We start from the raw sequence: 144,179 nt of genomic DNA, 5'->3' as shown, positions 1-144,179 counted from the left end.
TTGGTTACAGACAGATTATTTCACTTATAACTCACTGTATTACAATTCCAATGGGTCAGAAGTTCACATGCACTAAATTAAATGTGCCTTTAAACAGCTTGGAAAATTCCAGAGAATGATGTCACAGCTTTAGAAGCTTCTGATAGGCTAAAAATGGTAGACCTCTACAAGTCTGGTTCATCCTTGGGAGCAATTTCCAAACGCCTGAAGTTACCACGTTCATCTGTACAAACAATAGTACGCAAGTATTAACACCGTAGGACCACGCAGCCGTCATACCGCTCCGGAAGGAGACGTGTTCTGTCTCCTAGAGATAAATGTACTTTGGTTCGAAAAGTGCAAATCAATCCCAGAACAACAACAAAGGACCCTGTGAAGATGCTGGGGGAAACAGGTCCAAAAGTTTCTGTATCCACAGTAAAACAAGTCCTATATCGACATAATCTGAAAGGCCGCTCAGCCAGGAAGAATGCACTGCTCCACAACCACCATAAAAAAGCCAGACTACGGTTTGCAACTGCACATGAGGACAAAGATCGTACTTTTTGGAGAAATGTCCTCTGGTCAGATGAAACAAAAATAGAACTGTTTGACCATAATGACCATCGTTATGTTTTGAGGAAAAAGTGGGAGGCTTGCAAGCCGAAGAACACCATCCCAACCGTAAAGCACGGGGGTGGTAGCATTATGTTGTGGGAGTGCTTTGCTGCAGGAGGGACAGGTGCACTTCACAAAATAGATGGCATCATGAGGGAGTAAAATTATGTGGATATATTGAAGCAACATCTCAAGACATCAGTCAGGAAGTTAAAGTTTGATCTCAAATGGGTCTTCCAAATGGACAATGACCCCAAGCATACTTCCAAAGTTGTGGCAAAATGGATTAAGGACAACAAAGTCAAGGTATTGGAGTGGCCATCACAAAGCCCTGACCTCAATCCCATAGAAATTTGTGGTCAGAACTGAAAAAACGTGTGCGAGCAAGGAGGCCTAAAAACCTGACTCAGTTACACCAGCTCTGTCAGGAGTAATGGGCCAAAATTCACCCAACTTATTGTGGGAAGCTTGTGGAAGGCTACCCGAAACGTTTGACCCAAGTTTAAACAATTTAAAGGCAATGCTACCAAATACAAATTTATGTATGTAAACTTCTGAACCACTGGGAATGTGATGAAAAAAAGCTGAAATAAATCATTCTCTCAACTATTATTCTGACATTTCACATTCTTAAAATAATGTGGTGATCCTAACTGACCTAAAACACGGAATATTTACTTGGATTAAATGTCAGAAATTGTGAAAAACTGAGTTTAAATGTATTTGGCTATGGTGTATGTAAACTTCTGACTTCAACTGTACATATGAGATGAGTAATGCAGGATATGTAGACATTAAAGTGGCATTATTTAAAGTGACTAGTGATACCTTTATTAAATCCATTTATTCAATCTATTACGGTGGCCAGAGATTTGAGTCTGTATGTTGGCAGCAGCCACTCTATGTTAGTGATGGCTGTTTAACAGTCTGATGGCCTTGAGATTGAAAAACAGCTTCTGTCTCTCGGTCCCAGCTTTGATGCATCTGTACTGACCTCGTCTTCTGGATGATAGCGGGGTGAACAGGCAGTGGCTCAGGTGGTTGTTGTCCTTGATGATCTTCTTGGCCTTCCTGTGACATTGGGTGCTGTAGGTGTCCTAGAGGGCAGGTAGTTTGCCCCCCGGTGATGCGTTGTGCAGACCGCAGTACCCTCTGGAGAGCCTTGCAGTTGTGGGTGGAGCAGTTTCCATACCAGGTGGTGATACAGCCCGACAGGATGCTCTCGATTGTGCATCTGTAAAAGTTTGTGAGTGTTTTAGGTGACAAGCCGAATTTCTTCAGCCTCCTGAGGTTGAAGAGGCGCTGTTGCGCCTTCTTCACCATGCTGTCTGTGTGGGCGGACCATTTCAGTTTGTCCATGATGTGTACGCCGAGGAACTTAAAACTTTCCACCTTTTCCACTACCGTCCCATCGATGTGAATGGGGGGTGCTCCCTCTGCTGTTTCCTGAAGTCCACAATCATCTCCTTTGTTTTGTTGACGATGAGTGAGAGGTTATTTCCTGACACCACACTCCGAGGGCCCTCACCTCCTCCCTGTAGGCCGTCTCGTCGTTGTTGGTAATCAAGCCTACCACTGTAGTGTCGTCTGCAAACTTGATGATTGAGTTGGAGGTGTGCATGGCCACGCAGTCATGGGTGAACAGGGAGTGCAGGAGACGGCTGAGAACGCACCCTTGTGGGGCCCCTGTGTTGAGGATCAGCAGGGTGAAGATGTTGTTTCCTACCCTCACCACCTGGGGGCTGCCCGTCAGAAAGTCCAGGACCCAGTTGCACAGGGCGGGATCGAGACCAAGGGTCTCGAGCTTAATGACGAGTTTGGAGGGTACTATGGTGTTAAATGCTGAGCTGTAGTTAATGAACAGCATTCTTACATAGGTATTCCTCTTGTCAAGATGGGACAGGGCAGTGTGCAGTGTGATGGTGATTGCGTCGTCTGTGGACCTATTGGGGAGGTAAGCAAATTGGAGTGGGTCTAGGGTATCATGTAGGGTGGAGGTGATATGATCCTTGACTAGTTTCTCAAAGCACTTCATGATGACAAAAGTGAGTACTACGGGGCGATAATCATTTAGTTCAGTTACCTTAGCTTTCTTGGGAACAAGAACAATGGTGGCCGTCTTGAAGCATGTGGGCACAGCAGACTGGGATAGGGATTGATTGAATATGTCCGTAAACACACCAGCCAGCTGGTTAGGGAAGATTTTTATAGTCACAGTGGGTACAACATCACCGACGCACTTGCTAATAAACTCGCTCACAGAGTCAGCGTATACATCAGTGTTGTTGTCTGAGGCTACCTGGAACATATCCCAGTCCATGTGACCGAAGCAATCTTGAAGCGTGGAATCCCATTGGTCAGACCAGCGTTGGATAGACCTGAGCACGGGCGTTTCCTGTTTTAGTTTCTGTCTATAGGCAGGGAACAACAAAATGGAGTCATGGTCAGATTTGCTGAATGGAGGGCAGGGGAGGGCTTTGTATGCATTGCGGAAGTTAGAGTAGCAATGGTCCAGAATGCTACCAGCTCATCTCGCGCATTCGATATGCTGATAGAATTTAGGAAGCCTTGTTCTCAGATTAACTTTGTTAAAATCCCCAGCTACAATAAATGCATCCTCAGTGTATATGGTTTCCAGTTTACATATTGTCCAGTGAAGTTCATTCAGGGCTGTTGAGGTATCTGCTTGGGGGGGGGGGGATATACACGGCTGTGACTATATTCGAAGGGAATTCTCTTGGTAGATAATGCGGTTGGCATTTGATTGTAAGGAATTCTAGGTCAGGTGAACAAAAGGACTTGAGTTCCTGTATGTTGTTATGATTACACCATGAGTCGTTAATCATAAGGCATACACTCCTGCCCTTCTTCTTACCAGAGAGATGTTTGTTTCTGTTGGCTCGATGCATGAAGAAACCGGGTGGCTGTACCAAATCTGACAATATATCCAAAGTGAGCCATGTTTCCGTGAAACAGAGAATGTTACAATCTCTGATGTCTCTCTGGAAGGAAACTCGTGCCCTAATTTCGTCCACCTTGTTGTCTAGAGATTGGACATTGGCGAGTAATATGCTCGGAAGCGGTGGATGGTGTGCTCGCCTTCTAAGTCTGACTAGTAGGCCGCTCTGTAGGCCTCTCCGCTCCATAGGCCTCTCCTGCGGTGACCGTGTTGTTTTGGGTGGGCCTCTGGTATAAGATCCCATGTCCAGGGTGGATGTCCGAACAAAGGATCCACTTCGGGAAAGTCGTATTCCTGGTCATAATTTTGGCAAGTTGACGTTGTTTTTATATCCAGTAGTTCTTCCCGGCTGTATGTAATAACGCTTGAGATTTTCTGTGCTAACAATGTAAGAAATAATACATTAAAAAAACGAATTACTGCATAGATTCCTAAGGCCCTGAAGTGAGGCGACCATCTCTGTCGGCGCCATCTTGTATGGTAACTAGCTAACTTATGACAGGCTAAACTGCTTGCGATCTTTCCGCAGCAGTAGGCCACAGAGGTGTTATGTGCATGCCCACTGGCATATGGACACGTCCAACCACTGCCCCAGCTATGGGTGAACAGTCAGTTAAAGAGCTCCACGCATCAGGGTGAAGTAGGACCCTGAGCTAAAATGGACAACAGCAAATGTCAGGAGGACCTGTGCCCTCTCATTTACTCAGATGATCCAGGACTTGGGGGGATTGGTTACTGATGGTTACTGCTGCCCACTAGTTTTCCAATTGTAGAAAATATCAAATGTATTCTTTATTCCTATCCCTATAACCATTAATATGCCTGCTTTCTATCAGTTATTCATAGAAATACACCTGCGTCATGTAGGTAATTAGTTAATTAGTAGGGTTATTGTGAGTGCACAATATATACAGCAACTTACGAAGGTATTCATCCTCCTTGGCATTTTTCCTATTTTGTTGCCTTACAACCTGGAATTAGAATAGATTTTTGGGGGGTTTCTATCATTTGATTTACACAACAAGCCTACCACTTTGAAGATGCAACATATTTTTTATTGTGACGCAAACAAAAAAACTGAAAACTTGAGCGTGCATAACTATTCACCTCCCCCCCCCAAAGTCATTATTTTGAAGAACCACCTTTTGTAGCAATTACAGATACAAGTCTCTTGGGGTATGTCTTGGTTGGCACATCTAGCCACTGGGATTTTTGCCCATTCTTCAAGGTAAAACTGCTCTAGCTCCTTCAAGTTGGATGGGTTCCGCTGGTGTACAGCAATCTTTAAGTCATACCCCAGATTCTCAATTGGATTGAGGTCTGGGCTTTGACTAGGCCATTCCAAGACATTTAAATATTTCTCCTTGAACCACTCAAGTGTTGCTTTAGCAGTATGCTTAGGGTCATTGTCCTGCTGGAAGATGAACCTCCGTCCCAGTCACAAATCTCTGGAAGACAAACAGGTTTCCCTCAAGAATTTCCCTGTATTTAGCGCCATCCATCATTCCTTCAATTCTGACCAGTTTCCCATTCCCTGCCAATGAAAAACATCCCCACAGCACGATGCTGCCACCACGCTTCCCTGTGGGGATGGTGTTCTCGAGGTGATGAGAGGTGTTGGGTTTGTGCCAGACATAGCATTTTCCTTGATGGTCAAAAGCTCAATATTAGTCTCATCTGACCAGAGTACCTTCTTCCATATGTTTGGAGAGTCTCCCACATGCCTTTTAGCGAACACCAAACGTGTTTGCTTATTTTCTTCTTTAAGCAATGGCTTTTTTCTGGCCACTCTTCCGTAAAGCCCAGCTCTGTGGGCTGTATGGCGTAAAGTGGTTCTATGGACAGATACTCCAATCTCTGCTTTGCAGCTCCTTCAGGGTTATCTTTGGTCTCTTTGTCCTCTCTGATTGATGCACTCCTTGCCTGGTCCGTGAGTTCTGGTGGGCGACCCTCTCTTGGCAGGTTTGTTGTAGTGCCATAGTCTTTAAAATTTTTAATAATGGATTTAATGGTGCTCCGTGGGATGTTCAAAGTTTCGGATATTTTTTAAATAACCCAACCCTGATCTGTACTTCTCCACAACTTTATCCCTGGCCTGTTTTGAGAGCTCCTTGGTCTTCATGGTGTCGCTTGCTTAGTGGTGTTGCAGAATCTGGGGCCATTCAGAACAACTGTATATATACTGAGATCATGTGACACTTTATTTAAGTCCAAACTAATTATGTGACTTCTGAAGGTAATTGGTTGCATCAGATCTTATTTAGGGGCTTCATAGCAAAGGGGGTGAATACATATGCACGCACCACTTTACCGTTTTACAATTGAAGTTATTTTTTAAGTTATTTTTTTCACTTCACCAATTTGTACTTTTTATGTATGTCCATTACATGAAATCCAAATAAAAATCCATTTAAATTACAGGTTGTAGTGCAACAAAATAGGAAAAACGTCAAGGGGGATGAATACTTTTGCAAGGCACTGTAAGGAAAGGATTTATCTGCAAATAAACATGAACCTATGGTCAATTAATACAATGTCATATCTAAGGTCTAGGTTAGATTGTATCAATACAAATATATTGGGGTCGAGATAAGGCAATGGAGCTTAGATGTAAGAAGCGTGGGTTGTGCGAGAAATTGGGTTTAGGTGCAAGTTTGCTGCCAAGCTGATGTGTAGCAGTAAATTACTGTTTTCTTTATTTACAAGGACATGATATCAGGAGATGTTGCCCTGCATGTCAAGTTTTTGTTTTAATCTCTTTTAAGGTGCAGGAAGGAAGACATATTGTCACATGCGCCGAATACGAAAAGTGTAGACCTTACCGTGAAATGCTTACTTGCAATCCCTTAACGAACAGTGCAGTTCAAGAAGAGTTAAGAAAATATTTACCAAATAAACTAAAGTAGAAAATAATAAAAAGTAACACAATAGCATAATAATAACGATGCTTTATACAGGGGGTACCGTTACAGAGTCAGGTTAGATGTAATTTCTACATGTAGGTAGGGGTGAAATGACTATGCATAGATAATAAACAGCGAGTAGCAGCAGTGTACAGTACAAATGGAAGGGGGGTCAATGTAATAGTTCGGTGGCCATTTCATTAATTGTTCAGCAGTCTTATGGCTTGGGGGTAGAAGCTGTTAAGGAGCCTTTTTGTCTTAGACTTGGCACTCCGGTACCGCTTGCCGTGGGGTAGCAGAGAAAACAGTCTATGACTTGGGTGACTGGAGTCTCTGACAATTTGATGGGCTTAACTATATTATATATATGCTCTGGATTGCAGGAAGCTTGGCCCCAGTGATGTACTGGGCCATATGCACTACCCTTTGTAGCGCCTTGCGGTCGGATGCCGAGCAGTTGCAATACCAGGCGGTGATGCAACCGGTCAGGATGCTCTTGATGGTGCAGCTGTAGAACCTTTTGAGGATCTGGGGACCCATGTCAGATCTTTTCAGTCTCCTGAGGGGGAAAAGGTTTTGTCATGCCCTCTTCACGATTGTCTTGGTGTGTTTGACCATGATAGATCGTTGGTGATGTGGACACCAAGGAACTTGAAATTCTCGACCCACTCCACTACAGCCCCGTTGATGTTTATGGGGGACTGTTCGGCCCGCCTTTTCCTGTAGTCCACGATCAGCTCCTTTGTCTTGCTCAAATTGAGGTAGAGGTTGATGTCCTGGCACCACACTGCCAGTTCTCTGACCTCCTCCCTACAGGCTGTCTCGTCGTTGTCAGTGATCAAGCCTACCACTGTTGTGTCATCAGCTAACTTAATGAGGGTGTTGGAGTCGTGTTTGGCCACGCAGTCGTGGGTGAACAGGGAGTACAGGAGGGGACCAAGTACACACCCTTGAGGGACCCCAGTGTTGAGGATCAGCGTGGCAGATGTGTTGTTGCCTACCCTTACCACCTCGGGGCGGCCCATCAGGAAGTCCAGGATCCAGTTGCAGAGGGAGGTGTTTAGTCCCAAAGACCTTAGCTTAGTGATGAGCTTCGTGGGCACTATGGTGTTGAACGATTAGCTGTAGTCAATGAACAGCATTCTCACATACATAGGTGTTTCTTTTGTCCAGGTGGGAAAGTGCAGTGTGGAGTGTCGATTGAGAATGTGTCATCTGTGGATCTGTTGGGGTGGTATGCGAATTGGAGTGGGTCTAGGGTATCCGAGAGGATGCTGTTGATGTGAGCCATGACCAGCCTTTCAAAGCACTTGATAGCTACCGACGTGAGTGTTACGGGGCTGTAATCATTTAGGCAGGTTACCTTCGCTTCCTTGGGCACAGGGACTTTGGTGGTCTGCTTGAAACATGTAGGTATTACAGACTCAGTCAGGGAAAGGTTGAAAATGTCAGTGAAGACACTTGCCAGTTGGTCCGCACATGCTGTGAGTACACGTCCTGGTAATCCATCTGGCCCCGCGGCTGTGTGAATGTTGACCTGTTTAAAAAGGTCTTGCTCACATCAGCTACCGAGAGCGTTATCACACAGTCATCCAGAACAGCTGGTGCTCTTGTGCATGCTTCAGTGTTGCTTGCCTCAAAGCGAGCATAAAAGACATTTAACTCGTCTGGTAGGCTCGTGTCACTGGGCAGCTCGTGTCTGGGTTTCCCTTTGTAGTCCGTAATAGTTTAAGACACCTTTTCCTTCAAGGTTTATAGCAAGATAGAGGAAGTGGTTCTTGCAGCTGACTCTCTTCCTGCAGTGGTGGCCTCTGTGCAGCAGCTGACCAGGATCCACCAGCAAATCCTTCAGCAGCAGGTTATGAAGGACACGTTTTCCTGCACTGTATGCAGAGGTGAGCGACCTCTGACCTTCTCACTGACTGCCACACTGAAAGCAGTGTATAGGTCACACTGTAATCTTTTGTAATTTGTGTTTAATTTAGCTGATAGTCCTTGCTCATCCAACAGAACATGTGTTACATACAGGTGTATCAGCATTAGAGACAACAACTATAGAGAGTACAGTACTTTGCTCCCTGTGGAGCGAGCATAATGCAGCATCAAGCCCTTGTTTTGCCTGATGGTCCGTGGCAACTTTTTTAGCTTCCCCCCCAAGACAGGCTAATGGTCTTCAATCCTTTGTGGTTGAATCAGAATTGCGGTTCAAGTTTAAAGGACATCAACACCATGTTGTCCTGACTAATTTGGTAAAGGCTAGTTAAAAGTAGGCTCAGCACAGTATTCCATTCAGAAACCAGATCATACAGACATAGCATTACTTTCATTTATACATTTATTCTTATAAATGTATGGGGTGATCACATCAGAGCAAAAGCAAAGTAGCAGTTACTGAAATGATCACACTCAAGGATAAAGTTCTTAACAGAAAGAGCATGGAAAATATACACAATGGTGTGTCCTCAGTCCCCTCCTGTAGTCCCTTATATACCCACGACTGCGTGGCCTCCATCATCAAGTTTGCTGACGACATGACAGTAGTAGGCCTGATCACCAACAATGACAAGATGGCCTACAGGGAGGAGGTAGGCACTCCGACGGTGTGGTGCCAGGTAAACAACCTCTCCCTCAAAGTTAGCAAAACAAAGGAGCTGATTGAGGATTTCAGGAGGAACCTGGCTGGACATTCCCCCATCCTCATCAACGGGGGCCGCCGTGGAGACGGTCAATAACTTCAAATTCCTTGGAGTACACATCTCAGAGAAGCTGAAATGGTCTAACCACACAGACACCGTAGTGAAGAAGGCACGACAGCGACTCTTCAACCTCAGGATGCTGAAAAAAATGTGCCCTGTCACCGAGGGCCCTCACAGTGTTCTACAGGAGTACCATCGAGAGCATACTCCTGGGCTGCATCACAGCCTGGTACAGCAACTCCACCTCTGCGGACCGCAAGGCTCTTCAGAGGGTGATGCATGCAGCCGAACGCACCATTGGGTGCACACTGCCTGACCAACAAAACTGTTTCTATCCTCAGACCATCAGGCTGCTGAATAACCACCACTAGTCAGCTATCTGCTCCCCCTCCCCCTGTTACTCCCCCTATGGACATTATTTCTCCTACTGCTCCCCCCTCCCCCCAAATGGTCATGCTGCTGCTCCCCTTATGGTCATCCCACCCCCTCAGCAGTCTTTACTCTGCCTCCACCCATATGGACATTTATTTATTCATCATTGCCACAGTTGCTATTATGTACATAGTGCTATTTATATTTAAATAGTTTTTTATTACCATTTTCATTATTTTATTTCACTTAGTCCTGCATGTCGGTGCTCGAAACTTAAAGATTTTCACTGTACCCTGAAATCACACCTGCAACCCTGTACATGTGACTATGAATCACTCTGAATCTGAATCAAATCCAAGAAGTGGTGAATCTGTTCTATGTGCACTATTTCTATGCATCACAAGGTGATGGAGTCCAGGTGAGTGTCATTATGTGCGTAACGCTGGTGACAGGTGTGCGCCATAACAATCAGCCTGGTGACCTAGAGGCTGGAGAGGGCGCACATGTGACAGTATCCTGTTGCAGCCCCTCTCCGCCCACACCATCTCTGTTCATTAATTCAATCTTGTGGACGACGTAAGAAAAATGAGTACGGATATTGATTCAACAAACCGTACGCGGATCAAATACTTAACTTTTGAGTACTTTAATACACATATACAGTAAGTGAATTTGTCCCAATACTTTTGGTCCCCTAAAATGGATGGAAATACCCTCAAATTAAAGATGACAGGCTGCACTTTAACCTCAGTCATTGTATCATTTCAAATATAAAGTGCTGGAGTACAGAGCCAAAACAACAACAAATGTGTCACTGTCCGAATACTTTTGAAACTCACTTATTTGGGAAATTACATTTACAGAGATGCCCTCTTACCTCACTCCAAATCAGATAACATTTCTACAATACTGAAGTGTCCATGAAAATCACACTGCTTGTAATACATTTAAACAGCATTTTGAATACGGTGTCTGTAATAAATATTTTGGGGTGTTGACTACTTATGTGTTGAAGGGTTACAGATTCTGTGATAGAAATGAAAAGGTTACCGTGAATGCAGTTTCCTCAAAAGGTGAATGCAGTTTCCTCTAAAGGTGAATGCAGTTTCCTCTAAAGGTGAATGCAGTTTCCTCTAAAGGTGAATGCAGTTTCCTCTAAAGCGGGAACATTCCCTTTCAATTTCAATGACGCTGAAAAGCTGAACTTCCGCAATGTGGATTGAATAGAGCCCTTACACTTACTGCTACCTTAAGTCAGGTGATATCAACGAACTCCTCTCTCTCCCTTTTCTCTGCATGTTGGAAATAGCGCTACGGAACATGAAAGCTGTTATGAGCTAAAGCCCATTCACTTACTGTACAGCATCTATTACTAAATTGAGTACAAGTTCTTCTTAAGAAAAGTATGCATCATGTTCACATCAGTGATAGTACTAGCTAAATCCTCTTTGCACAGCTGGACCTGTATGAGTCAGAAACAAAATGAGACCTCAGACAATTTAATTTCATAATAAGACAAGGCTGATTAGGCTCACGTGATAACATCCTTTTTTAGATTTAAGTTCATTCCTCATAGACATCAGGAGAGTATGACACATTAGTGCAACTCTGATCAAAACAAAAGTTTACTGAACAACAATAAACAAATGTACAGATTATTTTTTCCATCTTAAAATGGTACAAGGCCATGACCATACTCACAATGTGTTATATGTACCTGTAGAATATATTCTTTATGGGTAACACATGATTAAATGGGTATACATGAGAATGTACTGTATGACATTATTTAACCTTTATTTAACTAGGCAAATCAGTTAAGAACAAATGCTTAATTACAATGACGGCCTAGGATCTGCATTTGTTCAGGGGTAGAACGACAGATTTGTACCTTGTCAGCTCGGGGATTGACTACAATCCACACTTTGGTTTTGGTAGAAAAGTCACTACCAAGAAACGCTTATGTTAGCATTTTCAAACTAAAACATTATTTTGATCAGCATAAAGTGTCTGAAGTTTCACATCACAACGATATGACTGTTTTGGAATAAAATGGTCAGTATACTAAACATTAATAGACTGACCAGGTGAATCCAGGTGAAAGCTATGATCCCTTATTGATGTCACTTGTTAAACCCCCCCGCCCCTCCACATGCACAGAGCAGTCAAAGTTTAAGCACCACCTTCGCCGAATCCTTCGTACATCCAAATAATCAGTGACGAAAACCCAAACAAAGGATCTACCGCTGCTCGTTATCCTGTGCATTCCATCCCGTCACAACTGATTCCCGTCACAACTGATTCTTCGGGTTTAGGCGCAGAATCTGTCCAGGAGAGATTAAGATCAGTCCATAGACCGCTTAGGATATTTGAGGTCATAATTTCGCTGAACAATCCTATTACGTTTAAATGAAAGAGTTACAACTGTTAAAAAGGCCCAGTAAAGGTGGTGCCAAACAAAGTCATGTGTGAAAATAGTCTGCAGTTGAAAGACTGAAGCCCTCGAAGCGTTTAAAGGTTATACATGTAACATTTCTACCTGCAAATCAGACATGTAACATTTCTACATCAATTACATTTCAGTAGTAATGAAGGAATAAAAATCTACGAGGGGAAAACTGGGAGGTCCGGCTAGCTGTTGTGTGTAGGCTACATCTTTTTACGATTAGTTTGCATTTGCGAGGTTGACAACATCAGTAAAACATTCATATTACAACTCTTCGTCAAGTCCTTGCAGCAAAAAATGACAGAGTAATTAAAATGTTTAATTCACATGACATCAAAATGACGGTCTCTGCACTTGTTTGGAAAGAAATCACTAAGTTTTATAGATCAGACTCACCAGTCGTCTGTGCTGAGACCTCGCTTCTCAGTCTGTCTACTTCGATCTTCAGATTACGTACCTGTTGTTCTGAGATGACAAAGGACATGCAAATTCTGTGTTAGGCAAAAACGCAAAGCAGCTGTGGTGATACTACATGTATGATAGTTACATCTCCTCATACTGTACTATCAAAATGATTCTGTAATAGTGGTTATGATTAAATAATAATTATGTGATTATTAAAATCTGTCTCACCAAGTTTTTCGTTTTTATTGTTTGTAACCTCCGTTTGTCTGTCACTTTGCTTTATCTGATTCTCCTTCTCTTCTAGTTGTTTTTCATTCACTTTTAACGTATCATGTTGTTTTCGGTTTAGTTCATCCATCTGCTTTAGTAGTTCGTCCTTATGTACACATTGCTGACATTTCTGTTCCCGTTGTTCTTTTTTCAGTGGACCCACTTGCTTCTTACTCTTCTTCAGCTCACGCCAACTTTCTGTGATGCTCTTATTCTGTTGTTTTGTGGCATCAAATACAGTCAAAAACAAACATTAAACTAGCAATCATTATTCTAAGACTATCAGACCCTGATTAATAAAACATTTAAGTGAAATCTGTGTTTCTCCATATTTGTATACCGTATAGGTGATGACACATTTGAATGGGTCAATAAAAAAAACATTACAAAAGTATGCATGGGGAGTATGAGAGAAATGTACCACTAGTACAGGTAGGTTGTTGGTAGGGTGAATTACCTTTGGCTGTATCTTCAGATGGCTCCAAATCGTACCGACTGCTTCTTTATTGCGAGGACAGTCCAGTAGTCCCTGGTTCTCATGGAACAAACAGTCCACTGTTAGAATATCATCTCTGGTCACCAGTCTGCTACTGTCAGGTACTATGCAGTCTGGGTTGAAGGTATGATGCAGCACCACCAAAACAACACGTTTACCAACTGTATAGAGAGTGACAAAACAATGTTTAGCATAAGAAAAAGCTAACAAATAAAACATTCAGATAATTAGCATCTTGCTAGATATATAGGTCAACACTGACATGGATTTGATATATAACATTTCAGATATACAGTATATGTCAATAACTTTGCTTCGTTACTTGGGATCTTCTGCAGTGCTGCTTCAATATCAGTCCCAGCACGACTGACGATAGAACAGAAAGTTATGATGACATCACTCTTCTCCGGGGTCATCACTTCAGTAAAGTCTTGTTGCTTGGTGAGTTGCTTCAAAAAGTCCTTATGAGAATCCAAGGTATTGCCACTGACAACAGTGAAGAATTTTCTTATCCTTGGATTACCTGCAAGAGGATATTAAAGAGGGAACCTTTACTGTTAATTCCATGACCTTATGTAAAAAAAAGGTGGTGTATCAGCTCGGCTACTTTTTGTAACAGCTTACAACTTTATAACTGACGTATTTTGATGAAATGTCAGACCAGTACATCTAAGCAAGAAAAACAACCAATGCCATCTGAGAAAGTAACATGTTGACTTACTATGAACACTGGACTCTGCCATTTTGCCTGCATAAAAAAAAGGTTTGAAACCATTACTACAGACATCATTAGGTTACTGATAAGAGAATTTCCAATCCCAATGATAATAACAATCAATCAATAGCTCTGACCAATTCCCGAGGTTTGTAAGACCATGGGTATAATAATAATTAGTCAAAGACTCAGCTTATACAAAAGGTTAGTACAGTTTATTCAGAGAACGTTCTAAAGTCAAGAATACAAAACAATACATTTTATACTGACTTCTCACGCCCACACATACACACAAACAGACGCACACACATACAGACGCACACACATGTCCTGCTACCCAGCCGACAGAGATTAGTGACCTTGTCCTTGAGACGTACTCCCTGTTCTCTCCCAAATCTCTAGTCAGGTCGGCACCAAGCTCAGACAGTCTGTGTTTAAAATACCATACAGACATATTGTCTTTACCCTAATTCTGACTAGGACTACACATTTATTGATTATGATTTTATACATTCTAATCAATTCCATACAATTATATGTTTATGGGCAGAATATTCTAATCATTCAATTAACAGATAATTTCACTTATCAGTTACTTAGTAGTATTGTTTTTGTTATATTTTCCCCTTCCAAGTAAAACACGTCTATTGAAATTGGAATGTTGTGTTTATTTTTGGAAATTGAAAGTAAGACTTCTTGGGCTCTATGTTACGCATGCTCATTTGCAATTTCGACCTGTTAAAGCTGTCACTCTTCTGTTTTCAAACCTTAGCACCAGAATTGGTCATTTACCTGTCTTATGTGAACTCGCTTGCGCTGAGGTGTGAGTGGTGGCAATATCTGAGGTGTGTTGTTAAAAATGTGCGCCAAAGTGCCAATTTCAGGCAGCGCTGGTGGGATATTTAAGACCAACCAAAACCTGGTCTCTTAGAAGCAACGCGTTTGTTATTATGGCATGGATTTTGACAGCGGAAGCACAGCCTATCCAGCTGTGACGTACAGTGGCCATTTGCCCATGGAACAAGAGGGATGTGCATTTTGTACCAGTAAACCTCTTATTTAGAAACATAAAAAAACGAAATGTTTTCAATAAAACATTTATTAAAAACCAAGCATAGCCTCCCCTCCTCTCAATGAAGGCTATTTCTTATGTCCTGCCCAATGCATTCGCCAACTAGTCACGACTACCATAAAGGGTTTGGCTCATCAGACCGCTTTAAAATAAATCTTAAATCACCAAAGCTTTATTAGAAGAACAAGTTTGGGAGCATCCCCTTTTATCTATCTAGGAGGCTATTGTACATTATTTTAGCCAGCTCCTGTTGTTATTTTGGATGTGTGTGAAAACCCCTCCATGTAGGCTATATGCTCATCATGGAAGAAGAGATGATCCGGTGACACTCATATTTAGAAACAATTATGGTATTTTCCTGTAACAATTGCTTGTATTCTGTTTCGTTTGTCAAGAAGCCCGATCCATAAAAGGTTTCTAAAATGGTCTACTCATGAGGCTTTTGTATTAATCCCAATTCACACACTGTAGTTCGTCCTTTAGTGCAGGATACTCTATTCGGCTTGTATCCATTCCCATTTCCAAAGAGCGCCTCTTTTCCGGCTACAAAAGACACACTCCTCCAAATTTTTCAAAATATTCCGTCCTATAACACCAAATCATTGGTAGGCCTAGGCTATATCTAGTGCAATCAGATGCTAACTACCTTTAGCGCCTATTGATGATAGAATCTTCTGGGTCGGGTGAGTTTTGTTAAAGGACTGGTTGCATGATATATATTCCACAAATCTAATGTAGATTGCTGATATTCCATCTAAAAGGAGTGTACAAAACACAGACTGATCAAGTGATGCAGGAGAAAGCTATAATCCCTTACTGATCCCACCTGTTAAATCCACTTCAGTCAGTGTAGATTAAGCGGAGGAGACAGGTTCAAATCAGGATTGTTAAGCCTTGAGACATGGATCGTGAGCTAGGGTTTTACTAACATGATTGCGGTGGCTGGAGCAAGGTCGTAAGTGTTCAGTTGAGCAGGTGTGGTCGTGAAGGAAACAATGAGAGGTCAGAGATAGCCAGACTTGTAAATTGAGCTAAGGAACAGCAGGTTGGGTTTTGGAGAAACACCATCAGTGCGTGCTCTGCAAGCAATGCAGCGGATGAAGACGCGGCAAGAGCGTGGTGAACTGAGATAGATGTGATTATAGACAGTGAGGAAGGAGAAGCGCAGAATGTAGTGCAAAGATGTGTTGAGGAAGAATGGTGTCAGACATGATAAAGAAGAATCTGTACCAATAGGAGTGACATTTGTGGAGAAAGTGGACCTTTGCCTTTTGGTGGATCCATTTGTGGTTTCAGGGTGGGTGAAAAAGGAGTTGAGGGCAGTTGAATCAGTGAAGGTAACCTGTGGTGGACTTGTTATATTTGTTTGTTTTTCTTCTGACCAGAGGGAGCAGGCACTCAGCATCACGCAACCTGGGTCAAGATCTGTTTCTTGATTTGCTTTTAGGAACAGGGCACCATTAAATTATTTCTGAGGTAGGGTTAAGTGTGGAGGTGGAGCAATTGAAGTTGAAAATTACTGGTGTTTGTGACGCCCGTCGTTTGGTGCGACGCAGAACCGGTGGGGAGCATGGTAAAACAGTGGGGTCATTGTCAGTCCTTTTGAATTTTGATTCAGTGTCTCTACCAGACAAAGTCATGTTAGGATATATCCGTTATCCTCTTTGGGAAAGGCATACCGCTAGCGCCCGGCCTTGACAACATCCGGTAAAATTGCAGAGTGCGAAATTCAAAAATACAACATTCGTATTATTAAACATTCATGAAAATACAAGTGTTATACATTGGTTAAAAGCTTAACTTCTTGTTAATCCAGCCGCTTTGTCAGATTTCAAAAAGGCTTTACGGTGAAAGTAAACCATGCAATTATCTGAGGACAGCGCCCCTCGTACAAAAGCATTAAAAACATTTTCCAACCAGGCAGAGGCGTAACGAAAGTCAGAAATAGCAATAAAATAAATCACTTACCTTTGAAGATCTTCCTCTGTTGGCAATCCAAAATGTTTATTTTTGATTTTATTTCACCTTTATTTAACCAGGTAAGCTAGTTGAGAACAAGTTCTCATTTACAACTGCGACCTGGCCAAGATAAAGCAAAGCAGTGTGACACAGACAACAACACAGAGTTACACATGGAATAAACAAGCTAATAACACAAACAAGTCAATGACACAGTAGGAAAAAAATAAAGTCTATATACAATGTGTGCAAAAGGCATGAGGTAGGCAATAAATAGGCCAAAGGAGTGAATAATTACAATTTAGCAGATTAACACTGGAGTGATAAATGAGCAGATGATGATGTGCAAGTAGAGATGCTGGTGTGCAAAAGAGCAGAAAAGTAAATAAAAACAGCATGGGGATGAGGTAGGTAGATTGGGTGGGCTATTTACAGATGGACTATGTACAGCTGCAGCGATCGGTTAGCTGATCAGATAGCTGATGTTTAAAGTTGGTGAGGGAAATAAAAGTCTCCAACTTCAGCGATTCTTGCAATTCTTTCCAGTCACTGGCAGCAGAGAACTGGAAGGAAAGGCAGCCAAATGAGGTGTTGGCTTTGGGGATGATCAGTGAGATATACCTGCTGGAACGTGTGCTACATGTGGGTGTTGTTATCGTGACCAGTTAACTGAGATAAGGCGGAGCGTTACCTAGTATAGACTTATAGATGACCTAGAGCCAGTGGGTCTGGCGACGAATATGTAGCGAGGGCCAGCCATACAGGTCGCAGTGGTGGGTGGTATAAGGTGATTTGGTAACAAAACGGATGGCACTGTGATAGACTGCATTCAGTTTGCTGAGTAGAGTATTGGAAGCTATTTTGTAGATGACATCGCCGAAGTCGAGGATCGGTATAGTCAGTTTTAATAGGGTAAGTTTGTCGGCGTGAGTGAAGGAGGCTTTGTTGCGAAATAGAAAGCCGATTCTAGATTTAATTTTGGATTGGAGATGTTTAATATGAGTCTGGAAGGAGAGTTTACAGTCTAACCAGACACCTAGGTATTTATAGTTGTCCACATATTCTAGGTCGGAACCGTCCAGGGTGGTGATGCTAGTCGGGCGGGCGGGTGCGGGCAGCGAACGGTTGAAAAGCATGCATTTGGTTTTACTAGCGTTTAAGAGCAGTTGGAGACCACGGAAGGAGTGTTGTATGGCATTGAAGCTCGTTTGCAGGTTAGTTAGCACAGTGTCCAAGGAAGGGCCCTAAGTATACAGAATGGTGTCGTCTGCGTAGAGGTGGATCAGGGAATCGCCCGCAGCAAGAGCGACATCATTGATATATAGAGAGAAAAGAGTCGGCCCGAGAATTGAACCCTGTGGTACCCCCATAGAGACTGCCAGAGGTCCGGACAACAGGCCCTCCGATTTGACACACTGAACTCTGTCTGCAAAGTAGTTGGTGAACCAGGCGAGGCAGTCATTAGAAAAACCAAGGCTATTGAGTCTGCCGATAAGAATACGGTGATTAACAGAGTCGAAAGCCTTGGCCAGGTCGATGAAGACGGCTGCACAGTACTGTCTTTTATCGATGGCGGTTATGATATCGTTTAATACCTTGAGCGTGGCTGAGGTGCACTCGTGACCGGCTCGGAAACCGGATTGCACAGCGGAGAAGGTACGGTGGGATTCGAAATGGTTAGTGATCTGTTTATTAACTTGTCTTTCAAAGACTTTAGATAGGCAGGGCAGGATGGATATATGTCTATAACAGTTTGGGTCTAGGGTGTCACCCCCTTTGAAGAGGGGGATGACCGCGGCAGCTTTCCAATCTTTAGGAATCTCGGACGATACGAAAGAGAGGTTGAACAGGCTGGTAATAGGGGTTGCAACAATGGCGGTGGATAGTTTTAGAAAGAGAGGGTCCAGATTGTCTAACCCAGCTGATTTGTACGGGTCCAGGTTTTGCAGCTCTTTCAGAACATCTGCTATCTGGATTTGGGTGAAGGAGAAGCTGGGGAGGCTTGGGCGAGTAGCTGCGGGGGGGGGGGGGGGGGGGGGTGGAGCTGTTGGCCGGGGTTGGAGTAGCCAGGAGGAAGGCATGGCCAGCCGTTGAGAAATGCTTATTGAAATATTTGATTATCATGGATTTATCGGTGGTGACCGTGTTACCTAGCCTCAGTGCAGTGGGCACCTGGGAGGAGGTGCTCTTGTTCTCCATGGACTTTAGTGTCCCAAAACTTTTGGAGTTACAGGATGCAAATTTCTGCTTGAAAAAGCTAGCCTTTGCTTTCCTGACTGACTGCGTGTGTTGGTTCCTGACTTCTCTGAACAGTTGCATATTGTGGGGAACAGTTGCGGGGAACAGTTGCATATTCACCTCTTGGTGATGTCATTCAGAAACACACTGTCAAATTTCACTGAAATGTCAGACGACACACAGCTGTACATTTCGATGAAACATGGAGAAGCCCCAAAATTGCCTTGCCTGGAAGCCTGTGTTTCATACATGGTGGCAAATGTTTTACTTTTAAACTCAGACAAAACTGAGAGAGAGATCTGCTGTTGGTTCTTACAATTAATCTTGATGATTGTACAGTCATCTCAAATAAAACTGTGAAGGACCTCTCTTTTGATGAACATATCAAAATAAAATATTTCAAGGACAGCTTTTTTCCATTTTTGTAACATTGCAAAGATCAGAAACGTTTTGCCCAAAAATTATGCAGAAAAGCTATTCCATTCTTTGTCACTTCTAGATTAGACTACTGCAATGCTCTACTATCTGGCTACCTGGATAAATCACTAAATAAACTTCAGTTAGTGCTAAACATGGCTGCTAGAATCTTGACTAGAACCCAAAAATGTGATCATATTACTCCAGTGCATGCCTCCCTACACTGGCTTCCTGTTAAGGCTAGGGCTGATTTCAAGGTTTTACTGCTAACCTACAAAGCATTACATGGGCTTACTCCTACCTAGCTCTCCGATTTGGTCCTGCCATACATACAGTTGAAGTCGGAAGTTAACATACACTTAGGTTGGAGTCATCAAAACTCGTTTTTCAACCACTCCACAAATTTCTTGTTAACAAACTATAGTTTTGGCAAGTTAGTTAGGACATCTACTTTGTGCATGACACAAGTAATTTTTCCAATAATTGTTTACAGATTATTTCACTTACAATTCACTGTATCACAATTCCAGTGGGTCAGAAGTTTACATACACTAAGTTGGCATTTAAACAGATTGGAAAATTCCAGAAAATTATGTAATGGCTTTAGAAGCTTCTGACATCATTTGAGTCAATTGGAGGTGTACCTGTGGATGTATTTCAAGGCCTACATTCAAACTCAGTGCCTCTTTGCTTGACATCATGGGAAAATTAAAAATTAAAAAGTATAATTATAATAATTATATTTACAAACATACAATAAATAAGTCATAATAAAGAGTAAAATAAAAAATAATAATAATGAGACATTGGATCATATGGTCACCTGCCGTAAGCTACATACTATACATTACGTGTGAAACATTATATAAGGATTATATAGAGATTCAATCAATGTGATGTGAGGGGAGATTCTCCATATAGTCAATAAAAGGTTGCCAAATTCTGTAAAATGTGTCTAACTTATTCCTCAAGCAGTAAGTGATTTTCTCCAGTGGGATACAACTATTAACTTCCGATAGCCACACTGCAACTGGCAGGGAGGAATCCGATTTCCATTTCAAGGCAATACATTTCTTGGCAATCGCTAGCAATATTTCTGTTAGCTTTATAGTATGGCTTTGCCTAAGATTGGAGTTAGTAAATTTACCCAGGAGACAGACCTCCGGGTCTAAAGGGAATGCAACCCCGTGAATTGAGGATATGGTATCGCATACCCCCTGCCAGAAACCGTGTAGTTTTGACCACTGCCAAGTGGAATGGAGGAATGTTCCTTCATCTGAGCCACATCTAAAACATAGGGAGGAGATACCAGGGTTGAACTTGTGCAGTCTAGATGGGGTGATATAGAGCTGATGGAGGAAATTAAACTGGATCAGTCTGTATCTGGAGTTCAATGTGGATGTAACACCATCCCTGCATAGGTCACTCCATAGACCCTCCATAGACCCTTTTTCCCATCTAAGTTGGGGTTTATCTAGCTCAGGCAGTGTTAGTCCTAATATATGAGCATCGTAAACACGGGAAATGGTCTTGAACAGTGGTTGGTCAGCGTGGCAGAGTTGTTCAACAGGTGACATCTTAGGTAGGTTCCATTGTCCCTTGAGAGTCACCCTAATAAAGTTGCGTGGTTGTAGGTAGCTAACTCTGGAGGGAAGCCATCCTCCACTGGAGATTTATTAGAAGGTAAGGATTTAATGGCCTCCAGCAATTCAGGAACTGAGAAGTGTTCACTCAGGCGCTCTCTGTCTTCCTCTGACAGGCATGGGAGGTTGAGAGAGGAGAGAAATGAGTTGATCTCTGATAGATCATCGCTTGAATGGGAAGTGTAGAGGTCTTCGTAGTATTTCTTAAAAGTATCATTAATTTCAGTAGGGTCGAAAGATATCTCATTAGTAAGAGTTTCTATAGCATTAATTGTCCTCTACTTTCCTCTGCTTTCAGTTGCCATGCCAATACTTTGGAGCTTTCTCTCCAGACGTAATAACGCTGTTTTGATTTAGTGATGGCCCTCTCAGCTTGATATGTGTTCAGAATATTATATTTCAGTTTTTTATTTACCAAAAGCCTGTATAGATCTTTAGTCGGGCCTCTTTGGTAGGTTCTCTCTAGCTCGGAGATTTCAGGTTCAAGGGCATTCAGTTCCGCACCGTGTTTTCTCTTCAACCCTTTAGTATAGGACATGATCTGTCCCCTCAGATAGGCTTTCAATGTGTCCCAAAGAATGAAACTGTCGGGAGCAGAGGGTTTGTTTGTCAAAGTAAAAAATATTGATCTGCTCTTTGATGAATGCACAAAATTCAGGTTGCTTTAGGAGTGTAGAATTTAGTCTCCATCTACCTTGGTAGGAATGGAGATTGATAATACCAGAGGAGAATGGTATATAAGCAATCTGGGGAGATACTCGATATCTAACACTCTATGAAACAGTTAGGTCGATAGTAAAAAGTTATCTATGCGTGTGTGTGTGTTGTGTGGGTGTTATTAAAGAGAGTAGTCCCTATCCTGTGGGTGCAACTATCTCCAGATGTCAGGTAAATTGAGATCTTTCATGAATGACATGGTGAGCTTGCCGGCTTTGGTAAGAAGTGAGGGTTTATCAGAGGACCTTTCAAGAACTGTATCTAAACAAAAATGTGAATCTCCTCCAACCAGTAGCCATCCTGGTGGTGCTTGAGCAACCTGAAGGAAGACATTCTGAATAAACATATGGTCATCGAAGTTAGGAGCATAAATATTCAATAGGGTCCAAAACTCCGAAAACATATGCCCCTGCACCAAAACAAACCTGGCCGAGGGATCAGAGATGGTGTTGTTGACGCAGTTGCAGTTCCTCTTGCTGTGGAGTTAAAAGAGGACACAAAAACTTGTCCTACCCATTCCCTCTTCAATTTCTTGTGTTCGCTGGCTGTAAGATGTGTTTCTTGTAAAAACACAACGTCAGCCTTTAATTTCTTAAGGTATGTATAGACTATTTTCCATCTTTTTTCTTTTCACCCCCCTTTTTCTCCCCAATTTCGTGGTATCCAATTGTTAGTAGTTCCTGTCTTGTCTCATCGCTACAACTCCCGTACGGGCTCGGGAAAGATGAAGGTCAAGAGCCATGCGTCCCCCGAAACACAACCCAACCAAGCCGCACTGCTTCTTAACACAGCGTGCATCCAACCCGGAAGCCAGCTGCACCAATGTGTCGGAGGAAACACCGTACACGTAGCGACCTGGTCAGCACACACTGCACCCGGCCCACCACTGGAGTCGCTAGTGCGCGATGAGACAAGGATATCCCTACCGGCCAAACCCTCCCTAACCCGGACGACGCTAGGCCAATTGTGCGTCGCCCCATGGACATCCCGGTCGCGGCCGGCTGCGACAGAGCTCGAACCTAGAGTCTCTGGTGGCACAGCTAGCACTGCGATACAGTGCCTTAGACCACTGTGCCACCCGGGAGGCCCAGACTATTTTCCTTTTAAATCGGGCTGTTAAGACCTTTTACGTTGAATGTGACATATTTTAGTGGATTAAGCATAGGTTGGGTTTCAAATATGTAACCGAATGGAAATCTCTCATATGTAAATAGTCAGGAAATGGCCACAGAAGTGACCTATGTGTCTCTTTAGGAAAGAAACAACAATAAACATAGAAAAAGAAGAAAAAACAGAACACCCCCCCCCCCCCCCCCCCCCCCCCCCCCCCCCCCCCCCCCCCCCCCCCCCCCCCCCCCCCCCCCCCCCCCGATTGTCAGACTAAAACAACAATCCCAACAATCAAACATGAATACACTTGTAGAGATACGTTGTCGCTCGCTTTCCATCTTGCTCTTACTAGCTAAACCTTAGCGTAAACTAAAACCTGCGAGTTCTCTAAGTTGAAAACAAACGTTGTGAATAGACATTTATGGCTGAATATTTACTGCCCACAGTAAGGGCTGCTTGAGTCTCTTTTCAGGAGAGGAGAAACATAAATGGGGGGGAAAGCAGTGGGCCTAAGCCCACTAATTTGCTTCGCCCAGTGGATATTGACTAAACCAAAATATACTCTCCTGTAAATGTAATAGAAGTCACCCTGTGAAAAAAACGGTTAGTTGAAAATGTACAAATCAATTATAGCGACCGGATAGCGGGGTAAACGGATCCAAATTCCAAGAAGACATCAGCAGTTCAGTCCCAGGACAGCCCGGATATGAGAAAACAAACAAACTGCATCTTATCCCCCAGAGAGACCATCCTGGTTCAGACGCGGTTCAGTTCTTTGAGAAAAGTGAACACTTCTCCTGGTGTGTTGAAGAGATGGCTTCGGCCTATGTACTGAACTTTCATCCGCGCAGGGTGGATGAGGTAGCCGGTGATGTTCTTCTCCTTCAGTGCTTTGGCGGCAGGTCTGAACTGCTTGTGACGTCTGGTGAGATCCGCGCTCATATCCGGGAAAAGGCTGACCCTCTTGCCATCGATGGTGATGTCCCCTTTGGCTCTTGCGAGTTGCAGTATCTTCTCTCTGTTCTGGAAACGGAGGAACCTGTTCAGGACGGCCCGTGGGGGCTCATCTGGCCGGGGTTTCGGCGCTGATGTTCTGTGGGCGCGTTTGATTTCCAGCGGCTTGGTGAAGTTGATTATCCCTAGGACATCTGGGAGCCATTGAGTGAAGAAACGGACCGGGTCACAGCCCTCGCTGTCCTCTTTCAATCCCACCACACGGATATTACTACGTCTGCTCTGGTTCTCCATCTGGTCTACCTTGTTTTTGAGGTAGGCATTGTCCTCTGCAGTTATATCAAAACCTGGTCATGTCGAGTGATGGTATCAACTGTGTTAATGCACAACTCAACCTCAGTCGTTCTTAAATGGAGATCATTCATGGAGGATTTCAGGTCGTCAATGGAAGAATGGAGTTCAGACGATTTCTTGTCAATTTTCAGAGAAAGACCATTGTTACCATCCTAAATTTCCTGGAGGAGAGGAGTCAGCATGTCGGCAGGCTCGCAAGAGGCTGCCGAGAGCAACAGTCTGGATCTGTCATCTGAGTTATGAGGGCTAATGCTAATCTTGCTAGCTGTAGCGTTATCTTGGGAATCAACAACGTTTTGGTCGTCCTTCTTACCTCTCGGTCGGAGGTCCATGGCTTTTTGGGAAGGTTAGTACTTGACAATTTATCAGCCGATGTTAGAATATTGTTTCAACGTTGTTATTTAGGTAATAATTAAATAACTTTGAAGAGCTCGGTTTGTCAACGTCTGCTCAGCTCCGCGGCATCACGTGCTCCCCGAACTGCCTGATCTTTATTAGCCGATATAGCTTGCAGGATGTTAGTTAGCCATTATACCTGGATTTACTGCTGCCATAATTACTCTTCAGGCTAGCATGTGGCTAGCCATAGGTACGATCGGCCAACGACAGAGTTTTAGCAAATTTGGTTATAGATATTCAATGTCTACTAAAATGGTAAAGGTTTATCTTGACTTTGTGTAAAAGTATGAGAAATGCTGAACTGCTAATAAGTGATGAGTTTCAAGCTTGCTAGTGGTTAGCCAGTAGGGGCAAGCCAGCAGGGGTGTAAAAGGGGCTATGCTAAAAGCTGTATAAGTGTTTGTTTTTTTAGGCCGTGGAGAATAAATAAATTGCAGGATATGGTCAGATGATGGCTTCATTCAAAGTGCCAAAATATTTTTCAAAAAACATTAGGACTCAGTATGATGTGGGTCTTCAATCTTATGTGGACAGTGGCTTCACTCCTGTTTGTGTGGTGCTCCTCTTAACTTCACTTTTCCGAACGCTAATTCTCCCAAAATACAAATGTAAAGTGATATGTCATATTGGGACTTTTAGTTGGAAGGATGAAACAAATCAGAATGTTAACAGCAACCTTATTCTGCAATCTTCCCTTTAAGATCCCCAACACTTGCTCTTAATGCCAGCAGCATACCACCCTGCATACCACTGCTGGCTTGCTTCTGAAGCTAAGCAGGGTTGGTCCTGGTCAGTCCCTGGATGGGAGACCAGATGCTGCTGGAAGTGGTGTTGGAGGGCCAGTAGGAGGCACTCTTTCCTCTGGTCTAAAAAATATCCCAATGCCCCAGGGCAGTGATTGGGGACACTGCCCTGTGTAGGGTGCCGTCTTTCGGATGGGACGTTAAATGGGTGTCCTGACTCTCTGAGGTCATTAAAGATCCCATGGCACTTATCCTAAGAGTAGGGGTGTAAACCCCAGTGTCCTGGCTAAATTCCCAATCTGGCCCTCAAACCATCATGGTCACCTAATAATCCCCAGTTTACAATTGGCTCATTCATCCCCCTCCTCTCCCCTGTAACTATTCCCCAGGTCGTTGCTGCAAATGAGAACGTGTTCTCAGTCAACTTACCTGGTAAAATAAAAAAATAAATTAATGTTAATGTGCATTGTTTTCAGTATAGTTTTGGAAACATATGTCATATCAGCGACAAAAAATAAAAAGGTTAAATTACTACCCACCTTTATAGGGTTAGGTTCAGGGTTCCCACGCGGCCATATTTCCATGTTACAGCACTTGTTTACGGAAAACAGACGAAAGACGGACTACCTGTGCTAATTAGCTATATGGGTCTCCGAACACCTGTGTGTAAACGGAAGACGGATGCCACAAATGTGTTTTCACTGAAAAATACTGGTCGGCTGCAACTGCATTAAAACGAGTTAAAACAGTGTACAATAAGTGTATATTTTGTATTTGTGAAATTATTTTGATGTGATATGAAAATAGAGGGCTTTGTTTCTGGACCCTTGCCGCAATTGAGAATCGATTCATGTCTAGATGGAGTATTGGATTGTTTTGGCTGTAAGATCCTTGGACTATAAGGAGAAACATTCGGCTCATTTAATCCATTATTGGGCTAGGCTATATCTTGCTTATTGAGAACATGCCTCACACATAAAATCTAAATATTACGTGCTCCTAACCAACTACTATTTTATATTTTTTCGTTTTATTTGTAACTTTTAAAAAAATACGTATTTTTGTATATAATGTTGCTGCTCCCGTCTCTTATCACCAAAAATAACTTCTGGAGATCAGAACAGCTATTACTCACCTCGAACTGGACAAAGATTTTTCTTTAACAAGTCCGAAATGAAGGATATACTGTTTTCTCGGGAACGGGCCCACATCGCCATAATTTGCATGACGAAAATACAGGGGGAAAAGGGGCGGAGTTTGGGCTACCTTTTGAGAATTCGTAGGTGAGTGAGTAAACCCCCACTGCCATCCATTCTATTGGCCAACGTGCAATCATTGGAAAACAAAATGGATGATCTACGATCAAGATTATCCTACCAACGGGACATTAAAAACTGTAATATCTTATGTTTCACCGAGTCATGGCTGAACGACGACACGGATAATATAGAGCTGGCGGGATTTTCCATGCATCCGCAGACAGAGAAGCTACGTCTGGTAAGACAAGGGGCGGGAGTGTGTGTCTATTTGTCAACAGCAGCTGGCGCGCGATGTCTGATATTAAAGAAGTCTCGAGGTATTGCTCGCCTGAGGTAGAGTACCTTATGATAAGTTGTAGACCACAATATCTACCAAGAGAGTTCTCATCTATATTATTCGTAGCCCTCTATTTACCACCACAAACCGATGCTGGCACTAAGACAACACTCAACCAGCTGTATAAGGCCATAAGCAAACATGCCAAGAGTGTGCAAAGCTGTCATCAAGGCAAAGGGTGGCTACTTTGAAGAATCTCAAATATAAAATATATCTTGATTTGTTGAACACTTTTTTGGTTACTACATGATTCCATATGTGTTGATGTCTTCACTATTATTCTACAATGTAGAGAAGAGTACAAAAAATTAAAAACTCTTGAATGAGTAGTTGTCCAAACTTTTGACTGGTACTGTACATAGACGTGGAATCACTAGTCACTTTAATAATGTTAACAGACTGCTTTACCCAATTCATATGTACATTGCGTTCGAAAAGTATTCAGACCCCTCTCCCTTTTCCACATGAACATTTTTTTTTCTCGTAAATCTACACACAATAAACCCATAATGACAAAGCGAAAAAAAGTGTCCATAGAGCTCCAAGACACGATTGTGTCGAGGCACAGATATGGGGAAGGGTACCAAAATATGTCTGCAGCATTGAAGGACCCCAAAAACAGTGGCCTCCATCATTCTTCTGACACAGCTCAGAAGAGTACCTCTCTGAGGTACTCAGCAGAGTACCTCTTTGGAGATGGAAGAACCTTCCAGAAGGACAACCATCTTTGAAGCATTCCACCAATCAGGCCTTTATGGTAGAGAGGCCAGACGGAAGCCACTACTCAGTAAAAGACACATGACAGCCCCTTTGGAGATTCTCTGGTCTGGTGAAACCAAGATTGAACTCTTTAGCCTGAATGCCAAGCGTCACGTCTGGAGGAAACCTGGCATCATCCCTACTGTGAAGCATGGTGGTGGCAGCGTCATGCTGAGGGGATGTTTTTCAGCGGCAGGGACTGGGAGACTAGTCAGGATCGAGGGAAAGATGAACGGAGCAAAGTGCAGAGAGATCCTTGATGAAAACTTGCTCCAGAGCGATGAGGACCTCAGACTGGGGTGGAGGTTCACCTTCCAACAGGACAACAACTCTAAGCACACAGCCAAGACAATGCATGAGTGGCTTTGGGACAAGTATCTGAATGTCCTCGAGTGGCCCAGCCAGAGCCCGGACTTGAACCCGATCGAACATCTCTGGAGAGACCGGAAAATAGCTGTGCAGCGATGCTCCCCAACCAACCTGACAGAGCTTGAGAGGATCTGCAGAGAAGAATGGGAGAAACTCCCCAAATACAGGTGTGCCAGGCTAAACCATAATCACTGCCAATCACTGAGGAGTGGCTTCCGTCTGGCCATTTATTAGTCTAGAAATAAATCTCTTTGCCAAAATTCGTCATCTCTCCCATGTCTTATTCGACAAGTAGTTGTTCTGAAATATTTATTGCTTGCCTACATTTTACTCCCTCCTCTATGTTTAATATAACACACATACGTTAATTATTCCTTTTGGTTGCCTATCCAGACGTGAAGTATGTTCTATAGACAGTATTTGATTGCGATGTGTGCCACAAAGTATTTGACTCTAGTGACAAAATTAAGGAAATTAGAGGGGGAGTTCAGAAAGGCCATTTTCTTGCCTGCCGAAATTCTAATTTATAGACTAATAAATACATAAATAGCCAAACCGAAAACTGCAGACATTACTAGTGCCTCTCCCGCGACCAAACCGCCATAAAAATGTTACAAAATTAAAAGCAGCCTAACATGAACATTGACAGCTGCCTTGAAGGACAAATAAAAAATGGTTTCTGCTATTAAGATCAGTGAAATGTAGGCTAAACTGAAAACGGAGTGAAGAGCAGAAATCTCAACTAGCAAGCAATGAAGATTTGAGTGTGGTGAGCGTACACGCGAAGGGCACGGGGGGGGGGGGGTAATGTACACCCCAATTAGACTGATCGAAATCCTCATTATTTCGGTTAATGATTTTCAATTTGAGCGTCATTATTTCTATATAGCCTACACTTACTCGTTCAGAACTACTAACGCGAGTGGGACGTTAGGCTTCGTGACAATGACAAGAGCATCTGCGGTAAGATTTACCATTGCGTTAGGTTTGTTAAAATAGAGCCCCTTACCTTTAATGGTCTTCCACTTCAGATTTGTATTTATATTTACCCAGGAAAGTCAGTAGCTGATCAAAATAGCTGATTTATATCTGCATCAATGTATGACAGTCATAAAAAACAACTATCCCTTCATTAAACAATATCTAAACCACCATCATCCGAAGACAATAAGTTTGACCGAAACACTTTTACTTTCGCTTTTCCTCGGGCGAAACTGGTTCTTGTGCTTATGTTCATGGGTGCAGTCCAAACACTTAAAAGACACACCATATGCCCTCAAATTAAGTGGACACTTCTGATGACTGCAGGGCAACGGGCGAGGAAGGAATGATTTTTAAATGGACCGTCCTTACCCGGAAATTCGTAACACGTTCATCCCGCAATGATTTTGTTTTCAGCTACCGGTATCTTGTGGTTGCTTTATATGCGCTACAGTCAATTATGATTGCATATCTACTTACATTAAATATCATTATTAATATACTCATACTGTATGATAGCTAGTCATTTAATTAGCTAAATAACGTTAGAATGCCTAGCTGGAACTTCTGAAGAAGGAAAATGTTTTATTTCTACAATTTCCAAAAGATAACCAAACAAAAACATCATTACATTTACGAGACGTGTTTGTGCCGTCCTGTGCATTAGTAGCACAATTGCTAACTTATTTACATTCGTTTTTACTTTACATATGTTGACTCCATATTGACGTTGAGGTTTTAATTTTTGACTGACAATCGTCGCAAATTAAATTATGGGGAGTTTCAGGCTCCGAAGTGAACATAATTGTACACTCGCAAACTCGACTAAAAACTAGGGCTGAGGGGCTTACGTTGCAAACTTCCCTTGCTTGGCTAATCATATGAACCGCCCGCCAGATGGTGACGGGGATTCCACGAAGGGCATAAGGCGAGGTGGACGAGGGTGTGTCTTTTATGGGTTTGAACAACACCCATATTTCCTCTCGGCAAGGCCAAACAAGAGGAAATTACTTGATTTTATAATTTCTCGTTGAAAACCAAAACAAAAGTTTGGTATCAACTCGTTTTCTCGTTTATGGTTTCCAAATCTAGTAACAGATAACAAATAAAGATACAATTGATTAAATGTTTTTATTTTTTGTTCATATCTGGAAGTACACGCACCCTAATATAATGTAACGACCCTGGGTTTATATGCGCGGAAATCGACTCTGCGGGAGTCGGGAACTTCCGCTGAAGTTGGTCCCTCTCCTTGTTCGGGCGGCGTTCGGTGTTCGACGTCACCGGCTTTCTAGTCACCACTGATCCATGTTTCATTTTCGTTTTGTCTTCATTGTACACACCTGGTTTCCATTCCATAATCAGTGTTCCTTATTTAACCCTCTGGCTTCCCCTTTTGTTTTGTGCTTGATTGTCGTTGTCAAGTGGTTTCTTTTATGTGCTCTGGATATTTATCCTTGTTGGAACATTGCTTATATTGAGTAAAGCTCAGATTTTTACTCATACCTGTGTCCTGCGCCTGACTCCGCCTTATCTATTCATCTAGAACGCTGTCAACCAGATATACCACATTGGTACACATTGTAGAAATTAGGACAGGGATGGGTGTGTTTTACTGAAACAAAACCAACTGGAAAATTTGCTTTATGATTCAAGTTACCCTTTGAAATGTCGAACTCCAATGTGTCAACGTTCAGTAAAAAAGCACACTTGAAGCAAATATAAACATTTATTAAACCAATTTAATCAAAGAGCAGTTGAACAAGAGCAAAAAGTTTAGGATGAGGGGATAAATTCATTGATGTGGTCCGCCAGCCTGGCAACGTGGGATTGGTGCCAACAGCAAAGCAACTTCCCCTAATATATCCTGGAGAGAAAGAGAGAGCATGTGGCAGTGGAGGGGTCATTACAATTATTTGAAAGGGACACAACATTGCTCAGGCAGTAGAAAGCTCTCTCATCCATTTATATGCAGATGATACAGTCTTATACTCAGCTGGCCCCTCCTGGGATTTTGTGTTAAACGCTCGACAACAAAGCTTTCTAAGTGTCCAACAAGCTTTCTCTGCCCTTAACCTTGTTCTGAACATCTCTAAAACAAAGGTGGTTTGGTAAGAAGAATGCCCCTCTCCCCACAGGTGTGATTACTACCTCTGAGGGTTTAGAGCTTGATGTAGTCACCTCATACAAGTACTTGGGAGTATGGCTAGACGGTACACTGTCCTTCTCTCAGCACATATCAAAGCTGCAGGCTAAGGTTAAATCTAGACTTGGTTTTCTCTATCGTAATCGCTCCTCTTTCACCCCAGCTGCCAAACTAACCCTGAATCAGATGACCATCCTACCCATGCAAGATTACGGAGACAATTTATAGATCGGCAGGTAAGTGTGCTCTCAAGCGGCTAGATGTTCTTTACCATTTTGCCATCAGATTTGCCACCAATGCTCCTTATAGGACACATCACTGCACTCTATACTCCTCTGTAAACTGGTCATCTCTGTATACCTGTCGCAAGACCCACTGGTTGATGCTTATTTATAAAACCCTCTTAGGCTTCACTCCCCCTTATCTGAGATCTACTGCAGCCCTCATCCTCCACATACAACACCTGTTCTGCCAGTCACATTCTGTTAAAGGTCCCCAAAGCACACACATCCCTGGGTCGCTCCTCTTCAGTTCGCTGCAGCTAGCGACTGGAGCGAGCTGCAACTAACACTCAAACGGGACAGTTCTCAATCTCTTCTTTCAAAGACTCAACATGGACACTCTTAATGACAGTTGTGGCGGCTTCGTGTGACGTATTGTTGTCTCTACCTTCTTGCCCTTTGTGCTGTTGTCTGTGCCCAGTAATATTTATACCATGTTTTGTGCTGCTACCATGTTGTGTTGCTACCATGTTGTTATGTTGTGTTGCTACCATGCTGTGTTGTCATGTTGCTGCCTTGCTTTGTTGTTGTCTTAGGTCTCTCTATGTAGTGTTGTGTTGTCTCTTGTTGTGATGTGTGTTTTGTCCAATATTTACATTGTATTTTTAATCCCAGGCCCCCGTCCCAGCAGGAGGCCTTTTGCCTTTTTGTAGGCCGTCATTGTAAATAAGATTTTGTTCTTAACTGACTTGCCTAGTTAAAGGTTAAATAAATAAAATAAAAAATGGCGGGAAAAATTACAAACTCGTATGCACGTGCACTGTATAAGCCTTAAACCTGTACATTTCCATTGTCTGTTTCTGCCATGTAAGAAGAAGCTCGTGTTTTTTCACTCTGATCTTTGTGTAACTTAGTCACACGGCCAAAGACAAAGGGCTGTCTCTAAGAGTGACCAGTTTTTGGTCCATCCTGTTCTTTTTGTATCTTTCAAGGGCACAGCTGTGTGGAGATATGAAGAGAACAGAGGCCAGCTTGAGCAGCAGCAGCTAGACAGCAACAAAACTAGCTTTATCACTTGTTTGTACGCTATGTTCCCACCAGGCTCTCACACATCTGCTAAACTGCCACGTAGACAAAGGTTATAAAAGCTGAGACCCAACTCTTGTTTGTTGGGCTCTTAACTCTGCACCTTTTTGAGTGATTGTTAAGCGCTACAGAATTGCAATTCTTATAATAAATGGTTGTTGTTTGAAGAATCTACAGTCCCTCTTCCTTTCTGGATCAAATTTCCATGACAATTCTTGGCGACGAGGATGGGATGGCTAACTCCGCTTGCTGATCGTTCCCAGGGACACAGAGGTTAACTGTGCACAGAGGCTACATTAGGCGTGGCTCAGGGAGCCCACACTCCACTCAAAAGAGCAGAAGGAACCCGCCTCGAACCCGGCAGGGAGCGTCAGTGGACGCATACCCCATCCCGAACAGACAAAATAAATTAAGGGTGAGACTGATTTTCTTTCAAACATCATAGACAATCCTGTTCTGGGAACAGGTTGTGCACATTAGGTCTTTGTTGAAGCAAAGACACCCCTAGTTAGAAACTCAGTTATTTCTGATAAGGGAAGTTCTAGAATCTTTAATTAAGGGAGAAATTCTGTGACGAGTTGCCCTGTTGGAGCAGGGTAGGGTTCTCTGTTGAAGCAGAGAAGCGGCCATGGGATGACATGACATGTTTACGAGTTATGTGGTCCCATGGCACAATCCTGAGATCGAAGTAAAAAATATTCCTGCAGGTTAGAAAAATGTTGTAAAAGAAAATGAATTAATCAGTGGGCTGGTAAAACAGTTGATTATGATTGAGAAACCAGCTATACATTTAAACCCTACATTTAAACCGAAAATTTGCATAGGAGAAACTACCGTGTGGGTACAAAATATTTTGATTGAGAAGAAATGACTCCTTTTGAATTTGAAGAAAGGAAGACGTTCCTAACTAAATACAGTTTGTTTTGTGTGTTTGTATTTGTTTCCTGTGTGTGTGTGTGTGTGTGTGTGTGTGTGTGTGTGTGTGTGTGTGTGTGTGTGTGTGTGTGTGTGTGTGTGTGTGTGTGTGTGTGTGTGTGTGTGTGTGTGTGTGTGTGTGTGTGTGTGTGTAGACGGGGTTTCACAATGGGAGCCAAGAGCTGTAAGGGAGAGCCTTGTCTGCCCGACCTGCTGACAGGACCGGTAAAGGTAATGGTGGATAAGTGGGGCAGGGACATTCTGGAGCAGGTACCCCTAGCAGGTACCTCTCTGGCACAAGGTAGAAGATTTTCCCTTAAAAAGGCACGTTGAGTGAAGCTTTATTGGAAGAATGTAGAAAGAAGTTACAGGACTTTGAAGAAACCAAGAAAGCTAAGGCAAGTAGACTGGGATGATTTATGATAATGACTTTCCACCTCCCTATTATACCCCTGTACCCACCAGCACCCGCCCTGGTTGTCCAACACCAGCCCGCTCAGCCGCCTCCCCCGCCGCAGCTCTACCCCTAATAAGACCTGATACGACTGCAGGACCAACAGACCCCCCAGAGGCAGCCCCAGCACAGTAGGAACCCATTCTACACACGCCTACAATGACTCCCATTTCACTGGAGTGAGGACAGACTTTATCAGACCCAGCTGGCTGGACTGTGTGATTGCATAAAATAACATTACCCTCCCATAACTGATTGGACAGCCATCCATAGTCGCACGCAGAAAGCTAAAGGGTCACTGGAAGACTACAGGCATAGATTGGATAACTTTTTCCGCAAACACAGTGGCATCAGACCAGCAACAGACGGTCATCGAACACTGTAAACACGCTGAGAGGCAGCAACTGTCTCAAGAAGTAAAGATGAAACAGAATGAAGAAGGGAGGGTGTGAAACTACAAGCTGCACAGCTGGCCTTCTATCAAGGACACAGCAGCAGGCTCAGGGAGGACCTCAAAATGATGGACAGCGAGGAAGAGGTAGAGGGAGACAAGGAAGGGGAGACAGTGCTGAAGAACGGGCTGGACAACAGACACCACAAGGTAATAGCTTGACCTGCTATATCTGTGGACTGGAGGGACATTTCACCAGAACATGTCGAAGCAAACCTACCAAAAGGGGTGGGGGGGGGCTGGAAAACTGGACCACTGCCGAACACGACCTTTTACAACCCACATATGGCTGACGCGAGGTAGTGACAGTTGACACTCTTGGACAGCATTTAAAGATTTTTTCAAGCCCCAGTGAGGAGCCAATGGTTTGTCTCTTCGTCAGTGATGAGTCAATCAATTTTATAGTAGATACTGGCGCTGCAATGTCTGTCATAAATTCTAAATCTATGTCCAAACCTCCCATGTGAAATGAAGTCAGCACTGTGGGAGCCTCGGGAGTGACTATGAAAGAGTTGTTCACGATGCCCCTACCTGTTAAACTTGACCTGCATGTTGCCCTGTAAATGTAGCGGGAAGGGATCTTCTCTGTAAGTTGGGAATTAACATTCTTTGTAATGAAAAGGGCCTCACTGTTATACAGCCTCAGGGGACATGCCATCTCATGACGCTGTCTAACTGACCCAACGTGTGATTGGTACTATGCATGGGACATACAGCACAATGACGGATCACATTGTGACCCAGTTGGAGAGATTTTATCAACAGCCCGTAGCTGTTGGAAACAAACTGGTAGTTTTATGCCACAGACTGACTTACATTGCATCATTGACGAGAGATTTATATTATGAACAGAACTGTCTGACAGGAACCACACCCCAAGAGAGATTACTATGTGACATGTATAGTGGGCCCCAATTTTGCGCTCTTAGTGTGAAGATGTCTAAAGAACAGGCTTTATTTTATATTTTTAGTGACAGGGTACTACATGTTTGAGCAGCTAAGGCTACTGTTATAGCCTCGCTACTGTATATAGCCTCGCTACTGTTATTTTATTTCTTTACTTACCTATTGTTCACTTAATACCTTTTTTGCACTGTTGGTTAGAGCCAGTAAGTAAGCATTTCACTGTAAAGTCTGCACCTGTTGTATTCGGCGCACGTGGCAAATAAACTTTGATTTGATTTGACAGATGACGTTGCCTGGGAGGATACTGGTGTCTGGTTGAAACCTGTCTTGCAGGTTACTGACTGGGAAGTTAGAGCGGATGGGTCTAAAATTCTCCACGAGCACACATTATGTGTGCCTTACTGTTGGGTTGCTGCTGTACAGCGAGGCGTGCGTGGTTTAGATAACGCAAAACCAAATAAACAGATGGTTTCCATGGAGACTGAGTCACCCTTGTTGGCTGTTCTCCCAGATTCTCTGTGGGATAAGATAAGTATGACATTGGGTAAATGAGGGGCGTGAAACCGCTTACGTCACACCTGAGAGCACACCGACCCGGCCGAGCCCAGTATCCTCCGAGTCAGGAGGAAGTGTGGGAGATTGCCCCTGTTCATGCTTCATTGGTAGAAACAGGAGCAATGGTGCCTTGTCCAGACTCTCCCTGCAACACCCCCATTCTTCCTGCCCGAAAAGCTTCAGGTGATTGGCGTTTTGTTCAAGATCTCAGACCTGTTAACGATACAGTTCATGCAAGCGCTCGTTGTGCCAAACCCCGTTACAGTACAATCTGCAGTGCCAGCACCGGCTAAATGGTTTTCAGTTGTTGATTTGGCTAATGCTTTCTTTAGCATTCCCGTCGCTCCAGAATCACAGTTCTGGTTTGCCCTTACATTTTTAAACAAGCGTTGGACTTGGACCGTTTGCCCCTAAGGTAAGCCCCTAAGGTTATACGGAATCACCTGCAGTGTTTTTTCTGCCGCTTTGGCTCACAATTTAGAGGGTTTCATACCCCCTGCTGGGAGTACGTTAATACAGTATGTCGACAACCTGTTACTGTGTCTTGAAAACCAACAAGCATGCAAAGTCGACACCAGAGCTCTGTTAGTGTTCCTTGCTGAAAATGGCCACGAAGTTTCTAAGAAAAAAACTGCAGCTTGTGTCTCAATCCATTAAGTATCTAGGACATGATATTACATTAAATGGGAGGAAATGGTAGAGCGTGAGGCTGCAATTCTCTGTACCACAGCCAGTTACAAAACAATATACAGTACCAGTCAAAAGTTTGGAAACACCTACTCATTCAAGGGTTTTTATTTATTTTGTACTATTTTCTACATTGTAGAATAATAATGAAGACATCAAAACTATGAAATAACACATATGGAATCATGTAGTCACCAAAAATGTGTTAAACAAATCAAAATATATTTTATATTTGAGATTCTTCAAAGTATCTACCCTTTGCCTTGATGACAGCTTTGCACACTCTTGGCATGCTCTCAACCAGCGTCACCTGGAATGCTTTTCCCAACAGTCTTGAAGGAGTTCCCACATATGCTGAGCACTTGTTGGCTGCTTTTCCTTCACTCTGCAGTCCAACTTATCCAAAACCATCTCAATTGGGTTGAGGTTGGGGGATTGTAGAGGCCAGGTCATCTGATACAGCACTCCATCACTCTCCTTCTTGGTCAAATAGCCCTTACACAGCCTGGAGGTGTGTTGGGCCATTGTCCTGTTGAAAAATAAATGATAATCCCACTAAGTTCAAACCAGATGGGATGGCGTTTCGCTGCAGAATTCTGTGGTTGCTATGCTGGTTAAGTGTGCCTTGAATTCTAAATAAATCACTGACAGTGTCACCAGCAAAGCACCCCCACACCATTACACCTCCTCCTCCATGCTTCACGGTGGGAACCACACATGCGGAGATCATCGTTCACCTACTCTGCGTCTCACATAGACATGGCGGTTGGAACCAAAAATCTCCAATTTGGACTCCAGACCAAAGGCCAGATTTCCACTGGTCTAATGTCCATTGCTCGTGTTTCTTGGCCCAAGCAAGTCTCTTCTTATTATTGGTGTCCTTTAGTAGTGGTTTCTTCACAGCAATTCGACCATGAAGGCCTGATTCACGCAGTCTCCTCTGAACAGTTGATGTTGAGATGTGTCTGTTACTTGAACTCTGAAGCATTTATTTGGGCTGCAGTTTCTGAGGCTGGTAAATCTAATGAACTTATCCTCTGCAGCAGAGGTAACTCTGGAGCTTCCTTTCCTCATGAGAGCCAGTTTCATCATAGCGCTTGATGGTTTTTGTGACTGCACTTGAAGAAATAGGGCTGTCTTCTGTATACTACCCCTACCTTGTCACAACACAACTGATTGGCTCAAACACACTAAGAAGGAAAGAAATTCCACAAATGTACTTTTAACAAGGCACACCTGTTAATTGAAATGCATTCCAGGTGACTTCCTCTTGAAGCTGGTTGAGAGAATGCCAAGAGTGTGCAAAGCTGTCATGGCAAAGGGTGGCTACTTTGAAGAATCTCAAATATATTTTGATTTGTTTAACACTTTTTGGTTACTACATGATTCCATGTGTTATTTCATAGTTTTGATGTCTTCACTATTATTCTACATTGTAGAAAATAGTAAAAAATAAAGGAAAACTCTGGAATGAGTAGGTGTGTCCAAACTTTTGACTGGTACTGTGTGTTGACAAACAGGAATGGCAGGCTATTGTAGAGCCTGGCTGCCTGACTATGCTGAGGTTGTACAGCCACTCTCTGACCACAAGATGGCGATGAATGACAAGATACAGTGGACTGCAGGGGGACTGAAGGAGAACCATTAGTGTCTTATACAGGAACTACAGCTGCCACTACCCTAGAGAGTGCTAAATATAACACCACATCTGTCATCCCAAGCTGCAGAATCATTTTCTCTCACTTGTGCATGCATTTTGTTTAAGGATACTGTTACGATGTATACTGGCAGCAGGTATGCATTTTGGGTTGTGCATGACTTTGGCAACATGGGTTCTTCACCTCATCTGGGAAGACAATTTCACATTCTAAATTGGTTGAAAACTTGCTGGGAGGCTATTTTGTTGAACTTCATGTCTCTGTTAAAAAACATGTTTTCTCTACAGGATGTTTCTGATCTGCAATCAGGTGCAGCGCCTGGGGAAGTGAGCCAATGTGTCAAAAGGGAGAAGTAAGGGTAGAAAGAATACCTGTACTCTCGGACGCTGAATTTAAGTAGGCAGAATTGAGCTGACTGATCTTCTGGATTTGAATTTAAGTGAACCAAATTGAATTTAAAATAGGCCTGGAATTAGTTAACTGGTTGATCTAAGAGTTGACTGCTGTTAAGAAATGTAGATACTGTTAAAGAACTAGACAAATAAGGAGGGGTACCCCATTAATTAATGTGTGGACGCACACAATACCAGAATGATTGTGAATGAATGATTGCATAATGATGAACTGTTGAACACATTTTTCTTAAGGACAGGTCGAATACCTGTCAAGTACACCGCTGGAATGGCAAGTTACACTTAACTGCACTTAACAACGCTCTGAAGTCTATTTTTCCAGGAGTTCAAGCAGCTTTGCCTGAACCAAAGGGGAGGACAGCTCCACAAATTGCAGCCAGGAGATTGGGTGGTCATCAAGGACTTCTGCAGATAGACTTGGCACCAACAGCGCCGGACTGGTCCATTCCAGGTGCTCCTGACAACCCAGACAGCGGTGAAGGTTGCAGAGAGGCGTATGTGGGTTCACGCCAGCCATTGCCACGGTTGTTTGGGTCCTGGGAGGAGCAGAGCAGCACAGAGCGAGAAGTGACCACAATGCAACTGAAGTATGCAACACCAGCATCGTCCCACGGCGGGACTTAAATAACAGCCGCTCGGGCTCGAGTCAACGGCAGGCTCAGGACGGGAGTCCAGTAAAGCTAGACTATGAATCAAAATGTCATGGGAATTTTCTACCACAATTAATTTGGCCAGGATAACAGAGGACCTACTGCCTGATGCCTCTGGATCTGCAGATATATACAGAGAAGATATTGGCTCAACACTCACCTTCCAATCAAAATAAATTATATTTGTCACATGCTCTGAATACAACAGCTGTAGACCTTACAGTGAAATGCTTATTTACAAGCCCTTAACCAACAATGCAGTTAAGAAAAATAAGTGTTAAGAAAGTATTTACTAAAATAAACTGAGGTAAAAATGCTTTATTAAAGAGCAACAATAAAATAACAGTAGCGAGACTATATACCCCCTGTCTATAGTCTCGCTACTGTTATTTTATTGTTGCTCTTTAATAAAGCATTTTTACCTCAGTTTATTTTAGTAAATACTTTCTTAACACTTATACTTTCTTAACACTTATAGCAGTACAGAGTCAATGTGTGGGGGCACAGGTTAGTCAAGGTAATATGTACATGTAGGTAGAGGTAAAGTGACTATGCATGGATAATAAACAGTAGAGCAGCGTAAAAATGTGTGTGGGGGGGGGGGGGGGGGGGGGTTGGACATGCAAATAGTCCGGGTAGCCATTTGTTTAGCTGTTCAGAAGACTTATAGCTTGGTGTAGAAGCTGTTAAGAAGCCTTTTGGACCTAGACTTGGCGCTCCGGTAACGCTTGATGTGTGGTAGCAGATAGAACAGTCTATGACTAGGGTGTCTGGAGTCTTTGGCAATTTTTAGGGCCTTCCTGACACCGCCTGGTATAGAGGTCCTGGGTGGCAGGAAGCTTGTCCCCAGTGATTTACTGGGCCATACCCACTACCCTCTGTAGTGCCTTGTGGTCGGAGGCCGAGCAGATGCCTCCAGCACCGTCAATGAAAATGAGGGAGTGCTTGGTCCTCCTTTTCCTGTAGTCCACAATCATCTCCTTTGTCTTAATCATGTTGATGGAAAGGTTATTATCCTGGCACCACACTGCAAGGTCTGTGACCTCCTCCCTATAGGCTGTCTCATCGTTGTCGGTGATCAGGCCTACGTTGCTCGGTGTTGGCAACTTGGTAGCATTGGAAATGACAGGGCTATCTCTAAACCTACGTTGGAAACACTTATGACATACAGTACATTCGGAAAGTATTCAGACCCCTTGACTTTTTCCACATTGTTACGTTATAGCCTTATTCTAAAAATTATTATAATTTTTTCAAATCCTCAATCTACACGCAATACCCCATAATGACAAAGCAAAAACAGTTTTTTAGAAATGTTAGCAATTTAATAAATAAAAAAACCTGCAAATATCACATTTACATAAGTATTCAGACCCTTTACTCAGTACTTGGTTGAAGCACCTTTGGCAGCGATTATAGTCGTCTTGGGTACACCTGTATTTGGGGGGTTTCTCCCATTCTTCTCTGCAGATCCTCTCAAGCTCTGTCAGGTTGGATGGGGAGCGTCACTGCACAGCTATTTTCAGGTCTCTCCAGAGATGTTCGATTGGGTTCAAGTCCGGGCTCTGGCTGGGCCACTCAAGGACATTCAGAGACTTGTCCCAGAGCTACTTCTGCATTGTCTTGGTTGTGTGCTTAGGGTTGTTGTCCTGTTGGAAGGTGAACCTTTGCCCCAGTCTAAGGTCCTGATCGCTCTGGAGCAGGTTTTTCATTAAGGATCTCTCTGTACTTTGCTCCGTTCATCTTTGCCTCGATCCTGACTAGTCTCCCAGTCCCTGCCGCTGTAAAAACATCCCCACAGCATGATGCTGCCACCACCATGCTTCACCGTAGAGATGGTGCCAGGTTTCATCCAGATGTGACACTTGGCATTCAGGCCAAATAGTTCAATCTTGGTTTCATCAGAACAGAAAATCTTGTTTCTGATGGTCTGAGTCCTTTAGGTGCCTTTTGGCAAACTTCAAGTGGGTTGTCATGTGCCTTTTACTGACAGAGGAGTGGCTTCGTCTGGCCACTCTACCATAAAGGCCTGATTGATGGAGTGCTGCAGAGATGGTTGTCCTTCTGGAAGGTTCTCCCATTTCCACAGAGGAATTCTGGAGCTCTGTCAGAGTGACCATCGGGTTCTTGGTCACCTCCCCGACCAAGACCCTTCTCCCCCGATTGCTCAGTTTGGCCAGCGGCCAGCTATAGGAAGAGTCTTGGGTGGTTCCAAACTTCTTCCTTTTAGGAATGATGGAGGCCACTGTGTTCTTGAAGACCTTCAATACTGCAGACTTTTTTTGGTACCCTTCCCCAGATCTGTGCTTCCACACAATCTTGTCTCGGAGCTCTACGGACAAATCCCTGGACCTCATGGCTTGGTTTTTGCTCTGACATGCACTTTGGTCTAATGGCGTTCGCAACAATTATGTGCATTATGTGCACCTACTGTACAGGTGGATAATAAGGATACAATAAGGAAAAAGTTGCGGGGTAAAAAATAAATTCTGTACAATCTATTAGTAACAAAATGTTAATTAAATCAGCCTGCTTTTCTGTTTTAATCAGTTCCCTACACAGGTTCAGAAGATCCTGTGATGGCGGGACATTTCCTGGCGACAGTAGTCCCTGCAGTGCTTCTGCCGTTAAGTCCTGGAGGCCCAAAAAAACGTCTCGGCTGCAGATATAATGATGTCCAGCATCTTGGACAATATGGACACTTGTGCTGTACAATTAATAACTGTGGCTATAAATGCTACCAAATCCACCTTCTTCACAATAAGTGTATCCAGATCACTTGACATATAACATTTGCAACTGGTTGTGGTGCATCTACCACTCCCCTTCAACGCTCTTCACCGCCTCCACATAGGAGATTTGCTGTACAGCCTTGATCCTTGACACCTCAACCTCTTTCACCCTAACAGGGCATTCATAGAATTCGGGAAATATGATCCCCACCACAGTTGCAACATTTTACATTCACAGACTCTTCAATTACATATTCCTTCCGTTTGCAAACAGTTGACACATGGCCAAACTTTTTACACTTCTTTGCATTGCATTGGGTTTTGCACGAATGGTCTTACGGCATATTTTATATCCCAACTTTACATAGGGTGGTAAATACTCATCAAACATCAATAATACAGAAACTTTGCTCCTTTTCCCCATACGGGTCAAGCGACGTGCATTAACTACTCCTGGAATTTTTAGCCTAAGATATTGCTTATCAATGTCCAACGGGATGCCAGAGATAACACCTTTTACCGGTGCCCTGTTCCGAAAATCAAAGCTATTCACTTCACGCGTCGATAATTTCGCGAGCCACAATGCACGCTCCTTTTCTTCTTTAGATACACACGATATCAACACCATACTACTCCTGGTTACTTTGATTGCATGGACTTTTCCCAGTGCCTTCTTCACCATCCTTGTGATGTCAAAAGGGTTTCCCAAATAAACATCCTTATCCAAAAAACATACTCCAACAAGCAACGATTCATCAGACTCATTTTCCACAACAATTTTTACCCTTTTTGTTCCATTATTAAACTTCAATGTTGTCCACTCATCTTTCTCGCTAACTGTACTCGACATGCTTTCAGCTTCAAATGGCACTTCTACTTCCGCCATTTCACGGTCCTTCCTCACTCTTGCGTATGCCACGCTTCTGAAATGCACTGTCAACTGTGGGACCTTTATATAGACAGGTGTGTGCCTTTCCAAATCATGTCCAATCAATTGAATTTACCACAGTCACAATCAAGTTGGAGAAACATATCAAGGATGATCAATGGAAACAAGATGCACCTTGTATTATAATAATAATTGTATTCACCTGTTTTTTCTTTGTTATTATGTGGTATTGTGTGTAGATTGAGGAAAATAATGTATTTAATCCATTTTAGAATTAGGCTGTAATGTAACAAAATGTGGAAATAGTCAAGGGGTCTGAATACTTTCCAAATGCACTGTATTTATTAATAATAACAGATAATGGCAATGCGCCATTCTACACCTATCTACGAGTGATATCAATGCTATGACAATACGTCTTGATATGGCCTATAGTGGTGACAGACTGAACTGTCAAACAAAGCTGAGTGAAAAACTAGCCAGTAAATTAGTCTAGGTTAGGTTTTGCTGCAATTGTTTCAAAGCTTTTATACTCTCTATTAACCTGAGTCCACTGTGATATGTAATAAGGGGTTATTAGACACATACATGAACATGTACATGAGTAAGTCTTTATCAGAGCTAACAAGCTACAACTGAATGACATGTATAATTGTGTTTCTAAACTCAATGAAAAAAATAAACAGGACACTGGTTGATCTACAAACATCTGCAAGTGATATCACTGAGCTGTGACAATGCATCTTAATGGAGCATGTTGACTACTGTCAAACACATTTTGTAATCTACTGTAGCTGTAGAACTGTAGCATATTGTGTGCTTAACTTTTCAGAAACCTTAAACACTGGAAAAATGGTTTCGAAAAATGTCAAGGTAGGAGATCCTTCATCACTGCCAGGGCTGCCCCCAGGGTTTCTGGTGGACCCTCTGCTGGGCACTTTAGGCACTGATGAGTTCTGTGCCAACTCTCTCCCACAGGCCAGGGGTGCCAGGCCAGTCATTGTACCAGGCTTTTTGCTTCTCATCGGGGTGTTGTAGGAGGAAATAGTATAGGACCTTGAGAGCTTGTGGATAGGCCTGAGTGAGTGGACCCTGAATGGTCCTGTGAATGACAGAGAGGGTGAGAGAGTGTGAGGGAAATCAGTAATCAAGTAATATCAGACTTTCTCTGTATGGTTCATAATTTTTTTATTTAACATTTATTTAACTAGGCAAGTCAGTTAAAAACGAATTCTTAATTACAATGACAGCCTACCCCGGCCAAACCCTCCCCCAACCCAGACAACGCTGGGCTAATTGTACGCCGCCCTATGGGCCTCCCGATCACGGCCGGTTGTGATACAGTCTGGGATCGAACCAGGGTCTGTAGTGACGCCTCTAGCACTGACATGCAGTGCCTTAGACCGTTGCGCCACTCGAGAGCTTAAAATGATGACCTGCTCAGATGTCATACTGTGTCCTACTCAGTCAATAAGCACCAACCAGACAGAAGATCTAGCTAAATTAGCTACAGAAAGTAATGTACAAATCTCACCTTTCTGCAGGAGCTAACGTTACCTCGCTCTGGCCGGGCCGCTTCATCTTTTAGCAGTAGGTTGAGGGACTAATGTTAATTTACATCCACTACCTAGCTACAACTAGCTAGCATGAGGGACTAACTTACTTCCACTAGCTAGCATGACTATAGCCATAGCCAGGTAGGGCTATCTACTGTAGCTAGCCAGCCTGCTAGCTAGTCAGCAGTAACACAGAACAATGAGGTTTAGTTATAAAGATATTTGGCAGTCACGTTAGCCGGCTAATGCTAGCTAGCCAGGTAGTGCAAGCCAACTTTGTTCAGTTGTTGTTGAGTTCGTTCTATTGGCATGCTAACTTCATGATAAATTAGGCATTTTAGCTATTTTTATCTTCCTGTCACACAAATGTAAAATCCTTTCTCTGTGCTGCGGACACTGTAGCTCAACCAAGACTGTAAACATAACCGCTATGCACCATTATTATTAGCTATATTAGGGGGCGTGTACGTCCAGTTATGAACAAAATATATATAATCATAATTTGATACATTTTGTCGTTATTTATTATCTGTTACTCGATACCCAATTTTGAAACGAGAACGAGTTGATATCCAATTTTCGTTTTGGTTTCCAATTAGAAAAATTATCAAAGCGATTAATTTCCTCTTGTTTGGCATTCCCGAGATTAGACGAAATAGGAATTACCCATTAACACACGGACCTGAATTCATCCTCTTCTTTCTCGTTTTATGTTGGAAGCAGAAATTAACATGTAGACTAGAATAAACGTGCTTTGTTTTCATGATCAGTTCTCATATTTTAGCCCTATCTGAAGTTGTTTTGTACTGTATGTATACTTTATGTTTTAAGCGATTACACTTAATGCAGTAAAAGCATGTATCCACCTGATGGCACTAAAGCTCTTACTGTGTAGCAAAGAAAGGGCAACGTTCCATTGGTGATTTTGTCATCGACTGTCAGTAAACATTGTGACTACAGTTGGTGCTGCAAACTTGGACAGTGAGTTTTCTCATGAGTTCCTCATGATAACCAAATTATTACTAGCCACAGTAGTGAATTTGACTATCCCTGGACTTTCAGAGAGGTGCATAGAATGTGAGTGTAGCAAAGCTAAGAGTGGGTCACACTCTTTAGCCTTGCTAACTCTGTCAGATCAGATCGCCCAGAAACCAGAACCTAAAGAGGAATCTGATCAACCCTCATCTTATTTCACAATAACCACTGTGGGGTGGTTTCCCTGTGATCAGTCTCAAAGTGAAAATCCTGCTTGATATTTGGATGTTGGATATTATTCCAATATAGATTTGAATGAGTCATTGGCAGATGTGTTAATAGCACATGTAGATAGACATGGTGCCTGCTTACACATATTTAAAGAGTTGAATGTTGACCCACCTAGCAAAAACACATTGAATGGGCATTGTGTCAAAGTCATATTTCAATGTACCTCATGGTGAACATTAATTACATTTGTCTTTGTATCAGCAAACAGTGTTCAACGTACCCTGCCCCAAAGAGGTTTAAGGTTTTGGGCGAGATATAAAAAGCGGGGGAAATGCGTTGATTTTGTACATTAGAAACAGATGCTCTCTTCAAGTACCAATCTTAAGAACAAGTTAGACTGATAAGTTGAGCAATATACAGTGACCTTGTTGAAGATTTCTCATTGAAGATGCTAACCATAATAGACCCTGCTTACCTTGAATCATTTTTGTGTGTGATTGTTACCAGGGTCCTACCATGGGGTTGGTGAAGGGATCTAAAAATAGATAGGTTATTAATACCTTTTCAGAAAATAATCTACATTACAGTGCTCTTATTACTGTGTAAATACAGTAACAAGTAGCCTATTGTAATTACTCAATGTTACACTACTGACCTTGTACTTGGGGTAAAGGTTATGGTCAGTGTTAGGGCTAGGTTTAGGGTTACTCCTGTAAGCTCTGTGTAAGTACAGTGTGACAATGAGTCATTACAATACTTGTTACACTGTACTTACAGCAGTAATTACACAGTAATAAGGGCACTGTAATGTGACATTTTGCCTTATCTTACAAAATGTCTAACACTGCAAATTAAGATAATTGACCATATGGCTGACCCAAGAGTTTAGTGTTTTGAAGCTCCTAGATTGTTTAACAAAATACTTGAGCTTTTCTGACCCATAGTAGATAATAATAATAATAATAATAATAATAATAATAATACTAATAAATTCAAATAGATACTTCACATTTCATCAAAGCTGTTTTTGTTTGTATTGCATTTGCAAGACGTCATCAGCATTTGAAGATTTTATTTCAGATGACTTCAGGTTTCAATCAATGCACATTCAATAGGGAAAACTGTTTAATTACTTTTACAACAGTTTTTTGTTGTTGTTGTTTAATGTACAATATATTCAACTCGTGTCAGTTGAAAACTCAATTCAATATCAATATTCAATTCATTGCATCCCTTCAACAGTCATTTTGGTGGTTTCCATAAGTTGATTGAAAGAAGTGCTTATACAATTCAATCATACATTAAGCTAAACATAATTTTCCTAGGACTGTCTGTGTAACGGATGTGAAATGGCTAGCTAGTTAGCGGGTACGCGCTACTAGCGTTTCAATCAGTTACGTCACTTGCTCTGAAACCTAGAAGTAATGTTGCCCCTTGCTCTGCAGTCCAGCAGTCCTCTGTGATTAAACAGACAGTCCACTGTGAGTATTACCTCGCCCCTGGTCACTAGTCTGCTGCTGTCAGGTATAGTGGAGTCTGGGTCAAAAGTGTCATGCAGCACCACCAGAACAACAGGTCTACCAGCTGTCAAGAGAGTGAGGGATGAACAAGGTTAGTTTAAGAACTCTAACAAATAAAGCATGCGTTCAGGTAATTAGCCTCTTGATACATACCTAGGTATTCTGAGACCACCTCCAGTTGTATATCAAGGTCCAGAATTCCAAAGTTACCGAACATAGGACAGATCATTATGATGACATCACTCTCCACTAGTGACACTTCAGTACAGTCTCCTCGGCCAGTGAGTTGTCTTACCAAGTCCTTATCAGAATTGAAAGTATCCCCTACGACACAGGTGCATAATCTTCCCATCCTTGGCTTACCTGCAAGAGGATATCTCTGTTTTATTAAAAATGAAACCTTTGTTATTGTGCAATTCATAATATACATTTTATTTAGAGCAGTGTTTACCTTCTGTGAATTCCTGCTGCAACAGAGAGAAGTTAAGAAATGAATCATTAGTATAGTATTCAATTCTACATTGTGCTGAACATAGATTTCTAAACCGATATTTAACTAGGCAAGTCAGGTAACAGATCCAATGCAGCATTTTGAAATATTTTTTTTATCTCAATATCAAATAATTTCTGGGTAACAATTAGGTACCATACTGTAATTGTTTTCAATTCAAATGGTCAAAAAGAAACAATAATAGCTTCTTAGCGAAGAGCCATTTCTCAAGCAAGAATTTTGCTAGAACTGTCTGGGAGTGGTCTGAGCGGGGAGGTGAAAATCTGAAAACTAGCTGTTATAGGCAGAGAGGTTTGGTACTCTCATTCTTCTTGATCTATTAACTATTTTACCACCTGGTGATGTCACCAGCCAAACCAAAACTTTATCCCACCAAAACAGGCTGACATTTCAGGCGGTCTTTTATAACAGCTCTTACACTAAAAGGGAATTATCATTCATTTTCAGAAATTCTTAAGTGGCGAGGGGCAAGTGCGGTGCTAAATAACTTAAAGTGGGCTATAAGTTGTAACTATACCTTTGGTTGGACGTTTAGCCTCTTCAGAATCATATCGACTGCTTCTTTATTGCGAGGACAGTCCAGCAGTCCTCTGTGATTAAACAGACAGTCCACTGTGAGTATTACCTCGCCCCTGGTCACTAGTCTGCTGCTGTCAGGTATAGTGGAGTCTGGGTCAAAAGTGTCATGATGCAGCACCACCAGAACAACAGGTCTACCAGCTGTCAAGAGAGTGAGGGATGAACAAGGTTAGTTTAAGAACTCTAACAAATAAAGCATGCGTTCAGGTAATTAGCCTCTTGATACATACCTAGGTATTCTGAGACCACCTCCAGTTGTATATCAAGGTCCAGAGCTCCAAAGTTACCGAACATAGGACAGATCATTATGATGACATCACTCTCCACTAGTGACACTTCAGTACAGTCTCCTCGGCCAGTGAGTTGTCTTACCAAGTCCTTATCAGAATTGAAAGTATCACCTACGACACAGGTGCATAATCTTCCCATCCTTGGCTTACCTGCAAGAGGATATCTGTTTTATTAAAGATTAAACAGTCATTCTTTACTTCATAACCCTGCTTTTTGGCGCTGACAGAGTTGGCTTTATGTGAAGGTGTGTCCTGTTGAGCTCCATTATTGTGACAATGCTTACAGGAAACAATGTTTATTTAACAGTTTGAGACTCAACAACAATCCCATGTCTGCTCCAAATCTATAATCTATGACATAGATCTACTGACTAAACTGTGGTTTGTATATAGTATATTAATACAAGATAAGCAACCAACAACTCCTGAGAAAGTGACATGTTGACTTACAAGGAAAAGCAGCCTCTGCCATTTTGCCTGCATAAAAAAAAGTTGGAAACCATAACTATACACATCGTTAAGCAACTTTTCTATTCATCCTATTCTCTATTTCTCTCAAGTGCAAAAACACATACTGTGTATACTGTGTATCTCTCTCTTCAGCATTTTTTGTTTTATGATAGAAATGTTTGTTTATTTTTGGGAAGTTCAAATATCAGATATACCCCCTTACCTTACTGGTCACTTCCACTTCTGCCACTTCTGATAATTTAAAAAAAATCAGATTAATAGCAATGCGAAATAGTCATTAAAAACAAACAAACTTCTCCCCAGATGTGCCGTATAACTATACAGAAAATCTATTGTTCACTTTCATTTCACAAGAACTCAGGGCTCAACTCCTCCCCTTCTTTCTCTCTTAGAAGGGGACTGTACATGACGTGTGTGTACTTCCAAAAAATATTATGTCTTGTCTTCTCATATTTTGACCCTATATCTGAGTTTGTATTTTTTATGTCAATTGTGATTTCGTTCAATGCAGTACTAACGTTAATTTAGCTGATTACACTAAAGGTTTTATAGAGTAATAGAAAAAGCACATTATTTAGTCTCAGTACTGTTGGTGCTTCTCTCATTGACAGTAAACATGGTGACTACTTGTAAATACCAAGGGCCACACTCCTCTGAGATAGTGTTAGAGACCATGTGTTGTAACTTCTAGTGTTTAGGCAAGGACAAGGGAGCAGCAACTTTAAAGAGATTCTCTGGTTCTTTTGTTTACTTTTTAGCCAGTAGAACTGAAAGTAGCACTCACGAGCCATTTGAGGTCCCCGAAAATTGCGTACTACGTTACATGTGTGCAGATTTGTACAGCATGTCATTGCTCTCTCTCTCTACTGTGGGTGAATCATGTGCATCTTACTAGCTATCACTCAGATGGCAAGGGGCTGAAGCTCATTGGTTGAAACTCGAACTGCTTGGGGGCTGGCCCACGTGCGGTGAAATGTAGGGAAAATTGCGCAGCACAGCTACAAGATATAGTCCCTTTCAATCTAGGAATTTTGTGGCTAATTGAGGTAAAACAGTAGTTCTTCTCATAGATGATGTATGTATGAACTACACATTGACACATCCAGCCCAAAACGGGAGGTTGAAAAAATACTCAAGTTACGTAGCATGTCTTTAACCAACTATGAGGAAGAATCTTTCACTACCCAAGTTTCATCTTTAGGGAACAGAATCCCACCTTGTGATTAGAGACTTTGTAAACATAATAGTTTAAAATTCATTCACAATCACAGGTTCTAGGCCCATTTATAGGAAACAATAGGGAAGCAGATATAAAAACAAGGCTAAATTTAAAGGAATAAAGGTTTAGATTTGCTTGCTTGAAACAGGCTACAGTAAAACAACGACACAAATGACTTTTCCTGGATGCTAAATGAAAGGAAGAGAAAACGGTTAGCCATTGCATTTACAAATAAACAGTGATTATTAATAGAAATACAAATTAATTTACTTCAAGACAATCTTCTTAAGGGAGGGCTTTCAAAGTCTAATCCCAAACACAAACCAACTGGAAACAATTGAGAAAAAAAATGGCATTCCTGTAGTCGCATAATTTTACAAAAACATTTGAAATATTGTCAAACTTAAGCAAACAAGCACTGATACAAATCCACAAACACACCTTCAATACATTATTGATCATACCCCAAATATTTATTCTCAAATAGATTGCATGGTCCCCAAAAGGTTTGCCCTCACACAAACATTAAAATGGCACAGTAACAACTCATCACAGACTACACTGGACATTCAGGAGATCATGACTAGAAGGCATCCAGCTTTTGTCAAATCATAGTCAGATTTGATTTCTCGTAGCAGGTTAGGAGAACTTACAGTGCATTCGGAAAGTAGCCAGACCCCTTGACTTTCCACATTTTGTTACGCTACAGCCTTATTCTAAAATGTATTAAATAATTTTTTCCCTTCATCAATCTACACACAATACCCCATAATGACAAAGCAGAAACATATTTGGGGAAATTTTAGCACATTTATAAAACATTTTTTAACTGAAATATCACATTTACATAATCCTTCAGATTTACTCCATCCCTCCAAATCCATCCCTTTACTCAGTACTTTGTTGAAGCACCTTTTCGCAGCGATTACAGCCTTGAGTCTTCTTAGGTATGATGCTACCAGCTTGGCACACCTGTATTTAGGAAGATTCTCCCATTCTTCTCTGCAGATCCTCTCAAGCACAGCTATTTTCAGGTCTCTCCAGAGATACTTGATCAGGTTCAAGTCTGGGCTCTGGTTGGGCCACTCAAGGACATTCAGAGACTTGTCCCGAAGCCACTCCTACGTTGTCTTGGCTGTGTGCTTAGGGTCGTTGTCCTGTTGGAAGGTGAGCCTTCGGCCCATACTGAGGTCCTGAGCACTCTGGAGCAGGTTTTCATCAAGGATCTCTCTGCACTTTGCTCCGTTCATCTTTCTCTCGATCCTGACTAGTCTCCCAGTCCCTGCTGCTGAAAAACGTCCCAACAGCATGATGCTGCCACCACCATGCTTCACCGTAGGGATGGTGCCAGGTTTCCTCCAGACGTGACATTCAAGCCAAAGAGTTCAATCTTGGTTTAATCAGACCAGAGAATCTTGTTTCTCATGGTCGGAGCGTCCTTTAGGTGCCTTTTGGCAAACTCCAAGCAGGCTGTCATGTGCCTTTTACTGAGTAATGGCTTCTGTCTGACCACTCTACCATAAAGGCCTTATTGGTTGAGTGCTACGGAGATGGGAGAACCTTCCAGAAGGACAACCATCTCCACAGAGGAACTCTGGAGCTCTGTCAGAGTGACCATCGGGTTCTTGATCTCCTCTCTGACCAAGGCCTGCTCCCCCGATTGCTCAGTTTGGCCGGGCGGCCAGCTCTAGGAAGAGTCTGTGTTTCCAAACTTCTTCCATTTAAGAATGATGGAGGCCACTGTGTTCTTGAGGACCTTCAGTGGTGCAGACAGTTTTTAGTACTCTTCCCCAGATCTGTACCTCGACACAATCCTGTCTTGGATCTCTACGGACAATTCCTTCGACCTCATGACTTGGTTTTTGCTCTGACATGCACTGTCAACTGTGGGACCTTATATAGACAGGTGTGTGCCTTTCCAAATCATATCCAATCAATTGAATTTACCACAGGTGGACTCCAATCAAGTTGTAGAAACAGCTTAAGGATGATCAATGGAAACAGGATGCACCTGAGCTCAATTTCAAGTCTCATAGCAAAGGGTTTGAATACTTATGTAAATAAGGTATCTGTTACAATACATCAATACATTTGCAAATATTTCTAAAAACCTGTTTTCACTTTGTCATTATGGGGTATTTTGTGTAGATTGATGAGGAAAACATTTTATTTAATATATTTTAGAATAAGGCTGTAACATTTTCTGGGGAAAAAGTCAAGGGGTCTGAATACTTCCGGTGGCACTGTACGTAGCAGGTTAAGAGAACTTATGTAGCAGGTTAGGAGAATTAACGTAGCAGGTTAGGGGAGTTAGGTTAAGGTTATGAAAAGGGTAAGGGTTAGCTAAAATGTAAAAACTTTCAACTTTTGACGTTTATTTGACAAAAGCTGGATCCCTTCTAGCCATAACCGCTTCAGGACAAAGCTCTCACAAAGGCCTAAAGGGTTATTTTAATCCCTTTTACATATTCACCACTAATTAGGGTCCCCTGGGAAACTAAGGATCTTACCCTGTCACACAAGGTCTTATGAGTAGGCCTCATTCCACTTGCAAATAGTGCATAACACTCCGAGGACCAGAGTAGCTCTGTGGCAGCTTTAGACTCTTCTATAATGACAAATAAAGCAGCAGCCTATAGGGACAATTATCAACAGATACCATTCTCATTTGGATCACAGGCAGAAATTCAATTACAAAACCATTCAGTCTGAACTAGGATCAGCCAGACACTACTAGACAAACTGCTCTACACCCCTGAGATTGCAATATTTGTAAAGTCAAATTGTATGTTTTCTATTTAACTTAATTTAGGTATTCATCTTCAAAGACTTACTTCAATAGTTCATTTGATTGACTCATTATACGAAACCCCTTTAAATACAAATTCAAAGAATCAACATTTTTATAATACAATCATATTTTGTCAGGGTATTTAAGGGCTAAGTGTCTGATCAGATTTGGTGGAGTGATCAGATACTGCCTCCAGGCTGACCTTAGTATGATAAACGTGCGAGGTGATGTGAAATGAATCCTCAGACTATAAATATAAATATATTGATAAAGTAGATTGATAGAATAGTCATAGTTCAGCATATCTATAATGTAAACATTGCGTCAGTGTATTTATATGTGCTGAGTGTCTGATCAGATTTAGGAGTGGGTAATCAGATAGACGCTGCCCCCCAGGCTAACTGTTAGTCTGATAAATGGGCAGTTGTGACACAACACAGTGCACGCTCAGCAGCGGTGATTATAACATTTAATCACCAGCCCGTATCGCCATGCTGACACTGTCCAGCCAGGCTTCTCGCGCCAAGGGTATGATTTACCCGCCTCTGCCTGGGAGAAAAACTCATTCAGGAGACGGATTGCTGAGCGAGCCTCTCCGACCAGGCCTATAAATCATTCTTTAATCAAAGAGCACTGAGATTGGGCCGGCGTGGACACCCACGGGAGCACAGTTGACACCTCAACTCCTCCCTGCTCTGGAGCAGCTCTCCCCTGATCATTTCCTTTTCTCCTATGGTTTCTTATCTGGCTGTATGTATCAGTCATCTGGGGGTAAGACTGACAAGGATGTGGATGATGTGGATCTGGTGTCCCCCACTCACTAACCTCCAGAGGGATGTCTGGTAACAATGTGTGGGTGAGGTCACTTCACAGACTGACACACTGATCCATACCCATCACAAGGACAAACACACATGTAACAGCCACATGTACACACACACACACCCACACACACTATATTAACTCAGCAAAAAAAGAAACGTCCTCTCACTGTCAACTGCGTTTATTTTCAGCAAACTTAACATGTGTAAATATTTGTATGAACACAACAATATTCAACATCTGAGACATAAACTGAACAAGTTCCACAGACATGTGACTAACAGAAATGGTATAATGTGTCCCTGAACAAAGGGGGGGGGTCAAAATCAAAAGTAACAGTCAGTATCTGGTGTGGCCACCAGCTGCAGTGCATCTCCTCCTCATGGACTGCACCAGATTTGCCAGTTCTTGCTGTGAGATGTTACCCCACTCTTCCACCAAGGCACCTGCAAGTTCCCGGACATTTCTGGGGGGAATGGCCCTAGCCCTCACCCTCCGATCCAACAGGTCCCAGACATGCTCAATGATTGAGATCCTGGCTCTTCGCTGGCCATGGCAGAACACTGACATTCCAGTCTTGCAGGAAATCACGCACAGAATGAGCAGTATGACTGGTGGCATTGTCATGCTGGAGGGTCATGTCAGGATGAGCCTGCAGGAAGAGTACCACATGAGGGAGGAGGATGTCTTCCCTGTAACGCACAGCGTTGAGATTGCCTGCAATGGCAACAAGCTCAGTCCGATGATGCTGTGACACACCGCCCCAGACCATGACAGACCTTCCACCTCCAAATCGATCCTGCTCCAGAGTACAGGCCTTGGTGTAACGCTCATTCCTTCGACGATAAACGCAAATCCGACCACCACCCCTGGTGAGACAAAGCCGCGACTCGTCAGTGAAGAGCTTTTTGCCAGTCCTGTCTGGTCCAGTGACGGTGGGTTTGTGCCCATTGTGCCCGTTGTTGCCGGTGATGTCTGGTGAGGACCTGCCTTACAACAGGCCTACAAGCCCTCAATCCAGCCTCTCTCAGCCTATGGCTGACAGTCTGAGCACTGATGGAGGGATTGTGCGCTCCTGGTGTAACTCGGGCAGTTGTTGTTGCCATCCTGTACCTGTCCCGCAGGTGTGAAGTTCGGATGTACCGATCCTGTGCAGGTGTTGTTACACGTGGTCTGCCACTGCGAGGACGATCAGCTGTCCGTCCTGTCTCCCTGTAGCGCCGTCTTAGGCGTCTCACAGTACGGACATTGCAATTTATTGCCCTGGCCACATCTGCAGTCCTCATGCTTCCTTGCAGCATGCCTAAGGCACGTTCACGCAGATGAGCAGGGACCCTGGGCATCTTTCTTTTGGTGATTTTCCGAGTCAGTAGAGCCTCTTTAGTGTCCTAAGTTTTCATAACTGTGACCTTAATTGCCTACCGTCTGTAAGCTGTTAGCGTCTTATGGACCGTTCCACAGGAGCATGTTCATTAATTGTTTATGGTTCATTGAACAAGCATGGGAAACAGTGTTTAAATGCTTTACAATGAAGATCTGTGAAGTTATTTGGATTTTTACAAATGATCTTTGAAAGACAGGGTCCTGAAAAAAGAAACGTTTCTTTTTTTGCTGAGTTTATGTATACACTAAACAAAAATATAAAAGGCAACATACAACAATTTCAAAGTTACAGTTCATATAAGAAAATCAGTCAACTGGAGTAAATTCATTAGGCACTACTCTATGGATTTCACATGACTGGGAATACAGATATGCATCTGTTGGTCACAGATACCTTATTTTTTTTAAGTAGGGGCGTGGATCTGAAACCATTCAGTGTCTGGTGTGACCACCATTTGCGTCATGCAGTGCGACACATCTCTTTCGCATAGAGTTGATCAGGCTGTTGATTGTGGCCTGTGGAATGTCCCAATCGTCTTTACTGGCTGTGTGAAGTTGCTGGATATTGGCTGTCGTACACGTCGATCCAGAGCATCCCAAACATGCTCAATCGGTGACATGTCTTGTGAGTATGCAGGCCATGGAAGAACTGGGACATTTTCAGCTTCCAGGAATTGCGTACATGATGCCGTGCATTATCATACTGAAACATGAGGTGATGGTGGCGGATGAATGGCACGTCAATGGGCCTCAGGATCTCGTCAAGCTCTCTCTTTGCATTCAAATTGCCATCGATAAAATTTAATTGTGTTTGTTATCCGTAATTTATGCCTGCCCATACCATAACCCCACCACCACCATGGGGCACTCTGTTCACAATGTTGACGTCGGCAAACCGCTCGCTTGCACGACACTATACATGTGGTCTGTGAGGCCTGTTGGACGTACTGCCCAATTTTTCTGTGACATTGTGTTCTGTGACAAAACTGCACATTTTAGAGTGGCCTTTTATTGTCCCCTTCATAAGGTGCATCTGTGTAATGATCATGCTTGTTAATCAGCTGCTTGATATGCCACACCTGTCAGGTGTGGATTACCTTGGCAAATAAGAAGTGCTCACTAACAGGGATGTAAACAAATTTGTGAACAAAATCTGAGAGACCAACAATTTACACATTGCATGGACCAACAATTTACACGTTGTGTTTATATTTTTGTTCATTGAATATATACACTACATGACCAAAAGTATGTGGACACCAGCTCGTCGAACATCTCATTCCAAAATCATGGTCATTAATATGGAGTCAGTCCCCCATTTGCTGCTACAACAGCCTCCACTCTTCTGGGAAGGCTTTCCACTAGATGTTGGAACATTGCTGCGGGGACTTGCTTCTACTCAGCCACAAGAGCATTAGTGAGGTCAGGCACTGATGTTTGGCGATGACGCCTGGCTTGCATTCGCCATTCCAATTTATCCCAAAGGTGTTCGATGGGGTTGAGGTCAGTGTAGCTCTGTGCAGGCTAGTCAAGTGCTTCCACACCAATCTGGAGAAATCATTTCTATATGGACCTCGCTTTGTGCATGGGAGTATTGTCATGCTGAAACAGGAAAGGGCCTTCCCCAAACTGTTGCCACAAAGTTGGAATACACAGAATTGTCTAGAATGTCATTGTATGGTATAGCATGAAGATTTCCAAACTACTACTATTTCCGAACTATGAAAAACAGCCCCATACCATTATGGTGATTGTGATCTTAGGCTTGTGTGCGGCTGCTCGGCCATGGAAACCCATTTCATGAAACTCCCGATGAACAGTTATTGTGCTGACGTTGCTTCCAGAGGCAGTTTGGATCTCGGTAGTGAGTGGACAGATGATTTTTACGTGCTTCGCGCTTCAGTACTCGGCGGTCCCGTTCTGTGAGCTTGTGTGGCCTACCACTTTACGGCTGGGCTGTTGTCACTCCTAGATGTTTCCACTTCACAATAACAGCACTTACAGTTGACCGGGGCAGCTCTAGCAGGACAGAAATGTTATGAACTGACATGTTGGAAAGGTGGCATCCTATGACGGTGCCACGTTGAAAGTCACTGAGCTCTTCAGTTTGGGCCATTCTACTGCCAATGTTTGTCTATTGACATTGCATGGCTGAAATATCCACACCCGAATTTGAAGGGGTGTTGTCACGAGAATTTCTGTCTCAATGGTTAAATTCAACTATCACTCACTTTGAATAATTCCTAGTGGTTGTAAGGCCCTGGTTAATGAAGAATTAGACAAAGTCCCAGATTCTGCAAAAGGTCCGTTCTTCATTCAGAGAGCTCTGAAAATCATACAATGCACATAGCCTTTTATACCTCACATTTGGTTACAACATACACTTTATAAATGCCCCTCTAAATCGGTGGGGAGACCTCTTTCCTGTTATCAGTTTCACAGTTGTCACAAGTCGTCTGTCGACAGTTCCTCTTCTCCTTTGTTGTCTCAACTATACTTCTGCTTACATTGCTAAATAGTAACATACTATCCTAGTCTTAACTTGTCCTATGCACTCACATTATTGGATTATAGTCTTATAATTCTAATACATTTTACACAGTTATACAGTTTCAGGGTGAAATATCCTAGTCATTCCTATAAACATACAACTTCTTCTATCAGGTGTCCACATACTTTTGTATGTGTGTATATATATATATATATATATATATATATATATATATATATATATATATATATATATATATATAGTATTATTCATGGATTGTGTATGTATTGTGTATTATCTTGGCCAGGTCGCAATTGTAAATGAGAACTTGTTCTCAACTTGCCTACCTGGTTAAATAAAGGTGAAAAAAAAATGTGTGCCATTTAAGGGGTGAATGGGCAAGACAAAATATTGAAGTGCCTTTGAAAGGGGTATGGTAGTGGGTGCCAGGCACGCCGGTTTGAGTGTGTCAAGAACTGCAATTCTGCTGGATTTTTCACTCTCAACAGTTTGCTGTGTGTATCAACAATGGTCCACCACCCAAAGCACATCCAGCCAACTTGAAACAACTGTGGGAAGCATTGGACTCAACATTTTTTTATTTAACTAGGCAAGTCAGTTAAGAACAAATTCTTATTTACAATGACGGCCTACCCCGGCCAAACCCTAACCCGGACGACGCTGGGCCAATTGTGCGCCGCCGTATGGGACTGCCAATCACGGCCGGTTGTGATACAGCCTGGAATCGAACCAGGGTCTGTAGTGACGCCTTTAGCACTAAGATGCAGTGCCTTACACGGAACCCAAACCGTCTGCGCGCGTGCGCTATCGTGCATAAATGTATCCCCCCCCCCCCCCCCCACACCAAACGCGATCACGACACGCAGATTAAAATATCAAAATAAACTCTGAACCAATGACATTAATTTGGGGACAGGTCGAAAAACATTAAACATGTATGGCAATTTAGCTAGTTAGCATGCACTTGCTAGCTAGCGTTAATTTGTCCTATTTAGCTAGCTTGCTGTTGCTAGCTAATTTGTCCTGGGATATAAACATTGAGTTGTTATTTTACCTGAAATGCACAATGACCTCTACTCCGACAATTAATCCACACATAAAACGGCCAATCGAATCGTTTCTAGTCATCTCTCCTCCTTCCAGAATTTTTCATCTTTGAACTTATATGGTGATTGCATCTAAACTTTCATTGTATTACCACGACAACCGACAACACAGTTGGTCTTTCAATCACCCACGTGGGTAATACCAATGAGGAGATGGCACGTAGGTACCTGCTTCTATAAACCAATGAGGAGATGTGAGAGGCAGGAGTTTCAGCGCGATCTGCGTCAGAAATTGAAATTACTTCTATTTTAGCCCTTGGCGTCGCAGACGCTCGTTGGCGCGCGCGAGCAGTGTGGGTGCAATAATTGAATAACATGGATTTCTAAATTTATTTTGCTACGCTCGCGCACGCGACGTGTCCGGTCTGGTCAGCATGTTAGACCGCTGCACCACTCAGGAGCCCAACATGGGCCAGTATCCCTGTGGAACGCTTTCGACACCTTGCAGTCCACAGCCCAACAAATTGAGGATGTTCGGAGGGCAAAAGGGGGTCGATCTCAACATTAGGAAGCTGTTCCTAATGTTTTGTATACTCAGTATTTATATACAGTATATAATTTATGAATGACATGTAGGCTCGTAATTGTTGTCATAACATTTATATAATGATAGATATGCTATAGTCAAAGATTAACCCTTCTAGACACCGTTTTATATGGCTGGCATAAGCATTGGTTCAGCAGGTCTGATGACCAAATACAAGACATATTCTAATACATTACAGTGGACAAGCAGCAATAAATCAATGGAAGCCTATGGCACAATTCAAATATTATGATAAACCAAGGTGTCGTGAAGAAGATGAAGGATGCACTTGCGTCAGTTTTAAGATTTGGGTAGGCTAGAGGAACCTACAGATTTTTTCTCCAAAAAAAGAAATCTGACGTCAGGCGCACCTTTAATAATGTATATTTTTCTCTTGTATTGGCACTGGCAGTCTTGTGAAGTAGACGGAACGGAGAGAACTGCGCCGCACGCTCCCAGCTTTTCGAGCTAGTGCCCTAATAAGAAATACAATGATTTTACAATAGGATGTGTTCAAGATTTCATAACGGAAAGGAAGAGTTTTTTAACTAAGTGAAGAAGTACAACATACTACCGTAGGCTACTATTTCCTGACGCAAACACACACCTGAGTGATTTTGGTGGTTCGATCCAGGATGAAGTGAAGTAATGTGCGCAACATTGGAATAATTCGGATATCTGAAACAAGCTTGAATGGAATACCCTGATTGCTATTTGTAATGTGGGCTTTTAGCCACCACTTAAACTGTTCCCAGGGCAGTTTGGGGGGAATTGAGATATTAGTCAGAGCTGCGTAATGGGTTTATATGCCCGTGGATATAGGCTACGTTTTGTCTTCACTCTTTTAACGACAACGCAGATAACAAGTAAATAATCAATCAAAAAAAACATGCACCATCTAAATCCATGGAGATATGGCATGCATTCTCCTCTATAGCCGAGTTGCGCCGTCTTCATATAGGCATACCAGGACATGCATCTGCATATTTTCCCTATCTCTATCACTATCATATATATGCTACTGTCTCTTATTTTCTTCTGATGCTATCATGCAAAAACCAAGTGATCCAACGCAGAACTGCCTGCGCCTCAGGAGTGATGGAGGCAAAAAACTTCAGCAAAAATCTCCTTACTGCACTTTGCCATTGAACGCGAGAGGGACAAGGGAAATATCTCTCCATGAAGCGAACCAAAGCAACGCCTCGGTTAATCTCAACACAGTTCGGAATAACACATCAGACCGTCCTACCACTAACAACATGGGCAGTGGGAAATTCGGGAATAAGAAGTTGCCAAATGCCATCATTGTCGGTGTTAAAAAGGGCGGCACAAGAGCTGTCTTGGAGTTTATAAGAATCCATCCGGACGTACGAGCGGTCGGCACAGAAACGCATTTTTTCGACAGGAACTATGACCGTGGACTAGACTGGTACAGGTAAGACAATAACTAATTTTACACCTGCACAGGTGTCGACCTAGGGAGCTCATTAACGGAAGCCAACCGGCATGCCAACAGCTATGTTGCGCGCGAATTCATCATGCATTGGATTTTTAAACTAAATTAGCTCTTGGTAATTAGTCCTGATTTTTGTAAATGGGCATTTTGTAAAAAGGTACATTTAGTGAAAAGGAGCCTTGTGGAAGGCTCAATACCAAAATGTGTATTAATCTCGCTGTAATTTATTGTCATTCCCCTGAAACCCATTAACCTAATAATTTCCCCTCACATCTCCCCCTCCTCTATCTTATGGTTAGTTTACATCCCTCCTCTCGCTTAGTTTTTTGCCATAATAATTAATTGTAGCCTACTAGTCTGTCTGTTGAACGAGACAATGCAATCATCAGTGGAGAGGAGCGTTGAATCATTGCATTACATGACTAGTGTGTAGCCTGGAGAATATAGCCTCCTCTGACCTGTCCATCTGTTCAAAGGCAATGTCAGAGAAACACGTTCAAACAACAGTTCCATGTCATGTTGACAGTCATGTTGACAGTGGTCAGTGGAGGATGACAGTAATTGGAAGATATTTTGTGCCACATCAACTCAGATGTTTTTGTCATCCATCAAAAAACGACCTTGAGCATCAGTGGCTATTACGTTCCAAATAAAGATGCTTTCTTTTTCAAGAACGTGTCTTCAGAAGATTGATCCATGATGTGTCTATTTGTCAACAGTAGGCTAAAAGCTGCTGATTCATTGCATCTGTTTTTTTAGCCATTGTCTGCAACTGTTTTCTTCTTATCAACGAATAGGATACCATTTCATTTCAATTAAATCAGACAGAGCTATGCACGCGTTTCGAGGGAGTTTTAGAACTTGAAGTGACCAAAAATAAATCGGTGTACCTGACAGAAAACAACCAAAAGTTTCGGTGGCCTACTTGTTTGACCCAGTTATGACCCAGAGAGTCATTTTCCTCTGTCCAATCTACATTACATCTCACAGGTGATTTATTACCGCTGAACCTGGGACTGAGCTAGTTACAGTATATGAGAAAGACAGAGAGAGATCTTTCCCATACAAGTCTCTTGTGGCAACTACCTTCTGTGACATTGGTAAAGTGTCCATATTGTTTTTTTGTTTCACTGGAAACAGGCCCATAGCCAGACTGGACCTCCCTTGATGTCTATGGCCATAACGTACTGATACTAAGTTAGTATACAATTACTAAATATACTGTAGGTATAGGATCAACACATTTCACTGCACCTATCCAATGGATGTGACAATAATATATATATATAAACTCAGCAAAAAAAGAAGCGTCCCTTTTTCAGGACCATGTGTTGAGCGCACAATCCCTCCATCAGTGCTCAGACTGTCCGCAATAGGCTGAGAGAGGCTGGACTGAGGGCTTGTAGGCCTGTTGTAAGGCAGGTCCTCACCAGACATCACCGGCAACAACGTCGCCTATGGGCACACATTCACCGTTGCTGAACCAGACAGGACTGGCAAAAAGTGTTCTTCACTGACGAGCCACGGTTTTATCTCACCAGGGGTGGTGGTCGGATTTGCGTTTAAGTTTGCTGAAAATAAACATAGTTGACAGTAAGAGGATGTTTCTTTTTTGCTGAGTTTATACACACACACACACACACACACACACACACACACACACACACACACACACACACACACACACACACACACAACCGTTCAAAGGTTTGGGGTCACTTAGAAATGTATTTGTTTTTTAATGAAAAGCACATTTTTTGCCAATTAAAATAACATCAAATTGATCAGAAATACAGTGTAGACATTGTTAATGTTGTAAATGACTATTGTAGCTGGAAACTGATTATTTATAATGGAATATCTACGTAGGCGTACAGAGGCCCATTATCAGCAACCATCACTCCTGTGTTCCAAAGGCACGTTGTGTTAGCTAATCCAAGTTTATAATTTTAAAAGGCTGATTGATCATTAGAAAATCCTTTTGATAATATGTTAGCACATCTGAAAACTGTTGTGCTGCTTAAAGAAGCAATGAAGGCTTCTTTAGCCTAGTTGAGTATCTGGAGCATCAGCATTTCTGGGTTCGATTACAGGCTCAAAATGGCCAGAAACAAAGAACTTTCTTCTGAAACTCATCAATATATTCTTGTTCTGAGAAATGAAGGCTATTCCATGCAATAAATTGCCAAGAAACTGAAGGCCTCGCAAAACGCTGTGTACTACTCCCTTCACAGAACAGCGCAAACTGGCTCTAACCAGAATAGAAATAGGAATGGGAGGCCCCGGTGCACAACTGAGGAAGAGGACTAATACATTAGAGTGTCTAGTTTGAGAAAGAGACACCTCACAAGTGCTCAACTGGCAGCTTCACTAAATAGTAACTGCAAAACACCAGTCTCAACGTCAACAGTGAAAAGGCGACTCCAGGATGCTGGCCTTCTAGGCAAATTTATGAAAAACAAAAACAGAAATACCTTATTTACATAAGTATTCAGACCATTTGTTATGAGACTCGAAATTGAGCTCAGGTGCATCCTTTTTTGATTGATCATCCTTGAGATGTTTCTACAACTTGATTGAAGTCCACCTGTGGTAAATTCAATTGATTGAACATGATTTGGAAAGGCACACACCTGTCTATATAAGCACCAACAGTTGACAGTGCATGTCAGAGCAAAAACCAAGCCTTGAGGTCTAAGGAATTGTCCGTAGAGCTCTGAGACACGATTGTGTCGAGGCACAGATCTGGGGAATGGTACCAAAACATTTCTGCAGCATTGAAGGTCCCCAAGAACACACTGGCCTCCATAATTCTTAAATGGAAGAAATTTGGAACCACCAAGACTCTTCCTAGAGCTGGCCTCCCAGCCAAACTGAGCAATCTGGGGAGAAGGGCCTTGGTTAGGGAAATGACCAAGAACCTGATGGTCACTGACAGAGCTCCAGAGTTCCTCTGTGGAGATGGGAGAACCTTCCAGAAGGACAACCATCTCTGCAGCACTCCACCAATCAGGTGTTTACTGTAGAGTGGCCAGACAGAAGCCACTCCATAGTAAAAGGCACATGACAGCCCGCTTGGAGTTTACCAAAAGGCACCTAAAGGACTCTCAGACCATGAGAAACACGATTCTCTGGTCTGATGAAACCAAGATTGAACTCTTTGTCCTGAATGCCAAGTGTCACGTCTGGAGGAAACCTGGCACAATCCCTACGGTGAAGCATGGTGGTAGCAGCATCATGCTGTGGGGATGTTTTTCAGCAGCAGAGACTAGTCAGGATTGAGGGGAAGATGAACAGAGCAAAGTACAGAGAGATCCTTGATGAAAACCTGCTCCAGAGCGCTCAGGACCTCAGACTGGGGCGAAGGTTCACCTTCCAACAGGATAACGACCCTAAGCACACAGCTAAGACAACGCAGGAGTGGCTTCGGAAAAAGTCTCTGAATGTCCTCGAGTGTAAAATAAAAAAACTATTTACCATTTTAGTATAAGGCTGTAACGTAATAATATGTGGAAAAAGTCAAGGGGTCCGACTACTTTCCGAATGCACTGTGTGTGTATATATATATATATATATTATTTTTTTAATGGCATTGCTGACCCATTCTTCTTAATCATGTATTAATTGTCTGTCTCTTCCTCCTCATTCAGATGCCTGATGCCACGGACTATGGAGAGCCAGATCACCATGGAGAAGACGCCCAGCTACTTTGTAACAAGGGAGACACCTCGCCGGATCTCCGCCATGTCCCGGGACACCAAGCTGATCGTGGTGGTGCGCGACCCTGTCACCCGGGTCATCTCTGACTACACACAGACCCTGTCCAAGACACCTGACCTTCCCAGCTTCCAGGTTCTGGCCTTCCAGAACCAGAGTTTAGGATTGGTTGACACGTCTTGGAACGCCATCCGCATCGGCATGTACGCTCTGCACCTGGAAAACTGGCTCCGCTACTTCCCCCTGTCCCAGATCCACTTCGTCAACGGGGAGCGGCTCATCACGGACCCGGCTGGAGAACTGGCGCGGGTGCAGGACTTCCTGGGTCTGAAACGCATCGTCACGGACAAACATTTCTACTTCAACAGGACCAAAGGCTTCCCCTGCCTGAAGAAACCAGAGAGCAGCAGCTCACCCCGCTGCCTGGGCAAGTCTAAAGGTAGAACCCACATTCAGATAGATCACGACACTATCGAGCAGCTACGGGACTTCTACAGGCCATACAATGTCAAGTTTTACGAAATGGTGGGTCATGATTTTAGATGGGAATAGAGATTTGTGGGGAGGTCCGCAGTTTACAAGTGGCACAAGGAGAGACAAGATGTCATCCATGAATGTATGCACAGTTTAAATGTTTCTTGGTGTGGTTCGATGGACCTCCTGTTTGGCTGTTGGTAATAGTGTGGCTCTAGCTAAAGTCGTGGGTCCAAGTCTCGAAGGGATCACATACACATATTTAAAAAATATGTACAGTGCATTCGGAAAGTATTCAGACCCCTTCCAACAGGACAATGACCATAAGTACTGAGTAAAGGATCTGAATACTTATGTAAATGTGATATTTCAATTTAAATGTTTTTATAAATTAGCAAAATTGTAAAAAAGTTGTTTTTTGCTTTGTCATTATGGGGTACACTGTGTAGATTGATGAGGGGGAAAAATCATTTAATCCATTTTAGAATAAGGCTGTAATGTAACAAAATGTGAAAAAGTGAAGGGGTCTAAATACTTTCCGATTGCTCTGTCCTGTTAGTCGCTTTAGATAAGTGTCCGCTAAAGTTTTGAAAATCTCTTGGCCATTTCCTGCTGACTAGCTTTCCTCTGTTGCCAACTAATGTATAAAATTAGCAAATGTCATGGGATAGATGTAACTCCCCTCACTAATCTCAACTGAGACCATGGAAAATGTGAGCATCATCTTCAGAGAGGGATATTATTGTAAAAGATAAATAGCACTCTGGGCTTGAACTAAATCTGAAGTGGGAGCTGGGAAGCCTCTGTCGATTCATGTATACACTGAAAAACATTCTTGCTGTTTTGACAGTATTGTACAATAAAACTAACAGTAAAGTACCATATTCATTATTTACAGTAAATTGCCAAGAATGGTGATTTTAGGCGTAAACAGTAAATGATACTGTAAATTACAAAGAAACTTTGCTTTAACAGTACATTACTGTAAGCACACAGCATTGAGGTTCTGGAGTAACCCTATAAAACAAGATGTGTACTAAATGTATATGATTTACTAAATTAAGTACACCTACTATTACACTGTAATGAAAACAATTGATTCATGTGGTAAATATGTACATTTATCAAGAGTAAAATACTGTGAAGCATTATACAGCAGCAGACTGTAAATTATGGTGCATTGTGAGAAAATGTTTTGGGCAGGGAAAGAATTGCTGTATTTCGAGTGGTACTGTAATTCCACCCCAGAGAATACAGTACCGTACTTTTGACTTTTGACCACTAGTGGTTGCGTGGTATTGTTTTTTTCTGGCTCATTGATATATTTTGAAGCGTGCCTTGTAAGAAGCTGCATTTGGCCACCCGTTAGTGAGAGTGCTGCACCAATTTCACTGATAGTAGTGCCCCAACAATTAAATGTGTATAGGGGACCTATTGGAATGGCAACTAGTCTCAAACCTTTAATGGTTGTGTATTTACCATGTGCTTTGGTCTCTTTTGCCCTGTAGTCACTGACAGTTTGGAAGCATTTGTTAACGACTCTAAAAGTGCACTTACACTTCTAGAGGCCTTAACAAAGATTTCCGAACTGCCATTCATTGATATGCTGTAATATGCAAACACATTACCTAGCAGCCAACCTGCTTGCACCAAGCCCATGCAATTATGGTAAAATACTGTAAAATACAAACCCCATCTCCCCTCAATGAATTTAAATAATTCATCTATTCATTAATTGATTCATTACAATTACCGTAAAACATATTACAGTAATGAACTGTACTGTTGTTTTACAGTAACTTACAGGCAGCCAGTTGTCTGTAAGTTACCATAAAACAATGGTAAAAGATTACAGTAACAGTATTGGATACCGTGACATACGGTATAGTAACATAATGTAAGTAAATAACCTCTAAGTTACCGTAAAAACAACAGGAAAGATTTTACAGTGTACAGCAAAGCTATAGCACAAAAGCATTAATATTTCCCAATCATTTGTTTATGATTTTAGCTGTGGACTAAATGAGCAATTAACCAGTTTCATTTCATGGATAAGAATGATGTAACATTTAACACTTTACTTCTGCTTTTGATGATGTGAGGTCCCTTTTCATGTTTCAATAAAAAAATAACTTAACAAATATAATATATATAATCCCCCAATCTCCGCCAGATCAAATCAGATCAATACTTTATGAGCCCTTCTCTGTCAGTGAAGGTCACCTCTAATACAGTGGCCTCACTTCTGTTTGAATTTAGACATTTCGCCCTTTTCCCAAGGTAACCCATACACACTTTTTTTTCTCTTGCCTTTTACGATCTTACTCACATCAATCTCCTCTAAATCAAAAGGTTGGCGTCACAATTGAAAAGTGAAGTGTGTGGCCGTACCATCACAGCTACACAGTCCATTTGGACAAATCACTTCAGCTCATCAGACTATAGAAGTTAGATTTTTGATTGTCCGTTTTTCGTGAATTCCGTGAATAAATAGCTTTCTTATTATTTATGACTCTTTGCCATCATAGAATTTCCACAAATTGTTGAGTTGTGTTTAATAGTGATGGAATATCCTTGTTGGGTACGGAATTCCAATAGCTTTTCAAAGACAAAGGAGGGAGCGCCTAGTTGTGGCAGGTTGTCAAATTGATTTGGGGACCACTTGGATCCCACTCGTCACATGATTGTATTGAAGAAGTTTGGTTTTGGATGCATGCTTGGAATGTTGAAACTAGGCTGCCTAGGCGTGTGCCTCAGGCTTACAAAACAAATGTCAAAATTCTGCAGTGAAGAAATGAGTTGCCTGTATTTTTAATAGGAAACATTAACAGCACTTATCTAAATGGGGCAATACGTGTTTTACAATTATGATAGCTTATTCTAGACTAGAGGAAATACAGTATGTACAGTACATATACTTTTGCTGTATCTGTTGGTCAGGACTCATGAAACATCATTAAGTGTGTTACGGATTGATGTCATGTTCAGATATTATACAACATCCGTATGCAATGAAAGCCTTACCTACCGACATTTGTGCGTTAAAAGTGAAACTTAGACCCTACAAATGGAATCAAGAGGAAGCCGGAGCTCTAACCAAATGAAGCGGTTCTCATTTCTTTGTGTGACAGAGCCACGGTAGCTCATCATTACTCAAAGAACTGTCGGAGAGGAATTTAGAACGCATGTTCATTGTCCAGAGGAAAGTAGGACGCTGGCACCCTCGTAGCTCTGCTGTTATTTAACAGTTACCGGGCTTCAAACCAAGGATCCTATTGATTTACATTAATTCATTAACCATGACTCTCTCTCTCTTCCAGACATACTAGTGTGCCATGGGGAATTTCAAGAGTTGTAAATAACCACTCAGTAAAAACAGAGAAGGACCATCATACATGTGTTAATGCTAGACTAGAGAGTGCAGAGGAGAATGGTTGAAGAAAGACTACTTGTTCTTTACATATCACCTGTTCACTCTCTCTTTCTCTTTCTCGCTCTCCCAAATCCGAACAAGCTGTACTGTCTTGACAGAAGTGATTAAATGTTGCCAAAGCCACATTCTGTCTTTCTCGCTCTCTTTCCAACTGTCTTCCTTTCTCGCTCCCTCTCCAATTGTTCTCTCCATCTGGCTTGCTCTGCTGGCATTCATTAAACTGAAAGGACCTCCTGGTTTGAGGGACTTCCTCTACCTCCGCTGCCCCTGCTTGTCATCATGTTTTCCAGCAGCTCATTTCTGTGGCCTGTTGAGCACACACAGGTGAGCTTTTTCCAACAGGCAGTGTGAAAGGCAGCTCTATGTACAGTACACATGGGTCCTAATTAGGCCTGGGGACTGGAGAGGAGCGATCCGCAGGACACACGTCAGCTACACTCTGATTAGAGTCTCACAGTAAAAAGCCCCTCTGGAGACTGCCTGGAGGTCAAGGACCTCAATCTCTCTCTCTCTCGCTCTCTCTCTCTCTCTCTGGCTTTATGGGAGAGTATGTGTGGATATGGATCCTCTTATATAAGAAACCATACACATTATGCAAACTCATGACTGTAGGAACTGTGGATGTAGGATGTTGGAATGTACTGGTCTTGTTTTTGATATGAAGGCAACGGTATGTGCAAGGCTCCCGATGTATAAAACACATTGCAATACTGGCTGGATGAATGAAAGGTGTTATGAGGTATGAAACTGCAATTTACTGTTACCGTTTTAAACAAACTTATCTAAGGCCCTGATATCCTGATATCTGCACTGTCAAATATAACTTTGAGCTTCATCTCTAGTGGATATATTTGATTTTGAACCTTTTAAAATGTTCATGACTAAGCCATTTTGAAGGCTTAACCATAATTATCTGGGTTTATTTGCAATAATGAAACCCGGAGCGTTAACTTTAACCTCAAAAGGACGTTTCAGTGCACTGTTCTCTTTGTGCATTCATATCTTAAATGCCCCCAATGGCATTTCATTCTTATCTCACAGTCTCTGGTAATTCTAACCAGTTATTAATGCGGAAACAGTCCTGTGTACAAACCCAGATAAGACTTCAAGGACAACCCTGAGAAGCATTGTTGTATGTTCCCTGGGCAAAACAAAATATTCTGAGTTTAAGTGGGTCTAGGAGACATGTACTGTGCTTTTGTTACATACAAGGACTTTAGACCAATTTACAAGTTATCGCGATTCAGGATGTTCAGACAAGATTGAATAAGGTACTTTGGTATCAAGATGAGACATATACCAGCTGACATTGCGACTCTATGGAACCCTGTCTACCTCCATCCAACCACTTCGTTTAGTTTAACTGCCACAGAGGACAGGAAATCCCAGTGGTCAAAGCCGCTAGTGGCTTTGGAGCCAAATTAAAATGAAGTGCTGACAACTGTAGCACACTCCCCAGCAGCTAATGATACAAGAGACATGTCCTGTACTTCTGCCTTCCAACATCAGCCAAACCTGAAAAACTCCCGGAGAGATCTGTTCACTGACTGTGTGAGCACGCCGCAGTCAGATAAGTGGATCAAGAAAAAGGTGAGGCAGCCGAGGATCAGCATTCGTACAAACTGATCCGGAATCAGCCCAAGAAGGTACTGTATACAGTGAATGAGAACAGCAGCTTTCAGATAGGATCACCTCAATGTATGTCACTCTATATATAAAGAAACTTACTGAAATCCTTATAGGCCCCTAGCCTCCAATATAATCCTTTATTGTCCATGTGTGAATTCCTGAGATGGAATACTGAAAATAGAATAGAAGCTGAACATGTGTATGCTGTGTTGCACTTCTATTTCTGATGGTCATCTGAAGGACGATGAAACGCACACCCATTCACTTTCCCCTCGTCCATTCCAATCATCACATCTACTCCACAAATCAACCAGCGGTCAACATCCCCCTATTTCAACTCCAACAGAGGGAGAAACGAAGATGAAACGAGATAGAATGCAAGTCCCCCGTTGTCACACAGCTCTCCGAAATTCAGGGGAGAAATCCTCCAATTTAGAAGCGGTTGTTCAATCCCATTGCCTTGTTGTTGTGTCAATTTGTCAGATTGCCGAGAGTCTGTTCTATCCGCGTTTCTGTGGAGTAGATAAAGTGAGTTGAAGGACTGATTAAAACTGTGAATCTGCCAGACCTCGACGGTCCTCACACCAGGAGATGAGTTCTAATTACACAGGATACACAGAATGGTTGATGGCTTACTGAGGAGAATAACAAAACGAGGCCCCATCCCGAGACCTCCTCCCCATGAACTTAGCTGTTAGGTCTGACGCAAACCAAAACTTCAGCCTGATGTATAAACAGAACCCAGGCTGGATACGTGCACCTGTAGTGGTTAGCTAATAATAGATAGCAACACAGTATACTATACATGAGTCCTGCGTTTATCTTCAGCGCACAATGAGTGTTGCTGTAAATTACATGCCATTTGACATTATTTGATTCAAGTAAATAATTATATAAAATGTGTTATCCTTCGCTATAATGTTAGTTTAATGATGTAAGCAACGTGAAAGCGACACAAATGTCTTACTGATATTTTTGTAGTACAAGGCATACGACACGTCAACTTACGTGGGTGCCAACAACGGAACAGAATGATCTACTACAGGTTTCACCAAATGCAAGGAATCCTATCCTAGCTACAATCAATTAGGAAACACAATTGAAGCCACGGCGGAGGGTTAAAACATGCATTCTCATGGTGATTATTCTTTGACAGTAGGGAAATTACTGCAAATCCTGTGTGCGCCAACTTCTTAGGAATGTTCTAGCACTTTTAAAGATATTGAGATAGAGCTCACTGGAAGCAGAAAACAAACAACTCTCATACACATGTGCGCACGCACGCACGCACACACACACGCACACACACACACACATGCACACACACACACACACACACACACACACACACACACACACACACACACACACACACACACACACACACACACACACACACACACACACACACACACACACACACACACACTATAGAGAGTGCGCCACCTCCCGTGCGGCTTGTTTTCAGATTGGATGTCAGGTGCTGTAGACAGCTGCGCTCATCATAGCTCTTATGAATACATTAGCTTTTATGTTCATCCAAACACTAATTTATCTTCCTCAAAAAAACTGAACAGGACAGAGATGCACCCACCTTCAGTTCTGGAGCTTTCACTCGGAAACGGTGTATTGCACAACACCAATATATGTTTCACTTGATGAGACAAATGAGACAAATTCTCATCTGTGGTCATGTAGTCATGTGTGCATTCGTGTGTGTGTGTGTGTGCGTGCGTGCATTCATGTGTGTGCGTGCATGTGTGCACGTGCGTGAGTGCATATGTCGAGAGATAGCTTATGAAATATATGCTTGCATGATACACTGCAAGATCAAAGAGTTAGCCCACACTTCCCCAACAACGGAAGGTTTTTCTCCATCTCATTTCTTGCATCCCAGTATTACTGCATCGTACCGAAAAGCAAAATCAAAAGCATCACCTACCTTGAGAGGAAAAAATAACCTCTGAAGACACATGATACAATACACACTGAGAGTACAAAACATTAGGAACACCTGCTCTTTCCATGACACAGACTGAACCGGTGAATCCAGGTGAAAGCTCCCTTATCGACGCCCCCTGTTAACTGCACTTCAATCAGAGTAGATGAAGGGGAGGAAACAGGCTAAAGAAGGAGTTTTAAGCCTTGAGACAATTGAGACATGGATTGTGCACAGGGTTGGGTAAGTTACTTTCTAAATGTAATCCGTTAGTTACTAGTTACCTGTCCAAAATTGTTATCAGTAACGTAACTTTTGGATCACCCAAACTCAGTAACGTAATCTGATTCCATTCAGTTAGTTTTAGATTACTTGCCCCTTAAAAGGCATTAGAAAAAGACAAAAATGTATGTTAGCAATTGAACGACATCTATTGCAGGATAAATCAATGTTAAAGTTTACATAGCTGGCCATATATGGATGTTACATTTTACTTTATGGGTTGGTTACGTAGGCTTCTTCTAAACCATCGCTTCTACTACATATAATAATATGATAAAATTATATCTTTACATTAAAACCAAAGTCTATCCGAATTCCAGTCATTCCAATACATGTTATACCCCTTGATCTTCAAGAATAGGACTTGGAAATATGGATGTATAGATTAGCCAAATAGTTTTACCTGAGCATAACCCCAAAACTAAGGACTTATTAGCCAGCCCTACTCTGTTGTTTATGATTTTGTTGTCATGGAGGAATGATTGGGCTCATTGATTCAAGTTGAAAAATAAATGCTGTGCTCATGGAATGGCATGCTTTGAGTACTCCTGAAAAGTGCTATTTACATGGGAAAAATGTATGCCATATGCTGAATTTGCTATAGGCCTATTGTTGACCTTTTTGTTGGTGACACTTTGATATCTTGATAAAGCAGCTGTTAAAAGGGAAAATTCACAGATGAAACAATAACAAAATGGTCGCCCTGCCTCTGTTTTGGTAAAAAGCTGGGGGATGGGGCTGGAGAAATGTAACCACTCTCAGATTAATAGACTGAGCTATAGATGCAAGGATTGACCATCCATGATATCGATATGATTGTTTTATCCATGTTATGAGGCTATACAGTGTTTGTTTACATTTACAATTTTGGGTTCTCATGGAATGTGACAGCTCATGGGGCTCAAGTTATATTCTTCAAGAATCAATGGATATGTATATATATATATATATATATATATATATATATATATATATATATACATACATACATACATACACACACACACACACACACACACACACACACACACACACACACACACACACACACACATACATACATACATACATACATACATACATACATACATACATACATACATACATACATACATACATACATACATACATACATACATACAGTACCAGTCAACAGTTTGGATACACCTACTCATTCAAGGGTTTTTATTTATTTTTACTATTTTGTACATTATAGAATAATAGGGAAGACATCAAAACTATGAAATAACACATATGGAATCACGCGTTAAAAAGTGTTAAACAAATCAAAATGTATTTTATATTTGAGATTCTTCAAAGTAGCCACCCTTTGCCTTGAGGACAGCTTTGCACACTCTTGGCATTCTCTCAACCAGCTTCATGAGGTAGAATGCACCTGGAATGCATTTCAATTAACAGGTGTGCCTTGTTAAAAGTACATTTGTGGAATTTCTTTCCTTCTTAATGCGTTTGAACCAATCAGTTGTGTTGTGACAAAGTTGGGGTGGTATAATACCAAGTCCATATATTGGCAAGAACAGCTCAAATAACCAAAGAGAAACAACAGTCCATCATTACTTTAAGACATGAAGATCATTCAATGCGAAAAATTTAAAGAACTTGAAAGTCTCTTCAAGTGCAGTAACAAAAACCATCAAACGCTATGATGAAACTGGCTCTCATGAGGACCGCCACAGGAAAGGAAGACCCAGAGTTACCTCTGCTGCAGAGGATAAGTTCATTAGAGTTAACTGCACCTCAGATTGCAGCCCAAATAAATGCTTCACAGAGTTCAAGAAACAGATACATCGCAACATCAACTGTTCAGAGGAAACTGCATGAAACAGCCCTGCGTGGTCGAATTGCTGCAAAGAAACCACTACTAAAGGACACCAATAAGAAGAAAAGACATTAGACCGGTGGAAATCTGTCCTTTGGTCCAAATGTGAGATTTTTGGTTCCAACCTCTGTGTCTTTGTGAGACGCAGAGTAGGTGAACGGATGATCTCTGCATGTGTAGTTCCCACTGTGAATCATGGAGGAGGAGATTTGAGGGTGTGGGTGTGCTTTGTTGGTGACACTGTCTGTGATTTATTTAGAATTCAAGGCACACTTAACCAGCATGACAACCACAGCATTCTGCAGCGATACACCAACCCATCTGGTTTGTGCTTAGTGGGACTATCATTTGTTTTTCAACAGAACAATGACCCAACACACCTCCAAGCTGTGTAAGGGCTATTTGACCAAGAAGAAGAGTGATGGAGTGCTGCATCAGATGACCTGGCCTCCACAATCACGTGACCTCAACCCAATTGAGATGGTTTGGGATGAGTTGGACAGTAGAGTGAAGGAAAAGCAGCCAACAAGTGCTCAGCATACGTGGGAACTCCTTTAAAGCATTTCAGGTGAAGCTGGTTGAGATAATGCCAAGAGTGTGCAAAGCTGTCATCAAGGCAAAGGGTGGCTACTTTGAAGAATCTGAAATATATTTTGATTTGTTTAACACTTTATTGGTGACTACATGAATCCATATGTGTTATTTCATAGTTTTGATGTCTACAATTTTCTACATTGTAGAATAATAGTAGAAATAAAGAAAAACCCTTGAATGAGTAGGTGTGTCCATACTTTTGACTAGTACTGTATAGTAGATAAGTCCAAAAATGGATGTAGTAACTACAGATTGCCCCTTTAAGTCTATCAAAAGTGTGCGAGTCTGAGCATGTGTCCATTAGGCCTATGGATATATTTTTTTAGCAGCATAAATTAGATTCAGCAATAAAAGCCGCACTTTTATTTCATAGGCTGGGATCCGCACTATGCAGCTGTTGCAAGAACACATTTGTCACTGGCTGTCCACTGGTTTCAAAAACAATGATTGATAGGCAGCTTAAACTTATTGAATTCAACCATTATTGGGTTCAAATACACATTTAGATTTGTGAACAGCCACCCACAACAAACACAATTCGTAAGGCGCAAATAGCTAAATGAGAGAGCAGCAGTGTGATTCACATCAATGCGCTATGTAGATATCAATAATAAGTGATATCCGTATCTCCGTAGACTACACCACTGCTGTCGTCCTTACCTCCAAGCGTTTATTCAAGTTGGATCATCTTTGGATGCCGACAGCAGTCGTACCATTGGAAGACATAGCTTGGACTGTAGCCTACAAAAGCCTATTCCTGCTCTTTTTCCGCGATTGATCAAACCCATTTGGTGTGTCACTATAGTGGTCTCTGACATGTGGTCAGACTCGCTCAGGTGGAACAAACTTAAACTTGCACCTTTTTCAATGCTGATTTGAATGTCATTGAGAAAACAGAGAAGTGTCAAAGATTTTTTGAATTTAAAAGTAATCCTTGAAGTAATCATCTAGTTTTTCAAAAGTATCTGTAATCTGATTACAATATTTTTGTTGGTAACATAACGGATTACAGTTACCGTTTTTTGTAATCCCTTACATAGGAGATGTAATCCCTTACATACCCTGATTGTGTACAGTACGTGTGCTATTCAGAGGGTGAATTGTCAAGACAAAAGATTTAAGTGCCTTTGTATGGGGTATGGTAGTAGGGGCCAGGCGCACCGGTTTGAGTGTCAAGAACTGCAACGCCGCTGGGTTTTTAACGCTCAACAGTCTCCCGTGTGTGTCAAGAATGGTCCACCATTCAAAGGACATCCAGCCAACTTGACACAACTGTGGGAAGCATTGGAGTCAACATGGGCCAGCATCCCTGTGGAACGCTTTCGACACCTTGTAGTCCATGCCCGACAAATTGAGGCTGTTCTGAGGGCAAAAGGCGGTGCAACTCAATATTAGGAAGGTGTTCCTAATGTTTTGTACACTCAGTGTAGAAAGGGGTGAGACAAAAAATAATGAGAAAATACTGGGACAAAAAATACACCTTTTTGGAAGGCAGTGGAGGATTAACAAGCAACAACAATGAACTTTGATTGACAGCTCCAGATCTCTTTAATATTCCTGTGATGTTTGTCAAGACACGCCAGTGCCAGAAACTGACGGCCTTACACGTTGGCTGATGCAGCAATCTGGTGCGCTGCGCTTCTTTGCTTGCCAGCCACCTGGCTCGAAGACGCATAATCAACATCTCTGTCAATCACTTCTCAAACAGCCTATAGACTAGAAGTGTCAGTGGGAGTAGGATAGACACGTGTCGGCTGTATCTTGGACTGAAAACGCTTCACCGCCTTCTCACACCACACAGACTTGCTTATTGACAAGGGGATGTCAGACTTTCAGTGAGTGGGTTGGGATTCGTTGGACACTGCACAACGTAGCCGAGGTCTTATGCAGTGTGTAGGTTTAGTGTGGCTACTCGTCTTGTGTATTTAGTAGTTGTCCATGGCTTTCAACATGCTCCACCTTTTGTGGTGGATTCTGGGGGTGCTGTTGTAGTAGAATAAGAAAAAAGACACAATTAGAGTAATCCATATGATAGTGTCCGAACAAGCTGATGACACAGTACACAACATCAATGAACTCAAGCTCTAGAAAGATGAACACGTGGTGTACAGTAAATGGCCAATGAAGACTGGACCTGGCTAGTTCTCTAAAGACCTAAATTACATGGCACAGGTAACAATCCAAGATGGCTCCAGATATGTATAAGCAACAATTCGAAATGTACTGGGGTTGGGGGGCTGGTCCAAAATAGGGGAGGGTTGTCTAACATTTTTTGGTATTTTGAGGAGGGTTGTGTGCTTTTTCCATTGAGAACAGGGGAGGATAGTGTGTTTTCCCCTGACTTACATTCACCATTTTGCAGGTTTTACTATATAATGTCCTCATCTGCTTGCTTGTACCTCCCCTATCAAGGTGTTCTTCACTTAACTTTTTATGGCTGCAGGGGCAGTATTGAGTAGCTCTGTTTAAGGTGCCCATTTCAAACGGCCTCGTACTCAATTCTTGCTCGTACAATATGCATATTATTGTTATTATTGGATAGAAAACACTCTCTAGTTTCTATAGCCGTTTGAATTATGTCTCTGAGTGGAACAGAACTCATTCTACAGCACTTTTCCTGATATGGTGTGAGATTTCAGACATCTTGGCCCCTGCTCCCAGGTCAGTTCATAAGTCCCTGTGAAGGCTATGATGCTACAAACACTGCCTACGCCTTCCTCTAGATGTCAGTAAGAGGTGACAATTTGAATGGAGTCGATTGCGCAATCAGTGCCTGTATAAAACGACAAAGACCGGATGTACCGTTCTTTTCCTACTGCGCCTGACGCACGATGTACGTTGGACCTGCTCTCTTTCCAAGCTTGGGTTTAGCCAGTAATATTTCGCCGGTCATGTTTTTACTCGTTATAGGTGTTAAAGACATCATAAGGTAGTTAATTTAAACCGTTTTATAGCAATTTATATCCGTTTAGTGCGATTTTGAGGCAATTCTTGGTGATGCACTTTGAAGCTTTGGGCACGTTTCCAGTACCGGTCGAACGTTAGTGGGCATTTCGACGGACAAGCGGACATCTTTCGACCAAAAGAAGATTAGACCCAAGAAAGGATACATTGCCCAAGATTCTGATGGAAGATCACCTCATAGTAAGAAATATTTAAGATGATAAATCGTTGTTCTGTCGAAAAATTTTAAACGCATATTCCGCCATTTTCTTTGGTATAGCTTCGCTTGGCGAACCCTGTATTGCACAGTAAGGATAATTTTAGAAATGTAATTCAGCGATTGCATTAAGAACTAATTTGTCTTTCGATAGCTGTCCAACTTATATTTTTTTAGTCAAGTTTATGAATAGTTAATCATGAGACAAGATCACTGTCAAATATGGCGCCCGACATTTTCAGGCTAGTTTTGCTAGTTTTGTCATTGTATAACCACGTTTTTTTGTGGCTAAATATGCACATTTTCGAACAAACTCTATATGTATGTTGTAATATGATGTTACAGGAGTGTCATCGGAAGAATTCTGAGAAGGTTAGTGAAAAAATTAATATATTTTGGCGATGATTACGTTATCGCTCTCTTTGGCTTGAATCGATGCTCTGGTAACGTTTGCACATGTGGTATGCTAATATAACGATTTATTGTGTTTTCGCTGTAAAACACTTAGAACATCTGAAATATTGTCTGAATTCACAAGATCTGTGTCCTTCCATTGCTGTGAGCTGTGTATTTTTAAGAAATGTTTTATGATTAGTAATTAGGTAATACACGTTGCTCTGTGTATTTATTCTAGTCGAGTTGTGATGGTGGGTGCAATTGTAAACTATGATTTATACCTGAAATATGCACATTTTTCTAACAAAACCTATCCTATACAATAAATATGTTATCAGACTGTCATCTGATGAGGTTTTTTCTTGGTTAGTGGCTATCAATATCTTTATTTGGCCGAATTGGTGATAGCTACAGGTGGAGAGAGAAAATGGTGGACAAAGAAAAATGGTGTCTTTTGCTAACGTGGTTAGCTAATAGATTTACATATTTTGTCTTCCCTGTAAAACATTTAAAAAATCTGAAATGGTGGCTTTATTCACAAGATCTGTATCTTTCATTTGGTGTCTTGGACTTGTGATTTAATGATATTTAGATGCTACTATTTAATTGTGACGCTATGCTAGCGATGCTAATCAGTGTGGGGGGGGTGGGGGATGTTGTCATAGGTGTACCGACCTCGGGCTTGCAGCCATAAGAGGTTTTAAGGAGTCCCCATGCTTCCCCAACAGTTTTGAACAGCTATTGCATATATTATGAGGACATTTTGTGACAATTTTGTTTGTTTTGATCTTCGGCTGTTCGTGCACACAACATTTTTTCCTGATGTTTCAAGTTCTTAATGTCACGTGCAGGCCTATAAGGTGACTCTTTCAGTTAGAAGAGGATCAAATATGAATGTTCGGTTGGAAGCATTCGATTTTGCAATGGCATAGACCAACATTATTTTGGATGTGTGCGGCCATGAGAACTGTTTTCACGGCGAAACATAATGACATGTTAAGTAGGGATAGTTACACTTGCAGTGCATTTTCCTGAGATTTCCAAGATCCATGATTCGTACAGGGTTTAAGTTCAATGTTCTATTTCAATTGTTAAATGCTTAATAATTACAAATAACACTGTCATAAATGTCATTAATGTAAGGAACGAAAGGTAGTGTTTTTTTCAAAGAATCTGTGAAGACTGCAAGCATTAACGCATAAATTATGGACAATTCATGAACTAGGGTGTAAAACATGTTTTGATTCAACTCATGTACTATATTGAACGTAGGCTACCTGTTCTGCGTGTGTTCATGTGTGCAAAATTGCATCGACTGAGAGGGTAAGCTACCGGCAATGGTGTAGACCTAGTCGAGGGTAAACGCATGTAAACGCCGTTTATCCACCATTTTCAGAAAAATGCATTGAAAGTATAGGGAGTGTGTGTCACGAACGTCTTGCGAAGAGAGTGAGGACCAAAATGCAGCGTGTGGAAAGTACATCTTCTTTATTTAAGGAAGAAGACGAAAACGAAACGAACACTATACAAAAACAACAAAACAGACGACCGTGAAGCTATACAAACATAAGTGCTGACACTAAACACTTAGACATAGACAATTACCCACAAATGCATGATGCCCATGGCTGCCTTAAATATGGCTCCCAATCAGAGACAAATGAAAGACATCTGTCTCTGATTGAGAACCACTCAGGCAACCATAGACATACCTAGACACATTCACTCAACCATAGACATACCTAGACACATTCACTCAACCATAGACATACCTAGAAACATTCACTCAACACAAACTCATACACTACACCCAACACCCCCTTTACCATATAACCACCCAAAATGACAAAACACAAACATTCCCCATGTCACACCCTGACCTAACTAAAATAATAAAGAAAACAAATAATACTAAGGCCAGGGCGTGACATAACCCCCCCCTTAAGGTGCGAACTCCGGGCGCACCAGCATAAAGTCTAGGGGAGGGTCTGGGTGGGCGTCTGTCCACGGTGGCGGCTCTGGCACTGGTTGTGGTCCCCACCCCACCTTCGTCACTACCCGCTTTCGTAGCCTCCTCCAAATGGCCACCCTCCACATTAACCCCACTGGATTAAGGGGCAGCACCGGACTAAGGGGCAGCACCGGACTAAGGGGCAGCACCGGACTAAGGGGCAGCACCGGACTAAGGGGCAGCACCGGACTAAGGGGCAGCACCAGGATAAGGGGCAGCACCAGGATAAGGGGCAGCTCCGGACTGAGGGACGGCAGCTCCGGACTGAGGAACGGATCCCGGCTGGATGACGGCTCTGGCGGATCCTGGCTGGACGGCTCTGGCGGATCCTGGCTGGACGGCTCATGGCTGGCTGACGGATCTGGCTGCTCATGGCTGGCTGACGGATCTGGCTGCTCATGGCTGGCTGACGGATCTGGCTGCTCATGGCTGGCTGACGGATCTGGCTGCTCATGGCTGGCTGACGGATCTGGCTGCTCATGGCTGGCTGACGGATCTGGCTGCTCATGGCTGGCTGACGGCTCTGGACGCTCATGTCTGGCTGACGGCTCTGGACGCTCATGGCTGGCTGACGGCTCTGGCAGATCCTGTCTGGTTGGCGGCTCTGGCAGATCCTGTCTGGTTGGCGGCTCTGGCAGATCCTGTCTGGTTGGCGGCTCTGGCAGATCCTGTCTGGTTGGCGGCTCTGGCAGATCCTGTCTGGTTGGCGGCTCTGGCAGATCCTGTCTGGTTGGCGGCTCTGGCAGATCCTGTCTGGTTGGCGGCTCTGGCAGATCCTGACTGACGAATGGCTCTAGCGGCTCCTGACAGACGGGCGGCTCTAATGGCTCGGGACAGACGGATGGCTCAGATGGCGCTGGGGAGACGGATGGCTCAGATGGCGCTGGGGAGACGGATGGCTCAGATGGCGCTGGGGAGACGGATGGCTCAGATGGCGCTGGGGAGACGGATGGCTCAGATGGCGCTGGGGAGACGGATGGCTCAGATGGCACTGGGCAGACGGATGGCTCTGGCCGGATGAGGCGCACTGTAGGCCTGGTGCGTGGTGCCAGAACTGGAGGCACCGGGCTAAGGACACGCACCTTCAGGCTAGTGCGGGGAGAAGGAACAGGGCATACTGGACCCTGGGGACGCACATTAGGCCTAGTGCGTGGTGCCGGAACTGGTGGTACCGGGCTGGGGACACGCATCTCAGGGCTAGTGCGGGGAGCAGCAACAGGATGCACAGGACCCTGGGGACGCACAGGAGGCTTGGTGCGTGGTGCCGGAATTGGTGGTACCGGGCTGGAGACACGCACCATAGGACGAGTGCGTGGAGGAGGAACAGGGCTCTGGAGACACACTGGAAGCCTGGTGCGTGGTGTAGGCACTGGTGGAACTGGACTGGGGCGGGGAGGTGGCGCCGGAAATACCGGACCGTGCAGGCGTACTGGTTCCCTTGAGCACCGAGCCTGCCCAACCTTACCTGGTTGAATGCTCCCCGTCGCCCGACCAGTGCGGGGAGGTGGAATAACCCGCACCGGGCTATGTAGGCGAACCGGGGACACCATGCGTAAGGCTGGTGCCATGTATGCCGGCCCGAGGAAACGCACTGGAGACCAGACGCGTTGAGCCGGCTTCGGGGAGGTGGAATAACCCGCACCGGGCTATGAACACGTACAGGAGACACCGTGCGCTCTACTGCGTAACACGGTGTTCGCCCGTACTCCCGCTCTCCACGGTTAGCCTGGGAAGTGGGCGCAGGTCTCCTACCTGCCCTCGGCCCACTACCTCTAAGCCCCCCCCCCCAAGAAATTTTTTGGGTTGACTCACAGGCTTCCTACCGCGTCGTCGTGCTGCCTCCATTCGCCGGTATCCCTCCTCGCACTGCGCCAGAGAATCCCAGGCGGGCTCCGGCACTCGCCCTGGGTCGATCGCCCACCTGTCGATCTCCTCCCACGTAGTGTAGTCCAGATTACGCTCCCATTGCCATTCCTCCTTGCGCTGCTCCTGTTGCCGCTTATCACGCTGCTTGATCCCGCATTGGTGGGTAATTCTGTCACGAACGTCTTGCGAAGAGAGTGAGGACCAAAATGCAGCGTGTGGAAAGTACATCTTCTTTATTTAAGGAAGAAGACGAAAACGAAACGAACACTATACAAAAACAACAAAACAGACGACCGTGAAGCTATACAAACATAAGTGCTGACACTAAACACTTAGACATAGACAATTACCCACAAATGCATGATGCCCATGGCTGCCTTAAATATGGCTCCCAATCAGAGACAAATGAAAGACATCTGTCTCTGATTGAGAACCACTCAGGCAACCATAGACATACCTAGACACATTCACTCAACCATAGACATACCTAGACACATTCACTCAACCATAGACATACCTAGAAACATTCACTCAACACAAACTCATACACTACACCCAACACCCCCTTTACCATATAACCACCCAAAATGACAAAACACAAACATTCCCCATGTCACACCCTGACCTAACTAAAATAATAAAGAAAACAAAGAATACTAAGGCCAGGGCGTGACAGCGTGACTTTTTGTTGCTGTTGTTTACCGGCTATCAGAGTTTACCCACCTATTTTTTTTACCACTACATTACTGGCTACCGGTAAGGCTTATTAGAAGTTCATGGTAATACACATTGTATCCTATTCTAGTAAATTGACCATGTGTGTTAGGGTGACCATCCCCCTTTTCCTGGGACAGTTTTAGCCCCATTTCAGGTATCCCAACTTTTCAGGCTACAAAAAAGGTTGATTTGTCAGTCAATTAATGTAGACCTAATCAATGGCAATCGCTGAATGTCATTAAGTACACTTTTTAGTGTTTTGTAACAGATGTCTATTTCCATTCATCAAATGGCGTGAGTATACGTGCAGTTTCGATGCTGGAATTATTTTGGAGTGGACGAACATGCACAGGTATCCTACTTTTGACAATCAGATCAGAATATCATGCCTGGTTGTGTTCATGCCACATTAAAAGGTCATATATTTTGATGATGTCTTTACTATTAGGCCAATACATTTTTTTTATATAGATAGTGTAACGTCCTGACCAGAGTTCTTATGTGTTTTGCTTGTTTAGTGTTGGTCAGGACGTGAGCTGGGTGGGAATTCTATGTTGTGTGTCTAGTTTGTCTGTTTCTGTGTTCAGCCTAATATGGTTCTCAATCAGAGGCAGCTGTCAATCGTTGTCCCTGATTGAGAATCATATATAGGTGGCTTGTTTTGTGTTGGGGATTGTGGGTGGTTGTCTTCTGTCTTTGTGTTCTGCACCAGATAGGACTGTTTTTGGTTTTCACATTTATTGTTTTGTTGTTTGTAGTGTTCACATATTCTTTATTAAATTATGTTGAACACTAGCCGCGCTGCGTTTTGGTCCTCTCCTTCATCCCAGGAAGAAAACCATTACAGAACCACCCACCAAACTCGGACCAAGCAGCGTGGCAACGGGCAGCAGCGACAGCAGCAGAGAAAGGAGGAATGGACATGGGAGGACGAGCTGGACGGTAAAGGACCCTGGGCAGAGCCAGAGGAGTATCGCCGCCCCAAAGCAGAGCTGGAGGCAGCAAAAGCGGAGAGGCGGCGTTTTGAGGCGCTAGCTCGGCAGCGGGAGCCGGATCTGGGTTACACCACTTGGGAGGAAATAGACAGGTGGTCGGTTGACCCAGGGAGAGTGCCGGAGCCCGCCTGGGATTCCATGGAGCAATGTGCAGAGGGATACCGGCGAATGAGGTTAGCACGACAGCGCGGTAGGAAGCCCGAGAAGAAACCCCAAAAATGTATTGGGGGGGGGGGGGGGGGGGGCTAAAGGGTAGTGTGGCGAAGTCAGGTAGGAGACCTGCGCCCACTTCCCATGCTTACCGTGGAGAGCGGGAGTACGGGCAGACACCGTGTTATGCGGAAGAGCGCACGGTGTCTCCTGTACGTGTGCTTAGCCCGGTGCGGGTTATTCCACCTCCCCGCACTGGCCGGGCTAGATTGGGCATTGAGCCAGGTGTCATGAAGCCGGCTCAACGTATCTGGCCTCCAGTACGTCTCCTCGGGCCGGCATACATGGCACCAGCCTTACGCATGGTGTCCCCGGTTCGCCAACACAGCCCAGTGCGGGTTATTCCACCTCCCCGCACTGGTTGGGCTACGGGGAGCATGCAACCAGGTAAGGTTGGGCAGGCTCGGTGCTCAAGGGAGCAAGTACGCCTGCACGGTCCGGTATATCCGGCGCCACCTTCCCGCCCCAGCCCAGTACCATCAGTGCCGACACCACGCACCAGGCTTCCAGTGCGTCTCCAGAGCCCTGTTCCTCCTCCACGCACTCTTCCTATGGTGCGTGTCTCCAGCCCAGTACCTCCAGTTCCGGTACCACGCACCAGGCCTACTGTGCGCCTCAGCAGGTCAGAGTCGGCCGTCTGCCCAACGCCGCCTGCACTGCTCGTCTGCTCAACGCCGCCTGCACTGCTCGTCTGCCCAGCGCCGTCTGAGCTATCCGTCTGCCCAGTGCCGTCTGAGCCATCCGTCTGCCCAGTGCCGTCTGAGCCATCCGTCTGCCCAGCGCCGTCTGAGCCATCCGTCTGCCCAGCGCCGTCTGAGCCGCCCGTCTGTCCCGAGCCGTCTGAGCCGCCCGTCTGTCCCGAGCCGTCTGAGCCGCCCGTCTGTCCCGAGCCGTCTGAGCCGCCCGTCTGTCCCGAGCCGTCTGAACCGCCCGTCTGTCCCGAGCCGTCTGAGCCGCCCGTCTGTCCCGAGCCGTCTGAGCCGCCCGTCTGTCCCGAGCCGTTAGAGCCGCCCGTCTGTCCCGAGCCGTTAGAGCCGCCAGCCAGTCAGGAGCCGTTAGAGCCGCCAGCCAGTCAGGAGCTGCCAGAGTCGCCAGCCAGTCAGGAGCTGCCAGAGCCGCCAGCCAGTCAGGAGCTGCCAGAGCCACCAGCCAGTCAGGAGCTGCCAGAGCCGCCAGCCAGTCAGGAGCTGCCAGAGCCGCCAGCCAGTCAGGAGCTGCCAGAGCCGCCAGCCAGTCAGGAGCTGCCAGAGCCACCAGCCAGTCAGGAGCTGCCAGAGCCGCCCTCCAGTCATGAGCCGCCCTCCAGTCATGAGCCGCCCTCCAGTCATGAGCTGCCCTCCAGTCATGAGCTGCCCTCCAGTCATGAGCTGCCTTCCAGTCATGAGCTGCCTTCCAGTCATGAGCTGCCTTCCAGTCATGAGCTGCCTTCCAGTCATGAGCTGCCCTCCAGTCATGAGCTGCCCTCCAGTCATGAGCTGCCCTCCAGTCATGAGCTGCCCTCCAGTCATGAGCTGCCACTCAGTCCGGAGCTGCCTCTCTGTCCGGAGCTGCTTTTCAGTCCGGAGTTGCCCCTCTGTCGTGAGCTACCTCTCTGTCGTGAGCTACCTCTCGCTCTGTCTTGAGCTACCTCTCGCTCTGTCTTGAGCTACCTCTCTGTCCTGAGCTACCTCCTCTATCTAGGGGGGGCCTTGGTGAAGGTTCCTAGACCAAGGTCGGGGGCGAGGGTCGCCACTCAAAGGACGCTAAGGAGGGGGACAAAGACAGTGGTAGAGTGGTGTCCTCGTCCTGCGCCGGAGCCGCCACCGCGGACAGATGCCCACCCAGACCCTCATCTTGAGTTTTAGGGGTGCGTTCGGAGTCCGCACCTCAGGAGGGGGGTACTGTAACGTCCTGACCAGAGTTCTTATGTGTTTTGCTTGTTTAGTGTTGGTCAGGACGTGAGCTGGGTGGGAATTCTATGTTGTGTGTCTAGTTTGTCTGTTTCTGTGTTCAGCCTAATATCGTTCTCAATCAGAGGCAGCTGTCAATCGTTGTCCCTGATTGAGAATCATATATAGGTGGCTTGTTTTGTGTTGGGGATTGTGGGTGGTTGTCTTCTGTCTTTGTGTTCTGCACCAGATAGGACTGTTTTCGGTTTTCACATTTATTGTTTTGTTGTTTGTAGTGTTCACATATTCTTTATTAAATTATGTTGAACACTAGCCGCGCTGCGTTTTGGTCCTCTCCTTCATCCCAGGAAGAAAACCATTACAGATAGACTGCCTATAACCTTCAATATAGCCTAAATATTTGTAATTTAACTTTAAAATGCATTACCTTTTACGTGTGGCATAAACACAACTAGTCACAATGTTTGAATCTGATTTCTATTAACTATCGTCTATTGTCCTTTGAGAACTATGATAAAATCATTGTGTTGGGCGATTTTAATACTCATGTTGACAAAGAGACTGACTCTGGACCTGATTTTACCAAGGGGCTCTCTATTGACATACCCTCTATTGTTGATGTTGCTTTACCTGATCACCACTGTATATGTTTTACTACCTTGTTACCCATAGCACAGGGTATTACTGAATGCATTATTAAGAAACGCTAACTTACCTCAAACTGCTAAAGATTTTATTGAGTGTATGAACAATACCCCATCAACCTTTCTGCCTTCCTCTTGTGATGATTTACTTGATCACTACAGCAAATCAAGGGCAACCATTGATGCCACAGCTCCAGTAAAGTTGAAGAAGGACACGTCCAAACAGAGAGCCCCTTGGATGAGTGAGGAAACAAATACATGAAAGAGAAATTGCAGAAAGGCAGAGCGGAAGTGGAGGAAGTCAAAGTTGCAGGTCCATTATGATATTCTGAGAGAGCAACTTGGCAATTATAAATGCCAGACGGGCTCATTTTTCTAACTTGATCACTATTAATCAGAATAATTCAAGAGTGCTCTTCCTAACCACTGATGGCCTGATAAATCCTATCCCCGCAAACCTATGTGAACTTTCCTCCACATCTAAATGTGTTGAGTTTACATCATATTTCAGAGATAAGATAACCAACATCAGGCTGGGTATCAGTCAAGCAAGACCTGATGAGAAGTTTGATGATATGTGCCCTAGCCTACCACACAAAGGCTCTATGGATTTATTTTCCCTGGTTGACACAGACATGCTCAGGAAAGGGATATAACAATTTAAGCCTTCTACCTGCCTTCTCGATCCTATCTCCACCACCTTTTCAAATCAGTTTTGAATTGCATATCTGAAGAATTGCAAGCTATTGTTAATCTCTCCCTGTTCACAGGCACCTTCCCACTGCACTGAAAACTGCTATGGTGAAACCTCTTCTGAAGAAAAGTCATCTAGATTCTTCAGCTCTTAGCAATTTTCAGCCAATCTCCAACCTTCCATTCTTAAGCAAAATTCTGGAGAAATTGGTTTTCAAACAGCTAAATTATTTTTTAAGTGCCAACTGTATTTTTGAAAAATTCCAATCTGGTTTTCCGGCCCACCACAGCACCGAGACAGCCTTAGTTGAAGTGGTAAATGATCTTAGAGCCAACATAGATGCCAAACAGCTCTCTGTCCTTGTACTCTTGGATTTAAGTGCTGTATTCGACACTTTTGACCATGATGTCCTTCTGGACAGACTGGAGAGGTGGGTTGGCCTCTCTGGTTCAGTTCTAAATTGGTTTAGGATCTATTTAACGAGTGGTGAAAATAACTCAGAGAAAATACATATCACAAGGTTCAATTTTGGTCTGGTACTGTTCAGTTTATATGTTATATATGTTACTTGGCAGCGTTATCAGAAAGCACATTCATTTTCACTGCTACGCAGACGATACACAACTTTACGTTTCTGTGTCACCAGAGGATTTTAGCTCCACGGATAAATGATTAGACTATAATAGTGATTTAAATACTTGGATGGCTCAAAACTTCCTCCAGCTAAATCAAGACAAGACCGAGGTACTTATTGTTGGTGCCGCACATTTTAATTCGCGGGAAATAAATAAAACAATAGGTAAAAGACCTAGGTGTTATTTTAGATTCTGAACTCAATTTCAAATCACACATTAGGAATGTGACCAAAATACTGTAGCTTTTTACCACCTGAAGAACATTGCCAAGGTTTGTCCGTTTCTCTCTTAGGCTGATACAGAGAGACTCATCCATTGACTACTGTAATGCTCTCCTGTCTGGTCTACCCAAGAAAGCCATTGGTCCACTGCAAAACATACTGAATGCTGCAGCATGGGTAATGACCAAGCCAGACAGAGGGCTCACATTACACCGGTTTTAAGGTCTCTGCACTGGCTGCCTGTGAATTTTTGAATTATTGTTTTTAAATCAATCTACAATTGTGCACCCAAATACATGACAGACATGCCTTTAAGTTATGTACCCAGTAGGTCCTTCAGGTCCTCTGGCACTGGCCTTTTAACTATCCCAAAGTCTAGGAGCAAGAGGCATTGGGGGGCATCCTTTAGTTACTATGCCCTCAGCCTCTGGAATAGCTTGAACCTGGGGGGGGGGGGGGGGGGGGGGGGGCTGAAACTGTGGACATTTTTAAAAGAGATCTTAAAACACACATGTTTAGCTTTGCTTTTCCTTAGGGTGCTTTTTTGTCATTGAGTTTTTATTGATATTATTTTGTTTTTGTAGTAAATATTTCCGTTTTATTTTCCTTGCTTTAAGTTTTTTTCCTTCCTGTGAAGCACATTGTGTTGCATTCAATGTCTGAAATGCTCTGTATAAATAAAGCTTGGTTTGGTTTGATATGTTCATCCACTCCACGTTCATCCACTCCACTCTAATACAATTCCAGCATCCAAACTGCGCAAAGGCCATTCAATTAATGGAAAGAGACATCTGTTACAAAACACCAAAACGTTTAATGACATTTGGAGATTGTCAAACCAAGCCTTTGATTCTGAGTAGGGATGGATGTATTTTCTTTTTTATAGAGATTAACATACTCTACTTTACTGTGGTGTTGAAAATGCAAACCATGATGATAAGCGCACAAAGTCAGGTAATCAGTATGAAGTTATGTGATGCATTGGCACAGAAACCTGTTGGTGGAAAATTTGTTGCATATATTTTATAGAATTATACAGTACCAGTCAAAAGATTGGACACACCTACTCATTCAAGGGTTGTTCTTTATTTTTTACTATTTTCTTATTTGTAGTAACAGACACATTTCAACATCAACTGTTCAGAGGAGACTGAGTGAATCAGGCCTTCATGGTCAAATTGATGCAAAGAAACCACTACTAAAGGACACCAATAAGAAGAAGAGACTTGCTTGGGCCAAGAAACACGAGCAATGGACATTAGACTGGTGGAAATCTGATCTTTCGTCTGATGAGTCCTAATTTGAGATTTTTGGTTCCAACCGCCGTGTCTTTGTGAGACGCAGAGTGGGTGAATGGATCATCTCTGCATATGTGGTTTCCACCGTGAAGCATGGAGGAGGAGGTGTGATGGTGCTTTGTTGGTGACACGGTCTGTGATTTATTTACAATTAAAGGCACACTTAACCAGCATGTCTACCACAGCATTCTGCAGCGATACACCATCCCATCTGGTTTGCGCTTAGTGAGACTATCATTTGTTTTTCAACAGGACAATGACCCAACACACCTCCAGGCTGTGTAAGGGCTATTTGACCAAGAAGGAGAGTGATGGAGTGCTGCATCAGATGACCTGGCCTCCACAATCACCCGACCTCAACTCAATTGAGATGGTTTGGGATGAGTTGGACCGCAGAGTGAAGGAAAAGCAGCCAACAAGTGCTCAGCATATGTGAGAACTCCTTCAAGACTGTTGGAAAAGCATTTCAGGTGAAGCTGGTTGAGAGAATGCCAAGAGTGTGAAAAGCTGTCATCAAGGCAAAGGGTGGCTACTTTGAAGAATCAAAAATATAACATATATTTTGATTTGTTTAACACTTTTTTGGTTACTACATGATTCCATATGTGTTATTTCATAGTTTTGATGTCTTCACTATTATTCTACAATGTAGAAAATAGTACAAATAAAGAAAAACCTTTGAATAGGTGTGTCCATACTTTTGACTGGTACTGTAAATATACCATCAAATTGTTGAAAATCTGATTTCCCCCCTAGCTGATCATTGTCTGCAGCTGGCTCTGAACATAGTGTAATGAAACAGTCAGGGAGAGTGAGCTCGTCTTTGGTGGTCGGCGAACCCTCAACCATCTAGCCCGTTAGTTCTGTGTGGCATCGACTGTGCCACAAAACCATGCTGAAGTGGTAAAGTCGATATCCATGTACACAGGGTTGCTACAGTTATTGTTATTTATGGTGGTAATCATCATTTTTTTGTACATTTGATGAGGGGGGACGATGTCAAATGTCTTTACAGTACATGTGAAAACTATAATTAAAAAAAATATTTTTATGACACAAGTTGGACCAGCCCACCCCCCAGTAAATGTTGATTTGTCCCTAATAAGATGCCTCTAAGAAATTGTAATAACTTCCACATTCCACTGGTCAGTCTGAAATGTGAATAGATGGACAATGCCAGGCCAGTTGTCACTTAGGCCTAAATGGTTAAAAGAACACAGAGACGCTGCGGAGGAGCTATCCAGGGTCCTTATCCTGATACACCACTGCTGAAGTTGTTTTCTGAGCATTGCCCACGGCCTCAGGTTATATAATTCAGCTGTGGTTATCCCATTTGGCATCACATCATTCATATTGCATTAGCTAAAAAGCCACTCTAGCAAGGCTACACTCAAACCTGCTAGATTTTTTATCTCCAATTAAAAAGGAATTAAAGTAGTGCATCTTTGGACTCAAGAGAAGAGGAATAATTGACGTACTCTCTCTTTCATCTAAGTGAATTATTGACTGTGTTTTTTCATTCGCTGCAAAAATGCACTCACAACGGAATTCATCTGATCTCTGGAGAAGCTGCAGATGAGTACGTTGGTAAAATCATGAGCACCAACAAAGGAGGGAAGAGGATGAAGGGAAGAGGGATAAAGAAAAGATAAATATATAATTTTCCGATAGCATTCCAACCATATATCCCAAAGCACCATATTTCAGACCGCAGATTTCGGCTTGCACAAACCATGTGATAAGTGTTAGCCAATTTAAAACGGACCACCTCATTGACACAATTCTGCAATAAAGTGCTCTGGAATCTGATGTCCAGGCCCAATGACAAAAACGAATTCACAAACGGTTCACATTAAAAAAAAATACTTTAAATTATTAAATCAATTAACGGTGAACTTGACAATGGGTCAATTACTTTAACCATCAATTCATTTTTGACACATTTATAAACAGTTATGGTTAAAATTGTGAGATAGTCATTCGTGCTAAGCCTATTAAGCTTGGTTGAATAATGGTTTATAAATGCACTTAAAATGTTCTTAAAGCAAACACTTATTTCATCATGCAAACTTGCAAGGGTTTAACTGTTGAGGAAAATTCTCACTTTTGAATGGGATGCATTGGTGCAATTATTTCTTTATCCCAGGAATTAAGGCATCGTGTCAACATCTACCAATCTGCGCAACATGCTCGAAATAACGACGACCTTGAACGGCCCAAATTTGTTGACCCTGATGTCATGTGAACGTGCACAAAGAACGGGTCGAGAAAAAGGTCAGTGTGCAGAATCCAGAATGAGAGATTGCAGAGAAAGAAACAAAGGTTACGTACAGTATGTAACAACGGTTATGTGAGCTATATGGATCACTCCAATATATTGGTATCACTCCGCGGCAGAGGGATACATCCAAGGTGAGGATTTACAGATTTACTCCCGTGTACACCTGTGTCACGGCTGGGGTCCGCCCCTATATATAGACCCCATGGCCGCAACACACGTTCTCTACATCATTTCTGAGGCGCCTCTAGCACCGTAGAGGATTGGAGTGATCCATATAGCTCACATAACGGTGGTTACATACGTAACCTTTGTTATGTTTCACTATATTGGATCACTCCAATATATTGGTATACCCGTACCAGATTTAGTCGGTGCTAGAGAGACCTGGCCAGCCAGCGGCGAAGTCCCAGCGCGAGACCGAGACGCAGGGGCCGTCAATATGGAAGGGGGGTCCCGGCACAGTCCCCAGAAGAGGAGGCGATGCCCAGGACCGCTGAACCAACCACAGAAGGAGGTGCCACATTTACCCGATAGTACCTGGCAAAGGTGCAAGAGGAAGCCCAGCTGGCCGCAGCACAGATATCAGCGAGGGGCACTCCTCTCAGTAGAGCCCAGGATGCAGCCACACCTCGTGTTGAATGTGCAACCACAGATCCCAGCACTGGCCTGTCAGCCAGGCGGTATGCTGTCGTAATTGTCTCCACGAGCCAGTGAGAGAGCCTCTGCTTTGATAGCCCAGCCCCCAGGACTCTCTCACCATAGCAGACAAAGAGCTTGTCTGTTGTTCTCACTGACGTGTCCGCTCCACATAGGCAGGCAGTGCCCTCACAGGGCACAGCATGCCGGAGGGAGGCCCAGGCTCCCTCGCCACTGCCGGGGGGTCGTAAGCAGACAGGATAAAAGGGATGTTCACATGTTTTTCTGACAGAACCTTCGGGAGGAATGAAGGGTTGGGGCGGAGAGATATACGCCTCCCCCTGGGGTCCATCCGGTAGCACTCAGAACTTACTGAAAGAGCATGGAGGTCACCCACCCTCTTCATGGAAGTAATCGCTACCAAGAAAGCCACCTTCATAGAGAGGTGTTTCAGGGAGGCAGACTCCAACGGTTCGAAAGGTGGCTTTGCCAAAGCTGCAAAGACCACATCCAGATCCCAGCTCGCCATTGAGCGGGTCCTAGCTGGACGCAGGCGACGAACCCCCTTCATAAACCTGGAGACCAAGGGATGGCGCCCCACTGGCCTGTCCATCCACCCTACATGGCAGGCAGATACAGCAGCCAAATACCCTCTCAGTGTAGAGGCTGCTAAGCCCTCATCCAAGTGAGACTGCAGGTATTGGAGGACATACTGCACCCCGCATGACTCGGGCACAACCTCAATACCAGTGCACCAAGAGCAGGACAACCGCCAGCGCAACTGGTATGCCGCGATTGTAGCCGGTCACCTTGCGCTCTGCATGGTGTTCCTTACGCCCTCCTGTAGTCCTAACATGGACCATTGATGCCGTTCAGCAGCCAAGCCCACAGACTGAGGTGGTGCGGTCTCGGATGCCACAGTGTTCCCCCGGCCTGAAACAGCAGGTTGGGTCTCAGGGGCAGTTGCCAAGGTGTCCCAGACAACAGGGACAGGAGAAGGCTGAACCAGGGTCGTCTGGGCCAGTATGGGGCCACCAGCAGCAGAAGATGCTCTGCCATCCTGGTCCTGTCCAGCACAGCTTGGATCAGGGGGAAAGGGGGGGGATGTGTAAGCTCCAGCCCTGGCCAATCGTGAGCCAGAGCATCCAAGCATCCGGTGGCTCCGACATGGAGAACCACATGGGGCAGTGTGCATTGCCCAGGGAGGCAAACAGGTCCATCTGCGCCCTCCCGAACTTGGCCCACAGGTGCTGCACCACCTAGGGATGTAGGCTCCAGTCCCAAGATGGTGGGCCCTCTCTCGAGAGCATATCCGCTGCCACATTCAAGATGTCAGGTATGTGCGCTGCGCGTAGTGACGCTAGACGTCCCTGAGCCCAGTGACACCAATATATTGGAGTGATCCAATATAGTGAAACATAACAAAATGTTGTAGACAAGACAAAAACGTCAACACAACAAGTTTTCCATGCAATTTTTTTTTTTGTATACATGATTTCTGCTGGATGATTTAGCATAGGTTATTTAGTCAGTTAGCTAGTTAACTGTAGCTAGCTAACGTTAGCTTGTCTAGCGGTTTTGTTAGGCATACTAACTAGTTAATTACCATCTGCAGAACAATCTGTAGATTTTTTGGGAATTAGCTAGCATGCTAGCAAGCTAGTTTTTGACCTTGATTAGCTAGCTACCTAAAGCTGGCAAATAGCGATGCAATGGTTGCTACATGCTAGTTAACTAGCTAGCTAACATTAGGTGGACTCAATGGTCTTATCTTTCCAGAACCTTGTTCTCAGGGTATCCGTATCCCAAGGATATTACGTAAGACACACCCAGCATGCTAGCCACTTGTGTCAACACGCTGTGAGTAACGTTAGTTCCTTTTCAATGTAGCTAAACACTGGTAAACGTATCAGTGTTAGCAAGCACTATTAATGCTAGCTGGATAACACGACAACTAACTAGGTAGAAGGCCAAGACATGATGATGATAACTAGTATAGGGTAAATGTAAATTGTCATAGGTACATTATTTTTCTTTACCCCAGATTCCAACAAGGTCTCAGACTCCAGGATGGGAAATTGCTTACAACAAAGAAACCGATGAAGACAGAAACAGAGGTGTCGATTTCCATTTTTACTTGTAATGTTAAAAAGGAAGAAAAAGACAATCCCATTTTTCTAAATTAGCTATCTACACTACTACTCACCACCACTAGAATAGTTATTTTTATGTTATTGAGTAGGCCTATATATTTGTTTAATCTAATTAATCAAATTATTATTCTAACAATACAAATCCTTTTTACATGTTGCTTTTTAAAGTTGACGAAAGGAGAAGCTCTTTTGTTTGTAGGTATTTTCACTAGGTAACGAGTAGTAGTTATATAGAAATTGCTCATATGTAACTTTAAACTTACACTTAAACTTACACTCCGAGACAGGATTGTGTCGAGGCACAGATCTGGGGAAGGGTACCAAAAAATGTCTGCAGCATTGAAGGTCCCCAAGAACACAGTGGTCTCCATCATTCTTAAATGGAAGAAGTTTGGAACCACTAAGACTCTTCCCAGAGCTGGCTGCCCGGGCCAAACTGAGCAATCAGGGGAGAAGGGCCTTGATCAGGGAGTTGACCAAGAACCCAATGGTCACTCTAACAGAGGTCCAGAGTTCCTCTGTGGAGATGGGAGAACCTTCCAGAAGGACAACCATCTCTGCAGCACTCCACCACTCCTCAGTAAAGGGTACATGACAGGACTGTTAGACAATGGAGAAACAAGATTTTCTGGTCTGACGAAATCAAGATTGAACTCTTTGGCCTCTTTGGCCAAGCATCACGTCTGGAGGAAACCTGGCACCATCCCTACGGTGAATCATGGTGGTGGCAGCATCATGCTGTGGGTATGATTTTCAGGGGCAGGGACTGGGAGACTAGTCAGGATTGAGGAAAAGAGCAAAGTACAGAGAGATCCTTGATGAAAACCTGTTCCAGAGCGCTCAGGAACTCAGACTGGGGCAAAGGTTCACCTTCCAACAGGACAACGACCCTAAGCACACAGCCAAGACAACGCAGGAGTGGTTTTGGGACAAGTCTCTGAATGTCCTTGAGTGGCCCAGCCAGAGCCCGGACATGAACCCAATCAAACATCTCTGAAGAGACCTAAAAATAGCTGTGCAGCGACGCTCCCCATCCAACCTGACAGAGCTTGAGAGGATCTGCAGAGAAGAATTGGAGAAACTCCCCAAATACAGGTGTGCCAAGCTTGTAGCGTCATACCCAAGAAGACGCAAGGCTGTAATTGCTGCCAAAGGCCCTTCAACAAAGTACTGAGTAACAGGTTTGAATACTTATGCAAATGTGATATTTCAGTTGTTAAAAAATATATATATACAATTATTACAATGAACTACAGTGAACTACATTACAGTATAATTACACTGTAATAAGGACCCCTTAAAATGAAGTGTTACCCAAAATACTTACATTTTTTCAGAACACAACATGTAGTTATGATGGCACAAATTACATTGATCTTAGAGTTTCCCTCTCTCAAATCAAATTTTATTTGTCACATGCGCCGAATACAACAGGTATAGACCTTACAGTGAAATGCTTACTTACAAGCCCTTAACCAACAATGCAGTTAAGAAAATACATAAAAAAAATAAAAAATATAAAAGTAACGAATAATTAAAGAGCATCAGTAAAATAACAATAGCGAGGCTATATACAGGGGGTACCGGTACAGAGTCAATGTGCGGGGGCACCGCTTAGTCTAGGTAATCGAGGTAATATGTACATGTAGGTAAAGTTATTAAAGTGACTATGCATAGATAATAACAGAGAGTAGCAGCAGCGTAGAAGACGGGGGTGGCAATGCAAATAGTCTGGGTAGAAGCTGTTTAGAAGCCTCTTGGACCTAGACTTGGCGCTCCGGTACTGCTTGCCGTGCGGTAGCAGAGAGAACAGTCTATGACTAGGGTGGCTGGAGTCTTTGACAATCTTTAGGGGCTTCCTCTGACACCGTCTGGTATAGAGGTCCTGGATGGTAGGATGCTTGGCCCCGGTGATGTACGCCTTACGCACTACCCTCTGTAGTGCCTCGCGGTCGGAGGCCGAGCAGTTGCCATACCATGGCAGTGATGCAACCGGTCAGGATGCTATCGATTGTGCATCTGTAGAACCTTTTGAGGATCCATGCCAAATCTTTTCAGTCTCCTGAGGGGGAATAGGTATTGTTGTGCCCTCTTCACAACTGAATTGGTGTGCTTGGACCATGTTAGTTTGTTGGTGATGTGGACGCCAAGGAACTTGAAGTTCTCAACCTGCTCCCCTACAGCCCCATCGATGAGAATGGGGGCGTGCTCGGTCCTCCTTTTCCTGTAGTCCACAATCATCTCCTTTGTCTTGATCACGTTGAGGGAGAGGTTGTTGTCCTTGACACCACACGGTCAGGTCTCTGATCTCCTCCCTATAGGCTGTCTCGTCGTTGTCGGTGATCAGGCCTACCGCTGTTGTGTCACAGTTGATAATATAGTATGTGTGTGTGCTGTGTTATATAGGCTAGGGATGGGCAACTTTGATGGGGGTGGGGGCCACAAAAAAACAGAACTCATCATGAGGGGCCACCGTAAAAGAAAAATGGACCTCACAATGGGCCTCAGGATCTCGTCACGATATTTTTGTGCATTCAAATTGCCATCGTTAAAATGCAATTGTGTTCGTTGTCCGTAGCAAATGCCTGCCCATACCATAACCCACCGCCACCATGGGGAACTCTGTTCACAACATTGACGTCAGAAAACCGCTTGCCTCCATGACGCCATACACGTGGTCTGCGGAATTGAGGCCAGTTGGACGTACTACCAAATTCTCTAAAATGACATTAGAGGCGGCTTATGGTAGAGAAATGAACATAAAATTTTATGGCAACAGCTCTAGTGGACATTCCTGCAGTCAGAATGCCAATTGCATGCTCCCTCAACTTGAGACATCTGTGGCATTGTGTTGTGTGACAAAACTTCACATTTTAGAGTGGCCTTTTATTGTCCCTAGCACAACGATCATGCTGTTTAATCAGCTTCTTGATATGCCACACCTATCAGGTGGATGCATTATCTTGGCAAATGAGAAATGCTCACTAGGGATGTAAACAAATGTGTGCACAAAATTACAGAGAAATAAGCTTTTTGTGCGTCTGGAAAATGTCTATGGTCTTTTATTTCTGCTCATGAAACATGGGTCCAACACTTTACATGTTGCGGTTATATTTTTGTTCTGTGTACAAGTTTAGATAGCTGGCCCCTAGACTAATTGACCAATCTAAAACAAATTAGCTGACATGGACTAATTGAGTGACAGCTGATGCACAATCAAATTTCGAAATTGCACCTTGTGTATTCTATTATTCTAACGCTCAACAGTAAGTTGAGAACCCGAGTTGAACATCCCTGACATAGGTCTACTGTTACAACGGTATGCACAATATCCTGTTGCCAGTAGATGTATGCTTGATCAATGACCTAGAGAGAGAGGCATAAGGATAAATGTAAAGAGGAAAGGCTTCCTGCATACATACATGCATACATGCATACATGCATACATACATACATACATACATACATACATACATACATACATACATACATACATACATACATACATACATACATACATACATGTAGGACCAAATAAACCTTCTTTTACAAATTCACCAGCATCCAAACAGCCTCCTTACAAACTCATGCCTTTCTCACAAGAGAGTGAAATGCATCTTGGTACAAGTGCGTAGGCGCTAATCAAGAGCCTGTTCCACCTCTAGCCGTCTTTATTCCCCACCCTAATAACGTTCCAGGAGTTATATCCATCGAGAGTGTCTTAAAATGGAGTCTCTCAACAGCAGTATCAAGGATTAAAGTCGGCCCCAGGAGACACCCGGAGAAGACTGATCAATAAAATGAGATTGCCTGTCTAGAATTTGCGGGCCAATAACCCAGGGAAAGCATTCCTAGACCTCAATCAACACACTAAACGCATTATGTTCAGAAGACAAGTGAGATATTGTCATTGTTCAGGTGTTACATCAAGATAAAAAGTCGACAACTCTTCTCCTTAGGTATCGCTAATAGGGTTCCCTTAGATCTCACACAATTGGCAACAGATTACTGATTCGGCATTAGAAGAACTTGGCTGCTGTGGCTCATATTTCTGATTTCAGAGAAAACATCTGGTTTGCTTTTTAAGCTTGCTGGTTTTACTGTCACCGCCCCACGAAAGAATATTATCTGTGTAGAGAGATAACAGAGACGTGGTTATATGTATACTACTCATTATTTATTTATTTATTTGCATATTTTTCCCATATATATATTTTTTCTTTCTTATTTAGTTATTTGTTTCGCTATTCCAATTTGGTAGATCAGCAATGATATTGATAGAGTATAATGATGTTTGATATTTCCTAGGCAGCGAGACTGTGGGGGAAAAATAGACCTAGTTGTAGCCCCGATAAGCAATTTCATCTGAAGGTTGGATTTCATCACTTTTCTCCCTCAGAGAGAGGAATAAGTGGAAACAGAGAGCACAAAAAAGATTCCTGAAATAGATGAAAATTACAGGGGAAAAGAGACAAAGAGGGTGTATTAACTCCTAATAACCCCCCAGCCTTGGGCAAAACTAATATATCCATAATTCAATCAGCTATAAATAAATGATGCCTCTGTAGTTTAATACACCAACTGTCATCCCCCTCAGTGACAACATTAGATTGGACAGAATGATATGTCTTGATAAAGGGAGATTCACTCAAAGTTAGATTTTAAGGGCAAATTCGGTTTTGTGGTTACTTTATTTCCAAGTCATCAACTGGCATGCAGTAGAATTTGGAGTAATGGAAAATGTTTGCTCCACCAAGTGGATGAAACCAGAACTGTAATGATAAACAAACAAACAAAACTAAATCGATTCAAAGCAATATAAAATTAACAATTATTTTTATTTTATGACATCTTTTTGTTGTTGCATTGCTAAACCAATGGCATATACAAACATTGCTTTCTCCCTTTGAAGTAATGAATCCTTAAAAAATATGAAGAAAAAAAATATTTCAGAATTGAGTCATTTAAAAAAAAGTGCATACTAAAAAACTTTTTAGTAAAAAAATTACATTTGACACTCATGTGCTTGCCGAAAATAAATAATGACTTGCATTTGACCTTTTACTCTATTGAAGTCCCATTCCACTTGAACATAATCATGATATGATTTGAAGCGTTTCTGTTGTTTTCTGTTGTACTGTATGTAGACCACCAAGGCTAGTGCTCCAGAGCAAAACAGCCTCCCTACTTAAAATTACCATTACCATTGTACTCAAGGGTGGGAAGGGGAAGATATTAGAATTTCAACAGCTAATTGCGAGGTTGAAAAAAAAGATACGTCTTACAATAGTTGAAATCTGCAGATATTCAATTTAATATAATCTATCAAATATATCAAAACATTAGGAACACCTGCTCTTTCAGTGATATAGACTGATCAGGTGAAAGCTATGATCCCTTATTGATGTCACCTGTTAAATCCACTTAAATCAGTGTCGATGAAGGGGAGGCGACAGGTTAAAGAAGGATTTTTAAGTGTTGAGACAATTGAGACATGGATTGTGTATGTGTGCCATTCAGAGGGTGAATGGGCAAGACAAAAGATTGAAGTGCCTTTGAACGGAGTATGGTAGTAGGTGCCAGGCACAACAGTTTGAGTGTGTCAAGAACCGCAGCTCTGCTAGGGTTTTTCACTCTCAACAGTTTCCTGTGTGTATCAAGAATGGTCCACCCCCCCAATGGACATTCCACCAACTTGACACAACTGTTGGAAGCATTGGAGTCAACATGGGCCAGCATCCCTGTGGAACGCTTTCGAAACCTTGTAGAGTCCATGCCCCGACGAATTGAGGCTGTTCTGAGGGCAAAGGGAGGTGCAACTCAATATTAGGAAGGTGTTCCTAATGTTTTGTACACTCAGTGTATATGTGATATTTTAAGGGTATTCCTTGGAAAGGGCGATTTTGAACAAGGCAACAGAAGGCAGTGTGGTTGCAGAGGTAATGCTGATAAAGGTCACCCCTGTATCACCCTTTACTGTATCATCTCACTTTGAAAAACATCTGGAAGATTATAGCTACAGCCAGTATTTAGACAGCTGGTTCATAAAGTATTCCACTGAAAATAATCTTGTGTATTGTCTTTGGCTATTTGAATGAATGAATTATATAAACTAGTTGGGGATTCAGTCACTAAAACCATCTGAAAAGTACCTACTTTCAAACCATGACAAAGTGACATTTCACAATCATACTAGTTGTTTCCAAATGTATTTCTTATATTTAGTTATTAGATGTTTGGTTGCAGAGGTCTATGGGGTAGCGTGTCCCTTAAATTGTTTGGAATCAAACATGAGTCAAATGAATACAATACAGAAATCATTAATTCGCAAGTGAGTTGGTTTACTTTAAGGTGAAGGAGCAATACCTACAATTCATTTAAAAAAAAAAAGTATTATACTCTGAAGAAAATGTGCAAATAAAGCATTGAATGATGCCTAAACATGCTCTCTGATGCAGGCATTTGGAAAAATATACAGTTAGAAATATATACACATCCAAAAGTAGCAGTATTACTTGTGTGGACATTAGCAAGTGTTGCTTGCATAGTTTAATGCATGCATAAGCAATTTCATGCAAAGATTGCTGTCATACATTTCATCATGACGATCACTTTTCTGAATCTAAGTCAGTGCATTCTACGCGGGAAATCTGCTTGGTAGCGCATAAGCCAAAATGTGCACAGGCACAAGCTGTGATGACACAGAGAAAAACAGAAAAGGATAGGGCGGATCCAATCGCACCATATATGGTGATCTTATAAAGACGTCCCCATGTATTGTCTTTAGCAATGTCTTTGATGGCCTTGAGTGTGTCTTTTTTTTCTCACATCGACCCTGTGTTCGTCTTAAGGAATGTTTCGAGATGTCTGGCAGTCTGAATGTGGTCCCCTGTAAGGCCTTGACCACCCGCAGTGACAGCGGTCACCAGTCGGGGGCAGAGGTGAGTGGAGTTGTTCGGGCACTCTGGGGGGCTATTATGTCACACTATGATGTCACTACTATTCCAAATCAGGAACACCAAAGGGAGAGTGAAGAACCACAGTCCCAACCTTCCAAAATCATTGAGCGATGTCACCTTCCTTGTATATTTCTAATGGGTCCCTTTAATGCTATTGGCAGGTATACACACACCTCTAGTCCTGGATACATATAATGTCCTACATAGGCTGGCAAAATGTTGTTGCACAATCACTAATGTTAAATTGGGATTATGTTATCATACTGGGAGTTTAAGTAAAATGAAAACCAAGAGTTGTTAGACTGGGATTATTCATTATCTATATCTGGAATTAGAGTTGCTCAAACTGGGATTATCAGTACTGGACAACTAATACCAGTGAATTTGGGATTACAAATGTACCTGCATTGATAGCTCTTAATATGAGATTTGACATACATTACCACTGACCTATACTGTATCTAATTAGCTATTAACTGGGATTATGATAGGTATTGGCGTTTGTTTCATGGCTCCATATATTTAGATGCTCTGCCTGGTGTGGAATGTTTTGAACTATTTGAAAGTGGACCCAGAAGTTTTAAAAGTACAAAGAAGTCAGAGATGTAAAACACTGCTCGTTAACTACATCTGGTGACTGAGTAGTATTCCATGTGTGATCTATTGTGTGATTTACAGGGTTTCTCATCCTTACACTGCTTAGCAAATGTACTTGCTCGCTACACAAGTTCCTTTCGACGTCTGCCCAAGACGAACCTTGTCAAAGTATGCTAAAGAACCAGGTAAAAATGTCATTACATGTGCAGTTCATATAATAATCCATTTGATTAAAATCATTTTTCAAAAAAAGAATTAACAACGCAATCCATACAAAGTGCTTTGTTTCAATCCATTACTATATAATAAAGTGGACAGGGACAGATTGTCATGTATGGCAGCTTGCAATCATCTGGGGCCAATGAAAAGCCAGAGGTGCTTTTCAAAAGTCGCTCCCAAAGAGGAGATGTAGTTCAATCTTTGAGACACCTTGGAGCTTCACTTCAACGATTGTTCTGGGTCCCCAAAGATATTTCACTTGGACTTCTGGGTGGTTCGTGAAGAATTGATGGGGATCTTTCGGGATGGCGGCAACCTCTTTTCAGGAGGTTTTTTCCCGTTGGCAGAGGCTTTCTCCACTCCACCTGTCTCTGCTCCGGAGGACTTGGACTTGGCGGAGGACAGTATAGAGTGCTTGGCTGGGTTGGACGTCTTGGAGGATTCCTTGTCTTTGGCCGAGGGTGTGTTCATCTGGGCCTCTGGGTTCCCCTGCTGGGCCCTCTTGGCTGCTCCATTCCCCGCCACTTCTCCAGTCTCCTCCCCAGCCCCTTCTTCTGAGTTGCCTTTAGCCTCGCCTGTCCCTGCTTTGGCCGTCGTGGTTGGCTTTCCCCCGTCCGTGGACCTGCGTGTCTCTTTCTGCCTCAGGGCACTCTTGAAGAAGTTGAGTCCCTTTTCCTCTGTCTTGCTGTTCCAAAGAGGTCCCCTGGGCGGCGCTGCTGAGGCCGCTGCCGGTGCCACGCTCACACTGGACGATCGCAGGCTGGTCATGGAGGAGCTGCTGCTGGTGCTCCTCCCCCCAGCCCTGCTCTCCGCCCCTCGCCCCGCCCTACCTTCGCCCCGGCCAGTGGCACACACTTCTCCTCCACGGGACACACCACTGGCCCTAGAGGAGGGACCACCGTGGTTCACCCCCCTCTCTGACACTGAGGTGGTCCGCGACGTCTCCCGACTGGCGCTCCTCTCGGCTGCTCTGGTTCTCGCTGATGCGGAGCTCCTCTCCACCGTTCCTCTGGGCGACGTCTTCCTCGGCGGGTGTGCCGAGGAACTCTGGGACCTGGGGGAGCCTCCCTTCCTTTGCTTTGCTGTTTCAGGGTGAAGTGTTTCTGGGGTCTGCAACGGCTCCTTTTTCGTGGGGGTGGCTGTTTTGGCTAAGGAGGTCTTGCTGGTTTTTTTGACTGCACCCTCGCTTTTTTCTTTGGGGTTGGACACTGTGGCCGCCACGCTCTTGGCTTGGGTTCGAGAAGGTGACGATCCGTGGGTCACAGAGGAGGTGTGGGAAGGGGACGGTGAGGGGGTGGTTGGGTGCTTCTTGGGGCTCTTCTCGGACTCAACAGTCTTTGCAGAGTTTCTCCTCGCCCCAGCGCCCTCCTCTCCCCCTGCTCCTCGTTGTTTAGGCTCCTTAGCGATTGCTCCTTGACCCGGGCTGCCTGGCTCCACGACTGTAGCCACGTTACTGTTACCCCCTGCCGGGCTGGAGCTCCTCAGCTCAGCCTGGGGGATGGCCTTGGAGTGCACCTGCTCCAAGAGCCTTTTAGCCCCTGCATTACCCTCCACCACCAGGGGTGTCTTACCTCCAGCCCTTACCTCGGGTTTCGCCGAGCCGCTAAAGCAGGAGGTGGAGACCTTGTCATCAACCGCCTCGCCTATCCTCTCAAGGGTGGGCGAGGAGGAGTGGGACTCCAGGGAGAAGCGCGAGGGAGAGTTGGAGCGCAGATGGAGCTTAGTGGAGAGGGACCAGGAGGGCTTCGAGCCGTTCTCGCTGAGGGCCAGAGGGCTGGCCATGTTGGAGCGCGAGGAGAAGGTCTGTCTCTGGATACTCCTCACCGCCGGGCGGGTAGAGAAGCCTTCTCAACAGAAGGGGACAGAGATGTACAACTAAAGCGTTGGTGTGGAGTGAAATAGACTGAGTGCATGTTCATGACCTCTTTTCTCAGTGGGTTTCAAGCTAGTAAAGTCTGATATTATATCATTATATTACAGAATGATACAGATTGTTCAGCTTTGCAAAAACAACTGAAAGTAGGCTAATGTATATATAAGGCCTGCAGTGTCATCGTAACAATATATTTTGTATCAATTTTAGTTCCAAGTACTATCATCGTGCAAACATATTTGATATAGCAGAAATACAACATCTTGACAAATATGCATGAGAGGCTGTTTCTCACCATCGTCTTCGCTGCGTTCCCCAGTGAACTCGGCCGACTCCGAGAGGGAGGCCAGCGAAGTGCGTCTGGAGGAGCCAGATGAGGCCTGGCTGGGAGGACGACTCCCTATCAACCTGCTGATCCAGTGTTCACACAGAGACGAGCTGGTCGAACCTGGGACGGGTAAACAAAGGACATATACTGTATGTATACAGTTGAAGTCGCAAGTTTACATACACCTTAGCCAAATACATTTAAACTTAGTTTTTCACAATTCCTGAAATTTAATCCTAGTAAAAATTCCCTGTCTTAGGTCAGTTAGAATCACCACTTTATTTTAACAATGTGAAATGTCAGAATAATAGTGGAGAGAATGATTTATTTCAGCTTTTATTTCTTTCATCACATTCCCAGTGGGTCAGAAGTTTACATACACTAAATTAGTATTTGGTAGCATTGCCTTTAAATTGTTAAACTTGGGTCAAACGTTTCGGGTAGCATTCCACAAGCTTCCCACAATAAGTTGGGTGAATTTTGGCCCATTTCTCCTGACAGAGCTGGTGTAACTGAGTCAGGTTTGTAGGCCTCCTTGCTCGCACATGATTTTTCAGTTCTGCCCACAAATGTTCTATAGGATTGAGGTCAGGGCTTTGTGCTAGCCACTCTAACAGCTTGACTTTGTTGTCCTTAAGCCATTTTGCCACAACTTTGGAAGTATGCTTGGAGTCATTGTCCATTTGGAAGACCCATTTGCGACCAAGCTTTAACTTCCTGACTGATGTCTTGAGATGTTGCTTCAATATATCCACATAATTCTCCTGCCTCATGATGCCATCTATTTTGTGAAGTGCACCGTGTCTCCTGCAGCAAAGCACTCCCACAACATGATGCTGCCACCCCCATGCTTCACGGATGGGATGGTGTTCTTCGGCTTGCAAGCGTCCCCCTTTTTCCTCCGAACATAACGATGGTCATTATGGCCAAACAGTTCTACTTTTGTTTCATCAGACCAGAGGACATTTCTCCAAAAAGTACGATCTTTGTCCCCATGTGCAGTTGCAAACCGTAGTCTGGCTTTTTATGGCGGTTTTGGAGCAGTGGCTTCTTCCTTGCTGAGCGGAATTTCAGGTTATGTCGATATAGGACTCGTTTTACTGTGGATATAGATACTTTGTACCGGTTTCCTCCAGCATATTCACAAGGTACCTTTGCTGTTGTTCTGGGATTGATTTGCACTTTTCGCACCAAGGTACGTTCATCTCTAGGAGACAGAACGTGTCTCCTTCCTGAGTGGTATGACGTCTGTGTGGTCCCATGGTGTTTATACTTGTGTACTATTATTCATACAGATGAACGTGGTACCTTCAGGCATTTGGAAATTGCTCCCAAGGATGAATCAAACTTGTGGAGGTCTACACTTTTTTTTCTGAGGTCTTGGCTGATTTCTTTTGATTTTCTCATGATGTCAAGCAAAGAGGCACTGAGTTTGAAGGTAGGCCTTGAAATACATCCACAGGTACACCTCCAATTGACTCAAATAATGTCAATTAGCCTTTCAGAAGCTTCTAAAGCCATGACATCATTTTCGGGAATTTTCCAAGCTGTTTAAAGGCACAGTCAACTTAGTGTATGTAAACTTCTGACCCACTGGAATTGTGACACAGTATATGTCCTTAAGTGAAATAATATGTCTGTAAACAATTGTTGAAAAAATGACTTGTGTCATGCACAAAGTAGATGTCCTAACCGACTTGCCAAAACTATAGTGTGTTAACAAGAAATTTGTGGAGTGTTTGAAAAACAGATTTTAACGACTCCAACCTAAGTGTATGTAAACTTCCGACTTCAACTGAATATATACATCATAAATGTATATATTAGACATACAGTATAAAAACATTTATATGTGCACATATGTATATGTCTATGATTTTAAATCACGTGTCTCAGTCGGGGAGGACATGACATCTACAGGGAGATTGGATGTGAGGCAAAAACCAAATAAGACCCAGGTATTCTACTACATGGCTCCAGACTACAGCCGTTTAGTCGCATTTAGCGTCCCTTTAACTTGGCTGTGGGAGTTACATTTTTTCAGTAGTTTAATACACTTATTAATAAAGCACTATCAATGAACATGATGATTACTCATTTTTCTATTGCGTGACGCCATTCGTTGTTTTTGATGCGACCAAATCAAGGGTTGTTGCAAACATGTGAAAAAGTTAGTGGCACCAGTGCCACCAGGGGGAAAAGTTAGTTCAGGGCTCCAGACTATCTATGACATTGTTGCATCTTGTTGTTTGAAAAACGTTGCATCCCATAGAATTATGGAATGGTGCCCCCGCACATTGACTCTGTACCGGTACCCCCTGTATATAGCCGCGGTATTGTTATTTTACTGCTGCTCTTGAATTATTTGTTACTTTTATTTCTTGTGTAATTTTTTTTATTAGGTGATTTTTTGAATTTATTTTTAAACGGCATTGTTGGTTAGGGCTTGTAAGTAAGCATTTCACTGTAAGGTCTACACTTGTTGTATTCGTGACAAATACAATTTGATTTGATTTGAATTATGAATTAAATCGTTTTTTACATAACAAATGCATATATTCTTACCTGCAACGGAGCTGTTAGCAGACCATGACGGGATGGTGGCCCGTCTTTGATAAAATAGTATGTAGGCGTTCTGCTTGCAGACTTCCTCGTCAGATATGGCTTGGACATCGCTGTCGTCAAAGCAGTACCACATGCCATCGATGGAGTTTTTACAGTGAGCTGCAGAAGAGGACATAATACGGATGGGATAAAGAGTCAATTATCATGTTAACTGGATAATTCCGTGGATTTGAATTATTTGAGTTTCTAAAAAAAAGAGCGGGGAAATGGATGCCAGTCAAACGTTTGGACACACCTACTCATTCAAGGGCTTTTCTTTATTCTTACCATTTTCTACATTGTAGAATAAAAACTATAAAATAACACATATGGAATCATGTAGTAACCAAAAAAGTGTTAAACAAATCAAGATATATTATATATTTGAGATTCTTCTAAGAAGCTGGTTGAGAGAATGCCAAGAGTGTGCAAAGCTGTAATCAATGCAAAGGGTGGCTACTTTGAATAATCTAAAATCTAAAATGTATTTTGATTTGTTTAACACCTTTTTGATTACCACATGATTCCATATGTGTTATTTCATAGTTTTGAGAAAATCCCTTGAATGAGTAGGTGTGTCCAAACTTTTGACTGGTACTGTACATGGAGTAAGTGGCTTTCTCAAGGGCAGACCAGCATTGTAAACCCATTGGGATTTGAGCCAGCAACCCTGTCAATTTATAGCCCTACTGCTGCAGGAACATATTAGAGTGTGTGTCCATACGTGTGTTGTTCGCTAACCTGTGTAATGACCTCCCGCCATTGTCCCGTGGTGGTTACACACAGCGTACAGGTCATACAGGTAGTCCTCGGGGTCGCGGCCCATCCCGTAAGGTCGTCTCCATGGTGACCAGTGCGAGGGCAGACTCCAGCTGCTCTGGCTCCGCTTGACCATATGGGGCGCCATGTCCATCCCGATCAGAGGAAACTTCACCATGTTCTGCATCTTCATCCTCCGGTCTCCGTCCTAAGAAGACACCATACACACACGCACAACAGCAACAAATTTGATGATGTTGGTTGAGGGTGGAATGCTTACTATGCTAATGCAGATTGGTTGAGTGTACAATGCTGACTGAGCTTGTAAGAATGAACATAATATTAGTGTTGACATACACTAGTAATACGATCGATACACGTGTACTTGGAATTAAATACTGTTTTGAGTTTATTCCTGGGGTAATATAATGCTAACTGAGCTTATACACTTTGATTATGTAGTTGTATGAATGATGTTGATGTATAGTGTAGTGGTCTGTAGTGTACTGTACTTGTCTGAAGCGTTTGAGGTGCAGTATGAGGATGTCAGGCAGGGTCCAGAGGCTCAACTTGATGCTGCCCTGCTGTAGCTGCTTGCAGTGTGGGCAGCGCCAGGCATCATCTGGAGCAAGCTGAAACACACAGAGCAGAGCTCTCAAACACACAAACACACACACACACACACACAGGCACGGGTACACACGTACCTGTTCCTCTTTGGTGTAGAGCTGAAAGCACTGGGCGAGGGAGCACATCTGAGGCTGCAGATGTCCGTCTTTCTGTTGACGTACACTCTCAGCATCTGGGATGTACTCGTCCTCGGTGCGTTTGAACAGACTGCAGCCAGACACAACAAAATGCACAGTTCACACCGAGGTCGCACAACAAGCTTCAAAGGAAACCATGAAAGTTCTATTCGAAATGTGTTGACAAACAGAAACTAGGGAAACGTCTCACCTCAGTCACAACAATTGCTTTGAATTCACATTCACATTCTCTTCAAAGAGCAAAACTATTTGTCTCACCGTATGAGTGACTGCCAGTCAATGCTAAATGTGTGCACTGGATCATGATGAGAGGTGAGTGTCTTTCCCTCTCAGCATTGTTTTTTTTGTGTGTCTCATTACACTTACTAGTCTTTTGTCTCTTTGTCCCATTCCACCACAATCTTGACATGTGGGGGACCTCCTGGCCCACAAGATTTGTACGCTCTGCAGACAAACGTTGGATAAATAGGAAATCAACGCAACGTTATCTTTGAGACCTATGACAGCTCAATGTGGAAAACAGGGTACGCTACATATCGAACAACAACCCAGACGGTTTAACACGTGTGAAAAACCACGGAAGGGTTAAACAAAAGGCTAAACACGCTGAAAGGTTGAACACTTGCTAAACTAACTCTTGCTACCTGTCCTCTATCAGTGAGAGACAAGCGCCCTCTGGTGGCGCTGGGTGACATTACCTCTCCACAGAGGGGTGGCACAGTGGTTGCTCCTCTTGAGGTAAGAGATACGTGATTCCAACCACCCCCACTACACGCAAACTGAAGGGCCCAACCTGAGGGACGGCAAATACGTTTAGTTACACTGTGTACATATGTGTGTGTGCCTGTGTTGAATGAGTGTCTGTGTGGATAACCTGCACCTACCTGGACAAAGACCCCAGGACGCAAAAGGTGACGCATCTTCTCCAGGATCTCCTTCTGCAGAATGTCCCAGGTGACAGTCCGCTCCAGATACAGCACAAACGGATGACCAAACCTAGAATCGTCATAGACAAGGTGAAGAACAAGATTTTCCACATCCATCATAACTATATCAAATTAGTTTTCATCGCCACTGTATGAACATGTCCCTTGAGATCATATTTTCCTGGTGCTACTTTGCTTCACCACATTAAACTGGAATGTTTCATGTTGAAATCTTGAGGAGTTGCTTTGTGTACCTGCGTCCCTGCTGTCCAGCACAGGCTCTGTTACACACCAGCAGAATGATCTTGTCAGCCCCGCTGATCTTATTGGGGCTCGGAGGGGGAGTCACTGACTCTTCCATTTTTGTTGACACCTGTAGCCTGTTGTTGTCTGTCCCATACTTCAAGTTGTTCTGATTCAGATTAGCATGGGGACTTCCTGCAACACATTGCAGTATATACTGTAAATGTATTCACAGCACTATATGAACAAACTTTTGAGTTCTAAATCAAAACTACCCAAGCTGCGGTTGCGGTTACATTATCGTAAGGTTTAATGAAACAAAGATTAAAGCCTGCTACAGGTCAGTGAGATGCAAGTTTGTTGAATAAGGCTGTTAACCTGCGCAATATGTTGGATTCTGGCATAGGGACGCATATCTGTATACCCAGTTCTTATTGGGCTATCAATTTTCTGGGTCCAAAAGATACTGTACACCCATATGCAGAGAGGGTGAAAATAGGTAATCACATCCAGATGAAACATGATTTCCTATTAAATCCAATTGCTAAATCCATTTGTAATCTAATCTAGACTCATACCGCCCTAATACGGCCCAGAGCTAAACTGATTTACGGGGGAATCATAACATGAAGTCAAACCTCGCTGAGACCGGATCTGCTCTGGTCTAAACAACTCAGGTGTTTCAAAGGCAAATACGGAGTCGCTCTCTTGAATGATCTCAAGGTCGTCATCATCGTCACAGAAGGAGCGGTGAAAGCCATCGGAGTACATTTCGGTAAGGACAATCTGCACACACACACACGGATCATTAACAGAGATAGGGTTAATCTCATTCAATTAAGTTCTATTTAAGATTTAAGCCTCCAGTAACATTTTGGCCTCCATCGAGGAAGGTCTCACAAAGGTTTAAACCTTTACACTTGTGGGAACTGGCCTATATGGATAGGGCTAAATTGAAATGTTTCTTACAGAAGAAATATGAAAAGCATGTGCATAACCATGGTAGCAATTGAAAGGGAACATTTTAGGTGATTATGGGACAATTATTAGACCAAAGGTGAGGACACAACAGTTCACCAGACACAAGACGAAATCCAAACATTACACTGTTGATTTTATGTGCATTTTACATTTACTGTACTTTTCGCCGCATTTGCTCATTATGAAATCTGAAAATATTCTGGATATATTCAGTAACATGCTACAAATTTTGGGTAGGTGGAACATAAGAAAAAAAACTAAAAGGGTGTGAGTGAGAGGACTAACTGGTGTCTCCAGTTACTACATTGAACTAAAATAGAAACACAACATGCAACAATTTCAAAGATTTTACTGAGTTGCAGTTCATATAAGGAAATCAGTCAATTGAAATGAATTCATTAGGCACTACTCTATGGATTTCACACGACTGGGAATACAGATATGCATGCATCTGTTGGTCACAGATACCTTAAAAAAAGGTAGGGGTCTGGATCAGAAAACCAGTCTGTATCTGGTGTGACCACCATTTGCCTCATGCAGCGAGACATCTCCTTCGCATAGTTGATCAGGCTGTTGATTGTGGCCTGTGGAATGTTGTCCCACTCCTCTTCAATGGCTGTACGAAGTTGTTGGATATTGGCAGGAACTGGAACATGCTGTTGTACACGTCGATCCAGAGCATTCTAAACATGCTCAATGGGTGACATGTCTGGTGAATATGCAGGCCATAAAAGAACTGGGACATTTTCAGCTTCCAGGAATTATGTACAGATCCTTGCGACGTGGGGCCGTGCATTATCATGCGGAAACATGAGGTGATGGTGGCGGATGAATGGCAAGACAATGAGCCTCAGGATCTCGTCACTGTATCTCTGTGCATTCAATTTGCCATCGATAAAATGCAATTATGTTCATTGTTGAAACCGGGATTCATCCATGAAGATCACACTTCTCCAGCATGCCAGTGGCCATCGAAGGTGAGCATTTGCCCACTGACGTTGATTACGACACTGAACTAACTGCATTCAGGTCAAGACCCTGGTGAGAACGACAAGCACCCAGATGAGCTTCCCTGAGACGGTTTCTGACAGTTTGTGCAGAAATTATTTGGTTGTGCAAACCCCCAGTTTCATCAGCTGTCCGGGTCTCTGGTCTCAGACGATCCCGCAGGTGAAGAAGCCAGATTAGGAGGTCCTGGGCTGGCGTGGTTACACGTGCTCTGCGGTTGTGAGGCCGCTTTGACGTATTGCCAAATTCTCTAAAATGACGTTGGAGGTTGCTTATGGTAGAGAAATGAACATTACATTCTCTGGCAACAGCTCTGGTGGATATTCCTGCAGTCAGCATGCCAATTCCACACTCCCTCAAAACTTGAGATATCTGTGGCATTGTGCTGTGTGACAAAACTGCACATTTTAGAGTGGCCTTTTATTGTCCCCAGCACAAGCCGTTTGATCAGATTCTTGATATGCCACACCTGTCAGGTGGATGGATTATCCTGGATAAGGAGAAATGCTCGCTAACAGGGATGTAAACTAATTTGTGAGCAACATTTGAGAGAAATAAGCTTTTTGTTCATACGGCACATTTCTGGGATCTTTTATTTCAGCTCAAGAAACATGGGACCAACACTTTACATGTTGCGTTTATATTTTTGTTCAGTATATAAGGTGCTGTTTTGAGCTATCCTAGCTGTGCCGTTGAGGAACTAGAGCAAGCCCACTTGTAGCCGTTTTGTTTGGAACACAACCCTGCAATCACACAATTAACGATCCATTATAAATCGCAATCTGGGTCAGGTGGGCATCATTTGAAAGCGTGTTCTATTGCGAACATGACTAGCTAGGTTTTAAACAACGACATTAAAGTGTTCATTTTTCACAATGCAATTCGGGGAAACAGATCATCATTTTGGTGAGCTTAGAAAGGAATCGAGTGCATTCAGAAGCGTGTGCCGCGCACATTTTCTTCACAATAGACAAACAGACTCATTCTGTTCAGAACAACCCAAGGTATGACGCCATTTCATCTTGTAACTGCACATCAAACATAGTGATCATAAACGCTGACACTGTATATTGTGTATTTTATTCCTCTTGTGTTCATTTTATTATTATTTATTTTTTTAAATAACTGCATTGTTGGGAAGGGCTCGTAAGCAAGCATTTCATGGTTATGTCTACACCCGTTGTATTCGGAGCATGTGACAAATAAAATTGTATTTGATCCGATTTTGACATGACTCTTATGATTTGAAAATGCGAAGTGCACATTTAGACTCGCAGGTATTTGGCATGCTTGTATGACATCAAAGCGGTATTTATTATAATCCTCAAGGTCTCATCTTTCAAAAAACATAGAGTCCTTTTCATTTACAGCATTTCCCTCACTTTTCCCAGACAACAAAACATTTACAAAAGTTGCCCAATTAGCAGGAGGGATGGGGGCAACTTTTTGACGCGCGAGGTGCTCGAGTTCAGAACGTCTGTCAGTCAAAACCCATGCAGCTCTGTGAAGCGCAGAGCCAGAGCTCTGACGTCATGTGTAGCATGTTACTGCGTTTATCAGTGCCCAAATCTGCCATTTTTCAACTCGTATATGGGCACGAGTGTAAAGGGCTACAAAATCTCAAAAGGGGGTCAATTTCATACTGAAGAGCCAACATAGGTACGCTAGGCATGAGGTGTGTGGTTTATTCATATGAAATTCATATAAGATTCATAAGATTGATTAACACACATGAATTATTACACAGTAACTCAGGATTTATACAGAGTAGTGGACCATATAAAATAGGATGAGCAAACAATATCACATGATCTGAGCCTCCAATCATGACTCTAGGAGACACATCAAACACAAACAGTGGATTGTTGAAGGCTGAGACAATAGATTTCTCTGTAACGAAGATGCTCACAAGGGCCTCGAGTCCCCACCATTGGCTGAACCTAAAAAACAAACACCTACTTTGATCATGAATGACCATGACTACCACTTAAATACCTACTCAACGCCTCAAGTTTTGAATTGACTAGTGTTGACATTTTATGTTTCAGTTTGAATAGTGCTGAAGATGGCTTTTTAGTAGGGTGGGCATTTTCAATCATTGCTGACCGTTTCACTCGTCTCTTATCCGTTCATCTGTATACATGTTTACACTTTGAGGCTCGATTTCAAAGGTATTGGACTTGGTACCTGTTCAGAGGGTATTTTGGTCTCCTGGGCCACAGCGTTTCTCAGTCTGGACACAGTGCTGGAGAGAGGCACAGCCACACCCACTCTCATACAGTGGGAACACTTTCCCTGGTACACCACCGTCACATACAGGGGCCTGGGAGGGAAACACAGGACAATTGAGTTATCTTACCCACGCTTCAAGGAACACCATCATCTGATCATGCTTCTAGACACTCAGTTGTAAGTTGAGATCAAATACAGCAGAACAAGACCCGGTCTTTCTGTAATTTGTAGTGGGGTATACTGTTTGTGTGTCAGATATTGCCTTATTAAGATATTAGATATCGTCTTACCGAGTGTGCGGTACCGGGATGGGCAGTGAGATGCAGAGGAAAGGGTCAAAGGTGTTGCTCTGTTTCTGGCAGTGAGGGCAAGTCAGGGAGGACCTATTTGTGTGGAGACAAAAAAAAAAAATGTTCACTTCAAACCGCTGTAACGACACTGCCTGTGTCAATGTGAAAGCTACAATCACAACGAGCCAAACGTTAGTCGTCAAATTAGCATTAGAAAACTGGCTAGCTCACTTGTGTTAGGATCTACTCTATCTACAGTACGTGTCGATCTATCCCAACTATATTCTGTAAGAGTGCGGTGGGGTGTCAATCAGGGGATTACTTTGAGGTGTGACTCACCTGTATTGAGCCTGAAATAGCTCTTGTACGAAAGAGCCAGCTGCTGGTAATGAGGATCCTTCAGGGACATTTTCTTCCTCCAACGGAGGCTACAGAGACAGCGAGCAGACAGATGACAGTCAGGAGAGACGACATATAGTAACACAGCAGTTAGTCAGGAGATAGATACTTAACAGCCCACATTAACGCCCGAAATAGAGTAACGAGATAAAAAAAGAATAAAACAAAGTAAACACAATCAGGTAATTGACAGTTAAGGGAGATACAACAATGGAAATGCAGTAAAGGGGATACAGCCTAGACGATACAGTTGGAGGAAATACAATGCTGTCTGTTCAGTACAGAAAGGTACCAATCCACAGTCTAGAAGCTTCAGAACCAGCACAGTTGGCAGCGATGCTACCAGACATGGCTCTAGGCTATATCTAATATCATTCAACGGTCTGAGATACAATCCCCAACTTGTAACTGATGTAATGAACGTAAGCATGCCCAAGTAAAGTTGGTTACCTTCCTGGGGGGTCTGCTGCTGGGCAGGACGATGTTGTTGAGGTCCTCGTGAACTCTGTCCAAGAGCCACAGCAGGAACTCCTGGGCATCGTGCTGGGCGTTGCCCCGGAACTGCAGGGCACTCTTCGACACAACGTTCTGGGAAAAAAACAAATTCAAAGATGAATAGTAAAAGGAAGGTCACAAGTTAATGTGAGGCATTAAACATATCATTTTTGTTTTTGTTTTTATTGGTCCGTCTTCAAATTGAGACATGGCTGTAGAGCAGTAGTCGAAGCAAACCGAAACGTTGGTTGGACAAGGCCTTAACGTAACAACATGCTCCTTTCTCTATGTTGGACAGTACATGCCTTTCTACTGTAACATCGTGACGAGAAACCCTGAAGAAATAACACTTTAATACCGCTTTAATAGCCCGGTGAGTGACCGATTCAGTTATTTGTGGACACCTCCGTGCGTGGCGACAGAGCCATCCTTCCAGGCCAGGTGTAGTCACCTCTGGTCACTGGCTATCAAATGTCACACAAGGGCAACGATGCAATCAGAACGCCGAGCGCTGTTCCTCCCAGTAAACCCCATAGGGAAACCCTTCTCCTTTTGAAACCATTAGCACTGCAGCCCCAGCACTTTATGCAAAGCACGACGCAATGAAAGACCAAGCACTCAACCCGAAGCCTCTGTGTGCATACTAAAGGAGAAATGTAGAGTAGGTGTAGGATGTTTACTGTACGTATACTGTAGCATTGTACGCCACAGTAAAATATCTAACCAGAAAAACGACATGGTAAAATGGAGGTTGAGTGTTGTTGAGTCCTGGAAAGGCATCTGCATAATCTGCCTATGGGACTTGCAGTATAATACAGCCAGGTGAACTACCGATGATATGTATTTAAACAATTACATTTGTAGAATGGCCTAATTAGTCAATGACAGTGGAGATAGACAATTTATCACTCGATCCAGCAGTCGATGTACAGGAAAATGGATAGGGCTATCCCCGTGTGTATCTGTCGTTCATGTCTCGTTAATGTCTTCGTTAATGAGTTGTAAGGGCTCTCAAGTTTTGTTCTCAATGATGTGGCCTCAGACAGCAGCTGTTCTGTCTGCTCAGCCTCGTATTCAATTCAACATGGTCGTGATTTGAAAAAGGTCTATACCTTCTACTGTCAATGGGGGAAACTCAAGTACGCTCCAATACAATACGGCTATTTGGTTACCAAGAAACTTGATGACACAAACTGAGAAAATCATGAAGAAATTAGGTGTACGAGGAGCTCGGTATACGGTACTTTTAAGCACCTTACTCAACAACCCAGCTCAGAGATATTGTGACAATGCCGGCCATCGCCTTGTCCACTTAATGGCTTAAAAAGTACACGGATTATAAAACTGTGTAAAATACTTAATTTATTGTGCAAAATAAGCCAGACGAAACGACAAAACAGCTTGGCAGTTCAAAGGTGCTAAAACCAACCTCTCACCTTTCCGACATGGCTCTATCGAACATTCTGAACACAACTGTTTTCTACTGTGGCTTACGCAATGAACTAACCAGGTAGACCTGTGAAGTGACCTGCCATGAAAAACTGAGCCAATGCCAATTAAAGCACAATTAACCAAACATTTAACTGATGAAGGTTGGGACTGATAGTAAGTGCTGAGTTATGGAGATCAAATGTAGCTGAATCAATCAATACAAAACATATAAACACACGTTCTCTTTATAAATAACTTGCATGTTTTAAAAGAGTCCAATGTATCTAGTGAAGGAGCCTCAATGGCTGCGTCTACAAATGCAGCCATTCAGATCAGATCTTTTCACATCAGATCTTTTTCAGAGCTGATCTGATTTGTCAAAAGACAAATTAGTGGAAAATATATCAGAATTGGGCTGCCTGTGTAAACACAGCCAACTTCATAAATATGACCGTGGCTCTACACTCCAGAGTGAATAATCTATATAGAATAAGACAGTTTGTTCTCTGGCTGACAACCAAGGGAGAAAAAGGGACCGAAATAGAAACATTGTCAGGAATAAGCAGTGTGCTGCTGGATGGACCTGTTCAATTCAATTCCCCTCCAATATTTACTTTGAACCGGTAAAGCAGGACATGTAGTTATAAGACCCGAAATAGACAAAAAGAAAATCCCTGGTGCAAAGAAATGGAGGTTCACAGAGAAATCTTTAGTGAGTGACATTGAAAGGAATTCTGGTGCTGGTGATGGGAGGGTAACCTGAGCTTTCTAAGGGGAAACAACAGTAGACAGCTGACCAGGCTAATCTGCTGGGACACAAGATGCTAGAGTCAGATGCTGCTACACATTTCAATGTCCATCGAAAACTCTACAGGAACACAACATCTCTGCTCTTCAGAAAGTCTGAAATCTGTCGAACCCCGACTTGATTTCACCGGGTGTGTTACCTTGGCGTGCTACTTTGTTCCTAATTTGCTGTTCTCACTGACCCTGGTTCCTCTCTAGGTTTCTTCCTAGATTCCTGCCTTCTAGGGAGTTTTTCCTAGCTACTGTGCTTCTGCATCTGCATTGCTTGCACTTTGGAATTGTAGGCTGGGTATCTGGTAAAGCACTTTGTGACAACTGCTGATGTGAAAAGGGCTTTATAAAAGAAATGTGATTGGTTGAGTGGCAAAAGCGTTTATGCCATTCTCAACTAAACCCTGTAAATCTGTCGGATTAGGGAGATCCAACGGATAGGTGAGATTCACTGCTCCTGAATCCATCCATTCATCACGTCTGCCACTGCTAGTCTACTTGGAGGTTGTTGCTAATTGATTTGATTAATCAAGAGAACGGTACAGTAGGCTCTAATTGAAATTGGCACGTTAGTACATGAGCGATCGATAGTTAAATGTAAGCCTATATCAAAATAATGAATCTGTTCGCAGATATCTATATAGCAACTAAATTCATGAAAAGCCAATCATTAAAAAAAAGTGTACGCTTTGGTTCCCGGTGATATAATATAAACGTGCTGTATGTCAATTTTAACTGTAGCCTACTGTACCATTCATCACCAGGAAACAAAGTGTACACTTTTTTATTATCATTCATGGACTTATATAGATATCTGCGAACATATTCATAATTTTGATATAGGCTTACATGTAGGGGCGGAAGGGTGGCCTAGTGGTTAGAGCGTTGGACTAGTAACTGAAAGGTTTCAAGATCGAATCCCTGAGCTGACAAGGTAAAAATCTGTCGTTCTGCCCCTGAACAAGGCAGTTAACCCACTGTTCCTAGGCTGTCATTGAAAATAAGAATTTGTTCTTAACTGACTTGCCTAGTTAAATAAATAAAACATGTAACTATTGACCATTAATGTTTTGGGTGGTTCTTCCTCTTTCATTCATCTTGTTTGTTAGGCCATGTGGCTCTGACGGACATGTACAGTGCCTTCAGAAAGTATTCATACCCCTTGACTTATTCCACATTTTGTTCTGTTACTGTCACGCCCTGACCATAGAGATCTTTTTATTCTCTATGTTTGGTTGGTCAGGGTGTGACTCGGGTGGGAAACTCTATGTTCTTTGTTTCTATGTTTTGGCCGGGTATGGTTCTCAATCAGGGACAGCTGTCTATCGTTGTCTCTGATTGGGAATCATACTTAGGCAGCCTTTTTTCCTTTTGGATTGGTGGGTAGTTGTCTTTGTTAGTGGCATTATAGCCGAAGTAAACTTCACGGTTGTTTCCTTGTTCTTTGTTTTGTTGGCGACATTTATCAATAAAAGAAATGTACGCTCACCATGCTGAACCTTGGTCCGGTCATTTCCCTGACGACGATCGTGACAGTTACAGCCTGAATTCATATATTTTGTTCCACTCACACATCTACACACAATACCCCATAATGACAAAGTGAACACATGCTGAGAAATTTTAGCAAATGTGTTGAAAATGAAATACAGAAATATCTAATTTACATAATTATTAACACCTCTTTGCTGTGAGTAAATACTTTGTAGAAGCACCTTTGAGTCATCTTGGGTATGCCTGTATCAGCTTTGAGTCGTCTTGGGTATGCCTGTATCAGCTTTGCACATCTGGATTTGGGGATGTTCTCCCATTCTTCCTTGCAGATTTTCTCAAGCTCTATTATAAGTCTTTCCACAGACTTTCAATGGGATTAGAGTCTGCGTTTTGACTGGGCCATTCAAAGACTTTCACATTCTTGTTCTGAAGCCATTCCAGCATTGCTTTGGCTTTATGCTTGGAGTCATTGTCCTGTTGGAACGTAAATCTTCTCCCCAGTCTGAGGTCATTTGCACTCCGAAGCAGGTTCTCATCAAGGATTTGCCTGTATTTGGCTTCATTCATTGTTCCTTCTATCCTTACCAGTCTCCCAGTCCCTGCCGCTGTAAAGCATCCCCATAGCATGATGCTATAACCACCATGTGTCATGGCAGGTAGGGATGGTAGAGAGAATAAAGTAGATGTCACACGTCAAAATGTTGATTTATGACCCTATGTCCTGCTGACGTGTGCATGCCCATATTTGGGCTTCCGGTCTGGACATCCTGGTGGGGAAGTGACCATGTGTTTGTGCATCCTGTTCCTGTTCTCACGGCTTAGAGTGCGAAAATAGTTTTATGATGTCTTTGAAGTTGTCATGATGCTTGATGTCTAGGTACCTGGTTGAACGGGGTGGGGGGATGAACATTTCAAAGAGTAAGGCCCCCCCCTATTTTATTGCCCTCAGGGTTGTTGTCTATGAAACACGAATGTCCTGGGGTATTGGGCTTTGCAGACGCCTTATAAAGCCCCAGAACAATACATGCGTAAGACTGTACATGATTTTAAAAATCACCATGGATGCCTCCTTCAGTTCATGTAGGAAGGCCTCGGTTACCCCGTAAACTCTAGGGATAGACGGCACAAGACCCATAGACTCCAGGGCTCTGACCAGCGCTGGTATAAACCTGCAGGACCACAGTCGTGAGAACAGGAACAGGATGCACAAACACATGGTCACTTCCCCACCAGGATGTCCAGACCGGAAGCCCAAATATGGGCATGCACACGTCAGCAGGACATAGGGTCATAAATCAAAATGTTGACGTGTGACATCTACTTTATTCTCTCTGATGGTGTTAGATGGGTGATGAGCTGTGTCTGGTTTTCTCCAGACATAGCACTTTGCATTCAAGCCAAAGAGTTCCATTTTTGTCTCATCAGACCAGATATTCTTTTCCCTTATGATCTCAGAGTCGTTCACGTGTCATTTTGCAAACTCCAGGCGTGCACCTTTTTCTCAGGAGTTGCTTCCGTCTGGCCACTCTCCCATAAAGCCCAGATTGGTGAAGTTCTGTAGAGACTGTCGTCCTTCTAGCAAGTTCTCCCATCTCAGCCAAGGAACTCTGCAGTTCTGTCAGAGCGGTCATTGGGTTCTTGGTCACCTCGCTGACCAAGATCCTTCTTGCCCGGTTGCTCAGTTTTGTCGGACGGCCAGCTCTAGGCAGAGTCTGGGTAGTTCCATATTTTTCCATTTACCAATGATGGAGATCACTGTGCATTTGAAAACTTTCAACACTCCAGAAATGGTTTTATACCCTATATGCCTCATAACAATTCTATCTCTGAGCTCTATGGACAGTTCCTTGGACTTCATGGTATAGTTTCTGCTCTGACATGCACTGTTAACTGTGTGACCTTACAGTGCATTCGGAAAGTGTTCCCTTGACTTTTCCCACATTTTGTTACATTACAGCCTTATTCTAAAATGGATTAAATAAAAAACAGATCCTCATCAATCTACACACAACACCCTATAATGACTAAGCGAAAACATGTTTTTAGAAATGTTTGCAAATGTATTAAAAATAAAAAGCAGATACCTTATTTACATAAGTATTCACACCCTTTGCTATGACACTCGAAATTGAAATTCCTGTTTCCATTGATCATCCTGGAGATTGGAGTCCACCCGTGGTAAATTCAGTTGACAGTGCATGTCAGAGAAAAACCAAGACATGAGGTCGAAAGAATTGTCCGTAGAGCTCCGAGACAGGATTGTGTCGAGGCACAGATCTGGGGAAGGGTACCAAAAAATGTTCTGCACATTGAAGGTCCCCAGGAACACAGTGGCCTCTATCATTCTTAAATGGAAGAACTTTGGAACCACCATGACTCTTTCTAGAGCTGGCCGCCCGGCAAAACTGATGGTCAATCTGACAGAGCTCCAGAGTTCCTCTGTGGAGATGGGAGAAACTTCCAGTAGGACAACCATCTCTGCAGCACTCCACCAATCAGGTCTTTATGGTAGAGTGGCCAGACAGAAGCCACTCCTCAGTAAAAGACACATGACAGTCCACTTGGAGTTTGCCAAAAGGCACCTGAAGGACTCTTAGACCATTAGAAACAAGATTTTCTAGTCTGATGAAACCAAGTTTTAACTCTTTGGCCTGAATGCCAAGCGTCACACCTGGAGGAAACCTGGCACCATCCCTACAGTGAAGCATGGTGGTGGCAGAGTCATGCTGTGGGGATGTTTCTCAGCGGCAGGGACTAGGAGGCTAGTCAGGATCGAGGGAAAGATTAACCGAGCAAAGTACAGAGAGATCCTTGATGAAAACCTGCTCCAGGGTGTTCAGGACCTCAGACTGGGGGCGAAGGTTCACTTTCTAACAGAACAACGACCCTAAGCACACAGCCAAAACAATGCAGGAGTGGCTTTGGGATAGGTCTCTGAATGTCCTTGAGTGTCCCAGCCAGAGCCCGGACTTGGAACCTAATCAAACATCTCTAGAAAGACCTGAAAACAGCCGTGCAGCGAAGCCCCCCATCCAATCTGGTAGAGCTTGAGAGGATCTACAGAGAAGGATGGGAGAAACTCCCCAAACACAGGTGTGCCAAGCTTGTAGCGTCATACCCAAGATGATTTGAGACTGTAATCGCTGCCAAAGGTGCTTCAACAAAGTACTGAGTAAAGGGTCTGAATACTTATGTAAATGTGATATTTCAGTATATACAGTACCAGTCAAAAGTTTGGACACACCTACTCATTCAGGGGTTTTTCTTTATTTTTACTATTTTCTACATTGTAGAATAATAGTGAAGACATCAAAACTATGAAATAACACATATGGAATCGTATAGTAACCAAAAAAGTGTTAAACAAATCAAAATATATTTTAGATTCTTCAAAGTAGCCACCATTTGCCTTGACAGCTTTGCACACTCTTTGCATTCTCTTTGCATCGCAAAGGGGTGTAAATAGTTATGTAAATGTCATATTTCTGTATTTCATTTTCAATAAATGTTTTTAAAAATTCAAAAAACATATTTTGACTGTCATTATAGGGTACTGTGTGTAGATGGGTGAGACATTAGGCTGTAACACAACAAAATGTCGAATAAGTCAAGAGGCGCGAAGGCACTGTATCTTCTTGACTCCTGTCATACTGTATGCAACGGCTCAGGACTGCCCTGAGTGTGCTCTCAACATTCAGATATCCGTCGGAAGTAAATCGTGTGTATATCTCCTGAACTGCAAAGCACCCGAGGCCTATGCACTAATACAGGATTGGCCAACCATTCTACAAGTCTGGTTGACACCGGCTCTGCAAGTATTCCTCACTGGGTAGTCACGTGGGTCACAGGCTACCATTCTGCTGGACTGAGTGTGCAGCTTTTTGTATCCAGCCCTTCTCAAACACACCTAGCCTACCTGCTCTAACACACACATACTCATCAACTGCGCATTATATGTTTCTGCTAATGACAGTCACTTTGAATGAATCAATAGTAGGCCTACAGTAGTTTGGCTTGATACGTTCAATCCCCACAGGCACCCAGAAGATTGGGTTTACTGTACATGAAACTGGCGCGAGTTTCTGCAACAAAGTAACACCATGACAGAACGAACCAATGAAACAATCAGTTGCATTTGTGCGGTTACATTGTAACGGTTGGCAGGTGCATGTTAGTCACGTACTGCATTGTAACAACCCATGCCAACAATTTGAATGACTTTCAAGTGTGCGCCCCTCGCAGTTTATAATCCATAGGATTAATCCCATTTCCATCAAACAATAGACAACGATCAAAAACAAGGCACACGATTCAGTTGCCAGGGCGTTCATCCACATACCTTGAATTCGCGACTGTGTTGTGGGGTGTACTCAAACGTCCACAGAGCGCGGACGAGACCAGAAAGTTGCTCGGTGACTTCACCTGACTCCTGCTGCTGGTGTCCCTTCCTTTGGATACAGACACCGTTTGTTGACTTCTGTTTATTCGATTCAGTCGATTTGTCATTAGTACCGTGACTGTTGTCCTCTCCACGGTATTGTTCCAATGCTAGATACTCAGCAAATAGCTCCGTGTTGCTCAGACATTGCAAGATAGCGTTCATGAAACAGGTGTTGCCATGGTTCTTGAGTCCGGCAACTCCGGGGACCTTGTCCCCAAACAGGAACCCGCCACAGTCACTGTCGTCGGAGGGGACAGAGCCGCCAGTGGTGGCCGGGATGGAACTTGCATCGTCTTTGTCGTCATCTTGATGCTCCTCGTTGCCGAAATGGGACAAAGTCGACAGAGTCCTGAGAACTCTGTTCATAAAGCTCCCCACGGAGCGCACCGAGCCCCTTCGGAAGAGCTTCTTGCTGAATGATTTCTTCTCTTTAGTGGCAGCTTTCGACATGGTCACAGTCGGGCTGGGGTTTCTCAATATGTAAATGTTACTAGAGGGAGAGAGAGCACCTCTGGACAATAATTGGATCAGTCTGTCATTCCCAATGACAAAAGCCAACCACAGTGATAATAATTATTGATGTTATTTATGTTCCTCACTGATGATGACAGTAGTAGGCTATAAAACACTATTTCGGAGGAAAGGTGGAGCATTTGAGGGTCTTATCACCAGCAGCCTATAGCCTGAACAAAAGACCCATGACATGTCTCGTATCTCAATTAAAACACTGCGTCGGGTTGCATAAATATTCTCCATGGGGAGATGCTATCATGCCACTCTAAATTAGGTAGCCTAGAGGGTCTCCACGCACGAGCAAATGTTAATATTCTCGTAGTCTATCAATTTAGGGTCATGCCATGCAGGTGTAACATTTAGGATGCCCAACATGATCCGCGTTCATTAGAAAATCAGCGACTCACAATACTCGAACATCAACAGCAATAAATCAACCCATAAATTGGGACCACAGTGTACCGAGCGGGGCTCATGTTTTATTAAATAAACCGCAGCTCCACCTATATAATCCTATTCCAGAATCTTTAAGAAAAAAAATATTCCACGATATTGCCCAAAACGATTGTATTGCTGATGTTTATAGACTCGTGGATGTCTTCACTAAATCGCCCATACCGTGGCAGCGCTTGCAGAAGCGCTCTTAAACTGAAAAGCCCCCAGAAAGAAGCCCGGAGGGAAGCATAGTCCACCGCTCCCTCCATTCGGTATAATACTATCCATCGTATAAGCGCCGTAAAATGAACATCGTTCGATACCTCCGTCGCCAAGTTTAAAGCAGTATCTCATCCTGTGATGGCTTATTTCCCTCTTAATTCTGATTCATCGCAAGGCCGCTTCTCCTGTCTTCATCATCTGGAGTCACCGATACTGCAGGCAGGCAGGGCGGTGACGGCTGACGTCACGGCCAAACACTGATCCATGTTGGAGGAGAGCAGGTAGCGGCATGTGATGCTGGCGAATTCTGCTCACTATGCTGACTGGGGTCTGTCTCATTCTACTTTCCTGCTGTAGGCCAGAATGCTCCACTAAAAACCAGACAGTGACACATACACAGCTTGGCCTAAAATATATATAACACATTTTTTTACATTGGGAAAGATACTCCGATAATTTGGTGCCCTGAAAATTCAGATCCTCATTGCAGTTAGCCTATCCTACAACTGTTTTACGGCAGGCCAGGGGTAGGCAACTAAATTCCGGACGAGTTTTGTCCGACGGATGATCGGGACGGGAACATAATTCTAATCACTGAGCTCCAAAAGAGATTGTATTTCAAAATAACAATTTCAGACATGATTACATCTTTTATTTTTTGGGGAATACTTGGGAAATTATTTCCTAAATTAAACAAATCCTTAGTTGAATTCATGGAGATTTTAGTCTATTTTTTTTAACCAAAAACAAAAAGCTTTGGCCTGTTGCCAACCCCAGCATTACAGTATGTTAATTAATTATTTTCTGAGATGAACCTTCATACTGTTAAACATAGCCTACGTGAACAATACTACCCTTGCTATGGCAACAGCATCCTCAGTTAATCAGACATTTAACTTGAATCTTCAATTCATTTCATTATCAAAGAGTTGAAGACAACAAGGCTACACGTTTATTAAATTAGTGGACAGATTCCAGTACATTACAAATAAGAAAAACCAATTCTACCTTGATTTACCCCAATATAAGTGCAAATTAATAAAAATGTACCATAATAGAAAACAATGTATTTCTTTCTAACAGAGTAGCCAATAGTATGATGCCAAAGCAGTTTAAATATTTGATTTGAAGATGTTGCATGATGGGAATATCCCCAAATGGATACTTCTCAGTTTGTCATACCAGGGGTCCAGACTCCAGATTGTAGTTCATATCTATAGAGAGAGGAAAAACAGTGAGGAACAAGCAATTTGAGTAGGATCATCATTTTTACATGACATACTACCATATTTACAATGCATATAAAAAAAAAAGTGTAATTTGATATTTTTTTTCTCTACATTCTAAGACTGGATTTGTTTTTTGGTCAGGTGTAAACAAATTCGAGATCAGGCTGACCAACACAGGAGGTGAAGGACACAATGTATTTGTGTTGGGACGAGAAAAAGACTGGGCCCTATACTTTTAACGTTGGACTTATGTGAGAGACAGTGCACATTCATCAACATTTTAGTGTCATTGTGCCAGAGTTAGTGAAAGAGCTTATTTTTTTGTCCATAGTCCGTTACCGGTTTAGAGTGTGACCGTGGTCAGTGGTCCAGCCCTCTCAGGGCAGCGATGGTGGACACCAGTCTGCGGGGCAGCAGTTTGGCCGTCTGTCTGTACTCCTCTGGCTTGGCCCTCAGCAGGGTCACTATCTGCTGAAGGGTCCTGGAGGGCTGCAGGCCCAACGCGTCCATCACGTTGCTCAGGTAGTCTGTGGGGAGTTAGTGTTTTGTCTTCAACATCTGTCTCCTGTGTGGCACTAACACACTGAAAACATAGTATGGACATTATTATTACCTATTAAATTACTATATTATATGGCAGGGTCTACAGACAATCACGGGGAACAGGGGAAAACCAGCCATGCAGATACCGACAAGCTAAAACACCATCTTCGCCCGCTTTGAGGATAACACAGTGTCACCGACACTGCCCACTCCCAAGGACTCCCGTGGTCCACGCATTTAAGCGTGTTAACCCTCGCAAGGCTGCAGGAGGCATCCCTAGCGTGTTTACAGACTTTCAATATCCCCCTATCCCAGTCTGCTGTCCCCACTTGCTTCAAGATGTCCACCATTGTTCCTGTACCCACTGCTTCTTGAAACATTGCCCACTTAACCCGGAAGCCAGCTGCACCAAAGTGTCTGAGGAAACACCGTACACCTGGCGACCGTGTCAGCGTGCATTGTGCCCGGGGCGCCACAGGAGTCGCTGGCCTCCCTAGCGCGATGGGACAAGGACATCCTTGCCGGGCAAACCCTCCCATAACCCGGACGACACTGGGCCAATTGTGTGCCGCCCCATGGGTCTCCCGGTTGCAGCCATCTGCGACAGAGCCTGGACTTGAACCCAGGATCTCTAGTGGCACAACTAGCACTGCGATGCAGTGCCTTAGACCACTGCGCCACTAGGGAGGCCACCGTAGCACTCACTTCTGTCATCATGAAGTGATTTGAGAGGCTACAGTAGTTAAGGATCATATCACCTCCACCTTACCTAACACCCTAGACCCACTTCAATTTGCATACCACCCCAATAGATCCACAGACGATGCAATCGCCATCGCACTGCACACTGCCTTATCCCATCTGGACAAGAGGAATACCTATAAGACTGCTGTTCATTGATTATAGCTCAGCCTTAAACACCATAGTACCCTCCAAGCTCATCATTAAACTTGGAACCCTGGGTCTGAACCCCGCCCTGATAAACTGGTTCCTGAACTTCCTGACAGGCAGCCCCCAGGTGGTGAAGGTAGGAAACAACACTTCCACTTCACTGATCCTCAACACTGAGGCCCCACAAGGGTGCGTGCTCAGCCTCCTCCTATATTCCCTGTTCAAACATGACTGCGTGGCAACGCAGGCCTCCAACTCAATCATCAAGTTTGCAGACGACACAACAGTAGTAGACCTGATTACCAACAATGACGAGAGAGCCTAGAGGGAGGAGGTGAGGGCCCTAGCGGAGTGGTGCCAGGAAAATAACCTCTCCCTCAACAAAACGAAGGAGCTGATCGTCGACTTCAGGAAACAGCAGAGGGAGCACGACCCTATCCGCATTGACGGGACCGCAGTGGAGGTGAAAAGCTTCACACATCACTGACAATCTGAATGGTCCACCCACACAGACAGTGTGGTGTTGATGGCGCAACAGCGCCTCTTCAACCTCAGGATGCAGAAGAAATTCGGCTTGGCCCCTAAGACCCTCAAACTTTTACAAATGCACAATTGAGAGCATCCTGTCAGGCTGCATCACCGCCTGGTACGGCAACTGCACCGCCTGCAACGGCATGGCTCTCCAGAGGGTAGTGAGGTCTGCACAACGCATCACCGGGGGCACACTGCCTGCCCTCCAGGACCTGATGTCACCGGAAGGCCAAAAAAATCAAGGATAACAACCACCCGAGCCACTGCCTGTTCACCCCACTATCATCCAGAAGGCGAGGTCAGTACAGCTGCATCAACACTGGGACAGAGAGACTGAAAAACAGCTTCTATCTCAAGGCCATCAAACTTAAATAACCATCTCTAGCCGGCTACCACGCGGTTACTCAACCCTGCACCTTAGAGGCTGCTGCCCTATATACATAGACATGGAATCACTAGTCACTTTAATAATGTTTACATTCTGCTTTACTCATTTCATATGTATTTACTGTATTCTATTCTACTGTATTTTAGTCAATGCCACTCCGACATTGCGTGTCCTAATATTTATATATTTTTTAATTCCATTATTTTACTTTAGATGTGTGTATTGTTGTGAATTGTTAGATACTACTTACTGCACTGTTGGAGCTAGGAACACAAGCATTTCGCTACACCCCCAATAGCATCTGCTAAATATGTGTATGTGACCGATACAATTTGATTATTACTATATTATTACCAATTCATCTCTTGTGGATAGACGAACTTAACATAAATGGTATCGTTGCGTCTGTCAACAGTCTGTGGGATGCAACGACTAACGAGGAACTCTGTTCTGGTACGATGATTTTTCACCACTGAACATTTGGACAAATTACAATTTTACAGGTGCTCGCATATTTAACATTTCAGAAGGGGACATTTGGCCAATAGACTTGCCTGAAACTTGTAGAGTTTCCAATTAAGGGAGGGAGGGGGGATACTTTGCAAGTCAAGTTCACATCTCCCCCTGAAGTTAATCGAGCATCAACATTTTAGTTCTGGGTTTCCGATATTAATTACAAATAGATGTAGAGAGTACCTGCCAAGCCGAAAGATACACTTTATTGATGCTTTGGCAAGAAGGCCTTTGAAAAACGCATACTTGATGATGCTCTATTACTATCAACATCAACGTAGTTACATATAACTTTATAATTACAACACGTGTGTAAGTACGTATTGCTTCTTGGTTTACGTTTTTAAAAATCATCTGAAAATGTAACGAGTCTGTAGTTTTACATAATTTTTTTACTAAACAACCAACTCCAGATGATCATACAGCACCCAGGAAGCAATGACATTCAGTACTTATAACCACGTTGGCTCCATGTACAAAATTGATCTAGAGCAATCTAATAAATATTTCATGAACGATTCAATATTACTCTAAATACATGGGCCCCAATACCATACACAATGCAGATAGTCCGAGTAGCCATTTGATTACCTGTTCAGGAGTCTTACGGCTTGGGGGTAAAAACTGTTGAGAAGCCTTGTTGTCCTAGACTTGGCACTCCGGTACCGCTTGCCATGTGGTAGGATCTCAGGACCCATGCCAAATCTTTTTAGTTTCCTGAGGGGGAATAGGCTTTGTCGTGCCCTCTTCACGACGGTCTTGGTGTGTTTGGACCATTCTAGTTTGTTGGTGATGTAGACACCAAGGAATTTGAAGCTCTCAACCTGCTCCACTACAGCCCTCACTGCTCGGTCCTCCTTTTCCTGTAGTCCACAATCATCTCCTTAATCTTGGTTACGTTGAGGGATAGGTTGTTATTCTGGCACCACCCGGCCAGGTCTCTGACCTCCTCCCTATAGGCTGTCTCGTCGTTGTCGGTGATCAGGCTGACACTGTTATGTCGTCTGCAAACTTAATGATGGTGTTGGAGTCGTGCCTGGCCATGCAGTCGTGGGTGAACAGGGAGTACAGGAGGGGACCATTGAATGCACCCTTGCACAGCTCGCAAAAATGATTGCTGTCCTCTACAAACATTGACATTGACTGTTTAAAGCAAAACTACCAAAACTATTTCTTATGGTGAACCTGAACAATCTAAATAAAATCTGAATGATTGAAAACCTTAAAATCAGCAGTTGGATGTGAGTTGCGTCCACTCTGGTAGGCTACACAACTCCGGTAAAACACCATTTTCTACAGCACATTTGGTAACAATGAGCCAGCAAATTACATTGGTTGTCACTCAACTAATAAAGCCTATAATTTGACATTGCGAAAGCCATTTGACAGGCCTCTGAATGCTGAAAGTGCCGCACAGATGTACGAATATCCTATTAGAACAGGGATAGGCCGACCTCTCGTTGGCACCAGCAGCTGTATCTCCCAGCTGTGCGCACAGTTGTTATTTGACAGTCATATGCCGTTAGTCACAAAAGTTCGACAGGCTACTGAACTGAAGGAGAGGACACATCAATTCAGTCACATCAGATGAGGTATTTTCGGAATAAAACAGTACGATTAAAAAACATTAGTGAACTGGCAATTCGTAACATTTGAACATCGGTGCGGTTTGGGCTCCCGCAGAGCGATGCACTCATATCTTAAACATTTGAACCGGGACCAATGCGTATCGGTGAATCGTTACATCCCTACTATTTTGGAGGTAAGTGACGGAGGTACAGTACCGATGTCGGTGGCCAGCTGTTTGGTGGAGTGGGCCGTGAGCTCTGGGATGAGCAGGATGGCGTCACAGTACGTCTGCATGGTCGCCCTGGCGATGGAGCCCAGCCAGTAGTCTGCTGTGTTGTCCAGCTCCGGAAGGTCATCACCTGAGGTTGAAACAATGTCAGACAAACAATGTCAGGCATGGCCAGTCACACACAGAAAATGGCAAGGGCAGCTATTGAAATTAGGACAAAGAGAGGGAGACTGGAGGAGAGATGGAATGTGCAAGGAGAGAAAGAAAGAAAGAAAGAAGAGACCGGGAGTTTAGGGCAATAGGTAAAGTGGGGGGAAGACTGAGAAGAGAGGGGAGAGGTATGGGGAGATGGAAGAGGACTGGGGAAGAGAGGAAAAAGGTGGAAAACCTGAAGAGAGATGAGGAGCAAAAGAACAAGGGAGACGGGTACCAGACAAGAGGGGCAAACATCTAAAAGGAGGGAAGAGTAGAGAGACAGATGGAGGGATAGACCGAATGAAAGAGGGGGGTGGGGGGGGGTCACCTTGCTCAGGAGGGAAAGGCAGTTTGCCTGCGTGCAGGGCCAACTCCAGCGCCGGGTCTTCTTGCGTCACAAAGGGCTCCAAGTGGAGCGGCAGAGACATGATGTACTGTCCTATCTTTCAAGGAGAAACACAGGCAGTAAGCCACCTCAACACAACCTGACGAACCTGAACATTCATAGTACTTTAGTAACACTAACAGTGAACATTTACAGCAGAAAAAACACCAAAGACAGCTTGCAAGGACAGGTTATATTACATTATACATATACAATAACACTTGAATCTATGACTTGAATTATATAACCTGTAGATGTTGTGCCCATAGTTAGGCCAGACATACATTGGTGATGTACTCCTGTGGGGACAAGCTGAAGGTAGGCAGGTCTTCAGCATAGCTCTCTCCAAAACCTCCTGCATCTCGGCTCTGATAACAGCCATGGTACAAGACGGAACATATGTAAGTATTACATTTACACACAGAAACAAGATTCACTGACTGCACACACACCTCCATTTTGGAGACCAAGCAGAGTTGATGTTTGATCTGCAGGAAGACCGAGTCGAAGGCCAGCTGGTTGGCCTGCTGGTTGAGACGGGTCAGAGCCACTCGGGTCTCAGCCAGAAGACTGGAGTTACCTGTCCCCTTCTCCTACAAAACAACGGCAACTTGAACATGTCAGACCTCACAACAGACCTAACGCTCCGAAAACATAGCGACACTTAATTGCGTTACAAGCCTTTATTGAAGCAAAAATGACAGTCATTGATCACAAGACTCTGTATTTTCACTCTGAAAATAGTTACAATTGGACATTTGACCATTTATAGGCTACATTCCCAACCTACAACTACCGTAACATCCCACCCAAAGCTAAAACCTTAAACCCAAATGAAAGTGCCAAGTCATCCCCCCCAGTATGACCATCCATACCTTGAGGGAGTAGAGCAGCCCCATCAGGCCGTTGTACTCTGCCATGTTGCCCCTCTGCAGGTAGTTATACTCCTGCCAGGGGTTCCTGCCACTTGCCTTCCTCTCCGTGGAGCTGGCCTCCTGGATGCCCGCCAGGCTCCGAGGGCTGTACGACTCAGACAGGTACTTCCCCGCCGTGGCCAGGATCCTATAGGATCATAAAGTGTGTTGAGGCCCATGTACAATGCACTTTGAAATAAAACGTACTTAAATAAAATGGACCTATAGGACATGGCAAGAGAACGGGGGAAGTATGAATGGATATAAGTAGGGGAGTCAGGTAGCTAGGGAGTAGGGTCTGGGGGTTGATTTGGACCTCGGCTAGAGCGATGGCATTGGTCTTACTTGTTTGACAGCTGCAGCTCATAGGCTCCACACTGTCTCAGCAACTCCCCACAGGTGGCAATGATCCTGCAATGCAGAGGATACACGGGGTATCAAAAATAATACACAGTTCATGCACAATCACCCTTTTCATACTACTGAGCCAAGACCAGCCGAGCTGTACTGCATTGGCCTGGTTGAACGTTATGAGGGGGGGGGGAATGTAGATTTTTGCCTAAATAGATCCAAAAGTTATTTTTTATGAAATTACCATAAACAATATCTAGTAATGCTGCATAGTTATAGAAAGGTCTGAAACGGACCTTTCTGGTAAAAAAAAATGTTTTTATACAATTGCTGAGGTGTACTCACTTTTGAGGACACAGGCTCAAGTATATAGTACAAATATTATGAAAATATAAAAAAACAATATCAGACTTTTGTCCTATTCAACAAAAGTGGGGGAATAGGGCTTGAAATTACTGAAATGCTTTCTAAATATAGTAACAATCAAATTCTAAACAATTTACTATAATATTCAACCTTATAACAAGCTGTAAAATAAATATGATCATATTTAGTGACAGTACAAGTTTGGATCCATTTCAACTGACGACACAGCATGTTCTACCAAGCGTCCTCTCAGCAAAGCAGAAACACCATGCGAATGTGTACAGACTCGTTACAACTTCAGCTTTGCGCATTCAGTCATTCTGTCCCTCTGTGACCAAGAGAAAGTGGTCGTGTTTCAATTCTACAAAATGATTTAGCATTTAGTCATGTCGAGAGCTCCCAATCTGGCTCAGAATATCACAGCGAGGCGAAACCACAATGGACGGAGTCCCTAGACTGTCCCCTTTAATATGGCATTTATTGTCATGAATCTTGCCCTGGAGGCAGCTCTGCAGAGTGGTCACTAGCTGGCACAGCCAGAAAGTCATAAAATCTGATTTTAAACCTAACCTTAACCACACTGCTAACCCTAATGCCTCACCCTCACCTTAAATGAAGACCAAAAATGTTGACTTTGCATCTGGCCCATCTAGCAGAAATCGCTCAATTCTGCCTCCAGAGCAAGATTCATGACAATAAACGTCAATCTGCCTTTAACATGCCATCTGGCAGGCTGGGCACCGTCGCTCAGAGGCAAATTAAATAGATTCTTTGTCTAGATAAGGCACAAAATGTGATACGTCACTCCCTATGCAATTCGGGGTGTAAAACCTGACACTTAAAGTCAGCTCTGCTGACAGAGTGGTAGCAGAAATATGGGGCTTTGTAACACACTATATATACAAAAGCATGTGAACACCCCTTCTGATTAGTGGATTTGGCCATTTCAGTCGCAGCCGTTGTTGACAGATGTATAAAATCGAGCACAGCCATGCAATCTCCATAGACAAACATTGGCAGTAGAATGGCCTTACCGAAGAGCTCAGTGACTTTCAACATGGTACCGTCATAGGATGCCACATTTCCAACAAGTCAGTTTGTCAAATTTCTGCCCTGCTAGAGCTGCCCCAGTCAACTGTAAGTGCTGTTATTGTGAAATGGAAACGTCTAGGAGCAACAACGGCGCAACAGGGAAGTGGTATGCCACACAAGCTCACAGAAAACAGAAAGGGACCGCCGACCGCAGCGTGCAAAAATTGTCTGTCCTCGGTTGCATCACTCCCTACAGAGTTCCAAACTGCCTCTAGAAGCAACGTCAGCACCAGAACTGTTCGTCGGGAGCTTCATGAAATGGGTTTCCATGGCCGAGCAGCTGTACACAAGCCTAAGATCGCCATGTGCAATGCCAAGCGACGGCTGAAGTGGTGTAAAGCTCGTCGCCATTGGACTCTGGAGCAGTGGAAACGCGTTCTCTGGAGTGATGAATCACGCTTCACCATCTGGCAGTCTGACAGACACATCTGGGTTTGGAGGATGCCAGGAGAACCATGTTTGCCCGAATGCATAGTGCCAACTGTTACGTTTGGTGGAGGAGGAATAATGGTCTGGGGCTGTTTTTTATGGTTTGGGCTAGGCCCTTTAGCTCCAGTGAAGGGAAATCTTAATGCTACAGCATACAATGACATTCTAGACTTTGTGGCAACAGTTTAGGGAAGACCCTTTCCTGTTTCAGCATGACAATGCCCCCCGTGCACAAAGCGAGGTCCATACAGAAATGGTTTGTCGAGATATTTGAGGAAGAACTTGACTGGCCTGCACAGAGCACTGACCTCAACCCCATCAAACACCTTTGGGATGAATTGAATGGAAACGCCAACTGTGAGCCAGGCATCAGTGCCCAACCTCACTATTGCTCTTGTGGCTGAATGGAAGAAAGTACCCGCAGCAATGTTCCAACATCTAGTGGAAAGCCTTCCCAGAAGAGTAGAGCCTGTTATAGCAGCAAAGGGGGGACCAAATCCATATTAAGTCCCATGATTTTGGAATGAGATGTTGGATGAGCAGGTGCACACTTACTTTTGGTCATGTAGTGTACAATAAGACACTGGACCCTGTGACATTAACAGAGTGCTTTGTACACCAAAATGTCAGTCAGAACCGGTCCAAAACCACTCAGTCCCCTAAATATGGGACTTAACATCTAATTAACCATGGTTGTTGGAAGCATCCTGAAAATGACAATGTGCAAAGGAAAATATCAGAGCCAGCAGAGTTTGATTTGGGTTCACACAAAACCCACCTGACCGAGTTCTGGAAGGCAGTCCAATCCTCTTGGAACACAGCAGCACTGGGCATGTCCTCCAACCTGCACTTCTTCCTGACTGACTGCAGAGTGGTGGAGAAGTCTGACACATACCTGTAGAAAAATTGGCCAAGACACATATATGTGAGAGCAATGGACAAAAGTCAACCAGAATATTCATACAAATATTGAAATGTGCGTGTACCGTGTAGTATGTGTATGAACTGTCAGTGTTTCCCCTAGGATTTTTTTCAGCAGTGGTGTCATAGTTAGGGTTGGAGGAGTAGTGGGTGTCCTCTTGGCCGCAGAGACAAAACTGTTATGTTTTAAAGCTAATTTCCTACAATTCTACACATTTTACCATGGCTTATGCCGTGTTCTTATGCGATCTGAGTGACTCAAACATAACAAAATCAATTGAGGCCCCATGCGATGACATTTTTGGAATGGCGATTGTTAGTTCTCAAAGATGATCTTATTTTAAAAAATATATATACTGTACAGCTCTATTATCTTTTCTACATACCGTTTAAGTTTACACTGAAAAGTTGAAACATTCCACCCCCCCAAAAATTATCAATAAAAACAAAGTGTACAGTCGTGTATAATTACTTGGCGAAGAGGGCTTTGAGGGCCTTGAGGAGGCCACACAAGGCCAGGCCGTCAGTCAGTTTGACACAGCGGTCAACAGCAGCACCGGCCAGGCCAAACAGCTTCCCCACTGAGTGACTCAGCTCCTCTACACAGTCTATCACCTCACCACGCTCCTGACAGAAGGAGGGGGAAAAGGAAGGGAATAAAGAGAGAGAGAAAGAGGGGCGGGAGAGAGAAGAAAAAGTACGATGAAGAGAGAAAGAAAGAGGTACACGGTCAATGGTCACAAGGTCCTTTCCACTCGCCTGCCCCAAAAAATGAAATTACCATTGAATAAGGTTTGGTATGTGCGTGAGTTTGTGTGTGTGCGGTGGTATCCTAGCAGATAAGAGCGTTGGGCCAGTAATCAAAAGGTCGCCGATTCGAATCCCCGAACCGATGCACTTTACCCTAATTGCTCCTGTAAGTCTCTTAAATGACTAAAATGTAAATGTGCCTCACCAGGGGCATGGCGCTGATCTGGATGAGGAGGTGGGACTCCTCCAGGTCTCCATACTGCAGCTGGTAGGGTTTGTAGGGGTCATACAGGGCACTGACCAGCTCATTCACCTTCAGCAGGTTGTTCTCACCTGAGAGGTACAACCACAACATAAGTCTACCTTGTGAGCACTGAACTTTCCCCCCCCCCCAAAAACACTCAGATGTCAACCCTAAGGAAAAGTTTGAATTACCTGGGTGGAGCTCAAGTTAGGATTCAGCGTTATGTATATCAATACAATTAATTAGCGTCACTATCAAGACTACCATAAACATGTCATAGGCAGATCTTTCAAATACTTCAGTTTCCCTACTGTAATTATGTTACCTATGGAATAGTCCCAAAAGTGCAAACTCCAAGCCAAATCAAGGCCACCTTCCAAGTACTTGACAAGTATTTTGACGCAGGGCTGATATCATTACAATCTTATAATCTATATCATCAATCTCACTGCTGATTAACAAGGGACTACGGATGAAAATAAACTGTGCAGCTAAAGCCGAAACTATTTTACACCTCAGCATTGACAGACTTGTCGATTAACGTGCAAATGATAGGCCTATAAATAAATAAATACATAGGCGCAGTAGCAGGCGAACAGACCCAGGTGTGGCAACATGGCCTGCGCCAGGCTCCTGCCGAAGGTGGCAGCGGTGTGGTGGAGCTCCAGCAGGGTGTCCAGCCGCTGCTCCTGGGGGGCGCGCTCCATGGCCGTGCTCAGACACACAGGGATGGAGGGCACCATGGCCCCCAGGGTCTGGATCAGCAGCACTGTCACCACCTCGTATGGATTCTTAAACACCTGGTGGTGGAGGGTAGATAGATTCATATACAGTCATATGGGGACATGGGGTTAGGTTGGAGATGACACGTTGTAGATGGAAGATTGTGGACCCTCTGCGGACATGTTTTTTTACAGCAAGAATATATATTTTTTTATTGTACAGTCTATTAGTGTAAGTCATGGTGTGTAAATGTATGGTAGTGTGAGAAAGGATGCCTAGGGCAGGGCTGCACGATATGGGCGAAAAAATATAATAGCTTTTTTTTTAAATCATATTGTGATATAAATCAAAACGCTTGGGTGAACGGTCAGAATCATATAAATACTTATATTAAGAAGCAAAGTGGAAAGCAGCATCCTTTGTGTTTGGAACAATCTGTGGACTGCACGACGGGAACTGCATGCAAACTTATAGTGGATCGAACAGTGAGGAGGCGGAACTGCGCTGCTTTGAGTGACATGGGGCAAGGCTTGTGGAAAGCAGCCGCAAGAGATGAGACATGACAAACAAAGTACCTTTTAAAAACTGACGCGGCCGAGTGGCCGTTTTAAAATATTGCATACGATATGGATCTCTTGAGATATGGACACTGCAAATGTCAATATTGCAATTTCGATGTGAATTGAATTACTTGTGCAGCCCTAACCTGAGGGTTTCTGCCTCTACCTGCGTTGCTGTATGATACAGTGTGGGAAGGATACTTAGTTGTGTGTGTGTTATGTTACGATGGAGCGCGTGTGTTATGGTATGATACAGAGCAGTGGTACTCAAAGTCGGGGTCGAGTGGGAATCGCAGTGTTTTGCCAGTTTTTCACATAATGAAATACATAATTGGGGTGAATTACAGATCATTGTATGGGACAATATACTAACTTTTTTGAAAGATAATTAGAAAAATACAATTTTATTGAGTAAAACAAAGTATTTATTGGTTATTTTAATTGTGATGAGAAAAGTATAAATCTAAATTTATTTGAAGGTTAGATTTGGGGTGGGGGGGGGGCCAGAAATTTTTCCGAAAGAAATGGGATCCCCCTGAAAAAGTTTAAAAACCACTAGACTGTGTGTGTGTGTGTGTGTGTGTGTGTGTGTGTGTGTGTGTGTGTGTGTGTGTGTGTGTGTGTGTGTGTGTGTGTGTGTGTGTGTGTGTGTGTGTGTGTGTGTGTATACCTGGCTGCTCCACTGTAGCTGTGAGTGCCAGGTGGAGAGCAGGGTGTCGTAGAACTCAGCCAGCTGCTGATTTAGACTCAGCTCACTCTGAGACAGGTCCTGCCACACACTCACCAGCTGACCCTGGAAACACACAGGAGAATTCAAGTCAACAATTGGAAAACACATACCTACAAAATAAACCATGTAAGCAATTACACTAAATTAAAATCAGTGACAATGTAACACATACCTTATGACACTTGTAGTAGTAGGCAAGAAGCTGTGGCATTCTGTCGATCTCTGTGAAGACTTTCACAAAGAGCTTGGCTTGGTCTGCAGAAGAAAAGAAAACCATAAGCCTAGTCAGAATCAGGTTTCAGAAAGACCGGTCTAAACTAATACGGATTGAGTATTCCATCTCAACCCAATCATAAGTTATTTGCAGACCGTCTCTTACCTACAGACATGGAGTTGAAGGTGGCTACTATCTGGGGGCTGGCCAAGGCCTCCAGCCTGTTCTTCAGAGCCTCCAGGTGCACACATTTCTCAGAGTAGTCTGGTGTGTCCACCAGCATAGCCAGGCTGTTCTGCATGGCGGTCAGTTTAGAAGAGATTACAGCCATGTCCTGGGGGAACGAGGTAGTGGCAGAAAGTTCCGGTTAAATGGAAATCACTAGAGCTTGTGTGTTCCTGTTAACGTGGGATGTCTTCTGCCTTTGAGGAGTTGGTCACTTGTTATAAAGTCAACTCAGCAAAATGACGTTGTCATGATGCAGCATCGCAGATATTGAAATGAGCGAGATGCAAGACTTTGCTCTCTCACAGTATCTGCGCATGTGCATGGGTTCACTTCACACTGTTCACAGCATGGTAGCCAGGGCACCAAAACAGCAGAGAAGTTGAGCCTCACGCTTCAACGCTCTTAGCTGTTGCGGAAATCAACCCTACTATACTGTTTACTTTCTGCATCTACGTCATAATAGTCTACCTTTACGACATCCCGAAAATAGTATCTCCGAATATTACAAAGAACCAAGAGACTTCTACATTGGCTATATGTACTACATTTTTGAACAAGAAGAATATTTGGTCACCTGTGCCACCTAAAATATCAAATCACTGAATCCTTAAATTAGTGCAGAGAGATATTACATATTACAGTATACTAAGGGGAGTGGAGCAGGGTTTTAGAGGTAGTTTGACGCCACCTGTGTCTTGAAGGTCTCCTCGATGTCTGCACTGAGCGTGCTCCATTTGTCTGCCTCCTGTAGTGCATCGGAGGCTAAGTGCATCCGAGACTTGACCTGATCGAGCTCCACCAAGACCTGCAACACAGAATCCACACGCCAAAGACTTAGTGCTGTATAACTGACAACAAATACAGTTGAAGTCAGAAGTTTACACACACTTAGGTTAGAGTCATTAAAACTCGTTTTTCAACCACTCAACACATTTCTTGTTAACAAACTATAGATTTGGCAAGTCGGTAAGGACATCTACTTTGTGCATGACACAAGTAATTTTTCCAACAATTGTTTACAGACAGATTATTTCACTGTATCATAATTCCAGTGGGTCAAAAGTTTACATACACTAAGTTGACTGTGCCTTTAAACAGCTTGGAAAATTCCAGAAAATTATGTTATGGCTTTAGAAGCTTCTGATAGGCTAATTGACATCATTTGAGTCAATTGGAGGTGTACCTGTGGATGTATTTCAAGGCCTACCTTCAAACTCAGTGCCTCTTTGCTTGACATCATGGGAAAATCAAAAGAAATCAGCCAAGACCTCAGAAAAAAATTTGTAGACCTCCACAAGTCTGGTTCATCCTTGGGAGCAATTTCCAAACGCCTGAAGGTACCACGTTCATCTGTACAAACAATAGTTCGCAAGTATAATCACCATGGGACCACGCAGCCGTCATAGCGCTCAGGAAGGAGACGAGTTCTGTCTCCTGGAGATGAACGTACTTTGGTGCGAAAAGTGCAAATCAATCCCAGAACTACAGCAAAGGACCTTGTGAAGATGCTGGAGGAAACAGGTACAAAAGTATCTATATCCACAGTAAAACGAGTCCTACATTGACATAACCTGAAAGGACGCTCAGCAAGGAAGAAGCCACTGCTACAAAACTGCCATAAAAAGCCAGACTACGGTTTGCAACTGTACATTGGGACAAAGATCATACTTTTTGGAGAAATGTCCTCTGGTCTGATGAAACAAAAATAGAACTGTTTGGCCATAATGACCATTGTTATGTTTGGAGGAAAAAGGGGGACGCTTGCAAGCCGAAGAACACCATCCCAACCGTGAAGCACGTTGGTGGCAGCATCATGTTGTGGGGGTGGTTTGCTGCAAAAGGTACTGGTGCACTTCACAAAATAGATGGCATCATGAGGCAGGAGAATTATGTGGATATATTGAAGCAGCATCTCAAGACATCAGTCATGAAGTTAAAGCTTGGTCGCAAATGGGTCTTCCAAATGGACAATGACCCCAAGCATACTTCAAAAGTTGTGGCAAAATGGCGTAAGGACAACAAAGTCAAGGTATTGGAGTGGCCATCACAATTTTTACTGGGATTAAATGTCAGGAATTGTGAAAAACTGAGTTGAAATGTATTTGGCTAAGGTGTATGTAAACTTCCGACTTATTTGCTGTACTGGGAGCTTGTTATCCTATTTGAATAGGACAATATCCTGCCCATAGTACTATAGTATTATGCGACTGTGTGTATGTCGCCGTATCTACATGGACTGACTGTGCTGCTTATTTGCATGGTGTGTGTGTTTGCTTAGTCGTAAGTCAATTCCGATGAGGTATCCGTCTGATGTGTGTTTATAACGCAAATGGCTCCCATACCTGCATGGACTGAACAGTGTCCTGCTCAAATTTCCTGATGTCCTCTTTGACAAGGACCATCTGCTCCTTCAGGAATGACGCTTCCTGCTTCAGGGCCTCCACATCCCGCAGCACTCTGGGCATGTTCTGCAGGGCCTGGTTACTGCTCTCTGAACAAGGAGAAATACAATTCAAATGTTTCCCATCGTGTACGTCAATGGTCAAAGAAGCTGGAGACATCAAATCATGCTTCGTAAACAACAGGTGTAGGCTAACAGTGAAATGCTTACTTACGGGCCCTTCCCAACAATGCAGAGAGAGAAAATATAGAAAATAATAATCAATACACAATGAGTAACAATAACTTGGCTTTATACACTGGGTACCAGTACCGAGTCAATGTGCAGGGGTACGAGGTAATCGAGGTAGATATGTACATAACTATGAATAAAGTAACTAGCCAACAGGTTAGATAATAAACAGTAGCAGCAGCGTATGGCATGAGTCAAAAACGTTTGTGCAGAAAGGATCAATGCAGATAGTCCGGGTAGCTATTTGGTTAACTATTTAGGGTTAGTGTTCCCACACGGCCATATCTCCAGGTTACAGCGCGTGTTTACGGAAGACAGAGGTGACCACCTGTTCTAATTAGCGATCTAGCATGCTCCGAACACCTGTGTGTAATGGAAGAAAGCCACCAGAACGTGTTGTAACTGGAAAATAATCAGCTGCAACTGCGATAAAGTCTGTTAAAACAGTGTACAGTAAGTGTAGAATTATTTTTGATGTGATATGAAATTAAAGGGCTTTATGTTTCTAAACCCGTATCACAATTGAGAATCGACTCACGTTTAAATTGAATATTTGGCTGTTTTGGCTGCCAGAGCCAGTCTTCCTCTGAAAATAACAAGGTCCTTGGACAATTATTGGGTTACTGTAGCCTATGACTCTTGGTTGTTCCAGTTCAGTTAACTGAACCTGGAATAGTTATGTTTCTTGGTAGTTTCGGGGAACAGGCAGCAATAAAATAACATTTACACAAAATTGACAGTATGTCACAGTTACCCTAGCCTTGGGACAACATTGGGATACCGCAGCAGGGATATGGTGCAGTTCAGACAAAAGTTGGAATCAGACGTTTATTTGATAGCGAGGGACACGTTTCACTTTGTCTGGTAAATAGTTCCTAGAGATTACAAAAAAAACTATCTATTTGTAATCTCTAGGAGGGGGGGGTGACGCGGCTACATTGTGGTAAGGTTATTTTTCGTCGCCAACCACCAGATCGTTCACAACTTAGGGAGTCCAACCAATAGATTCCCGATGTTGTCCCAAAGTTTAGTTACCCTCAATTGCATTGTTGACTTCCTGGATGAACAACTGCAGTTTCATGACCAGCGTTGCCGCGTGCGCATCTGCCTTCCCGGGCACATCCTTCTGCATCTTGAAGGCCCCATTCACCCAGTCCTTCACGTCGAAATCATCGTCCAGAAATTTGGAAAAGTCCATTTTGCTGTGCGACAAACTTCAGGTAGCTAGCGATGAGTGATGTCAAGACAACCCAAAATTCTGGGCGGGGATTAAAACCAGTTGGACAACATTGAAGACAGCTTTGTTAGCTACCAATAACATTCACTATATTAAAAGTAATACTTACCATTTCACTTCTGAATGTGACATAAACATAGACTGGCCATACAGGCTAGCTAGCTGCTTCTCATAATTTGAAATCTAAGTTCTCCCAATTACAGGTTTAGAAACGAACAGAAAATATACAGCCCATGAACATGAAATGACCATAATAACTAAATAGAGTTCGAGCAAAATAATTGCCTCCAGAGTTGATTTGAATGGACTAAAACATATAAAAATAATCAGAGTTTCAGCTTTGTTGACAGATGACAACAATATCCTGTTTGTGCTCACTTAATGATCTTCCCCAAGAAACAAATGACTATAAATTGTTCCCATGTCGCGTCCCCATTACAATGATCTATGCTCGAAAATGGGTCAAGATGAGAACATTAAAAATACAATTATTTTAAAGCATCCATGAGGTTAACTTTCAAGATCAATTATCGTATTTGTAGATTAAAGTACGAAAACGAGGTGTGTTACACTTGAAGTCTCTCGTTGAAACCAAATCCTGCCTCCTGATGGTCAATTTGCAAAACAACTAGTGACAAGTTATGTAAAACATGTGAATACAAACCTATACAGTGGATTTTAACGTCTGAAATTGTCAGATTACTGGATTGGCTAAATTATTTCACATAAACGCAATTGTTTTAGCTGGATATGGAGCCCAGGGGTGAATTAATTACACCGATTGTGTTGCAAAACGTTTTGCAACAGAAACCATTTTGCAACGAAAACAAGTTCCTATTGGACAAATTAAGGGAGGTCCATTCCCGGTTCGTTCAGTTTGCAGTTTACTTCCGTTTGGTTCTTAAACGGTAAACTGTTTCCGTTGCAAGATGCAATGAATACACCCCAGATAGATACTACATGGACTCATTTTTTAAATTATATTTTATTATGAACACAAATACAAAAAAAACAGAAATATACAAACAAGAGTACATAAACCTAACAGACAGGGGTATTACATATCAAGATTCATTTTCAATTTGTTAAATACTTTTATGGTGCGTATTGCTTTTTTAAAAACATTTACTGATCATTTCAAAATAATATTTAAATTCTCTCTTAAATAATGTGAAAAGGGCTTTGTTCTCTGCCCACTTCATTTTATGGATAAATAATCTTCCATGAAAGATAAACAAATTATCAATGAAAGTTAAGTCAGGGTCCATATCAGTTGGATCAAAATAAAACATAATATCAGATCTCTCAGATTAACATTAATAGTCGTTTCTTTTCAAATAAAATCTTCTAACTCACTCCAAAATCTTCTGACATAAGAGCAGTCCCAAAATAAATGGTCAAGAGTTTCTGGGTCACAACCACAAAATACACATTTGTTATCAATAGCTATTTTAAATCTGTGTATAATAAAGGTCTTTACAGGGTAGATTCTATGAATGAGTTTGTATGATACTTCTTTCACCTTATTAGATATACAATATTTACCAGACAACAACGAAACTTTGTTCCAGTTCACTTGTCCTAGGGCTGCATTCCAGTACATTTTAGCAGAGGGAATAGTAACATATTGACACAGTTTCCTTATATTCATGTTATTACATTTTTGGTTAAAATGTCGATTCCTTCTAATTGTATTGAGGCAACAA

The 144,179-nt window shown here is 43.3% G+C and overlaps 3 protein-coding genes and 1 pseudogene across 6 annotated transcripts; 1 reads left to right on the top strand and 3 right to left on the bottom strand.

The window, feature by feature from the left end:
* Positions 1–43,298: 43,298 nt before the first annotated feature.
* LOC120045507 lies at positions 43,299–49,359 on the bottom strand. Of its 3 annotated transcripts, XM_038990407.1 has the most exons (9): positions 49,269–49,359; positions 49,046–49,072; positions 48,536–48,745; positions 48,244–48,446; positions 47,667–47,682; positions 47,369–47,578; positions 47,188–47,279; positions 46,171–46,230; positions 43,299–44,035 (listed from the first exon to the last, which is right to left on the bottom strand). In XM_038990407.1, exons 2-8 carry the CDS (start codon positions 49,065–49,067, stop codon positions 46,207–46,209), a joined length of 777 nt encoding a protein of 258 aa, XP_038846335.1. In that variant the 5' UTR covers positions 49,068–49,072; positions 49,269–49,359; the 3' UTR covers positions 43,299–44,035; positions 46,171–46,206. The 3 variants fall into 3 exon arrangements, with proteins under 3 accessions (XP_038846335.1, XP_038846333.1, XP_038846334.1); XM_038990405.1 differs by lacking the exons at positions 43,299–44,035; positions 46,171–46,230 and having other exon boundaries at positions 46,804–47,279; XM_038990406.1 differs by lacking the exons at positions 43,299–44,035; positions 46,171–46,230 and having other exon boundaries at positions 46,804–47,279; positions 47,667–47,679.
* Positions 49,360–60,339: 10,980 nt separating this feature from the next.
* On the top strand, positions 60,340–65,150 carry LOC120045506 (heparan sulfate glucosamine 3-O-sulfotransferase 2-like). Its single transcript, XM_038990404.1, has 2 exons — positions 60,340–60,860; positions 64,532–65,150. The coding sequence occupies exons 1-2, from the start codon at positions 60,340–60,342 to the stop codon at positions 65,148–65,150; spliced, it is 1,140 nt and encodes a 379-aa protein (XP_038846332.1).
* Positions 65,151–102,625: 37,475 nt separating this feature from the next.
* LOC120045764 lies at positions 102,626–123,889 on the bottom strand (annotated as a pseudogene).
* Positions 123,890–125,246: 1,357 nt separating this feature from the next.
* On the bottom strand, positions 125,247–142,987 carry LOC120046277 (conserved oligomeric Golgi complex subunit 7-like). Of its 2 annotated transcripts, XM_038991360.1 has the most exons (19): positions 142,583–142,984; positions 142,272–142,494; positions 140,947–141,095; positions 139,293–139,409; positions 138,542–138,710; positions 138,335–138,417; positions 138,103–138,225; positions 136,751–136,949; positions 136,111–136,238; positions 135,628–135,782; positions 135,013–135,129; positions 132,342–132,407; positions 131,958–132,144; positions 131,535–131,675; positions 131,367–131,450; positions 131,026–131,140; positions 130,489–130,632; positions 126,178–126,365; positions 125,247–125,823 (listed from the first exon to the last, which is right to left on the bottom strand). In XM_038991360.1, exons 2-18 carry the CDS (start codon positions 142,432–142,434, stop codon positions 126,199–126,201), a joined length of 2,307 nt encoding a protein of 768 aa, XP_038847288.1. In that variant the 5' UTR covers positions 142,435–142,494; positions 142,583–142,984; the 3' UTR covers positions 125,247–125,823; positions 126,178–126,198. The 2 variants fall into 2 exon arrangements, with proteins under 2 accessions (XP_038847288.1, XP_038847289.1); XM_038991361.1 differs by lacking the exon at positions 131,367–131,450 and having other exon boundaries at positions 142,583–142,987.
* Between the last annotated feature and the right edge of the window lie 1,192 nt (positions 142,988–144,179).

This window comes from Salvelinus namaycush, chromosome 4 (assembly GCF_016432855.1).
Source record: "Salvelinus namaycush isolate Seneca chromosome 4, SaNama_1.0, whole genome shotgun sequence".
Taxonomy (NCBI): domain Eukaryota; kingdom Metazoa; phylum Chordata; class Actinopteri; order Salmoniformes; family Salmonidae; genus Salvelinus; species Salvelinus namaycush.
The sequence above is the reverse complement of the archived record's forward strand: the minus strand, read 5'-3'. Positions and strand labels throughout refer to the sequence as shown.

What these genes read in the sequence shown, in the direction of transcription:
- LOC120046277 (XM_038991360.1), bottom strand. Translation starts at nt 142,434, where the DNA reads ATGGACTTTTCCAAATTTCTGGACGATGATTTCGACGTGAAGGACTGG. An exon ending in CTCAAAGCCCTCTTCGCCAA is followed by an intron (nt 135,130 to 135,627) that starts GTAATTATACAC and finishes ATTTTTCTACAG; the next exon opens with GTATGTGTCAGACTTCTCCA. An exon ending in GCTTGGTCTCCAAAATGGAG is followed by an intron (nt 131,451 to 131,534) that starts GTGTGTGTGCAG and finishes GGCTGTTATCAG; the next exon opens with AGCCGAGATGCAGGAGGTTT.
- LOC120045506 (XM_038990404.1), top strand. Translation starts at nt 60,340, where the DNA reads ATGGCATGCATTCTCCTCTATAGCCGAGTTGCGCCGTCTTCATATAGG. An exon ending in CGTGGACTAGACTGGTACAG is followed by an intron (nt 60,861 to 64,531) that starts GTAAGACAATAA and finishes CTCCTCATTCAG; the next exon opens with ATGCCTGATGCCACGGACTA.
- LOC120045507 (XM_038990405.1), bottom strand. Translation starts at nt 49,067, where the DNA reads ATGGCAGAGGCTGCTTTTCCTT. An exon ending in GGTGGTCTCAGAATACCTAG is followed by an intron (nt 48,447 to 48,535) that starts GTATGTATCAAG and finishes CTCTCTTGACAG; the next exon opens with CTGGTAGACCTGTTGTTCTG. An exon ending in GGTGGTCTCAGAATACCTAG is followed by an intron (nt 47,280 to 47,368) that starts GTATGTATCAAG and finishes CTCTCTTGACAG; the next exon opens with CTGGTAGACCTGTTGTTCTG.